This window comes from Clavelina lepadiformis, chromosome 2 (assembly GCF_947623445.1).
Source record: "Clavelina lepadiformis chromosome 2, kaClaLepa1.1, whole genome shotgun sequence".
Classification (NCBI taxonomy): Eukaryota; Metazoa; Chordata; class Ascidiacea; order Aplousobranchia; family Clavelinidae; genus Clavelina; species Clavelina lepadiformis.
Genome location: NC_135241.1, coordinates 8,212,613 through 8,325,997, shown reverse-complemented (window position 1 = coordinate 8,325,997; position 113,385 = coordinate 8,212,613). Strand labels below are relative to the sequence as shown.

At 35.8% G+C, this 113,385-nt stretch overlaps 13 protein-coding genes across 25 annotated transcripts; 5 read left to right on the top strand and 8 right to left on the bottom strand.

The window, feature by feature from the left end:
- Window positions 1-3,706: 3,706 nt before the first annotated feature.
- On the top strand, window positions 3,707-7,393 carry LOC143447256 (cAMP-regulated D2 protein-like). The gene is made up of 10 exons (XM_076947267.1): window positions 3,707-3,928; window positions 4,088-4,299; window positions 4,398-4,654; window positions 4,828-4,966; window positions 5,087-5,295; window positions 5,376-5,520; window positions 5,732-5,899; window positions 6,654-6,806; window positions 6,893-7,072; window positions 7,184-7,393. Exons 1-10 carry the CDS (start codon window positions 3,799-3,801, stop codon window positions 7,391-7,393), a joined length of 1,803 nt encoding a protein of 600 aa, XP_076803382.1. The 5' UTR covers window positions 3,707-3,798.
- Window positions 7,132-14,988, bottom strand: LOC143447258 (26S proteasome regulatory subunit 4). The gene is made up of 11 exons (XM_076947271.1): window positions 13,464-14,988; window positions 12,304-12,360; window positions 9,862-10,018; window positions 9,536-9,660; window positions 9,035-9,220; window positions 8,801-8,929; window positions 8,632-8,728; window positions 8,349-8,538; window positions 8,093-8,244; window positions 7,858-8,012; window positions 7,132-7,778 (listed from the first exon to the last, which is right to left on the bottom strand). Exons 2-11 carry the CDS (start codon window positions 12,304-12,306, stop codon window positions 7,644-7,646), a joined length of 1,329 nt encoding a protein of 442 aa, XP_076803386.1. The 5' UTR covers window positions 12,307-12,360; window positions 13,464-14,988; the 3' UTR covers window positions 7,132-7,643.
- A 2,679-nt stretch (window positions 14,989-17,667) lies between these two features.
- Window positions 17,668-37,488, bottom strand: LOC143445108 (spectrin alpha chain, non-erythrocytic 1-like). Of its 9 annotated transcripts, XM_076943973.1 has the most exons (53): window positions 37,303-37,488; window positions 35,424-35,579; window positions 35,204-35,329; window positions 33,953-34,093; window positions 33,575-33,715; window positions 33,330-33,472; window positions 32,696-32,840; window positions 31,905-32,060; window positions 31,707-31,835; window positions 31,284-31,450; window positions 30,914-31,097; window positions 30,551-30,742; window positions 30,274-30,429; window positions 29,848-30,052; window positions 29,538-29,719; window positions 29,298-29,414; window positions 29,019-29,145; window positions 28,815-28,937; window positions 28,560-28,720; window positions 28,129-28,278; window positions 27,866-27,997; window positions 27,596-27,768; window positions 27,240-27,459; window positions 27,010-27,165; window positions 26,843-26,881; window positions 26,211-26,255; window positions 25,841-25,932; window positions 25,643-25,730; window positions 25,368-25,541; window positions 25,079-25,243; window positions 24,741-24,889; window positions 24,532-24,656; window positions 24,277-24,457; window positions 23,967-24,129; window positions 23,798-23,815; window positions 23,050-23,181; window positions 22,792-22,929; window positions 22,506-22,723; window positions 22,294-22,401; window positions 22,086-22,215; window positions 21,805-21,959; window positions 21,521-21,710; window positions 21,273-21,407; window positions 21,049-21,150; window positions 20,845-20,981; window positions 20,571-20,760; window positions 19,724-20,043; window positions 19,507-19,524; window positions 18,874-18,958; window positions 18,616-18,782; window positions 18,347-18,547; window positions 18,118-18,265; window positions 17,668-18,018 (listed from the first exon to the last, which is right to left on the bottom strand). In XM_076943973.1, the coding sequence occupies exons 1-53, from the start codon at window positions 37,396-37,398 to the stop codon at window positions 17,893-17,895; spliced, it is 7,617 nt and encodes a 2,538-aa protein (XP_076800088.1). In that variant the 5' UTR covers window positions 37,399-37,488; the 3' UTR covers window positions 17,668-17,892. The 9 variants fall into 9 exon arrangements, with proteins under 9 accessions (XP_076800088.1, XP_076800089.1, XP_076800090.1 ...); XM_076943974.1 differs by lacking the exon at window positions 19,507-19,524 and having other exon boundaries at window positions 37,303-37,482; XM_076943975.1 differs by lacking the exon at window positions 23,798-23,815 and having other exon boundaries at window positions 37,303-37,482.
- A 3,155-nt stretch (window positions 37,489-40,643) lies between these two features.
- On the bottom strand, window positions 40,644-41,680 carry LOC143445464 (microtubule nucleation factor SSNA1-like). Its single transcript, XM_076944580.1, has 2 exons — window positions 41,408-41,680; window positions 40,644-41,260 (listed from the first exon to the last, which is right to left on the bottom strand). The coding sequence occupies exons 1-2, from the start codon at window positions 41,584-41,586 to the stop codon at window positions 41,026-41,028; spliced, it is 414 nt and encodes a 137-aa protein (XP_076800695.1). The 5' UTR covers window positions 41,587-41,680; the 3' UTR covers window positions 40,644-41,025.
- A 138-nt stretch (window positions 41,681-41,818) lies between these two features.
- Window positions 41,819-59,626, bottom strand: LOC143445463 (vam6/Vps39-like protein). Its single transcript, XM_076944579.1, has 22 exons — window positions 59,263-59,626; window positions 58,025-58,140; window positions 57,577-57,792; window positions 54,669-54,779; window positions 54,457-54,589; window positions 50,879-51,022; window positions 50,660-50,780; window positions 50,315-50,432; window positions 50,023-50,155; window positions 49,704-49,846; window positions 48,226-48,360; window positions 47,889-48,030; window positions 47,446-47,532; window positions 47,220-47,293; window positions 46,994-47,092; window positions 46,793-46,910; window positions 46,497-46,622; window positions 46,174-46,322; window positions 45,764-45,919; window positions 42,751-42,885; window positions 42,584-42,675; window positions 41,819-42,363 (listed from the first exon to the last, which is right to left on the bottom strand). The coding sequence occupies exons 1-22, from the start codon at window positions 59,333-59,335 to the stop codon at window positions 42,282-42,284; spliced, it is 2,703 nt and encodes a 900-aa protein (XP_076800694.1). The 5' UTR covers window positions 59,336-59,626; the 3' UTR covers window positions 41,819-42,281.
- Window positions 59,627-61,763: 2,137 nt separating this feature from the next.
- LOC143447229 (carbohydrate sulfotransferase 4-like) lies at window positions 61,764-65,490 on the top strand. The gene is made up of 4 exons (XM_076947221.1): window positions 61,764-63,973; window positions 64,142-64,244; window positions 64,378-64,526; window positions 65,089-65,490. Exons 1-4 carry the CDS (start codon window positions 63,197-63,199, stop codon window positions 65,281-65,283), a joined length of 1,224 nt encoding a protein of 407 aa, XP_076803336.1. The 5' UTR covers window positions 61,764-63,196; the 3' UTR covers window positions 65,284-65,490.
- Window positions 65,491-67,318: 1,828 nt separating this feature from the next.
- Window positions 67,319-70,566, top strand: LOC143445683 (proteasome subunit beta type-1-like). The gene is made up of 2 exons (XM_076944956.1): window positions 67,319-68,461; window positions 68,884-70,566. The coding sequence occupies exon 2, from the start codon at window positions 69,396-69,398 to the stop codon at window positions 70,089-70,091; it is 696 nt and encodes a 231-aa protein (XP_076801071.1). The 5' UTR covers window positions 67,319-68,461; window positions 68,884-69,395; the 3' UTR covers window positions 70,092-70,566.
- Window positions 70,567-71,011: 445 nt separating this feature from the next.
- Window positions 71,012-78,229, bottom strand: LOC143445682 (X-ray repair cross-complementing protein 5-like). 2 transcript variants are annotated; one of them, XR_013113853.1, is made up of 16 exons: window positions 77,094-78,229; window positions 76,871-76,984; window positions 76,589-76,778; window positions 75,213-75,261; window positions 74,897-75,025; window positions 74,110-74,352; window positions 73,771-73,920; window positions 73,588-73,691; window positions 73,327-73,502; window positions 73,055-73,233; window positions 72,830-72,934; window positions 72,461-72,727; window positions 72,234-72,367; window positions 71,873-72,003; window positions 71,619-71,740; window positions 71,012-71,519 (listed from the first exon to the last, which is right to left on the bottom strand). XR_013113853.1 is itself a non-coding variant. In XM_076944955.1 (16 exons), the coding sequence occupies exons 1-16, from the start codon at window positions 77,106-77,108 to the stop codon at window positions 71,398-71,400; spliced, it is 2,214 nt and encodes a 737-aa protein (XP_076801070.1). In that variant the 5' UTR covers window positions 77,109-78,227; the 3' UTR covers window positions 71,012-71,397. The 2 variants fall into 2 exon arrangements, 1 of the variants encoding a protein (XP_076801070.1); XM_076944955.1 differs by having other exon boundaries at window positions 71,619-71,724; window positions 77,094-78,227.
- Window positions 78,230-78,513: 284 nt separating this feature from the next.
- Window positions 78,514-82,591, top strand: LOC143446419 (MYG1 exonuclease-like). Its single transcript, XM_076946039.1, has 7 exons — window positions 78,514-79,551; window positions 79,733-79,845; window positions 80,262-80,424; window positions 81,548-81,697; window positions 81,769-81,891; window positions 81,952-82,133; window positions 82,210-82,591. Exons 1-7 carry the CDS (start codon window positions 79,387-79,389, stop codon window positions 82,376-82,378), a joined length of 1,065 nt encoding a protein of 354 aa, XP_076802154.1. The 5' UTR covers window positions 78,514-79,386; the 3' UTR covers window positions 82,379-82,591.
- Window positions 82,592-82,593: 2 nt separating this feature from the next.
- On the bottom strand, window positions 82,594-90,435 carry LOC143446418 (denticleless protein homolog). The gene is made up of 10 exons (XM_076946038.1): window positions 90,265-90,435; window positions 87,069-87,166; window positions 86,644-86,680; window positions 86,153-86,446; window positions 85,873-86,054; window positions 85,675-85,804; window positions 85,401-85,602; window positions 83,621-83,726; window positions 83,310-83,529; window positions 82,594-83,224 (listed from the first exon to the last, which is right to left on the bottom strand). The coding sequence occupies exons 1-10, from the start codon at window positions 90,311-90,313 to the stop codon at window positions 82,755-82,757; spliced, it is 1,788 nt and encodes a 595-aa protein (XP_076802153.1). The 5' UTR covers window positions 90,314-90,435; the 3' UTR covers window positions 82,594-82,754.
- A 2,440-nt stretch (window positions 90,436-92,875) lies between these two features.
- LOC143447435 (poly(A)-specific ribonuclease PARN-like) lies at window positions 92,876-98,880 on the top strand. 2 transcript variants are annotated; one of them, XM_076947535.1, is made up of 10 exons: window positions 92,876-95,368; window positions 95,450-95,555; window positions 95,630-95,800; window positions 95,890-96,072; window positions 96,182-96,373; window positions 96,760-96,949; window positions 97,109-97,268; window positions 97,384-97,499; window positions 97,606-97,812; window positions 97,984-98,880. In XM_076947535.1, the coding sequence occupies exons 1-10, from the start codon at window positions 95,170-95,172 to the stop codon at window positions 98,539-98,541; spliced, it is 2,082 nt and encodes a 693-aa protein (XP_076803650.1). In that variant the 5' UTR covers window positions 92,876-95,169; the 3' UTR covers window positions 98,542-98,880. The 2 variants fall into 2 exon arrangements, with proteins under 2 accessions (XP_076803650.1, XP_076803648.1); XM_076947533.1 differs by having other exon boundaries at window positions 92,882-95,368; window positions 95,630-95,805; window positions 95,889-96,072.
- Window positions 98,881-99,259: 379 nt separating this feature from the next.
- LOC143447434 (glycogen phosphorylase, muscle form-like) lies at window positions 99,260-109,147 on the bottom strand. 2 transcript variants are annotated; one of them, XM_076947531.1, is made up of 22 exons: window positions 108,987-109,147; window positions 108,778-108,841; window positions 107,326-107,483; window positions 107,027-107,146; window positions 106,740-106,892; window positions 105,940-106,087; window positions 105,383-105,519; window positions 105,150-105,302; window positions 104,868-104,979; window positions 104,450-104,532; window positions 103,577-103,720; window positions 103,167-103,406; window positions 102,571-102,734; window positions 102,304-102,433; window positions 102,028-102,129; window positions 101,848-101,928; window positions 101,636-101,761; window positions 101,421-101,542; window positions 101,225-101,324; window positions 100,889-101,010; window positions 100,270-100,477; window positions 99,260-99,794 (listed from the first exon to the last, which is right to left on the bottom strand). In XM_076947531.1, the coding sequence occupies exons 2-22, from the start codon at window positions 108,824-108,826 to the stop codon at window positions 99,609-99,611; spliced, it is 2,838 nt and encodes a 945-aa protein (XP_076803646.1). In that variant the 5' UTR covers window positions 108,827-108,841; window positions 108,987-109,147; the 3' UTR covers window positions 99,260-99,608. The 2 variants fall into 2 exon arrangements, with proteins under 2 accessions (XP_076803646.1, XP_076803647.1); XM_076947532.1 differs by lacking the exons at window positions 108,778-108,841; window positions 108,987-109,147 and adding an exon at window positions 108,124-108,144.
- Window positions 109,148-110,317: 1,170 nt separating this feature from the next.
- On the bottom strand, window positions 110,318-113,065 carry LOC143447436 (cyclic AMP-dependent transcription factor ATF-3-like). Of its 2 annotated transcripts, XM_076947537.1 has the most exons (5): window positions 112,128-113,065; window positions 111,882-112,027; window positions 111,577-111,739; window positions 111,320-111,430; window positions 110,318-111,170 (listed from the first exon to the last, which is right to left on the bottom strand). In XM_076947537.1, the coding sequence occupies exons 2-5, from the start codon at window positions 111,992-111,994 to the stop codon at window positions 110,805-110,807; spliced, it is 753 nt and encodes a 250-aa protein (XP_076803652.1). In that variant the 5' UTR covers window positions 111,995-112,027; window positions 112,128-113,065; the 3' UTR covers window positions 110,318-110,804. The 2 variants fall into 2 exon arrangements, with proteins under 2 accessions (XP_076803652.1, XP_076803651.1); XM_076947536.1 differs by lacking the exon at window positions 112,128-113,065 and having other exon boundaries at window positions 111,577-112,027.
- Window positions 113,066-113,385: the final 320 nt, after the last annotated feature.

Sequence of the window (113,385 nt, the reverse complement as noted above, 5' to 3'; positions counted from 1 at the left end):
AAGTTTTCACGGTTTCGCTCCTTACATGGATAAAGTACAGTCGACTCCGCTTAATTCGGACACTTTGGTTCCGCTCACTTTTGGCCGAATTAAGCGGAGAAACGGCTTTGTCCGAATTAAGCGGAAAATCGATTGTTCATTTCATGGTCATGCGTAAAGGCAAACAACGCATTTAAAATACTGTAGTGTTGTGTAATAAATGAATTGCACCTGCGCTATACTGCAGTAATTGGCACTGATCGCATAAAACGCACAAGAGTACGAGTAAATGAGTACGCATAAAACGCACATTCTGAGCCGCTTCCTCTCTGTCTTTAAACCTCGTCCACGAAGCATAGTCTCTTCACGTTGTTCACGCAGATTTGCATCATTTTTCTGCCAATCTTGCAAAGTACGTTTTGATATCCCCACCAACGCAACTAACTGCCGAACTGTCAAGGAAGCGTCGTCATTTTTTTCTTCGTTTACTTTAGTGAGCAATTTCACTTTTTCTTCTAAACTTTTCTGTACCATTCTGTTCTACAAGATGGTCGCAATGGTACCGAAGTAAAAGCGACTATGAAGCTGGCACGGCGTTATATGAATTCATTGTCGATTGTTACCGCATCAATCGTCATTGTTTCACCATAATCACTCATAATGCAATTGCATCTTGTGTTAAAACCAACCAAGTACGTACTGTTTATTGTTTCATAACCTAACGATGTAACGACAGGAATTGCGAACCTGTGTCCGAATTAAGCGGAGAATTGTCCGAATTAACGGGAGTTTTTTACGTTCAATTTTTACTTTTGTTCCGTTCCCGAGCATTTTGGCCGAATAAAGCGGTTGTCCGGGTTATCCGGTGTCCGAATTAAGCGGATTCGACTGTATGCGATTAATGCCATATTGGACCAGATGCTCCAGCCGTTTGCATCCAACACTGCAACTAAAGTTACACAGCGCCGTATAAATTGCCTCGACACACTTTTTGTCATAAATTTTGTGTTACCAGACAATGTACCTTACGAAGGGAGAGAAATTATCATTTACTTGACCTCAGTTGTTAAACAACAAATTTGGCGCCACCCAAATGCAATTGTTGATGAAAATGAAACTTTCAATGCTCAAACGCTCATAAACGCCGTCAAAAGAACAAATTTCGCACGAAGAAGATGGGAGAATAGAACAAGAGGTGTCTTCTCAAACGCTTTTTATGTCTTATGCAAAGCTTTTAAAAATGTGTAATAACAATGTCCGTTACTATGTGTGAAGACTATGTATAGCATACAATTGCATTCAATGTATCGAACAAGTTCATGTTTTTCATCCCTTCTATTTGTTATGAATTAGATTAATATTTTTGTCGCTTGAAAATCATGTTAGGTTTCGCACCTAATCAACACTGTTTTGTAAGTAACTTTAGTGTTTTTTTTGGTAACTATTAATGATTATGTGAATATTACCTAAAGCATCTCATCTTATTCCATGCAATGTACAGAATAACAATTTTATTTGTGTTCGTTTGTCATGATGACCTAGATTATATTTTAGTCCGATGAAAATCAAAGTCGATGTTTTGACAGCTTATCTCGTGTTGTGTGTATCAGCATCGGAAACAGTTATTGCAAATTTAAACTTCACCTATCTACAAAGCATCAACGTGACTGCATGCTTCGGTCGGTAGCCGAGTGGTGCCAGCGCTGGCTTTGTGATAGTGAATATACAGTGTTCAGTGTTCGATGCAGTATCGCGCTATATCGTTGTGGTGCCTTTGGGCAAGGCATTAACGAACTTACTCCTGTTCAGTGGATCTGGTGGACAGTTCTAAATTCGGACAATAAGTCACACAAAAATCAAAACCAAAATAAAATTCTGTGACAATCCGGACTTGCACAAAAGCTTGTTCGCTAAACCGGGCTCGAGCGATGATAAATCATCGCCGGGTTCAAGTTGTGCAATGACTTTCCTCAGTAAGAGGATAAAAATGATGTAATGAAAATTCCTTTGTTAACTCGCCTCGTTTTATCTTAATTACTTCTTGTGTTTTGTTTCTGCTTCGCGCATTTCTTAGTCGTAGACTACGACTACTTCACGGCTTGTATTGTGACAAACGAACATCTTTTGAGCTGTGAGGTTGTATTGCTTTTCTATTATTATTGCTTTACTATTAATGTATTATTTCAGATGAATGATTTTACGTTTAATAAAGCTAAGCATAACGGCATCATTTAGTACAGATGATAATACCATTCCATACCATCAAATAAAATTTTGAGAGATGTTTCCTGTTCACGTCAAGTTGACCTTGCTTGGTCCAAGTATAGAAATTCTCAAGCGATTTGAACATATTATGAAAAAAGTTCAAATATTTTCCTTTGCTTCTTTTACAAGCTATTTTGTGTTTTACATGACAGTGCACATTGTAACTCATCTTTTGAGGTATATAAATATTTAACTTAAATTTTTAATTTCCGTTTCAATGTAAAAGAGACATCTTTAAAGTCGGTTGGTTCTTTAAAAGAACAACAATATTTGGTGGTACATATTCAACCAGACGTAATCGTTTTACGTAAGTTCAATTATTGCGAGTTTCTTGTTTTCGGTAGGTTTATATTTTAAACAAAAACACTCCTTTTATAATACAACAGAAAATATGGAATCAAAAAGGATGTTATCATCGCGTATGTCAAGGAGTGGAATTGGGTTATCTCTTTAATGTCGAAAGTCTTACCAAATTCAATTTTATGGACAATGAACGTGCTCTGGCGAAGCGTTTCATAATATATTGGACCAATTTTGCAAAATATAGAGATCCGAAGCCTTACAACTTACTGCAAACAAGGATTTTGTAATGCAAAATCATGGTATAAACTAAACCGATATGCTTACCATTTTGTAATGCTTCACTACAGTAAAAGAGGGCAACATACTAACTAAAGTTTCCGTCATTGCTGATCGTATTAATAAACATGATTACCCGATATTAACTCCACGATTTATTCATCAATGATGCTCTCAAATATATCTCCCCCTACATCATATGATGTATAACAATTTATTGCCTTGGTTTACTGCATTTCTTACTAAGTAAACTGCAAACATGTCAAAGTGCATTTTAAAGCAAACATAGCTTTCACGTGATTATTTTAGGTAAATAGATAATTGTAATCTATTGGATAATGAAAACCGTTGTGTATTTAGCAATAGGCTAACAAAGCGCTGAGCATTTGTTGCAAAAGCTTGCGTTGCTGCAGTTTTTCCAAATTTATATGTAACGCGTGTTACAAAGTATTACCAATAGAAAGAGTATCTTATAGAATACCTGCATAGGCACATAGACAGCACCGACAGATATAAACAAAGTACAAATCAAAGTATATGCAAGTGCAAGTATGGCTGCAGAAATTCGAAATGAAGCAACTTCTAACTTAAAAGATTAAGGAAGAGGAAGGCAGCCGATATGTTTGTTAAACTTCAAACAACAGCAGCTACTTCAATCTATACTTAGAACTGGAAGTTATGGAAAGAACAATATTTTCATAACTCAATAACTTCATGATGAATATACAATATGCATATTTCAAAGACAGAGGTTGTTTTTACATAACAAAACGGCCAATTCATATAACGTATGCACGTTGCACAATAGTTTGGCTTTCATTTTAGTGGAGTGCTCTTCAGATCTAGGTAGAAACGATACGGTATTCTATGTAAGATTGTAGAATCAAAACGTATTATGCATTTAATAGCCTTTTTGGAATATATGGTTTATTTATGATTTAAGCTGCCATATTGTAAAACGAATTGCGATATTCAATGAAAACGTGCAAAATGGAAATTTGGAAAGAAATTAGCCTTGTTACAATTTGCGCGCTGTTGTTTCAAGTGAATCCATATGAAGCGAAACCAATACAATTATCAAGTAATGACTTGGTGATTGCTACAGGTATGGATGAACGAAATCCAGTAGACGGCAACGAAAAAAGAACGGTTAAAATTCTGAAAGACATTGCAAACTTATTTCGATCTGGATGCAAAAACCAGTTCTCATAAGAAAACCTATATAGATCTACTTCTATGTTTAATCCATCTAATTTATGTGTAGCGTATGAGGGAAGTATCGTTGGGCAAGTAACACCCGAAGCGGGAATATTTTTCGGGATACCTTTCAGTCAACCACCAACTGGAGAGTTTAGATGGCGCAGACCGCGCGATCCTTTAAAATATGAATCGAGATATTGGAATGCTACTTATAAACGTCCAGGATGTCAACAAGTTTGTGAAGAACCAGCTCCAGAATATTCGTGCCCTGCAGAAGTAAAGTATTGTTATTGCTGGCTTCAAGGAAAATTGTTACGTAACCAAAGCCTCAATATACAGTGAAAGCTGAATTTATTAATTGAGTTTATTTGCAGATTAGTGAAGATTGTCTATATTTAAATGTGTGGGTCCCGAAGCGCTTATTAATGCAAGTTAAAGCGGATAACATACTGGATATTGACCACTACGCCATCCGGGATGATTATCGGCCTGGTGGAGAAAGTCGACCGTTGGCGGTGATGGTTTGGTATCACGGAGGAAATTTTAAGGATGGAAGTGGTAGCAGTATTTTATACGACGGTAGATTTATGGCAAATCAGGGCGACGTAATTGTGGTAACGACAAACTATAGGTAAGAAAAATAGGCGATGTATTTCAGTTATTGATTGGGCATTGTGTTTGACCGGTAATCGTATTGTGTTAGTGCTACTTTTATGGTCAAAATAACACTGAAAAAAACTATTGTTATGATTTTTAATGGCAAATGATACTAGTATCATATAGCACAGATTATGTTTTGTATAGGCTTGCACATCTTGGCTTCTTAGTGCAAGGTGAAAATGGTTCGGAAGAAGCAAAGGGTAATTTTGGATTCTGGGATCAAGTGAAAACGCTTGAATGGGTGAATCGAAATATAAGAAATTTTGGTGGTGATCCTAACAAGGTAAATCCTATATATATAGATAATACATTAATTTAATCGCTTGCGCTCCATATACCATTTCCCGTTATAGACGCAAAAGAAAAAGTTTAAGCAGTTGTGCTGCTTTTCCTTACAATACAGGTGACAATATTTGGGCAGAGCGCTGGCTCAGAATCTATCGGAGTTCATTTGACATCAAACGTAAGCAAGGATCTGTTTCATAAAAGCATCATGCAAAGCAATCCACTTGGTTTGCCATTTCGAAATTTACGTGATGCAAAAGTTTTCGGTGATCGCTTTGCTGAATCAGTTGGTTGCAAGAGAAATGACATGACCTGTTTACGTTCAAAGTAAATATGACTTTTAACTTTAAATGAAGCGTTACATAGGAGACAAAAGTGGCTTATATTATTTTTCTGAAATATGCAAGGTCAGTTCAAGAACTGGAGAAGGCTTACAACAAAAGTCTCGATGACATAACCAACCCAGCTTTAATCAGTACACTGTTTCAGCCATGGAGTCCAGTAATCGACGGGGACATAGTGCCTGATCAACCAGTTAAACTATTTTTAACGGTAAACGCACCAATCTAGAAAAATATCATCAGTATTCAAACTATCATCCAGAAAAACTAACAAACAAAGTATCAATTTTTTTACTACAGTAATTATAAGTTATAATTTTAATGATTTATTAAACAGCTGTTGACTCATTCAGATTTGACTTAAAATATTTTACTGGTTTCTGAATGCCATGAAGATAGCAAAACTTTTCTTTTCTTTTAAGGGACAAACACAAAACAAGCCTTTGTTGCTAGGAAGTACAGTGGATGAAGGGGTGCTGTTTATTGACGGTGCATTTTCGCATCCTGTTGGAAAGCTGGTTTATGATTTGTTGTTGGCAATAATTTTTAAACAAGATTACCTCACTGTTGTTGAAAGATATCCAGGAGAGGTAAACGTATTACTTTGAATATAGCTACGATTTGAGTCACGAAAGTAACGGGACTGATTACGTGCGTCTTGGCCAGAGCACAATTGGCATCTGTTCAATACCAGCCTGGTAATAAAACAAAAATTTGTATGGTATGAAATTTATTTTGAAAATTTTTGAAAAACGTTTTACATTACATTATATATTTTTTATTTTTTTAGTTTTATATTTAAAAAAACTTCTTCTTTTCAAAAAACGTTTTGCAAATTTTTGTAATTTATTTTTATTTTACAAATTTAAATTGTTTCAAATATTTGAAATTGAAATGTTTTTGTGCAATTGTTTTAAATTTACTTTCAATTAATTTTTTAATTTAATTTTGGAAAACCTTTTTTCAAACATTTTTTTCAATTAAAAGTGTTTCCATGTCAGAAAATACGTTTTAGAATCTAAAAACTAGGCTAGACTTTAAGAGATTATTTAGGTTTTGTTGCTGAATGCAAGGTGGTAAAAAATGTGTGATGGCGTTTATTGTGGTTAATAGCCTAGTTTGTCGTCCTCTGAATGTAGGCTTATAAACAATACTGGTATACGAATAATTTAGGGTAATGTTTCTGCAAGCGCTAGCAATATAAGGGTCAGATAATATTCCTTAAGCACAAAAAGGTTTTCAAAGAAAAAGTCAAATGCTCCGCTACGAGTTATTAAACCGATGTACTTTACATATTGACCATACAGCGCAGAAACTCAAGAAGTAACGTAAGTTTTCTGCTAGTGCAAAGGACACCTCTTTAAATGTGACTACCGGGACATGGCGAGTGAAATGGCAACGGAGTATATTTTTCTTTGTCCACAAAGGAAATCGGTTAATTCTTTGAAGAACAATGACATCTGGTGGTACATATTCAACCAGACGTGGTCGTTTTATGTAAGTTCCATTGTGTACCCTATTCGGTGAATTTTGTGTCATTGAGGGCAGTCTTTCGGCAGGTGAAGTTGTTTGTTTTACAATAGGAAGTATGGGGCCAACCAGCATGTTACCACCACGTATGTCACGGATCTGATTTGGGTTATATCTTCAATGTTGAAAGCCTAACAAAATTCAATTTCACCGAGAATGAACGTGGACTGGCCAAACGTATGATAACTTATTGGACCAACTTTGCAAAATATGGAGATCCGAACGGAGCACAGGTATAGTCATCACAACCTGTTTTTCTGTTGGTTAACAAAAAAAATCACCAAAATCTAAGTAGGTGCACAGACAAGACTTTATTTATAATTGAAAATGAATCTTTCATTAAGACCATGTCCAAAGTGAAAAACACGCAATGGCCGAGCTTTAACCAAACCCATCAACAAGGAATGTACCAAGCCTTACAACTTACTGCAAACAAAGATTTTGTCATGCAGCAACCATATAAAGAAGCTTGTGATTTCTGGGATAAACTAAATCGATATGCTGATCACGTTTCCATGTATCACCACCGTAGAAAAAGGCAGCATGAAAAATAGCCCATTTGTGTAAAGAATTTTAGCAGGTGTTAATAAAAATCGATAGATTTATCACTCTTCATTGCTTGTGTACATCATATTGACATTGACTTGCATCAAAATAAACGTGAATTTGAACTCTATGTTGCATGAAATTATTTGTTTATTAAGCTGAAGCTGATATTTATTATGACGTTGTAAGTGTCCAACAAAATGTCCGATCACAGAAGACTTGGTAGGTATATCCCAACATCTCAATCCGACAAACAGGTTAAAGATAAAGTCCTTGTGGTGCCCCTTCATTTTTACGATAGAGAACGTTTTCCTTTGACTTTCTGAAGTCCTCACTGGTAACCTTCATTCTGCGTTCGCGTAAAGCTAGTAGTCCAGCTTCTGTGCAAATTGCCTAAGAACAAGAATAATAAAGTTCAAGCACGAAGTTCAATAGATTAGACTACAAAAGTAACTCCGTTTACAGTACAAACCTTAATATCAGCTCCTGATAAATCGTCCTTTGCCTGCACATACTCATCCACAGTCACATCATTTGCCAGGGTCATCCTGGTAGTGTGAATGTTGAATATTCGGCGTTTAGTTTTCTCGTCAGGCATCGGAAACTCTATCTTTCTGTCAATGCGACCTACAATCAACAAAAAATTAAGCGATCACATGCATAAGTGCTCAGTTATTATTTATAGAGAAGCAAACGCAAATACTCACCAGCACGGATTAATGCCGGGTCTAATGAATCGATGCGATTGGTTGCCATAATAACTTTGACATCTCCTCTTGAGTCAAAGCCATCAAGCTGATTCAGAAGCTCCAGCATTGTCCTCTGAATTTCTCGTTCACCACCAGAATTTGACTCATATCTGAAGCAAAGACATTTTTTTTCAGTGTACAACTACAAAAACTTCAAAGTCATTCACATCCAAACACCTTTCAGCAGGAACATAATAATAGTTGTTTCCCATACCTTTTTGTTCCAATTGCATCTATTTCATCTATAAAAACAATGGATGGGGCATGTTCTTCAGCAACTCGGAACAATTCACGAACGAGCTTTGGTCCATCTCCCAGGTATTTCTGGATCAATTCTGATCCAACGACACGGAGAAACGTTGCAGAAGTTTGATTTGCCACTGCTTTTGCAAGGAGTGTTTTACCTTCACAAATCGCCAAAAAAGAGAATTTATCTACAATACATATCAATGCAAAGTCCTACACAAGGTCTTGGTCACAAATGAAAGCATTAGAACCTGTTCCTGGAGGTCCATAAAGAATAACACCCTTTGGAGGTTTAATACCCATCTCTTCGTAATATTCTGGATGGGTTAGTGGTAACTCAACAGATTCCTATTTTGTAAAAGTAAAGATTATAACAATACACAATAGTTTTCAGAGCCAACCCTGAAAAAGATGCCCCACCTTTATTTCAGTGATTTGTGTATCTAGACCACCAATGTCTGCATATGATTCTTGTGGAGCTTTTTCAAGCTTCATTACTGTCACCAATGGATCGACATCATCTCCCAGGAAACCCACTACAGCATGAACCTGTAATGGAAGCGAATTTTGTTTTCAGCAAGCAACAAAACAGATTAACAACTTCCTTCATAATGTTTTCATTATTAAAGCACGAACTGTAGGGAATGGATGTACCTTATGGTTCATTAGAACAGTGCAGCCAGGTTCCAGCAAGTCTTTGTCAACAAATGACAGTATACTGACATAGTGTTCTGAACCAACCGATGTTGATACAATTGCATGGTTTTCATCAATCACTTCTTCAAGTGTTCCAACAGACATAGGGGAACCTCTTAAATCATCAACTTTGGTTCGTTCTTCCTGTAATATTTAATATTTAGCAACACTTTTTTCTACAAAAGTTTACAATGTCATTTATGAGTGTAATATTTTTAAATGGAAAATATTTTGCTTTGAAATTTGAATGCTACTGGTAACAAGGAAGTAACAAAGCACTGTTAGATATGCTTAATTCTAATCACCCAATGTAAGTACACAATATCATCACATCTACACCAAAAGCAGGTATACAATATCTAAATATTTGAAAATTGTAATACTTTAAAATTTAGATACTAGTATCTTAGTAATATGAAACATAAATTCAGAACACTATGAATAGTAATCAAGAAAAACCTCTTGTTTTTCTTCTTGAGGCTTCAATCTTTCCTGATTACGAATAAATTCTTCTTCCATCAAAAGATAATCTTTAATTCTTTCTTGTTTAAGCAACCGTAGCCGACATCTTGTGTGGGGTGTAACTAACAATATAATATTAACAAACCATAACTAAAAATATTTACATCCGTTACTACATTTATACAGTATGAAATTAATATCATTATCAAATAACTGTATATCAATTAAGCAAGTTGTTTTACGTTTACCACACATCTGTAACATGCTCACTACTGAGGCCAACGCAAAACAACTTTGTTATTTATCACAGTTCAGTTATATACCACTTGGTAATTTATTAGCGGCATCTGGACCCTTGGTTTTCTTCCTTCTTTTTCCCACTCTTGTTGGAAGAGGACGTTCATATTTTTTCTTCTCTTTTCCTTTGTCACCCCTCTTGCCATCACCCGGAGCATTATGACCCCCACTATGATTTTGCCCCTGCAAAATGAATATATATCTATATAACTCTTTGTTGCAAACTGGAAAGTGTTGAAAATCTGAAATATTCTAGTTTAACATACAGTCGACTCCGCTTAATTCGGACACTTTGGTTCCGCTCACTTTTGGCCGAATTAAGCGGAGAAACGGCTTTGTCCGAATTAAGCGGAAAATCAATTGTTCGTTTCATGGTCATGCGTAAAGGCAGACAACGCATTTAAAATGCTGCAGTGTTGCGTAATAAATGAATTGCAGCTGCGCTATACTGCAGTAATTGGCACTGATCGCTTAAAAAGCACAAGAGTTATACCTTCAGGTTAGTTGTATTGTACAATATTTTGATACCAAACGATTCAACAAATACTGTTTATCTGTATACCGTATTTTGATATCCCCACCAACGCAGCTAACTGCCGAACTCTCAAGGAAGCGTCTTCATTTTTTTCTTCGTTTACTTTAGTGAGCAATTTCACTTTTTCTGCTAAACTTTTCTGTACCATTCTGTTTTACAAGATGGACGCAATTATACTGAAGTAAAAGCGACCATGAAGCTGGCACGGCCTTATATGAGTTCATTGTCAATTGTTACTGCATGAATCGTCATTGTTTCAGCATAATCACTCATAATCCAATTGCATCTTGTGTTAAAACAAACGAAGTACTGTTTATTATGTCATAACCTAACGATATAACGATAGGAATTGCGAACCTGTGTCCGAATTAAGCGGAAAACTTTCCGAATTAACGGGAGTTTTTTGCGTTCAATTTTTACTTTTGTTCCGTTCCCGAGCATTTTGGCCGAATAAAGCGGTTGTCCGGGTTATCCGGTGTCCGAATTAAGCGGATTCGACTGTATTACAATTTCAGATCAATGCATTTTTCAATGCTTTATTTTGCATTTCAGGTACACAGTCACGGGCGCCGAACTTGGGTGGACAGGGTGGATTTTTCTAACTAACAATAGCGATTTTATGTTCAAAAGGTTATACAGTCAAATCCGGTTAATTGCATTCTGGATAATCACATAATTCGTTTTATCGCATAAAGGGCGCAAGTGCCAAACCGTAGGCGTAGTCTATCATTTGTAAAGACAATACTTCGGTTTATCGCATAACGGTTTATTGCATAATCCGCTTAATTGAATAAAAATGAAGATAATTTATTCGATTATTCAAAAGTTTTTAAAAGATAAAATTGAAAACAACGCGCACTGGGAGCGCACACGCAATGCGTGAGCTTTGTGACTTGTAGTGCGCTTTGTTACGAAACTATGGAACCAACAATGCTCAATTTAAGCATTAACACGTGGCTGTCAATACGCTCACATTAACATTCGCACTGTTTTAGTTTCATTTAAGCGTTGCGTTAAGATGATGCCGTAATATGTGAAGAAGTTTTACGAAACAAACAATTTGAAAAAGACGACAACAATAAAGAAAGCTCTGCTGACGCAATCGTTGTGACAACACCAAAAAATAAAGAAGTTCTGCATGTACTTCATACAATTCGCCAACGACTACAGTTTGAAGGGGCGGACATGGCCACATTTGTTCGCTTAAAAACACAAATGCAAGAAAGCATGTTTTCATCTTTTGCGTGCTTGAATGAATGAATGATCGCTATACACAATAAACGTTAGTGTTTTGCGTGTTGACGTCTTTACACGTGACCAGCGTCGCACGTCAAGTAAGAAAATAAGTGGAATTTGCACTTTCGCATAAACGCATAATTCGTTTAATCGCATAAAAAGGCTTGGCAAATTGACTATGCAATTAACCGGATTCGACTGATATGCTTTGTTGGAAGTGTTTTCCCATCTCTGGTGTTACGTCTGTACAGACAAACATAATGACCAAAAATAACCTTGGGACGACGCATGCGAAGAGTTTAAAGAGAATAGGGAGAGCAAAACTAGAAGAGGTGCAGAAAATCACGGACGATAAATACAATTGAGCTATAAGTGTTAGGTTAGCATAACCAACAAGTCTAGAATTTTTATAAAAAGCAAAAACTTGTAGCATGGCTGTTGTCGCAAATAACGTTGATTAGAAGTATATTTTATGTTATTTTGTGTTTTTACAACAATCCTTGACACGGGGAATTCCCAAACATATGAACCCATTAACTTTTCCGCCCTACATTTTGTAAACTTCGGCGCCTATGTACACACTACACAGTTGCTTAACAATTATCAATATTCGTCATCCCAAATATACCTTAAATAAGTCTACTACAAGTATTTGATAAGTTTTAAAATTTTGAGGAAAAACTAGAAAAATACTCACCATTTTCACAGAAGTTTGCTGCAGCAAAAATCAAATCATTGCAATACAAAACAGTTCCTGAAAATATGAAATGCAAAGTTTAGGCTCATAACCATAACATATCATCAAATTTCAAAAAAACAGCAGCTTCATGAAAATACCAGTAGACTTTTACACCTAATTATGTGAAACAGGCCTATGATACCCAGCATACATCCAGGTATCTAGTATCTACTACATTCACAGTGTGTTAAGATAGGCTACAATGAGTCTGAGGAAGGACAAAAGCTTGCTCTAAACCAGTCATTCCCAAACCGTGTGCCACCACAGATTCTCAGGTGTGCCGCGAATCTTTTTGGAATTTTGGGAAAGAACTGTATAAATATTTAAAATAAGGCATGCAGACAAGCATATGCGACTTAAAAGCGCTTTAACTGCTTCAATAGCTGATAAATAAGCACATGTCCATCCAATAAGCACATCCATCGCATTAACACGTGAAAATAAATTTTTTTAAAGCAACTTTTCTTCTCTTGTAAGTGTGCCGCGAGCGCTTTATAATTTTTCTAGTGTGCCACAAGCTGAAAAAGTTTGGGAACCACTGCTCTAAACTGAGCTTTTACACATTAATGGCATAGCAAACAGTCAAATTGCAGCCTTAATTAAAGAATGATAACGTGTGCCCTACACCAGTGTAGGCATATATATTTAGTGTAAAGATTAAAACCACATTTAAAAAAATAGGATATTTTTTCGCTTTTGATTATGCCAAACATAACTTTTGTTTTAAGTATTGTTTCAAAATGTGGGAACCACTGTTATCTAGATTTAAACTGACTCCATTTGCATGTTACTCTTGTTACTAACATTTCAAGACAAAAAATGTAAAAAAGTCATTTTTTACAAATTTTGATTGTCCAAATTTCCGCTTTACAACGTTCAATGGCTAGCCTAGAGTTTCAAAACATTTTAGTGCCAAGAAAAGGATGTTAAGAAACAACAGTTTGGACTAAATGGTCAAAGGTCTGTCATGCAGTTATACTTTCAGATTTTTGCACTCCGACTTAAGGGCTTGAATGGGAAGAAGCTATGAGATAACAGTGTGACGATTACGTCACGACTCACGAGTTGTTTTGAGATGTTTGGAATTTAATTTAGAATCCTGTAATTCAATTGTTTACCAAACTTGAGTTTTCCTTAATGACGTCAGATAATTTCCTCGCTTGAACTGGTGTGTCGCATATAAATACTGATGTAATGTTTTCAATCTTTCCCTTTTCATGTGATCGATTTCACTGGTTACTACAGCGCTATGTAACAAACAGAAAGCTTCGCCCGAAGGCGAAAGCCTTCGTGTCCTATAATAAACAAAATGAGACTTTATAATTTAGCAATATATATAGACAGAATTTAAGAAGCAAACAGCATTATCAAACCGTTCAAGAAATGACAACCATCTCATCGAGTGAGAAGAAAAACTATCTATCAATTCAACCATCCTCGCTTCTTTTTGTCATAAATTGGTGCCCGAGTAAGTTCGAAATTGCTGAGTTAGTTGCACATTGAGCGAGAAAGAATGTTACCAGCTATTTATGAAGTTTTGATGAACAAGTTGCAACAGCAAGATCAGCCAACTACGAACGCTAGTCAACGAGGAAGTTTTCAAGACATTCCATCTCTACAATATAAGCAACCAGATTAATTCGGAAACAACAGAACTAATGGCATTGATACCTGGTTGATGTGATGAAGTTTTGATCGCCTTACCAACGTGTTATACATCTCCAAGAGCATGAGCAAACTATTGTATATATTTTTTACGCATCAAGAAACAAAGTCCACTGGACATCGCAACAAACTGCATCTCTCTACCGCAAACAAGGCTTGCTACAGCCGCGGAACGACACACGCAGACGTGATCGCTCATTTTTTTACCTTCGACACGCAAGGGAAATGCGACACTTCTGTAAGCTTATGTCTCATGTTTTGTATTTCAAGTGAAATGGTGTATCGATATTTGTTATATTTACCGAGCTCTGTCATTGTACTGTACCAAATTCTTGTTTTAACAACTGTGATGAATATTATAACCACAGACATAATTTTGTCGAGTAAAGGTTGCCTTCAATTTCATTTCAGGCAAGCTTTACTCTGGGTAGGAAGGCTATGTGACGATTACGTCACGACTCACGAGTTGTTTTGAGATGTTTGGAATTTAATTTAGAATCCTGTAATTCAATTGTTTACCAAACTTGAGTTTTCCTTAATGACGTCAGATAATTTCCTCGCTTGAACTGGTGTGTCGCATATAAATACTGATGTAATGTTTTCAATCTTTCCCTTTTCATGTGATCGATTTCACTGGTTACTACAGCGCTATGTAACATTCAGCAAGATTTGCCCGAAGGTGAAAACCTTTGTGTTATAATAAATAAAATGGGAACTTTATAAGTTAGTAATTTGTATAGACAGAATCAAGCAACTAACAGCATAGTCACGCAAATTTGAGAAATGAGAACTCATCAATCGAAGCAGAAGCAAAACAAGTCACCAACCATCAATCGTCCTCGCTCATATTCAAACAATTACCGCCAGCATATGCGGTCGTTATGACAGATATGTTCCTTGTGTAATACTTCACACGAGTAGTGCACGAGCGAATTATTTCTTTGTCATAACAGAAAAAAAATTATGACGTAATAATTCCTCTGGATCCTAATATGGGAGAGAAAAAATAAAAGAGACCACGATTGATAACTTCATGGCAAAAAGTTCATGGTGAAAGCATGGCAACTGCACAGTTATGGTATTTTTAGGGTATGGTTGCTGTAAGCAAATGTCAACGCCCGTCCAAGTCACTGAAGTCAGGGCGGGAGCAAAATGACCTTTGATCTATTTCGCTGTTTACCTCTAAAAAAGAAGATATTTATTTCTGATCTTTCTAATTTTTTCGACTATAAAAGGAAAAGAAAATCAGAAAACAAGGTCAAATGCCTTGCCAGGCTTTGCGATGACTTCAAAATTGCACCCTAATTAGTACCGTCCTGTTGGCACCGAGATCTCATTGAAAAGTGCCATGCTTTCCAACGTTTACCTTAAACATTTACCAACGCGATCAATAATCATGCATTCCAAGTCGCGCATCAGCTAAAGCTAAACACTTTCCCATTTCCCAATGAATAATATCTTGGACTGAAAAAAAATTGTCATTCCCTCAAACCATAGAAATCCCATAATTAAAATCAAATATTGCATATTTGTCGGGTCGTAGAATATATTATAGCATTATATTACATCGTAATGCAATATGCAAAGGTGGGCATTACCGCGGTACTATAGTACCGAAATACTGTACCGCGGTACTTTATCAGTACCAATGCCGTCGGTACTTTTGAAAAAAAGTACCAAATCTCTGTATCGAATTACTTTTTTCAAGAAATTTCAGTCAGTCCCGGTACTCGATACTTGATTAGTTCAAAATTTTAACAAGTTAATGTTCAAAAACACATGTTAATTAATCCTTAATACCAATTGTAGCATCTGTTGATCTCTTTTAATCTAAAAATGTGAAGTAAAATTGCGAACGAGTAACGTCTCAAATGGTTTGGCCTGGAGTAACCTTTACCGGGGCATAATAGCTGCAAATATTGCATTTGCTGGATGATCTTATTATGATAGCGGTTCAGTTAAATTGCTTTTAAAGGACTATAGGCCTATGGGTTGAAAACACAGACATTGTTTAATATGAATTTTATTATTTTAGGAGAAATCTTGTGAAAGCTCAAGAAGTACGATAAAATTGTTAACAACCACCGGCCTTCTTCGAAACTACAGATGACGTATTTTTGATAAACACTTCAACTGTCGATTGATATTCGGAAACTTTTTCTGAATAACTTCGTGTGGACACTCCTTTTAGTACAGGGGTGGCCTTACTGTGTTAACCGCAAAGAGCCACATCATACACATTGGCACACATGAAGATCACCCCGTTTCTTCCTCACTCATATACACACCTTTGTTCAACTACCTTTATTGTAAACGTTACACACCAACATAAAAATGACAGAAATTGACAAATCATTTATACTGTACAAGCTAAAAATACAATATGAACGAAAGAGCCGCATAATACCGGGCAAAGAACTGCATGCGGCTCGCGAGCCGCGGGTTGGCTTGTATGAAAGACATTTCGATCATCTGTCAAAAATAATCACCGTTTCCATCATCAATAAGTTGTCCTATATTTTCAAATAAAAATAGATATTGCTTATGTCTGTTTCCTATGAACGATTGTGCAATGTAAATTTTATGCTATACGCTGATAACGATTATGCTGGTTTGTTACAACTATTCGTACAGTCAACTTAGGCTACATATTCTAATCAAAATAATTGTTAGCCTGTAGTTGATTTGTAGCATGCGTCCTTCCAAATATACATACTCGATATAATTCCGACACAGCAAAAGCAACTAAACTTAACTGTTTCTAAGCCTAAGATGACTTAACAAACGCTGTATTTATTTTACACTAAGACTAAATCATGGTTAACTGGCTACTCTTTTCCGTAAATTTACGATTACTCCAACGCACAATTTCTCACGGAAACATTTACCTTTGATCTTAGCTAGCGCGCTCTATTCAATTCAACAGACATAAAATCCGAAAGCACTTTGCCAACTCAGCCTAATGTGATTAAAGTCTCTCCAAGGCTGGGATTGACATAAATGTCTTTGATGTAAACGGCTTTTATCGAGAGTCAAGTAACGCCAGGGTTGTAACCAAGTCATTTTTTTCTGACTCGAATCCAGTCGATTCATTTAGAGTTGTGACTTGAATTAAGACGAGTCGGTTTCAAATGTGACTCGAGCTAAGTCAAATATTACAGTATAACCATATTTTTTCGTATTGAAGTGTCGGCTTCTATTTTTTAATCAGGTCAGCAGACGTGTGAGAGTAGCTCAAAGCGTGTGAGCGACTTTCAACAGAGCTAATACTTTAACATCATTCGTTACGGCATCTGATCCAGGACGGCTACTATTTTTTATTTTCAATCAATTTGTGCAGCTTTTGATCATCCGGTAGTCAATGCTTCTAAATTCTGAGGTCACACTATATGCGTTGCATTAAATCTGTTTCTAAAGTATAACGTGGTATATGTCTACAAATTAGTCTCACTGATACTTTCTATAGAAATTTTTTAAGAAAAATATTCGTTTTGTTATCTAAACTTGTGTTTCTTGCCGTTACCGTTGTCATAACGTGACTTGGGTGATGTTGGACTTTAACTTCAGTAAAGACGAGTCATAAAAAACGTGACTTGAGTCACTACAACAGTGCCAAAAACTAACTGCGAGTAAAGCTTGCCTAACACATAAACCGTGTAATTTTTTCAAGCAAACCGATTTATTTTACGACAGCTAGTAACGTGAGCACCACTTCGCAGTTCAAGATTTTTCAGAATGATTGGTAATTAATGTTAGCACCAAGCAATTGCATGCACACATGGTATAAAGGTGAAAATAATATTAATTCTACATCTACAGTGAACTATAAAGAAAGATTTGACACAATAATTAGTTACGAAAACTACTACAAGTCACACAAAACTAATTATTGAAGAGTTGCTGAGTAAAAGCGACGTAGTCATAAGCACCAAGAATGTTGATACCATGCTGATCGTAATAGGGTGGCATGTGAGACACGCAATACTCTGCCTGCTCACGGCTTAGATTCTGAAAATGCAAGAAACGACAAGTTACAAATTCACTTGAAGCAGCCGTAAAAATAAAATGGAATCGTAATTTTTGTATAAGATGCAAAACTATTTTTACCTGATACAACTCTTCTTTGGTCACGTAAGCCTTTCCTTCCGCACTTAAGGCTCCGAAAGCACTTTCAACTTCTTCACTCGATTTGACATTTTCTGTTTCTCTGCTTATCATGAAGCCCATATACTCTTGCAGAGAAACACATCCATCCCTGAAAAAATGAACATAACCTCAATTACCTAATCTATTCGATGACATGGTAAAATTTCTCAGATTTTTAAGTATTACTTACCGATTCGGATCCACCATGTCCAAGATGGCCTGAAATTCAGGATCATCTGCACCTTCCTCCACCATAGGAAGATCGTAACCAAGAGATCGTAAACATGACTTGAACTCATGGTGCTCAAGTCGTCCTGTTTTGTCTTTGTCAAAGTGCTTGAACATCATCGAGAATTCCTTCAGTGCCTCTTCTGTTACTCCAGTCATATTTCTGTTCAGGAAAATTTTGTGAACTCGAATTCGAAACATGGTTTCTGGGTCCAAGAGATTTTTACTAACCTAGCTTGTATTTGTTGTTCAAGGTTGTGTTGCATTCTCATCCCCAGTTGTTCTAACTGGTTCCACTGTTGAGCAAGTCCCAACGCCGAGTGTTCAGTATAAGCATTATCTAGGATCAAAGCCTCTTCCAGAGCAGCTGCGAGAATTTCTATCTCTTGCAGGTCATCCTAGATGATGAGAAACGCAGAGGTCATTGCAAATAAATCATATGCATACATCGGAAAATGTTTTTAGGCAGAGCGAAGGCATTGTACACACCTTTTTCTCCTTTACTTCCTTTGACTTTAATTTTGTTGCTTCCAACTGTGATTCAAGTGTGCCAGATTCCTCAACCATGGTTGCCCTAAAGCCAAGAAAATTATTATTTTTTGATTGCTGTTGGGATTTAAGATAACAAAAGCAAACAACGGAAAAACTTAAGGTAATGAAAAAACCTTGGTGTCAAGGAACCATCAGAAGAAGAGTAAAAAACATGATATTTGACGATAGTAAAGACATGACGATAACCAACACTGTTTGAGAAAAATGGAGTAATAGTGAAAAGAAAGAAACTATTGTATGCAGCTGTACCTATAATTAGACCGGAATAATCCCACTAAACAAGTGGTAGGGTCGTAAAACGTTAAGTACGTCAGTGTCAACATTGTTAATAGTTTAGGGTATCTTGAGAATTTGGGTTAGATTTTGAAAAAGTACTAAACAAAATTTAAGCAATTGTTATAATTGCTTAGTTGAAAGTCTTATTACATAGTATGGATTAATCCGGTGCAGGCATTAAGGTAGAAGCCCACATTAAATATCCAGGAAATATTTTGCAAAAAAGGTTTCAGCAGTTAAAATAAGCAAGAAAGGAAATAAATTTAATTAACAAAATTGAAATGAAAAAAATACCCGTCCAGTAGGTAAGACCTGAAAACACCAAAAAGTAAATAAACGAATGATAGTAATTAATGAAATAAAATTTGCAAATTATAACTGAAGACTAATTAATATTAAAAACAAATAAACTCAAATGCTTGCGGTAAAATAATGAATTGTGTCTGGACGGAACAGGATTTGATTTTAAGCAATGGTGAACACAGAGAGGGCAGTTAATTAGTTGAATTACCTGGTTGAAGTCAACAAATCATGAAATGTATTGGCTTTTTCGGCAAATTTCTTTCTTGCAATATCATTGTCCTTTTGACGACCAAGCTCCTGCTGCAAGTCTGCTTCTCTTTCGTCAACCATTCTCTCCACAGTATTCCAAGTTTCTTGGACCGTTTGTCTTGTAAACCAAGTGTATGGGTTGTTTGGGATAGCTGAATCTAATGCTGGATTGGTGGAGTCCAATTCTTGAAGACGATCATCAATATCGAACAAATCTTTTAATTCTTTCTTTGCTTCACCAAGAGTTTCACGGAATGATCCATGCTCTTGCAGCAAGGCCTGGGATATACAATTTTAAGTAAATACTAGGGATGTGCCGTGAGGATGATTATTCGGGTTCGTGCGAATCTGAATATCATGAAGGTCGACACGAACGAATCCCGAATCTATTCGTATTAGAACCAAACAATAAAATTTCATCCAAAAGTTGTCAAGTCTTGCTTGTAACATTATGTAATCGAAAAACAAATGGCTTTCTTTTGAAAAATAGTGTTTAAAAACGATTGAAAAAGCAAATTCGTTAGGAAAACGACCTTCATTGTAAGTACTGCTGACTCTAGTTTAGCTTTGTCGGGAAACTAGATCATCACTTTTAACAAAAGTCAGTTAATTTATAAGTAATATTGTATTCGGGTTCGCCATTGTCGGTATTCGTGTTCGCCCGAATCTTCCATAAAGGCGATATTCGGCGAATCTATTCGGGTTTGGGTTCGTATCGGCCCATCCCTAGTAAATACACATGCCATATCGGCAACATAACAGCATATTATCAATTACTAAACGATTCCATGCCAATACCAGAATACCTGTATTTCCATGATTGAATGACACTGAACAGGATCAGACAAGTCTTCTTCAACATTCTCAAACCACGAATTAAATGCAGAAGCTTTCTTTGCAAACAGCAAGTACAGATCATTTACTCCTTTAAGCCTTTGCTGGGTCTTTTCCAGTCGCTCACGTTGAACTTTGGAAGCAGATTTTAATGCATTCCACCTGGAATCACCATGCATAAATTTCATTGTAGGTAAAAAATAGTCAAGAATCAAAATGGTATTATTCTCTGTCATGACATTGTACCTTTCCATAAGGGTAGAATGTCGATCTTTGATTGCATCTGACTGAGCATGGTCAGACACGACCAGCTGATCTCTCAGAATTGTTATTTTTGCAATGCCCTCCTGCTCAAAAGCATCTAAACTGGCTTCGAATGTTACCTACAGAAAGCATAGCTGCAGTTAGAGTCCAGTTCCAAAACAATTTTATTAAACAATCTAATTGTACCTGTTTAACCAAAAGCGCCTGTACAGAGGACAAATCATCACCACAGTCTTCTGACTTCAGAAGCTGCTCCTTTTCTCTGATCCAAGCTTCGACCAAGTCAGCCTGTAAAGGACATCATAACAATAAACATGAAAGTGTTGTTTGAGAGTTGTTTCACTATTTTAAAAACTACTAGTTATAAGTTGGTCAGCAGATCACTGGTAATACCTAAAAAAACTCATTACCTTCCAGTTGAACTGCAAGAAATCTGAAGTGTCCCGCAAAAGATCTTGCCTTAAAGTTGTAGCTGAATCCAGTTTTTCCAGAGTTTCACTTATGTTTTTCAATTCCATTTCAACTTCATCAGAAAGTGGATTTTCCTGTAATAACAATATATACGAAAACCTTCAATTATTCAACAGCTATGGATAAAGTCAACAAAAGTTAAATGAAAAGTTTTCAAAAAAATCTTAAACTAAATCTGAAAAACTACCTCCTGCATAAGCATGTGTCCAGTTGCCTCAACATCTGACACACGGTCACGATGCACCTTTAAGTCCATCTCAAATGCTTCATGCTTTCCGAGTAAGGTCTGTGCAGTAGCTAACGAGTTGGGTTGATCCTGTGAGCCAAGTACACCAAGCTGCTCGTTCATCCAACTCGATTCTTCATCCAAGTCAGCTCTTTGGAAATAGTATATAAAAGGAGATTATTTAATCTTACACCACAATTACTTACATCGAACCAAAACCTCACCAAGTAAATTAAAAAATATACCTGAACTGTTGAAATGATTGCGCCTGAGAAAGCCGAACGCTCCTTAAATCAGACATATTCTTTAAAGTTTTCCAATTCTCAGTAAGTTCATCAAGGCGTTGACCAATTTCTTCCTTGTTCATGGAGGCTTCTTCCTTTATTTTGTTACCACTTTCCTACATAAAAAACACAGACTTTGTCTTATCATGATGTCCCCTAAAATCGAACTGCTAATGCTAACAGTTTCTAGCAATAAGGTAATTAACTAATTTTGCACAGATAATAAATTACAAAGCACTAACCAGTATTCGTTCAATATTCGGTTCATGAGAATTTATTTCCAACTCAATTCTTTTCTGCTTCTTGCGCAAATTATTAACACTTGTCAGGTCCTTCCCACAGTCATCGTTGCTTACGAGAAGCTTCTTCTCACTTCGCAAATAGCAATATAAATCCAACGTGACAATAACTACCTTCGAGTTCATTAATAGTCACAACGATAATGCTTACTTTATCCAGGATTCTTCATCAGCAATGTCACGAAGAAGTTGATGAACGACCAAAGACTCTTGCAATTTACCTCTTCTCACCTTGGTCAGATCTTTTATGGTGACAAAGCTAAAAGTTGAATGATTAATTAATACAAAGCATTCAATTTTACAATAAAGGACATATGTGAAACGCAATACTAAGACAGCAGCAATCTCATTTAAATTCTCTACCGTTTCTCAATGTTGTCACGTTTTGCTTCTACAGCGGCCTGGTCCAACGCATCTGACTCATTTGCCTTCTCCAACAATGACTCAGCATGACGGGTTAGATCACGAGCACGATCTTCATGAGCGGCAACATCAGCTTCAAGAAGTTTTTGTTTTTTCAATAAGTTGGACACAGATGGAACATCTTTTCCCATATCCTCTGATGCAAGAAGGGCCTCCACCTTGAACATGATACAATTTAAAAAAAAAAAAACGATAACACTTAATCACATTTCATTTGGACTAGTACCTCTGACATCCAAAAGTCCAGATCCTTGACAGCAGTGATGAAATTTTGTTGTTGGTTGGCTTCTTTCAACTTTTCCCCCTTCTCGGAAGATTTACTGAGTAGATGGTCCCAGTCTTCTTGTAACTTCTGAATGCGAGTCTACAAAATATCCTATAAGCCAACAGTATCATGGTAAAGTTTAGTGAAGTAACCAGTAAGTTGCTGCCTAGAAAGCGACGGTAGTTGAGAAGTTATAAATCACCAAAGCAGAGAATTTACCTGCACAGCTTCCTCAGATCCAGCACATTGATGTGTGTCGATCAGTTGCTGGCCCATTGATATGACAGCATCGATGCGCTCCTTGTTGGCGTTCAATTCTGCCTCAAATGCTTGATGTTTCTGATGCTTGCTCTAAATGTTTTCAGTAAATCGTTAATCCTAGTGACAGGATTGAAACAAACTAAAACTTCATACAAAAAATCGTTTAATCCAGCCATATGAACCAATATAATTGCTTACTAAAGCTGAAGCATTAATGTGAACAGTTACGTGATGCAAATTAAGACTGTGCAAAGTTGATGTACTTTTAATTTAATGAATAATTATGTTTGTAGCAGTGATGCTAATGATACTTTTGAGATAAGCTATAAATCATAAAGTAAAAAATTTAAAATGCACTCAAATTGCCTTTTGAAGGTAAAATTAAATACCATAGTGTACTATGAACACAATTTCTCATAGAATGTGCTAAAATATAGTTTAGTTGTCATTTACAAAGCAGATATTAAAAGCACAGTTTGAGCTCATATCTGATTCATAATTGAGTTATCTATGGGTACTTGTTATTTGTTAAACCTTGCTATGTTTTTTATTAAATGGCCGGGACCTTTTGAAATTGAAATTTGAATGGACTCAGGAAATATCTGACAACAATTGTCTAAATATTTCATACTACAGCAATTAACATGCTTATTTTCTATTTATTTTAAGCTAAATTAGTTTGTGCAATAAAAATCTAAAATCCTACCAATCCACTTTCAATGTTCTGCTCCAAAGGATCCAAAGAACAAAAAGTTAGTAACAAGCTAAACACTACACCAACTAAAAACTAATAAAGAACTACAGAAATAGTATTAAAGAAGGTTAAAACAGAAAAACATTAAACAATACGATTTTTTATTTTGCTACAAACATACCTGTATGTTGGTTGGATCTTTATAGCTGGAGTCCATCGCGGTTTGAAGTTTGTCAGTGATCCATGCATCTGCTTCATCAGCATCACGGCTGAACTGTTGCAAAGTCTGGGTTTCACCAAGTCTTGATCTCTGCTCAATCAGAGCTGCTTTCAACTTGAGCCACCTGTACAGTTTATCATCAAAGTTATCCAGAAAGTTCAGATAGTTTGTTATCTAGAATTTTAGATCAACCTATGTGACTCTGTGTTATCATAAAAAATACACCATAATCAAAAAAGAAAAAGGAAATGGCAAGTTAAAACATTTTTACCTGGTTTGAACTTCCTCTGCCTTGTTATTAATTTCAGCTTGTGCATAATGTTCAGGATCTGCCTCTGTCAGACGTTTTGCAGATGACTGCAAACCATCCATTTTCGTCTCCTGCAGGCCGATTGCTCGATCAAAATCTTCATGCTTTGTTATCAATGACTCAACCGAGTCCAGAATGTCTCCTACAAGTAGTGATTTAACAGAACAACAGATGTGATGCATTATTTTAAGTAAAAAAAATAAAATAGCCTCTTACCTGATTCGTCAGAAACCAAGAATGCTTCCCTGGCCTTCATCCAATTTTCAGCATTATTGCAATCACGCAAAAATAAATGCAAGGTCAGGCACTGTTCCAGCAATATGCGACGAGTTGCCCAGGCCCTTAAGTTAGTAACGTAAGTTGGAACTTTGCCGTATGAAATAACTACCTCCACAAAATCTCATGAAGATATCACAAATAATTACTTTTCGAGTTCTTCACGATCCCTGGAGATTTTCTGAATTGCGCTGTCAATTTCTGCTGCTGCTGGGTGTTCTGCTTGTACCAGTGCATCTGCTTGGCTCTCAAGAGCATTAAACGACGGAGATCGGGCATCCATATCGGCTCTATGTTCCTACAATCATACGTAAATCAAACAATTTGAAGTGTCAATAACCAAAATATTGATAAATTTACCCATTACTATCACTTAAAACACCAAGTTATTTTCAATAAAGGCGCAGCAGGAGACATGAAAACAAAAACAGATGAAGGAAATGAGAAATAATTCGCTTTGAGATATTAAATTGGATAAATGTCATACTTGATGACGTTGTAACAAAGCTTCTGCTCCAGGTATATCATCCGCCACTTCTACACTTGATACTTCACCGTGTGTGTGTGCCACCCACCTTCCAAGTTCATTACAATCAGCAAGGAAGCGTTGCAGATCATAAGAATCAGACAGAGTACGCTTTCTAGATTCAGCCTTTTACATGAAATACATTTACATAGAAAATGTAAGGAAAATTTTCCCTATATTGTTACCATTGCATTCTACAAAAACAAGCACAGTATAATGCGGAGTAAATAAATCTTTTTGACATACTAACTTTCGCAACTAAATCATTCCATGCTTGGTTTATTTCTGTCTGTTTGTTTTGGATGGGCTCATCTTGATCAGGATGTTGAGTTGAAAGTGTTGTTGCATCAGCATTTAACCCATGTACCCGTTCACCAAGCACAACCAGATCCCTTTCCAAACCTTCATGTTTTCTTTGAAGTGCCTTTATATAAAAGATCAGTTATAAAATGAAATCATTCATTGTGAAAAATTTGGTATTCCTAAAAAAAGTTTAAAAAAGAAATTTAGATAGACAAAATAAACCTGGACTGTAGGAAGATCAGACCCAACATTGTCAATGTTAAGAGCCTCACTCTTTTCATCAATCCAATCCCTTGTTTCATCTGCATCCCTGAAAAGATTAACATATATAAATATACAGTAATTAACGTCTTTCAATTTCAAATTGGTATGTGACATGAGAGTGTCTCCTTAGGCAGTAAATTGGTGATTAAAATATACCGGAAAAATCTTTGCACTTGATGAGCTGATCCAAGCTTATCATTTTGCTCTTTCACAACTTGGTGCAATGAAATCCATTTTTCATTGAGATCCTTTGAAAAAGATGTACGTAATTAGGCTTCACTGATCTCACATGAACATTTATGTTGCATAGAATTTGTGACTTTCTCACTGTTGCAAAACTTTGGTTAAAAGTGAAAATTTTTTCACAATACTCTATGAAAAACTCATGAGTACTAACAAAAATAAAGTGAATTAAACCTAACATAGGACAGAGATTAAAGTGGCAATAGCGTTTATATTTGGTTGGCAACGTTATTAGCTGATTAAAAATATTAGTTGTGGCAAGAAAGTAAAAGAAAGTTGATACCTTCGTTAATGCCCATTTCCTTGAGCATTTAATTAATGAAGCAATCTTGATCCAAGATGGCATGAAAAAGTTTATTGTTACTATTGTTACCAAAGTTAGCTATGAAACTAACATAGATATCAAAGTGGGACATTACACAACAGTTTCGTTATGTCAAGAGGGGCTGGAATTTTCAATTACTGTATATTTAAATCCTTTATCTGGTATAAAAAATTTGCGCAAGCAAATACCAGCAGGCCATAACAATATCGTCATAATAAAACATAGACATGCCAACTTCCATACATGCAACTGTTTACTTCATATACCAAATGTATGACCATTTTTTGTAGCAACTAGCAGCATACACACAATTTGTGCAGTTCATGCATAGCAAAGTAAGACTGCACACTAGCAACATAATCCCATTTCCATCAACCCTTAATTGTGGCATTGGAATTAAGACCCAAATTTATACTGGAACTTAAACATTTGAACAAAAAACTGGAAACCATTATCACAAAATATCTTCATGGTAAAACATTCAAAGGTTAGAATGTAGGAACATGGATCATGCTTTTTACGATAAATGGCGTGTTGTTTGTATTAGTTTTATATATGTTAGGACAGTGAATTTAATGTGGCTTACAAACCTGCATCATACTAAACATTTGTCTTGGTGCCTCCACCGGCTATTGAGAAAGGTATTTAAAAAATTCAAACAAAGGATAAACAACAGAAATACAAAAATTTGAAAGGCGAATCAGAAAAAGAACACGTTATTAATGAAGACAAAAAAGTTATATTTGCTGTTTTTCACCTTGACCTTCTCAGCAACCACCATATCTTCCCTGATATTTTCATCACCAGATTCTGATGAGCTACTGCTGCTACTGCTTCCATCATCATGTTCAAGCCCAAGGTCTTTTGCTTCCGCATTCAGTTCATCAACTCTTTTTTCACGAGCTTTCAAGTCCTTTTGGTAACAACAGAAGTTTTAATTTGACAATGAACACAAGACAATGCGAGAAAAACTAGCTGTTACTGTACCTTCTGAAAATCATCCAATTTTTTTTGAAGTTTTTCAACTTGTTCCAAACTATCTTCATCATCATCATTTTCGACTTGCATATTGTATGTTTCTGCCAAAGTCTTACATTCCTCCATCCAGATCATCAAATCATCACATTCTCGAGTAAGAGCATGCCTACGACGAGAATGCTCCAACGCAGTGATACGAGATCTTCCAAGTACTTTTAGTTCATCATAACTAACATCAAAAAAGAAAGTGAAGAGCTGAGTGCTTTGCATAATGCATTTATTAAATCTTAAACACATTAGACTGTCGTGATGTTATTAGTAATTAATCTATTTTAACTACTATTGTTGATTTACAGTTAACTTACGCAGTCTCAATATCTTGTTGCCGTTTAATTAAAGTGTTGCGCTCTTGTACAGGTTTTTCTTCTCCTTCTTCATCACTTTCATCATCATCCTTAAGCTCTTCATCAACAAGTCTTTTCAAACAAGCTGATGGAACAAATCCTTTCCGTTCATCGTTCTCCACTTTCCACCAATCCTAAAAGATGTTTATCAACATAGATAGTGAAAATTCACAAAAACCATTTCAAAGATTGCCAAACACTAAAAGTTCAGGTTGAATTAAAATTACTAACTGGGTTGTATGCAGACACCAGCGACAACACTTCTCCCTTCCGCACTGTTAATTCACGAGGAAATTTTTCACGATAGTCATAAACAACCAGAACCCTTTCCAGCTTTTCTTCCTTTTCCCATGGACACTGGAGCTATAAATAAATAACTGAATGATTTAGCGATAGTAAGCAGAAAAAAGACATAGACAAACAAGTTTGATGTGTTCCAAAAATAGAACCATGAATAATGGTTAACAGTTTTAAAACTAGTTTAAATTCTAAACCTTGCATTCCTCTGCTTGCTTGTGCAAAGCCTGAATGGTTCCTTCATAAGAATCAACATCAGACATAAGGGCTTCATGTTTTTTGATCAGTGATACAGCAGAGTCCTCATCGGCTCCCACATCTTGCGATGACAGAATAATTTTCTTTTCCTGATAATATATTTGTTTGTAAGAAATTCATTCTACTTAATACACAATTAACTGTGAAATAGCTACTTTTGTTCCGTTTCTTGCTTAAGTGGGTAGTGGCAATGTCAAGTAAAAGTAGTTAGTTAGGGTAGCAGACTTGGATGACTGAAAGGTCTTCACCATTTCACGTCAAGCGATTAATGATTTCTTTTAATTGCTACATATTATGTATTTATGTATAATTTGAAAAGGGCGAATAAATTTCTCTCTTTCAATATGTGGGAAGTTAAATAGATTCTTACCTCAATCCATGAATCAGCATCATTTGCATCTGCAAGGTATTTCTGGGCGTCAAGAGCATCACTGAGATCTTGCCTTCTCTGATCTGCATCCTGCTTCAGCTTTTCCCATTCATCTTTCAGCTTATGAGAGACTTCATCTGTTGTTTGGGCCTCAAAGTGACCTGGTTGAGAAAAAAATCTCAGCAAAGTAAAAATGATTTCAAAAGCAAATATTGTTATAAACATAATTAAACCACATGAACTATAGTACTTTACCTTCCTCAACAAGTTTATTGGCCTGATGGCAAACATCATTAATTTGAGACTCATGGGATGCAATTTCAGACTGTACTATCTGATGTTTTTTCTCCAAGTTTTTAACGCTCATGAGGTCTTTGCCTATACAAAAATCAAAAGATGTGTAATATGAAAGTATGCTGTTAACCAAAATGGGTGGATTGCAAATTTAAACAACCATACCAATATCTGTTGATGTAGCAATAGGACGTTTATCTTGAATCCATTCTAGTTCATCTTGAATGTCTCTAAATAGCTGTTTGCTTTTCCGTGACTCTGCAAGTTTTTCTCTTCGATATGCCATAGGCTCCTTGATATGAAAAAATTTAGGATAGAATGAAACAGTTAACAATAAAGTTTCAGGAAAAAATCTTGGAATATCTGTCTATTTGTCTATTCTTATCAAACCCATAGTTCAAAAAATCTGATAACTGAGCAAAACAGTACTAATTAAATTAATACCTGCAAGCTTTTGTATCTTGAAGCAAGTTCTTCTTGCTTGTGCTTGATATCGTCACAATTAAAATGCTTTTCATCAACAAAATTATTTGCTTGTACTTCTATTCCATCTATACGTTCCTAAGGAAATTTGCAACTTTCAAATTTGCAGCAGACATGTAGAAATAAAAACTGAGCAGAGAACACACAAGACAAGTAAAACATTGAGCTCCCTAGTATTTCTTCCTTGCACTTTTGCACTACCTTATGCACTTGAACATCAACTTCTAGCAGTTGGTGTTTTTTAATCAAAGCTGCAACAGTTGCAACATCCTTCCCGTAATCTTCAGATTTTAATGCATTTTCAACATCATTAATCCAGCGATGCATATCTGCAACTGTTCGGTTGAAAGCTTGTTCAGCACATGCCTCAGACAGCTTTTCACCTACATGAGAACAATTCATAAAATAAAGGAAATATTACAATCTATCACATTTCATCAAGATCTCTGCTAATTGCAGGAAATGAACAGCATAAAAGAAGTTAAGAGTTAAGGCTGCTTTAGCACTTTACCTCTTTCTTTGCATTTTTCAAGCAAGTCTTTCCACGCTACTTCTACATTTTCGGCATCCTGTTTGATTTTATCACTTGCATAGTGCTCGGCGTCCACTAAAGCTTGAGCATCTTTCATGCAAGATTGCACTCTCTCTTCACTTGCCTGTACTTCCTCTTCAAATATCTGATGACGTTGGAGTTTCCCGCGGATATTGCTTGGATCCTTTGTTATTGTTAAATTTGGCGAAGCATTAATATTTACTAATTAAGATCATCAGACTAGGTTACCAATTTTTCATCCGAGCAAATTATAATAATTTCACCAAGTATTTAGGTCTTAACTGGCAGGCAATTAATCGGTAATCGGTCAATTTGCCTATCAGTGCGTCTCTGGCTTTAACATTTTACAGAAACACAAAATGTAATTATTGAGCAAAAATAAACCTTGTATGATTCATCAGTGGCAATTTTATTCTTTTCATCAATCCAGGAACATAGGTTGTGTATGTCTCTTTGGAAAGAATGGAACTTGTATGCATCTTCCAGAGCAGTTTGCCGAACTTCAATTCCCTTTTTCAGAGCTGCATGTCGTTCCAAAAGCTGTTAGGAATCACATCGCTTTAAAATTATTACTCATCACTTTCATATATGTAACCTACACAGGTTAGAAGTAGTATCATAAAAGCACACATACTGCACAAATAATACACAATAAAAAAACCTCATCTCGGCGCTTCTCAATATCAGTCGAAGCGTAGTGTCCTTTGTTAATAAGACGAGTTGCAGTTTCATCAACAGAGTTTATCTTCTCCTCCTGTGCTGCAGCAGACCTGGTAAAGTCATCATGCTTTCGCCTCAGGGTAAGAACAGAATCAAGTGAATCACCCAGATCATCTTGAGCAAGAAGAGCTTCCTAGATAAAGAGACCCATAATTCAGCATAGCTTTACTTATGTTCAAGATTAGTGCACGTGCTGAGAGCTAAGAATGAATAAACTATTTTATGCTACACCACAACTTTAACAACCAACAGTTATACCACTATCTACATTTTTACATGACACTTTTTCAAATGAGGGCTATACCTGGGTCACCACCCATGTTTCTGCCTGTTCAGCATCTCTGTTAAAAAGAGCCAAATGCAGACACTGGTCATACAGTGCCTGGCGTTCTTCCCAAGTCCTAAGCAAGGATTCATGTCTTGTTCTCAAATTATTGACATATTCAGGGATAAGACCAGGTTTAGTTGTGGTACGAGTTTCAACAGGTCTGCACATAAAAAGCATTTGTTACTGTATAATACACTTTATATGTAACACATTATGCACAGTAGTAGTGTATTTGTTGATACAGTTCTTTGGAAAAAAAATGCTTGCTATGTTAGTGTTAGTCCTACCAGCGGCATAAGTACTGATGAATTATATCTGTTTAACAACTAGGTTGGGTTTTTATTACCGTTCAGAGCTTTCATCTTCACTGGATGATGATGATGATGATGAAGAACTATCTTCCTTTGAAATTTCAACATGAATCACTGTAGCTGCAGGATGACCTTCATCTATGAGAGCCTCACCAAAGTTGATGACCTCGCTAAAAGTGCTTTCCTGAGCCTCAATCTCACCCTGAAACCAAAAAAAACTTGTTATGGAGCTATGAATACTTATTTATACTATTTTACATTTATTTATCAATTTAATGCTGTTTATTTTTAATTGTCATCAAAAGTTTTGAATACTGGAATCTAAAATCTAAACTAACTTAAAATCAAATGTTAAACTTTTATAAAGAGTGTTTTGACAATGTTTAAAAATGAAATGCAGAAAATAAAGTAAAAAGTCATCACAACAATATGCTTGGTGCATCGTAGAATCTAAATACCCTATGTTCTTGGTGTTTATCAACCAAAGCTTCTGCTCCATTTACATCAGAAGTTATCTCATCTGCAGTCATTCGAGCTTCCATGTTATCAGACCACTCCATAATATCATGGCAGTCAGCCAAAAAACGCTAAACATAGAAATGTAAAATGCAATTAAACGCACAGTTGGACAGTAAAAACTTTAAATCTGTGCACACCTGTAAATCATAGTTTTGCTTGAGCTTAGTCTTTCTCTGATTTGCAATGTCTTTGAGGTGTTCCCACTTTTCAGAAACCTCAGTACGTTCCTTATTAACAGATATATCTCCATACTCCTCCTGAATTTTGTCTGCTTCATTGCACAAAAGTGTCACCTAAACCAGAACACAATTGTGTTAGTGAAAGATGAATTACATGTTACAAACACTCCTGATTTATCACTAGGGTGATTCTTTACGGACCAAAAACTTTAAAAACGATTTTATTTCTGCAAAAAATTGACTTTATCGACTTAATAAAAAAAACGATCAGAACACCAAAAAAAGAAGCAAAATTGCTTTTATAGTCTTGTGACTGATGTGATAACTAAGAGAAAATGATAATAATGGATGAATTGTGCAAGTAACAAACACATTATTGCGTAATAAATATATAACATTGACAGCAAAAGTGTTGTGAATGATGGACTGACGTTGATGCAGACTGTTTTACCAAATCAGTTGCAATATAAAACCAAGTTTTACTTTAACTTTCCAAGAAAACTGAGAGGTAACCGTCTAAAAGCAAAGAATTTGCAACAAAATGTGCAAAATCTGGTATGTAAGTGTAAATTGACCTAACAATAAAAAACTGACCAATAAACAAAAAATTGACTTTTATTGACTCTTTAGCTTTGCAAGTATTGATTATTATTGTCAAACTTGGTTTTCCAGATTTTCTTGTTGTCCTCTAATACCAAAAAACTTGACTTTATTGACTATGAATCACTGCCCCGTTTATCATACAAAACCTTTTCTTCCAAAGCAGCTAAATCACGTTCAACATTATCATGATTGCGTTGCAGTTTTTGCACAGAAGCAACATCTGATCCCATATCGTCTGATTGCAGCATCAGTTCCTTTTCTTTCATCCAAAGAATTGTCTCTTCCACGTCGCTAAAATTTTGGTCATAAATAAAGTAAGAAATTACACACAAACAATCTTTTAGTTTTAAGTTTTAACTTAAATAGTAGACACTAAAAATATGTTTTGGATATCCAAGCATTAGTGAAACGCTACACTAACCGGTGCTGTACTAATTTCTTCGATGGAAAATAACAGTATTATTTATGAGCAAATGGTTATAAGTCACTACATATTAGGTGCTGCTTTTATCTAAATACTGCATATATATTGAGATTTCTAAAATATGCAGAATGAGCAATAACAGAACAGTAATCCGTTTTTATGAGATGTGATTATATTACAGTTAAACAATAAAACTGCTGAAATGAAATAAAAACTTTCTGCAAACAACTTATAATGTTCAATGGTATGAAACAAAGGCCTTCATCACTAAACTGAAGACCTACTAGAAAGACCTAAACATAATTAAACTGAAAGCTGGCTGGCTTGTTCTTGATACGGGCGTGAAATTTATTTACCGCTTAAATTTATGAACACGGGTAGAAGCAATCAGAGCTTTGTTCCTGTCCTTGGCTTTTTCGTTCAAAAGTTCCCACTCATCTAGCACTTCACGTTCTTTTTTCCGAATTGCTTCAGATTCAGGATGATTTTCTTCTTCAACCTACAGACAACAATATTGCAAAAAGTTTAGTTTTAAGAACACAATGTGCTGATTCAGTATTCAACTCGATGATGGTAAATATATAAATACAAAAATACATACCATTTTGTTAGCTTCTTCACGTATGTCTTTAACACGATCACCAAATCCCTGCAACTCACTCGAAAACTCATCAAATTTGACACGAAGCATATTGACATGATCCAAGTCATATCCAATCTCAGTTGACCCAACTATGGATTCCTAAAAATAAAAGTTTAGTAAAAACATTTAATACGTATAGTGAATTGTTGTGCAAATTCTATTTTTGGGAGTTTGGATAAAAGTATACAAATAATTCAACTGGGTTTTCTAATGTTTGTCGGTTAGCACAAAATAATCTCCATATCATCACATTGGATTAATATGTTAGAAGGAAAACAGACAGAATGTAACAATTTGCCAGTAATACTGCAATATAAACAGCGCAAGTAATCATACTTTGTCTTTAATCCAATACAAGACTTCATCACATCGATGTAGGAAGGTAACAAGTGAGAAAGCCTGTTGTAGTCGAATCCCACGCAACTCAAGAGCTTTCAATAATCCATCCCAGAGATTGTGTAAACTGGCGAGACGAGCCTAAACAAAACCGAAACTGCCACAATAACCGATCATATAGATATAGCTTAGTTTTCAGTTCAAGCATATTGTCATGTGAGTCATACAATACTTTATAATATTAGCTCACAAACATACTTTCAATGGCCAAACAAATTAGGCAGAAAGAGCAGCAAAAAATTACATACTTAACTAAATTTACAAGAAATTGCACACTGATGGAGTGATGGTGCCAGAGTAGCGTAATCAATACCAAGCTTGGTATAGATCAATAAATTATTTAAGTAAGCACACAGTTCTTCCAAATGGGGGAAAGCAGTTCCTGCAGTGGAATGCTTTATAAAGATAACGACTGCAGGCTGACTATGGCCTGTACTTTAAGTGACATAATCAATGCACATTGCACAGTCACAATTCTGATAAACAGATGCAGTGGAAACGATAAAAAGCTTTCATAATTAATATTGCAATAGCATTTAATATCTTTCGAAGAAATGTCTCTTAACTAACAGAAAATAAACACTTTCATTTTTTTCAATTCGGAATTACAAATTATGTTTGTCTTAAATCTGTAAAACCTTTTCCAGTTTGGATCAGTATGATAATGGGAAAAACCTACTACATTGTATCGCAATATGTTGCTTCAATTTATCCAAAAACAGAATTGGAGCTACTAAGTTTACCAAGTAACTAAACAAGTGAACTAGTAGACCCAAAATTAAAAACAAGTGGATAAAATCTCAAATTGTCCAAGTTTGTCTTTAACCAGTTGAAATAAATTGTGCTGGTACGTGCTCTTTGGACAAAGAAATTGATAATTTTTAATGAATCTTTCCAAAAAAATGGCTGTGATAATAAAAGTACCGTAATGAATTTTTTATAATCCAATTCAATTTTTAAATACTTTATTTACTACAAACGCTGTGCAAATTTATTAACAACAAAATTAAATTATATGTTGGTTAAAAACTAATCATCAAAAAAGGAAAAAATGTTAAAATATCGATTTAACTGATAATTATTTTATATCAAACCTGTTCGAAACGGACTCAATATAAATTAATCTAAGAAATTAGCATAAAGTGATGAATCAAATAAAAAATTAATAATAAACATAGTCCATGCATATACCTTAATATTCTCAGATGATTTGTGTTCATTATCCATCATTTCTTTTCCCTCATTATCCAATTTAGTTAGGGATCCTTTGTTTGCTTGCACTTCAGCTTCAAGAGCACCATGCCGCTGCAAACTGGCCTGTTGCAAATATACAGCAAATTAACATCAATTAAACAAAAATGACACTAAAACATTACAGGATTAACTAATGCTGATTCTTCATCAATCTAACCTCTAAGTTGGATGTGTCTCTCCAACTGCCATCAGTAGCTTGTTGCATTCTGTCGGCAATCCATCTTTCCAATTCATCAGCATCCCGATAGAAATTTTGCTCCTGTAGTATGCTGTTTAAGTCTGCCCGTCGTGATACTAGAGCATCTTTGAATGCCTGAAGAGTCAATGATTACCAGTGGTTAGAATAAGAAAACATAAAATCCAAAATTTAAGTATATAATAACAGAAATCAGTAAAAAAAGAATGACTTGATCATTTATCAATTTTTCACATATAAGAAACACTTTTTCTAAATCATAAAATCCTTCAAAATGCAAAACTTTTCACTGGGATTGGCAAAATAGAGTAACAGAACTCAAATGCACAATTGTGATTCTTGAGTCTTTATGTTAGCACTTTGCAAGTTTGCAACTAGTTCGTCTGTTAAGTTCAAAATTGGCTCAGCTTAAAGACAATTTTTGAAAAAAAAATTTCTTAAAAGTATAGATTCCAGATAAATAAGCAGATTAATCAGGTAGGACATAAGGCAGTGACTAAATCTTTAATTTTGGAATCACAATAAAAATTTTCCAAATACTAACCAATCCCTATATCGCATATTTGCTATTTTATCAACTCTTTGCAAACCAGCTTACATCAAAGCTCTCCTTTGTGATATATTTTTAGCAAAGCGTTCTGTTTGGAAAGAAAATTGAGAAATAACACTGTGATTTGGACCATATAAAAGCTAAATTGTTACTTTCGTTTTGGTACTAAGCAGTACGCGGTCGCATCGCTCGCATTGTCCTAAATCCAGCTCTGGGTACTTGTTTACAAGGTGTTAAAATACAACATGTTAACATTTTTTACAGGTTAGAAAACATAAGCTTATAAATTTGATTGCAATAGTTTTGTTTAGTGAGGGTGTTTCCCACACAGGCCAAAGTTTGCAGTATAGCATTTGGTTTAACAGGAGCTATGGTATATATATATTTTTTTCTTGTGCAGTCGAAACGTCACTGAATGGATGCCTATTAGAAAACAGCTTTTAAACACTTTATTTATTCATTAACAATCAGTTGATGAGTGTGACAACTGAGAACTAATAAAGGTTCCATGATGTAAAAAATTTTATTGTTATAGTTTTAAATACATTAAAATTCTAAATAAAGCTTATAAACCACCCTGATTGTGGCAGATATGCACATTATAATGATTACTCAAAATGGTACTGCCCACCGCAGATTGGAGACCTACATGTGTGACCATCTCAAGCTATCACTCACATCTGCCTCATCCAGCATGTTGCACATAGTGATTTACTTTCTCATTTTGACAAGTTTCCAAATATATGATAGGGGAAGATATAAAAGACATAGAAAACTTTTCAGTTTAAAATGCTAACCTTAATGATATATTCAAAAGTATGAACTTTATATTTCTATTTTTCCGCTTAAACACTAAAATTGTCTTTGTCTCGTGTAACCTACAGCTAATTTTTCTCTTTTAAAGTAAAATTAGAAGGTATATAATATTGTGTTGCATAAGCATATGCAATGATTCTCAAATAACCTAGAATCTAGAATTCGCCAAAAATTAAAAGCCTGAAAAAATATGTTCAATGCAGAAAGTGAGACTGCATGCAATGAGCTTATGTTTATGTTGTCTAGAATTAGATGATTTTTTTATATGCTTTATAAAAGGTGGCAGAGTGGTGCAGGATTTATACTAGAAAAAAGGCTATGTGCACATTTTCTCTTAGGCACCCGATTTTCAAAGGATTTTCACTACATTTGGCAGTAAAACAATCAAGACAATGACAAAATTTGACGATGAATCGAATGCAATCATCATGATGAAGCATGAGTATACAGTATTCTATGTGAAAAATAGGCTACCTTGTATTGAGACAATACATATTCTCTTCTTCTTGCAATGTCTGCAGCATTCTCCAGTGGAGCAAAATGGGCACTAGTGCTTAGTTCAGTCGACATTTTTTTTAAATTGCTCACAAAAATATACGCTCTAATGTGATAACTAGGGCAACCAGTTTTTTGACCTAAAAAGTTTAAATTTTGACCTTAAAATTTGCAAATTTTGACCTCATTTTGACCTAAAAAGTTTAAATTTTGACCTAATTTTGACCTAAAAAGTTTAAATTTTGACCTTATTTTGACCTAAAACGTTTAAATTTTGACCTCATTTTGAAAAACGCTATACTGATAGTCTCTACACTGTCTACAGCAACTTTCTAATCTAATTTAAAAATGCTGTATTTAAAAATGACAAAATGCTTTTCTAGTGTTGACTTTTTTTCGCTTCTGCGTATTAAGATTGACAACTTGCACTTTCAAATGCAATGCCGTCACATCGTGACGTCACCAAACGCGCTGAAAAGCCTTCCCTCTCTTTGTGGCTTTGGTTCTAAGTAAAATTTGCGGCACTGGAATTGTTTGCGGTACAAGAAAAGAGAAAAACGGAAGAATAATATTACAAAATGGTTACAAAATTACAAGTTTAATAGATTTTGACCTAAAAAAAAGACCTAAAGAAACAATTTGACCGTATTTTGACCTAACGTAACATTTTGACTTTATTTGACCTAATAACTTCTATACCACACGTCGTACAAAGCTGAAATTTGTTTTGTGCTTGTTTGATAACATTCTGGGCAGGTTAAAAAAAATTGACCATATTGACTTTTGGTTGCCCTAGTGATAACTGATCAAAATTAAAAAGTATAAAATTTTAATAGCCTACACACTACTGACTTATCTGCTATCACAGGTATTAGCTCAAAAGCTTAGTCCTATAGTCAGATAGTGAAGAGTGTGGCATCTTCACGCACGAGCTTTGTCAAAAGGCACATGCACACCAATTTTCTATCTTCTTGCTGATTTATACTAAATAAGCAAAGAATTGAGCCTTCAGTGCACAAGAACACACCAAAATTTGGGTGTTTGCACGCACTGTTTCCTGTCGAAAACTGTCGTACTTTCCAGTTGGGGCTAAGTCTACCACAAGCTACCCTACCACTAGGCTACCAGGCCTGTCGCCTGTGACTCCAAATTGCACCTGAATCAAGTGAGCAGACAATTTTTTTAAGAGCACTAAAAAGGCAAACTTAAACTTTCAGCGGGGAACGATGTTCAAAATCGCGGTTAAACGTCGTAAACAGATTGAAAATTAACCCCAAAACCATATCCTATAGTCATTAATTACGATAGTGTCTACCGGCGTACTAACAAATATTGAACCTACTTTGTGACATAATACATTGTCTGATAAAGGATTTGACACAGCAGAAAGCGTGCCTCTATTATTCAGTGGCTGACTGGCTGAAGAATATGATACGGTGATAACTTTTGCGTATGCAAGTAAACTGGTAAACAAAATACAGTATACAGGTCACAGGTGTTGGCCTGCTTCTGTATGTAAGTTCTGTAGGCTACTTGTTTATAGAGCTTATTGCGGATTAAATGAATGAATTCATTACGTCACGAGGGGTGGTCACTACTTGGCACGACACTGGCACTAATTAGTGATTTCTACGGCGGCAGACCACTTTCAACTTATCGAATATGAATTCAAGTTTAACGTGATGAAGTTTAATTTATAACTTTCGGTGGGAAACGATGTCCAAAATCGCGGTCAAACGTCTTAAAAAAATCAAAAATTAACGAAAAGTCCTTTAGTTGTTACGTACGATCGTGTCTGCCGGCACTTAGTGACTTCTACGGCGGCAGACCACTTTTAACTTATCGAGTATGAATTCAAGCTTAACGTGATAAAGTTTAATCTTAACTTCCGGTGGGGACGATGTCCAAAATTGCGGTCAAACGTCGTAAAAAGATTGAAAATATTGTATTTTATGTGATAAAGAAGACTGTAAAACTGGTCATCGCCAGCATGCAAAACTGAAAACAAACTCGAACTCGCACGACAACTATTTGCTTGAGCAATGGAAAAATGTCAAACAGGAATACGATATTGGTTACTAGAGAAACATGTACACGTTATTAGAAAACACAAGTGCCAGACGGAGCAAACACAAATTACGAAAACACATTACGATTATATAACACAAATCCAAAAGTTTTTCCAAGCTTTCCAAATGTTCTGCAGCTGTCCCTCCAGTCACAATCAAGTCATCAAGATATGCTGCTGCTCCAGTGAGTCCCGTAGTCATAGTAGTGTGGTAGCAGTGTCCATGCCACGTTGAAACTGTGCTGGGTTGAATGCTATGACAAAACACATGCGGTTATAACGGTAAAGACCAAAAGGTGTGTTAATTACACATAACTTTCTTGCGTCGTCCTCGAGTGCCAACTGCAGATATGCATCCGCTAAATCGATTTTGAGTAAAATCTTCCACCGCAACGAGTCCAATGTCAGTAAAGGTTTTTTTTCAACTTCGATTAAGGATTTTGAAGTCACCGCAAATCCTAATGGCTCCACTTGGCTTGGAGACAACTAGTATGGGCGCAGCCCAATCACTATATAGTATATAAGCTACATGTTGTAAAACGCCATTTTCAACTAACCTGTTCAGTTCCTTTTTTACGTCCTCCTTCATTGCAAATTGGATGGGCCTGGGCTTAAAAAAATGCGGTGTTGGCACCCGGCTTTAAATGAATCGACACCTTCACTTGTGAGCATTTCCACAACTTGGTGCTGAAAACTTCCAGTTGCCTACGGCATAGTTGCTCAATCCGACAATCTTGTGAGTGTTACATTTCGTTGACTTTCTCTGACAAGGCTTGTTCGGAATGCTTTGGGTAGGAAGTTACATCAACTTCAAGACTATCTAAAGTTCTTTCTAGAGCTAATGTACTCATGTAGCTAATGTATGTACTCAAGACTATCTAAAGTTCACTACTTCAAGACTATCTAAAGTTCTTTCTAGAGCTAATGTACTCATGTAGCTAATGTACAATAAACGCATCGCTCCAATCTAATCCAAATAGGTTAGTACCCCGTTCTTCGTTAACTACGACAAGCTTTGATACCATACGTTTTGATTACGTCTGTATGGCTTGATACTTAGAGGGTCAAGTGATTTAAAACATCATACCAAGACGAAAACGTTGTGTTTTCTCCTGGTAAACCTCTGAGGTATTAGGCGCTCGATAGCAACAAACAAACGAACAGTGTGAGAACTTGGAGACATAGACGAAAATTTAAGGAGCAAAAAAAGGGAGACGAAATGCATTAAAAATCTTAAATGTCGTAAATGCCATTATAGTTTTTAGAGACTTTTATTTAAAGCAGAATCATAGTTAGGGTAAAAACGCAATTTAAAAAGAAAAAAAGAAAACAATTAAAAATTTTACTGTGCTTTTCAGCCATGTATTTGTCTTATTCATCAAGCAAATATAAAAGCTTCCAATCGCAGTTGACATCCACATAAAAGTTTAACTGGGAAAATTTTATATAAAAGTTACACAATTTAATTTAAAAGTGAAGTTGTACAAACAAACACACATGTTCAATTTACCATAGATACGCGCAAAAAAACGAAATATTTCCTCATTGAGGCAATTGTAATTTTGGCTTTTATGTGTCATTAATTTGTCCCCAAAAGTAACAATCGATGTGGCCTATTTGTAAGTTTTAATCATTTAATTCTTGTCTGATACATTTTTTTTAAGATTTGGCCTAGGCAATCTAATTTGATCGGTTTCTTGGATTGCTTCTTTTGCCTTGAGTTTAAGAGCAGCTCCATTCACCGTATGAAGTAGAACTTGTGAACTTTCCATAACTCGTGTATAAGCTGCCTGAGTTTCGCATATGGCTCGATCAAACTCGTTCTGTGACGCCATTTTCTGAGCGATAGCTTCATTTATGTTGGCCAATCTGCAGTCATTATAAACACACTGTAGCTAGAAATAACTTAGTAGAAAATAGTTTGAAGCAAACTCTTAACATGCACGTGTTTGGCAACATGATCATCCATGCCAGCATCAGTTTGATATAAGATTTTTTCACCATTTGCAAACCAACCTGTTTGTCAATAATTTAATGTCGTTATGGAGCTTTGCCTTTTCTTCTTGGTCCGATTCAATCTGCCTTTTCAGTTCGTCACGTCGTGAACATAAATCTTCGACGCATTTAACCATTTCATTGTTATATGCTTGAAGTGGTGCACCACTGCCGTGCAACTGTGGAAAACTGTGAGACATTGCAAAGATGTTGCTGAGATGATTGATCTACCGTCTATCTGTCGTAATAAGCAATTGCCTGTACTAACTTAAAACAACGGACAGAAATAGATACAAAATTTTCATTATTAGCGAAAACAGACACCATTGTGCTACAGCTGGAACAAAGCGAGTGTAGTGATATGGTGTTGTCTTCGGCATCAGATTTCCCTTGTGGCTAGTTAAGTTGTCTTGTTTGTTACAATTGTATCTATTAGGCTCGAGAAAGTTACTTTATTACATTAACATAGATTGCACCCTTACTCAATATTGTGATATAAAAGATAGTTTCCTTGAAATTGCAACCACGCGAAATTGCACCCATGTGAAATTTACATGAACCCATATACTTACTTGAAGAATGTTCATGTTAAATCACAATCAGCCTTACACGATAATGTTAACAACAAAAGCAGTTAAAATAGCAACCACACAATGAATTATGCCTATGGGTGCAATAGCGTGGTTACCATAAAAGAAACAGAACAAATAATACGAAAATCAAGTTTCAATCAGTGACACGAGTATAACGTCACGAGTAGAACGTCAGCCTTAGTGGCTTGCAATAATCTGACTTTAAGTGTTCTGCAATGCAATATTATTCAAAGGTAGACTTTTTAATTGCTTTTCATAACGCTTAAACCTTGTTGGCTAAAAAGGTAGCATTTTGCAAATGATTATTGTCCAGTGGGAAGGCCTTTTCGGTCTCGGCAACAGTAGTAGTGCACCACAACATCGCTTGGATAACGAGCGAAAGCACTAGGAAATAAAACTGGAACTAGGATCATGAAAAAGATTACATGATAATCACAATATGTTTTTCGTACATTTCTTGATATAATTAATCAGTAATCAAAGACGGACGAAGTGACAGGTCTTATAGACAATTAATAACACTAGCCTGTATTAAAGTAATGTCAATGGTATATCGAATAACAGAAGTTCGCTATTTTGTTTTAGTCTTACCAAAACAACTTACCTGATTCCAATCTTTTTTTTACAAACGCGACATATTCGCTCTTCGGTGACTACGCATTTCGTGTTTTCATGATGAATTCTTTGGATATGTGTCTAAAAATTTCACACTTCTGAAATCGTAGTCCAAAACTTAAACGCTCGCAAGTACAATTCAAACGAAATCTATACCTGCCGGCTCTCAGAAAGCAGAAGACTTTCATACACTTGTAGCTGATGCTTCTTCTCTGCCTGAGCTTCCAGCACATTATGTAAAAAAACTTCAATGTTGCGTATGCTGACGCTCGTCGGAAGGAGCATAAGCGCCTATATTATTACATCACAATTCGAGTCAACTACTTGTTTACCATCCAACACAGTGGTTCTTAAACTGGGGGGCGTGTAACATTCATAAGGGGGGCGCGAGAGATGACAAAGCTGTCTATTATATGAGCTATGTCTAAACATGCTTTCTTGACTTTCACTATAGGTTCATTTTTACTAAAATTTTAAATTGTGTCACAATCGCAATTGTATTTTTGAAATTTGGTTCCTGAAATACGTCAATTGTTACGTCATAATATTTGCTTTCTCTCCGCGTTGAAGGTTATTTCTTTCGTTTACTCATTCACGCACTCCTAGCTCGATTAACTGTTCTCTTGTGTTCTCTTTTTGAGGTGACCTGTTTTTTTCTCACAACGGGGGGGGCGGCGTAACAAGAAAAACTTGTAGAAATACTTAACTTACACCAAATGCATTTTGTTTAGTTTTACAATTATGATGTATACAGGAAGCCAGATGCTTTTACTACTAACCTGTAAAAATTGGATCAGTTTACGATGTATAATTTTCGAGTAACGATTGAAAATATGTGTGCATTGTCGGCCACACATAGTTAAAATAGTAATGTCGCTCACCCGATTTAAATAGGGTAAACCCAAGGTCAGCCAATATTAAAATCGTAAAATAAAGTAAAACTTAAATTTAGTATTGATTTAAAAAACAGGTATTTTAGTAATTGAAGTAATTGTATTAACACAAAATGAGTGGAAAAAAGAGAAATTATGACCAAAGTTATCTGAAGTATGGCTTTACAGATACCACAGAGAAAGGAAAAGTCGTACCGCAATGCGTGATATGCTTAGAAAAGCTAAGCAACGACGCTTTGAGACCAAGTCGTTTGCAGCGTCATCTTCAAACGAAACACCCTGGCCATCAAGATAAGCCTTTGGCTTTTTTTCAAAGCAAGAAGGACTCTTTCAAAAAAATGAAGATTGCGAGTAGTCAGTAGTGAGTGCTTTCGCCAATCATCGTCTGCGGAAGTAGTAGAAGCGTCTTTCGAAATCGCTCACATGATTGCTGAAGAGAAGAAGCCCCACAACATTGGAGAAACGTTGATAAAACGGTGTTTGTTAAAAGCAGTTACTCTTGTGCTGGGAGAGACAAGCAGCAAGAAGATTGCGAAAATTCCTCTCTCTGATTCTACCATTAAAACACGCATCGATGAGCTCGCAAAGGATATTGAGATTCAAGTTCTTGACAAGATACATGCATCACCTTTTTTCGCCATTCAATGTGATGAAACAACTGATGTTGCCCAATCGTCTCAGTTGTTGGTCTATGTTCGTTTTGTCGGTTCTTCTTCAATAGAGGAGGAAATGCTGTTTTGCAGACCCTTAGAAACGACTACAAAAGCAGAAGATGTGTTCAAAGTTGTCGCCACATATTTTGACAACAATAATATAGAATGGGAGAAACTTGTGGGTGTCTGCACTGATGGTGCCCCAGCAATGCTTGGATCTCGAAGTGGATTTATTGCAAGGATGAAGCAGAAAAGTCCCAATGCAGTTGGATGTCACTGCGTGATCCATCGAGAGGCTCTGGCCTCCAGGACTTTATCTGCTGCAATGAAAAATAAGCTTGCAATAATCATACAAGCCGTCAACTTTGTCAAAACAAGTGCTGTCAATACGAGATTGTTTGCCAAGCTGTGCAAGGACATGGATTCCGATCACGAGACTTTGTTGTTTCATACATCTGTTCGGTGGTTGTCAAAAGGTAATATGTTAGCACGCGTGTATGAAATGAGAGATGAACTACAGCTATTTCTTGAAGCTAATAGGCAACAGGATCTCCTTCTGCCATTTACATCAGAGGGATTTCAGTTGGCGTTAGCATACCTCGCAGACATTTTCCAGGCCCTTAATAGCTTAAATCTGCTCTTACAAGGTAAGAATACTAACCGTATCAATGACTACGATGCCATCCATGCTTTCGTGGCGAAGCTGGGCCTGTGGCATCGCCGAGTTCAAAAAGGAAACGCAGCTTCATTTCCCAACTTAGATACTGCACTCGACAAGAAAGGAATTGAATTGCAGGGCGAGCTTAAGACCGAAGTTGAAACCCACCTTCGACTTTTAAAACAGGAATTCGAACGCTATTTCCCAGACTTGGGTGACACTGAACTTCCAGAATGGAAAATGACAAGGAATCCCTTTCGGCTTAACGAGGACATTCTTTCGGACGATTTGCAGGAGGAATTCTTGGAAATGAAGTGCAATTCCACCGCAAAAGACGACTTCGAAGCAATGCCATTAACTGATTTCTGGGCAAAATATTGGCACATATATAAGAGTGTGGGTAGTGTGGCTATACGTACACTTCTTCCATTTTCATCCACTTACCTATGTGAAAGTGGCTTTTCTACACTCGTCAATATGAAAACAAAGCCTAGGAACAAACTTGACTGTGAAGCCGACCTAAGATGTGCATTATCTTCTACCAAGCCTCGAATAAAACGTTTGGTTTCTCAAAAACAATTACATCCTTCACATTAGTGAAAGTTAATTGAAAATAAATTGTTGTTTTGTTTAATACTTTTTTATTTTGCAATGAGGGGGGGCGCGGATTTTTTAGGTACCGTCAAGGGGGGCGTGTCCCAAAAAGTTTAAGAACCCCTGATCCAACATAAACCTTATAACTTACTTTCTTTAAAGTTGAAAGTGAAGAGCAAGGCTAACTAAAACAGGTTGATGTTAAACAAAAGAAGAATTGTCAATCAGTATACGAGTGAAAAAGTAATTCAATTCTGTGGTATACAATATACATACTGACAACTTTTCTTTAGTATAAAGTAAACTTGTTTTAGCACTTGCCCCTGACTTTGAGCAAAAATTAAGACGGTGCACATGACGAAATGTGATACCTTCTCCGGATTTAACTTATTAGCATGTTGATGCATTACTCGCAAGGCGGCGTGAAGATTAATACTTCTCGGCTGATCTTCAGGAAGAAATGGCGCATCAGTGTCTCTGTGAAGTGACTCTGGTTGAAGATACATTCGCAACAAGCACAAAAAAACCTGAAAAAATCAGGATGACAGTGTTTAGGGAGTTCAGTTTTTACAAATTCGTTCAACAGTAAATAAGTCTTTCCACTTCAACTCTGCAATGTTTTTACACACTTCTGATATATTTAAACATGCACTAAAATAACTAAAAAATAAAAAAAAATAAAAAGATCAAAATTCTACAACACTTAATTAACTAATCTAATAAAGCCAAAATAATTTTATTATATACTCAATTACTCATAGTCATAGTATTACTTATTTACATCACTATTCTTGGAAGGATTTTGATTGTAAACTAGTTGGCAGAAATTTTCAGCCCGTATAGGATCTTTTAAGGAATGAGCATACAACGCTAAAGCTTGCTCATAATTGCCCATGCGGCCGAGCAAAACTGCTCTTTCTTCAAGTAATCCTGAAAAATAGTAATACAAGCACTGAAAATAGAATGTAATAGAAGCACTAAAAAATGCACCAGGCTCACGCTACATATCGGCAAAGCTTCTCTAACTTTACCATTCACCAAATAACACAGATACAAAACACATTTAATTTCACAACCTTGAGGGATAATATATAAAAATATTACTATCAGGAGGAAACTCTGGCAAAATTCTTTCGGCTTGATACTGTTGTGAAGTTTCCAGAAAAAATAGTAACTTATTTCTAGTTTCCGTAAGTTCCACTGGCCCCCTTTGTAACGTTGTTTGGTCCTCTAAAACAAGAAAGTATTCATTAACGGAGTGAAAAAAATTCTATTTACACTGTATTTATAATTAAGTGATGTTTTAAGAAACAATAAAATGTTGAATGCAGATATAGTTAACATAAACGTTATTGCGTGAATCCCTTAGGTGATCACAGGTCAATGATGTTTTAACGTACCTTCAGCCAGAGAATCATGATGTTCTTTCGTTAAAGCTAAAACTCTATCTTTGTAAGCCAGCAATAAACGATTATGGAATTCTGGGGTTTCGTCATTCCAGGTATGAATAACATGCTCCTACACCCATTAAACTTCTGGTTATGAATAGTTACCGTCTCATATATGTAGCAAAGCAATATGAAGATTTTGTGTGTACCAACCAAATAGGCAACTGCTAAATTGATTGAAATTGAATCCAAAAAATCCAACACTTGGTTCTTTGACAAACTTTCTACTTCAGCAGTATCTTCAGTAAAGATCTAAATGAGAAAGGCATTGTTCTTCTTGAACAACCACCTCTGGATTATCTATGATAAGTTTATGCAATATACAAACAAAAGACATGATATCAAACTGGCATAAATTTTTAGTATATTTTTGCTTTACCTTCATTGCCTGCATAGGGTCAATCTTTAATAGCCCAGGAGCAAAATCAAAGATTAAATCAATGTTTGTCTGGCCTAAGGCATAAAAGAAACAGCGGTTAAATTCTCTATTTGCTATTTATTTCACTTATTTATTTACCATATGCAATTATGCATATTACATTTGCAGTAAGGTTTAGCCATGCTAATGTAATGTGATGTGACTATCGATACAGTAGTTCACTTACCAATGTGCTGCAAATACTCTATCATATCTTCACGAACTTCTTCTTTATTTTGCTGCGTTTGAGACTGATGCAGCAGTAGGTTTAATGCTGTATACAGTGGTTAAGTTCATTAATATAGTCATACTCACCTGGTTATGATAACAAACTAAAAATAGAAAACAGCAAGAGAAACATTTCACTTCCAACTATCCCAAGAAAATGACTAAATATAAAATGTAAGTAATGTTTTGCTAAATATTTAACAGATCTTAAGCTATACTGAGATTGTTTAGTTCAATGTAGATAAAATATATCCTATTTATTAATTGCGTTAGTTTAAATATGGGTTGAAGTAAACAATATATGCAAGTATACCATATACCATGAAATTGAAACCAAAAAAATAATAAAATCACTAATAAGAAACACTTCTAGTGAAAAACGTGAAAGTTAAAACAATTTACCTTTTCTATGCAAACCTTTTTTCCGGTACAATTCAATCAATTCTCTCTGTTTGTGAGCTTTTTTCAAAATGCGTTCTGCTTCTTCAACATGACAGTTGTTATCAGGAAGACGAAGCAGTGGCGCAATCAAAGCATCATTAGTCTGCATGAATTAGTGTATTCGAAATTTAAAATGGTAAGTCTTATGCTAAGCCTAAGATCGCAATTACATGGTTTGCTAAAAGGTCTTAACCTGCACAAAATATTTCAACAAAAATTAGTGTAAGAGACTTCATATTTTATGAAGGCTCTAATCACATGGAAATCAAATTTCCATATAAATTACTCTTTCAATTACCTTAATGTAACACTTTAAAAGAGTAGTATCAATAATCTGTAGTAGCTGGCGTTTAGAACGAACAGTAACATTGCCCTCAACAATAGGATACAAATCAACGATGGACCCAGAAATTGCCATTGTTTCATTTCTTTTCTGTAATAAACACATGAAATTGATGCTTGTAAAAGCTTGACTCTGTATATACAAAATCCCATTCACAGAAAATCAAATAATGCCTATGTATAAATAACTTGGGACAACTTAATAACATGGCCAGTTTAAAATGTCATGCAAGAAAACTGCCACTGTTATAAAATTATAAAAATGCAAAACCCCAAAAATGATCTTTTAACCTTAAAGTGTTAAATCCAAAAACAAAAAACAGGATGTAGTTTGGCACTCTTCAGGTTAACTTTATTTATATTATTATTATTAAATTATTATATATAATTTATATAAATAAAGTTAACCTTCAGAGTGCCAAACACGTCCTGTTTTTTTATTTTACTATAAAATTTGGTTAACACGTTTCAGACAACATCATCCAAAAACAAGTTGGCCACAAATTTAGGAGTAGTTGTCCGTAAATATACTGGTAAAGGATTTGTACTAATATGTAGTGGTTAAGCAGCTATTGCCATAAATATGTGGCAAAAACAGGCAAAGTCATCGCTTAATTATGACAAGAATGGCGGTTTTTATCAAGTCACAATAAAAGAAACAATTGACAAAACTCAGGTATTTGGATCAAGTATGAATAGAATGTTTCCTGTGACAGACAAGTAAAGAGTAATACGTATAATTAATTATAGGCGTACTTAAGTGTATGAGAGGAACATTTTGCGTTAAATAAGCCGAAACTAGTTTACTGTTGGTGTATCTGTACTGGTTAATGTAAATGTCAACCTACAGTCTGACAGTTCAGTCTTGCATGTTGGCTCTAGCCTTGTCCGATACCGGTAACTGCGGAAAAAACAAGAATACTTACCGGTTTATGTACTCTCATCTGTGACGTTCCTATGCTGAAAATAAACATTATCTGGTACAAATCAACTACTAATGGAGATGTATTCCATGTAAACTCGTTAGCCTAGCCTACCATACCTAATATAAACCCCAGTCATCACGCATGTTGCTTTTACATGGTGATGTCATAAAGACCGCCCACTTTGTCATAATACAACGCTAAATTCATGATACAATTTTGGCAATAACTGCCTAACAAGTACATATTATTTAAAATCCTTGTATCGGTACATTTACTGGCAATTGCTCTTTGATTTAAAGCCAACTTGTTTTTGGACTTGCTGCTCATTTTTCTCATTTTAAGCACCGATGGGTTTCCACAGAAAAAAGCTGCACTTGAAAACAAAGTTTACTGAACAATTTTCCGAATTCCTATCATTACTGCTTCAAGTTGAAAATATAACTTAACCCCCATATAAAATAGCATTAACTTGATCGTATTAGCTATTACACCAAAACGTTAGTAGCACCTGAGTAAGATATTCAATGAGGGAAAGCATAGCCTTTTCAAGCTCGGGACCAGCCATAGCTGGAATGGCGGAAGGATATTTAAGATTTTGTCGATAATCACCAGGGAGCAGATCGGGATAGAGACCAATCACTTGAGAAGGATCTGCCAAAACAAAGCATTCAGTCCCAATTAAAACAAACAAATCCGGGATTTTAATAAATGCTCAAATATGCATATTGGCATATATTGGATACATCATAACTAACGGTGCGTGGCTGAGTGGTGCCAGAGTTATGTGGCTACTACAGTTAGCATAAATTCATCAGAAAGCAATTCACCAGTCTTTAAATTAGTGAAGTTGTGTAATGATTCATCGAAACGTTTTTGACAAAATAGTTCAAACGCAAGTAAAGTGTTGATATGCTGGATGCTTTTATTTTTTTCTTGTTCATCTTCAGTGTCAGACATTTTCTGCATGATTAAAATGTTCTACATTAAATCAACAAATATATATATAAATCTTTTTGTGTATACATATATATATGGAAAGATTTTTTTCTACAACATAGTTATCATTGATACAAAACCAATTTTAAATTAAGTCAAAGGAATATGGATTGATAAACTTACAGCCAATTTCAGTGCAAGTTCAAACTCTCTATCCTTTATGAGTTTATCGATCTGAGATGAGACTGGTAGTTGCTGAATAGCCCACACATGGGTATTTGATGCAACAAAAATGCAATCTCTAAACAATAATGAGCATCTAAATTTTAAGGACATTTTCACGTTTATTATTTTAATATGTAGCATGTAAAGTTTGATCCATGTCAAGTTTTAAGTCTGAGGTGACCTTAAATGATAAGACGTGTAACTTATTTTATCAGCAGCATGTGAATTAAATAAATCAATTCAAAAAAAAAATTAATTTGAAACCATCTGCACTGAATGATGATTAATTTAAATTTGCCTCACCCCCAGCTACACAGCATCTTTGGTTTATTTATATCAATGCTCTGAATAAGCAGTTTTGGTTCCATGGTTCGTACTTCCACATACTTTGGAAGAACAGCAATGAGGTATGGAGGCTGTGATTCTGTAATATGGCAAATATATTGAAATAAGTCAAACCTTATGAACGTTTTACATTTTGACAAATTAAACAAGCAAACCTACCTTACACTGTAACCTTACCTACAATAACAGGAATATCTGACCAAGCAAAAGGGTGCTTATAGGTTGGTTCTCCATTGCTATCTACAAAGACACTCCTATCATCTATCATGAGAATCACTTGATCATTACCCAGGTTTCCAATTACTGGTTCCAATAGCTTGCCTGTTAAATTGTTGCATTCATAGTTGAATAATTATCATTTAAACTAATTAGATAAAATGTTAATTGTATGTATGACTGAGCCACAGCACACAGGAAATATTTATGACTGTGAAAAAATTAAATCATAAAAAATAATTTTTTACTATTAAAAATCAAATAGAAACACTAACATTGTGAATGTTTTTTACAAATATTGTATGTACAAATGAAACTTATTTCGTTAAACAAAGTTAATCAAAACTTTTTTGGTTTCTATACAAATATAACTTGTTTGAAACGAATATGGACCTGCTTTGATGAAAAACAGCAATGATACTGTAACCACACAACAGTGGTTTTCAACCTGAGGTCTGCGTTATGGTTTTTGGAGTCCGTAGAAACTTCTCAATGCAAGATCTTTACCAAACCAAAGTGATCCTCTTCAACAGCAGCCAACAATCATTGTCAATTGAGCATGGAAAATTTGACTGTTTTATCATATTGAAAACGTGTCAATGAAAAGTTGCTTTCAGCACTTTAACTAGAGAGATGTAGTTATGATTGTGAAAACCGTCATTTTAGGTTAAGTTTGCATATATGCAGACAAGGAAGTGTGTTAATTGGAATAAGAGCGCAACTGTACTTTTGTTTTGCCAATACTGTCAGTGGCAGCTATTTTTAAAAAAACAATTGAAAGTTTTTATGGCACGATGTTTGTTTGCAAATTTTACTCACTCTAAAATTTGCCATTATGGTAAACAATAGAAAATATTCCGAGATACTATGATATTTTCAGCAATGAAGTTATGAAAGCTCACAAGAAACAAACAACAGAAACTCACAGGTCACAAAATAAAAAGTTTGGCGTTCATCTACAGACAGGCATTGCCTTTAAAACGAAAAAATTTATGCCAGAAGAGATTGCTGCATAGAAAGCCTGAAGTCTTGGAAGTTTCCTTAAAATGGCATTACAGATTGCCAAGTTGAAAAACTCCACACGATTAGAGAAAAGATTATAAAGTCCTTCACTTTAAAAATGGTTAAGTAGATTTAAGGTGAAGCAAGATAAAAAAAAACTCATAAATGTCTTTGTCTAAAAACATGATAAAGGGGTGGACAATGGACATCCCAAATATTGTAAAGTAAAACAGCAGATTACAGATGAAATCAAAGTTTCACCTATGTTTGCACTTCAAATCGACAAGTCAACAAATGTTGCATTATACTCATAATTTGTGACTTTACCTAACACACATTTGCAAAAATGCACCAAAAAGAATTTTCATCTTATACTCCATAAAAAAGCACCACAAAGACACAACATGTAAAAAATAGTATCTCAACATTTATTGAAATGAAAGGTTTGCAGGAAGGAAACTTTGTGGCATATATGTAAGTGGAACATGGGCATCTACGATCAAAAACTGCCTTTCACTCAAAAAGTCATAGAAAAGATACTTGTCAGTATGCCTTTTCCAAGTTGTTTGCAGAATTTGCTTAATTCTGTTATAAAAACAGTAAATTTTGTAAAAATGCTGAAACTCCTGTCATACTAACAGTTACGTAAAAACAAACTCTGTGTCTCTAGACCTAAGACATAAAACTCCCCTGTTTTGATACCACAATGTGATGGCTTTCAAAAGTCAATGACAACGTGATGGCTATTGTTAATGAATTCTTTGAACTTTATTGATGTTTATTTTACATTTACATTTATTATTATGGAAATTTTATGAAAATTTACAAATTTTATGAAAGGAGAAGAAGCTTTCACAAAAAAACATATTTGTCTCAAACTTACATTGCCACTGTTTAAGAGGAAATTCAACATAAGTTACCAAATGACCCTGAAATGAAAAAATGAATTAACCCTGAGCTTCAGGACTATTTTCCTGGGAAGAAGCGCTTTCACATACCCTACACTGTTCATGCCCAGTCAGAAGTTGCCACATTAAGGATATTTGTTCTACTCACTTCCACATACCTTTGTGAAGCTGGGTTTTTATTCCAGTTCATATGAAATTAAAAGCCAGAAATAAACTTAACGCCAGAGATGAAATACAACTAGAAAATTCCATAATGCAACTGAAAATTGCAAGACCTGTGTGCGATTACATAATGAGTATGTGAACACCCTTGATTTTTCTGAGTGGATTCTCCTGGGCATTCTGGCTCTGTAACTGGTTGCCCTCAAAAACGTTTGATGCCAAACTCTGGCAAACTAAGCTTAAACTGCTAACAGACACAATTAGACAATGCAGTGCTTTTTAAGCCTAAGGTTTCATCAAAGATCTGCTTTTTCTGTATCTAATTGTAAGGTCACAATTGCCAGAGTCATTTCCTGTGACTACATCTCTTAACTCAATCTTTTCATGCTGTGCGCATAACATGGTGTGGCACCCATCAAGCCTTAAACAAGGGCATTACCCAGACATCTGTCACATGAGCAAGCTCATTCACATTAGCAATCATTAAAGAAACAATGGGTGCCCAGTGGGCAACCATTCTGGTCAATTTTTGATGCCATGGTACTAGGATACCAATTAAAATCCTATCCTGAACATGAAACACTACTAGTCCTAACATTATATACTGTCATCTGCATATATATTAGTTGTACCAATTATTTTTTATAACTCTTCTTAATAAAGTGAGGGACAAGTCGATTTTATATGAATGAACACTACTCACTGAATATCCTGGTAAAATAGTTTTGAAAAATAATTCTTGGTTAGGTAATTATAACCCCCAAAAAATCGTAATTTTTGCCATAGTTGTGACGTAGATTAAGGTTCTTGTGATGCCATAGGTAATAAGACATTTTTAATTTCATAAATTAAGCAGTACCTACTGTATTTCACATTTTCACGTATGACTTGTCACAGCTGTATAGATTGCTCTAACTGCCAGTAGCTTGATAGACGAAGGCCTATAGTCCAATCACGTCAACCAGTATGGTACCGGTTTGACAAGAAGCCTATGAGGTCCAAAGAATACCGTAACTTCACGGACGCAAATGATTTGGCTTCCGGATTTTTTTTGTTTAAAACAATCGTAATTTATTCAAGTACAATGCTTCACGTTGCTAATTTCTTCACATGACGCCTAATTGGACATAGGCTAAACTCTTACGACCTACACTTCTGACTTCAGTTGACTAACGTATGACATAACAAGAGCCTTGATCTACATCACAATTAAGGCCAAAAACTGAAACTTTTTGTGTTTTTCTTTTTCTAATAACTACATAACCACAAGTTATTTTTCAAAAATATTTTTCCAGAATGTTCAGTTAATAGTGTTCTTTCATATAAGATTAACTTGTTTTTGGACTTGCCCCCCACTTTAAGGTATTGTTTGCACTTATCAGTAATACTGAGTCATAAAAAGGGGCAAATTTTAATTGAAGTAAACATGAACCAAGACATATTGGTAGTTAAATAAATAAATCATACCAGTTGGATAGAGTTCTTTGAGGTCTTCATCGCCATCAAGTTTCACCAGATAATATTCTCTTTTGAAGCCAATGCACAAGGAATCTTTGCACCATGCAATGGTTCTGGGTAGTTCAGCCAGACAGATATCATTCTAAAACAATAATATAATACAAACATGATAGATTGAGAAACCATATAGTATGCACCAAGAATAAGGAAATTTTTCTGACATGCAACTCCACAAAATCACGCTTCTTCCAGAAATAAAACTGAAGCTTTCTCTTCACACTAACACACAACTTCAAGGCATGTGCAACATCGCCCATCGATGAAATCTGTTCCTGTAAAATACATATGACAAAACTTGATCAAATCAGAAACAAATTAGTTTTCTTAAACTGAGGGGTAAGTTCAAAAACAAGTTGGCCTTAAATCAATTAGTTGTCATTAGGCATGGTAGAAGTGATAAGCTAGCTAACGCGTAGTGGATGGAATGCATTTTTATAGGTAGGTAGTTAGTAACACTGTAGCAGATAACATTTATTTCAGCATAGGGTTGTTACAGATGACAGTACATTAACTGGTAAAGCATTCTTTGTTTTTACACAAGTTACAGATACCGGATTAGGCTAGAGCCAGCAGCCAAGACTGTACTGTACTGCAGGTTAACATCTACATTAATCGGTAGAAATATACCAACGGTAAGCTAGTTTAGACTTATTGAAGGCAAATTGTTCTTTTTATACACTTAAGTATATGCTTTAATTATACCTATTACAATTTACTTGTCGGCCACATGAAACGTTCTATTCATATTTGATCCGAATACCTGAGGCATCCCTATTGTCTCTATTATTGAGACGTAATAAGAACTGCCATCTATGTCATAATTAGGTAATGAATTAACATTTTTTCCACTTATTTATGGCAATAACTGCTTTAACTACAACATATTAGTACAAATCTTTTTACCAGTATATTTACTGATAACTACTACAGTATTTCATTTAAGGCTAATTTGTTTTTGGACTTGTCCCTCACTTTAAGACATCAACAGTTAAATGAAAACACCACATTTCCATATGGTGTCTTTCTTTGTAAACTTCAAAACTTATGCGGAGCACAAAAACAAATCCCTTTTCAGGGGAAATGTAGTTGCATTGTTTGAGTACGTACATGGCACTCTGCATAAAAATTGCATCAGTAACAACAACCCTATCTAATCACATACAACCAGAGCAGACTATGCATCATTAATGGTCCACCTTTTTGGTTCAGACCTCATTAAAATTTTTAAACTAAATATGCAAATCAATTTTTAAATTTCTTGTAGTATAAACCACACAAAATTTTAAAAAATACTGTAAAACAGTAAATATAAGCCACACCGACAACTACTAGTTAAAACGAGACTTTTCCCAACTTGTATTTAACCAAATTAGGCAATGCATTCAATTGTAAGCACGAACATAAAAGTTAGTAGGGCTAGAACCGATTGCAAGTAAATTCATATAAAGAGGGTTTTCATAAAGTTTTAACATTTTTTTCCTTAGGTTTAGGCTATTTGATAGGATGTTAGAAACAACATAATCTAAAAGCCACCCTTGTTTATGTGCTGTATTGAACAAACTCAAGCTGAACCCTGAATTGAAGTAACGGCTTACATTCAAAAAAACATAGCAAATTACAAAATATGAAATTTTTTTATGAAGCAGAAACATATGTGTAGCTACATTAAATTTAAAGGACATTTAATTTCATGTAAACACTGATGTTGGGCATAGTGTTTGGCACGCTCTACCAATTTTTTTTTGGACCAGTTATCCTGCCAGATATTAATGTTGGGTATAGGTGCCGTTGCCAATAGTGCAGGAAAAACCTTGCACTGACTAGAATTTTGACTAAATCATGCCTTGGTACGGTATTATAATCTTTGTCCTTGGACTGTCTAAAAATTTTCAGTTTCGCACTGCCTGAGTTTTTTGGGCAATGACTCCTATGTTTGGCAGTGATTTATAACTTTACAGATTACAACTTAGAATTACAATTAGAATTCGCAATATTGTGCAACATATTGAACAGGATTACCTATAAGAAGATTTGTATAACTACAAATTGAAGCATTAGTACAACAATAACTAATAGCCCAAGCCTACTAACTTTGTGAACACAATTACCATGCTTGCTGTTTCAAAGCTGCAGTGACCTCAGTTGAAAACGAATGTTAGCTGCCGATTATATCTTCTACAGAACTTACTGATGCATCCATTTTACTTACTTCTAGCCTTAGTGGTTACCATTACATAGGTGACAATTTTGCTCGCTCATCTTACTTTCTCCTTAGATTTGATTAGATCCTTAGAGATTTTCTTGTAATCGCAAATGGAATTTGCTCGCAATTTAGCTCGCTAATGTGCTTTTTTTCTCATTCTTAACTTAGTGAGCGAGAAGAAAGTTGTAGTCCTGCCCCAGAACTCAACTGCAGCAATGTTTAGTTGGTAGAAGTTATTGTATTATTTCATGGAAAGTAGGTCACAAGACCTGTTATTACCCAAATTCTAGCTGATTTTAATTTTAATTTAGAAGAATAAGTTTTAAATGGACAATTTTACTTTGGTGAAATACCAAAAAAGTTCTGATAGGTGAGTGCATCACATGTTTTAGGAAACTTCTTACATTGTTTGTCAACAATATAAAAACTAATTTATACTTGTATTTGATGATTATTATGCCTGGTGGCAACCATACTATATTCATATTATACTTGGTTAGTTCAGCAAGACAAGATTTAAAGAGATCATACAGGTGCTTGATCAGTGAAAAAAAATAAGCCACAATTTGGTAAGAATTGAAAAACAAAATTAATGCGGACTACACAAACTTTCATACTACAGTTCTACCTTCAATTTATACAACGACACAACTATCATAACATTGTTATACATATAAAACAAATAGAGAAATGAAATTACTTTAACTTTTAAAAATAATTTCAAAATTTAAAGAAATTAACAGTACTGTTACTAAGATTGTTGTAGTTATTGTAGTATAGTATGTAACAGTACAACTACAATAGGGTTTATGGCCGTTTACGTACACTCCATTAAAAAAAACATAAACGTAAATACATGTACCTACCTCCAAGTCAGCTGAGAAAAAACTGGCTCCTTTGCTTTTCTGAACGCATGTGATTAGCTGATATGTAGTCAAGTCATGTACAGAAACAATCCCATCTGATAAACTAATGACGATTTTATATTCGGGTGACACATAGAGCTGTTGCAGAGGTTTTTTCGAAAAGGACTTGTTAGATTTTTCAAGAGTGACTTCTGCATGTCCACTTCCACCCTCTAGCTAAAATTGTATAAAACAGAAGTTCGGAAACTATGCATATTACTATATTTTTGTGCATAGCACCAAATTCGAGTAAAATGAAATAAAATTTAAAATTTATTCATACGTTTGCAAAAATTTAATAAGAAAATTTAAACTCAGTAACTGGCCTTAACTGATGAACACTGGAAAGAACATTGGAATGAACAATTGCGTGCAATGACAAAAGGTCAATAAGTTAAATCATGCTAACCTTGTAGACAAGCAGATGGCCTTGCTTTGTCCCAACCAGCAAGTTTATAGTTGAGTTCTTATTATTCTTGTGTACCACAGAGTTGGTGTTAGAAATAATAACTTTTGGATTCTCACCTGCATAAACGTTCAAATGGTGATTAAAAAATACTGCAAAACAAAACCATTAGGCCACAGAAACGGATGGAGTTTCTTTTGCATAGTTTTATTTAGTCACCCGTTTCTTGTGCATTTAAAGATGTTCATTGCTACTGTAATCAAATTATGTTATTTTGTATATTTTATTTCAGTTGTTAATATTATTGTTTTTAATTTTAAAGAGCTCTTACATTTCCCTGTACTTTTGTTGTTGTTTTTAATATTTTGTGTATATTTGTTAAACTTACGAACTGTTTTGTGGGTTTGGGCCCATGCTAACTTATAACCTTATAGCACAATCTGCTATCTTGCAACTTTTAAGCCCTCGGGTTTTGCCACTTATTTCTGTTTGTTAATTGATCGTGGGCATGTGTTTTATTGTGCTGTAACTACAATGCATAGGTCAGCAACATGCGGTTCTGGAGCTGTATGCGACTCTTTCGTCTCTGTGCTCTGGCTCCTGCGACTCAGAGCCAACTAGCTCATTTAGGAAAACTTTACGTGAATAAAAAATGGTGTTTATTAGTGTCATCATTTAATAACTTAATGCGTGTGTAAATGCGTTTGTATGATACGTCGGAGATCTCTAGCATGGCGAAGGAGCAAATATCGCTACACCACTGGCATAAATATCTTCTTTAGCCTACCTGGCGAGGTGTCACAAAATGTCATAAGAAACACATACAATAAATGCAAGTGCAGTCAAATTGTCTTTACCGTTTACTATCTGTTGATAGTGGCTGGAATGGAAAGTTTGACGCAAAATTGTCAGTGCAAAGACGCAAATTTTACCGTGATGGCATGCAACCAAGTCGTAATTCTATGTTCATTTATTATAAATTCACGCTCAAACAACCAGTTTTTGTTTGTTTATTTATTATAAATTTGTGTGAAGATGAACAATTTTGACGTGCACGTTTATGAATTTGTGCGTGCAGGAGCCACACTTTACGCGGTGACAACTGAAAAAAAAAGACACAAATCTGTTTGCAGTTAAAATCACTGGGTTTAGTACACAACAAGATGACGTCACAAATTGGTCTAGTATACAAAGGCATCGTGTGGTTAAGTGCACTTGTATACTACAGCCAAATCACTTACCCCAACAAGCAATGCATTCTATAACAAGGGGCAAGCGTTCCAGAATGGGTACAGCTTCATAAGCATCATGCATTACTGAAAATCAGCATTTACTGGGCTTAATCAACAATTCCCAAACCGTTCGACAGCCTGGCAGCTGTTACGTTAGGTTATGTTATAGTTATACAATGGCTGATCATAGGCGGATGACACTAAATCAAGGTTGTTCCATCAGACCAGAAAAACCTACGCAAGAGAGTCACATAACATTATAAGCAAGTTCAAGTGACAACTCACTGACAAGTGTTACGCATCGTACACCAGGTACAGTAGGCTACTGTACCATCATAGTGTCATCCACTAAAACTGGTGATTGCTATCGTATTATGTCACTTGTTTGGTAATTAACCATGATAATTTTGAAGGCGGGGTCGTAACCATAAGAGCGAGCGCTATTGTTAAATAGCAACCTGCTGTTTTCCAATAGCACCCTGCAAGTGCTATAGTTTGCTGCTCGGTAACTGACAGGCTGCTTATTATATTGTGTTGTTTATGTTTCGCCGTTAACTGTGTGGAGGAAAAGTTACCATGCTAGCCGCTGGATTTATGGCACATTATAATACATGATTACGAATAAATATTTTCGACCAGGAAAAATGTGGCAAAGCCCAAGGGCTTGTGGCGTATCTAATCTAAGAGGGTTGATATGTGAGAAGCCGCCTCTGTATTCCTTATAACTCCGATTAAAAGGGGCTGTTCCCCAGCACCACAAGAGGGTAAACCATTTTCTATTACCGCCACTTACACACGGTTATAAATAGACTCGGGTAATCAGCAAGCACGAAACCTGCGAAAATGGGCATACCACAAATTCGACACTGATTGCAGTTACGTAATTAATTACAAAACAATGGTGGCGCTGTACACCACAGACTTAAAACTTGCAAGATGGCAATCATACAATAGTGCTACAAAATAGGAGGTTAGCATGGCCACCAAACCCACAAAATAGTTTTTGAATTTTTGAGGACACAAAATATTACAAATAACGATGTACTGTCAATGGACAATTATTTGACGTAATTAATTCAATGCTCCAGCGCACATAGCGCAAGCCAACTCTTAGTGTGAGACCGACCGACAAGGTCATTCTACATAAGCAGTTCTAGAGTGCGGTTTAGTTAACTCTCTGCTCGTTCTTACCTTATGTTACCTGTCGATTTTAGTGAACAATACATTATATTACATGGCGTCAGAAACGATGGAGCCCTCAACGCAAAAAGAAATGGATTTTCACAACGGAAATGTCGCAGAAGCTTTCTGGAAATGGCGACAAATGATGGAACTCATGTTTTCGGGTCTTTTGTCGAGGAAGTTTTATCAGGACTTATTTATCTAATAACGTAGAAATATTCATACGCAATTTCCACAAAGCGCCAAAAACTTAGACCTACGCCTTTGTGCTGGTGTGTGAGGTTTCAGAACTCAGGTTTGTAAGGTAATTGGCGTAACACTAAAATATTGTTCTTTTGTAACTTTTACCGCGGTGTTATCAGTTATCAGTAATTAAACATTTAATAAAGAATTAAACGTATTCAAACGCAGTTGCCACAACGTGTCAAATCCTTTGCGCCTCTGTCATGTGAATGTCGCAGATGTGGTCACTGTAATGTAGCGCGTAAGGGAATTCACGCAATACAGTACTACATAGTACTATCCATTTGGAAACTTATCCGTTGTTATTAGTAATGGATTGTTTAATGTAAAAACGAAAATATTCAGACGCAGTTGCCGTAATGTAGGCCTATGCGCCGTTGGCGTATGACATTGTGTAACATTGATGCATGTGATCTTATGCAGGGAAGGGACCACCTTGGGACCAGATCATTTTGGTCATAATAACCGAAACTCTTACAGTACAGTTTAACAACACCGAGATTGATACGGCTACTGCACAAAAGGACAAAAAAGCATCGAGTTTGTTGTTTATTTCACTAATATTAAACAGCAATATAAAACTGAACATCAGTAGGCCTAGATGAATTGAGAATAGCCTACACGTGGCACAATTTCCACTGTCAAGTTGCGTAATTGACACAAAAAGATGACGAAAAACTTGAAAAACATACTCATAATATTTGAAGACTGGCTATAGTGGAGAATTTTACATGAAAAAATTCGGGACCAGAATGGTCATTAAAGCGGGTTGTGAAAGCTAGCTCGGTAACTGGGACTTGAACAATGAGTAATCATCGCCGAGTTAAAGTCGTATAAGTATAAAGTATAAGTGTTTTTATATATAGAAAAAAATGGGCCCAATACAGATATATTCTATAGTGGGATAGATAGATAGAAAATAGAATCTATAGATAGATTCTATTAGCTGGCTAAAGGATAAAGTCAAGAAACGTTGATCGCAAGTTGTTTGAACCGTAAATGTCACACTGCCTGAGGCACATTTTGTTGCAACGCTATGGTCTACCTATTGAACAGTTAAAACAACTCTGAATGAAACACATTTTAGTAGGATTGTGACACCTTGAAAGGCCTCAGTTTTGATTGTGCAGTTTTGAGCAATTTTGCAAAGTTGTCAAAAGAAATATATCAACTTACGACGTTGCAGTGAAAAGTGCTAAAATACGAAAGTTGCCACACTATCACAGCAATAAAGTTTTATGTTCGCAGGGACTTTGCTTATATGTACTCTGTTATTCAGATGGTGGTCAAAGACATAAGCAGAGGCAACATACAAACAGTGCTTCAAGGTTATGCAGATGTTCGGTTTTACACAGATCACCGCAAAACGCAAAAAAGCACGCGCGGTGATAATGGTAAAGTTTTCAAAGATGCTGATAGATAGGCCTACAATATTACCAGGTAATAATATAGGCTAAGTCTTTATCAAAACAGCCATATGATTACCGCATTTACTTGATTGTAAACCGCACGTAATTATACTGTAAGTGTTACTGGAACAAAGGTATTAGTATAAACTATAAACCCCTACAAAATACTATCTAGAGCAGTGTTTCTTAACCTTTTTGTCCCAGGCCTCTTTCAAGTAACTTGGACGCCTGACCATAAGTGGCGTATTTAGGACTGCGTTTAGGCAAGGTAAGGGCAAACGTTTCTAAAAGCTGAAGTTAAAATTCCAGCAGTTGAACACGTGGCCCAAAATGCACGAAGTGCAAAAATTTTGGGTTTTTATGCCTCAATAACGTCTTTACAATGCCTCGAAATGAAATGTAAATCTCACATTTATACGTCCAAAAGTTAACTATTTATATGATGTAAAATTTTTAAACGCCGTATACCCGCTTATTGTACGTCAGTTATAATATGACCGATAAGTGGTCACAAGCAAGGGAATGCGGTGAACAAAAAGGAATAAAGATGCAAAAAAGCCTACATGGCCCCCAAAAATTGGGATCATGCATGAAGGCATTTAATTGGGTTCATGAGGGTGAGGGAATGACCTTCCTCCTATTGAACAGGTATGCAGAGGCGTTCTCCATCATGTTCAAAGAGAAAATTGTAAAAGGTCATTACATATTTCTTCGTTAAATTTGAATTGACACACTTCACCAAGATTTTCCCATGCCCCACCAAAATTTCGCCAGGACCCCTCATTAAGAAACGATGCTCTAGAGTCTAGAGTCTAGAGTCTAGAGTCTAGAATTTTTATGACAATTTTGGTATGATAAAGAAAGGTAAGCTGCCCTTAAATGTAAACTGGAAAAAAGATGACAAAAAACTTTAATAAGCTGCGGCTTACAATCGAAAGAATGAGATATCAATTCGACAGTTAACATTTGTCTTCCATTTCTTGCAGTCTCTGTCAAATAAATTTATTTTGCCTATTTTGGATTCAGCCTAAGCTTAGTAAAAACTTTTAAGTTACTGATATTTGTGTCATTTATAAAAGTTAATAGCCTACACGGTATTGGTCGTACTGATGTTCAGAAGATATTTTAAAAAGATATGCTTCATATGGACGATCCTTTTCGTTCAAATACTTATTGGATTAGTCCTTTTTCTTTTCTACAAACATCGAGGAACAGAACGAATCATTGCCCGGTCTTCATTCAGTAATTCTTTGAACAGGACACAAATTCCTTTTGAAACATCATCTACTGTGCACCCGTTTACAGTCAGTTTTCCTGAGGCAGCTCAGCCAACTGTGAAGAGAAAGCTAGTTCTGCTTTTGGCTTACAAGCGATCTGGATCGTCCTTTCTTGGAGAAATGTTTAATAACAATCCCGCTGCTTTCTACCTTTTTGAGCCTTTATTTCCCTTCACAAGGCAATGCGATGTCCTGCAAGTGGAACGAGTTGACGCGTTAAACGAACTTTTTAAATGCAATTTCAAAGTCATTCCATCAGTTTATAGAACTGCTTTTGAAGTAACAGGTCACACTGACTTCTGGTCAAACTGTTCCAAAAATAATATATGCTTTTATGAAAGACACGCAAATCTGTTACAGAATTACAATTCTATATCTAAAACTCCAGTCAAGTGCTACAAAAGAGGCGGCTGCGAAACACCTCTTAACACAACAATACTATCAAACATTTGTTCTCGTTCTTCGTTGGTTGTTTATAAAGTTTTGCGCATATGCGACTTGTACACTTTGGAGGCAATTCTTGACAACTTCGAGAAAAAGCAAGATGTTGAATTGAAAGTAATCCACCTTTTTCGAGACCCAAGAGCCATTATCGCTTCAAAATTACATGTAATTTTTCCTTTCTTCTCTGATAGAAAATAAATGGAGGTACTGTAGTTATAGTTTTAGTTCCATTGAACCTCTGATTCATTTTTTTAAATTTAGCATAAAATTTTCTTTGTTTACTAATGTTATTTGACTTATATTCAACTGACTTAAAACTGAATTGCATTGCAGCTTAAGGAAGACGAAACTACTTTGGAAAATATAGACCAATCTGCTAGACGTCTTTGTCAACAAATGCTAAACAACATAAATTTCGTCAACCACTTCTGGAAAGGTATGCAACTAGTTTTCGGGTTCTCTTCGATACTATTGTGTATATGTTATGTCTTGAAAAATAACACCCAACCTCTAAACATGCCACATACAGCAAAGAAGACAGTATGACTATTTTATGCGTAACTTTTCAGCAAAATCTCGCCGCCGCACTTCCTATTTGCCTATTTTCTTTGAAAAGATGGCTGAGGAACCATTTGCAACAGCAGAGAAAATGTATGATTTCATTGGTGAGCCACTTCCACAGTCTGTCCAATCTTGGTTAAATTTTTCTGTTACACAGGTAAAATAAACTAAAACGTGATTAGTTAGACGTAGGCGTTTCATCGCATTGCTTGTTTGGTTTTGTTATAAGTTTTGTTCAACTATACCCAGTAGCTTTATTATTATCACTAGACCTATGGTATATTTTATAGATAAAAAGTCGATAACCATTTTATTTTATTTTTATGTCACCTGCATCCCACAATGCAGCTATTTTCGCATAAACATGAAAACTTTTTCATTTGTCACTAGTAGCCTATATCAGTTGTAATTACCAAGTTATCATCCCTTTAGCCTGACGTCAATGGGTGTGTCTGGATCGTGTCTTTTTTGTTTTGCCTGTAAATCTTCGATAAATATTCCATAAGAAGGATAAATACTCTGATACTATAAACTTTTTGAAATACCGTATACTGTATATGTTCCGAAGTATCACATACCATATAAGTCTTATTTGCAAGCAAAGGAATGCGATTGTTACAGAAGTTTGATTTGATGACCAACACATTTTGCAGTTTTTGTGAATGCTTGGATAAATTTACATACCGTTGACATACGTTATTTGTGTGTTTTATGCATAGAAAACTTCTTCTGGCCCTTTTCTGACGTTTGGAAGAGATGCACATTCAGTAATAAACAATTGGCGAAAAGATATCTCCTTGTTAAATATCAAGGTTATCCAAGATCAATGTGATGAAGTGATGAACAAACTTGCTTATCTAAAGGTTACTTTTCAAAAGGAACTTCACGATGATATTAATATCATTTTATCTTGAACTGTCGTCACACATTAAAAGAGTTTGCATTACATGTCACCTTCAGCAATGGAGACCCATTCGCAGTGGCGGAAATCTGTGTGGTTCACAACAATTCTTGTATGGTGGCATACCTTGCCGCTTTACCGGCACTTGCTCCTGTTGAATAGTTATAAATTCGGGCAACGCTATATAAAAAATCGAATATAAAATAAAAAATGTGTGATATTCCGAATTGCAAAAAGACAATAGCTCGGTAACCGGAGTTCGAGCAATGAGAAATCGTCGCCGGATTTAAGTCGTGCAAAGACTTTCCTCCGTTTGAAGATAACGGTAATCAAACGACAGTTGCAGTTTTATCAAAATAAAAGTTCATAAACTTCAATCAATAACTAGAAAACACTTTTCCAAGAAATGATGTAATAGTATTAAAAATGCCACCCAGGCCGCTACAGATAGCCTACACTGTACTGAGCTATACAAACATGTTGTTGTGTTATACTGTTTTTCTTTATGTCACCACAGATTAGTCTACTTTACTTTTATCGGTCTTTATATACCTATGAAAAATATAGACCAGTGATTCCCAACCGCGGCTCCAAGCTAGCCTTCTTGCGGCTCTCATTGACCCCTGAAAATCCCACAAAAAATATAAAAAATCTATTTACAATAATTAGGGCGATTATTTTGTGACTTGTCAGTTGGAGTTGGAGTCAAGTTGGCCATTAAATTGATTTGTGTTATTTTTCTTGTTAGTGTTGCTATTCGTTGGTACATGCTTTAAAATTTTCATTCTAATTACTGGAGTGTTTTCGTGCGGCTCCATACGTACTCAGAAGTTTGAAATTCGGCCCCAACACCGAAAAAGGTTGGGAACCACTGATATAGACTATGCTTTTATAGTGCTGACTGCTCTTGTTGGTTATTTACATAGATATCTTATTAACATACATTTTCTAGAATCTTGATTGCCCGTCATCCTTTGGATAGCACCCTTTCTTTGCTAAAAAGATTTCTTTTATTTATTTTCGTCTGCCCAGCCTCAGATACTCCATATTGAGAGCGTTGTAAGTTTATCCGCTGTGTTGCAAAGCGTCTTTGTTACCTCCCGTTGACTAAATTAATATCGTTGGTACGTTGTCAATTCTCTCCCACTATGGCGCCAATCTTTGATAGCAGGCGATGTAATGCACCTGTACGTTCGACGAAATAGCCCCTTTCAAAATTTCAACACCCAACAATAAACCTTCAAATGTTAGGGTGTTTATTTCCAATGCTTATTATTCTTGTTAAGCGCTGTCAGGAGGTAGACTATATCGCTACATAGCCTAGTTCAAATTGCCTACACATCGCATATTCACAACTATCTAGTCTATATTAAATAGGATATTTAGTCAGACTAGAAATTGTGACGTTACAACAACGTGTGATGTCGCAACAGGGGTTGCTGAATTTGGTTTGCTGGCCAAAGTAAGGCTCTTGTATGTTCGATTTCTTCGCTTGTTGCCATGGTTAAACAGAAAGCGATTTCACGGTTGGAAAGAGGAATGTCTAACTGCGTTAGAAGTGTTATAATTGTCGAAATTGACCCAACATACGTTGAGTAATAGCAAAAAGTTTAACAAATTTCAGGCCGGTTTTCGTGCTGGATCCGCAAGTGTACGCGTGCCTTTTCCCCTCGTTTTTTTGTCGATGGCGACCTCAGAGAATGATCATGTGGCCGGTTTTTCGCCCCTGACGCGGCCTTCGGGAGTTAATCAAAATTGAAGGGAGTTATAATCTTTCCAGTTATCGGTTGCATCTTTTGTGAATATATGATTATATGGCATCTCTAGTCCCAGCTGTTAAAAAACCCTCCCGGTTTGTACTCACACACTGACTGAGTAAATCACAGATATATAAATATACTGTATATATATAAAATAGGATGTCTATGATTATTTTTCTATGTGATGTCTAGGCGGCTGATAAAGCTGATGTCATGGCAGTTATGGATAGGCTATGGACTTATGCAATGGTAAGGTTAGGCAAAGTTTGAAATAGGTTACTGACACAGACTGGCGCCTACCGGTATCTTATAAATCTCAATTGTTGTACAGTACGTGACGGGAAAGCTATTCTAAATGTACTTTACGTGTGGTAAGCGAGCTCAAACGTTGCAGATGCTGACCCCCAATGAACATAAACGTGCGAAACTTTGAATTTCCTTCTCGGCCAATCTGTATTTCGTGGCAACTGCACACCCAACATAAATTTCGAGCAAACTTTTCGAACAATTTATTTAAATAAAGCCTTAAATTGGGAATCTTAATACAGTATACTAAATTTGGGTCTCGGCCAAGCCTCTCCTAACCCCCCCACTCTCTACTGCACAAGGTGGAATTCAATTTTTTGTGCAGCATTTTTTCGTAATTTTCAAAGAGTGGTGTGCACCAGTAGGCAACGAAAATTGTGCACCGGTATGTGAAAGTGTGCAAAAGATATCCATGTTTGGAATGTAGTTAGCTTACAAAGTAGCTTTTCGTCCCATTTTGTGCACCAGATAACTTTCTTTTCATATGGGCTCCTGCAGCACTCATCACAACTGTTCATCTCTCTATTCACCCTGGACCCAACCATGCAGGAATCCCTAGTCAATCGACGGGGTGTGTAGTGTCTCACATGCCGCTTCCACCAGACCACTGTTTTATAGGTGTATCGGTGGCGGTACCACAAACGTTAAGTCTACGCAGTGTCTAAGTATATAGGCTGCATATACGACTGTCTTGTTTAAGAATCTCTTGTGAGTGGATAAATTTCAACTATTAACCGGCTATTTGGCTCCCTAATTAAGGCTTAGGTCTACCTGTATATCAATGTGTATTACAGTATTAAGTCAAGCATGCAAAAAGTGTAATTGAAAGTCATCTCAGGTGTGCAGCTGCCACGAAATACAGACCAGAATATCTTTTCCTCAAAAAAAGCAAATTGTCTCATCAGGCCAGTTTGGAAAGTTTGCTAAGTGCGTATAATAGTGTAATGGCTATTGTTTCAACTTGTTGTGCAGGGGTTTCTCACCCAAAAACAGCAACTTTCAAATCTAGTCATCAGGCATATAAGCTATATTTTAAAATTTGTATCACAATCACGCCCAAGACTAATGAAAACTGTGCATGCCAAACTTTCAGACCTACATACCGATTTACAATAAACATATCAGGCAAGGATGATTGCTTAAATACTAATTTATAACGAATAAACAAAGAAGGTAGTGTACCTACAATCTCACCATAGTTTGTTATCTTGTACATACGACTTTTTCTTTGAAAACTGTTTATTTTAATGCACATTATGATTTGGCGACTTGGCAGCTAATTCTTTATTCATACAATCAGAACGTATGTTGGCAGTAGGTGCAGATATGCTAAATATAACAACATTATGTCTGATGATATATAAGGCAATATCCACATAATGCCAGATTGCATTTGGTGCGATTTGTACGCTGACGGTCATTTTAACGTGCATAATAATTTCATCAAACATGTACTTTGCCAACTGCGATCTCTAAGGGACTCTTTTTTTGGCTTAACAACAAGATAAAATTGAAAAGGTAAGCTGAATTTATGTCTTTCTTTTTAGAAAACACGCCTTACCCCAAGAGTGAAGTTGCCATGGTTTTAATCAATCTTGTTGGTTGATGTCAATCTTTGTATTTGGTCTATGCCGTGCCTAGATCATGCTGAAATTTATGCCACTTGACTATACTATCGTGTTGAACTCACGTGGAATACACTCTGGGAGTATGTCAATACTTGACCAAAACTGAGTGTTACTTGGCTTTAACATACCCTGACTATCATACACTCAAACACCAGTTATCAAGCAGGTTGATTTTACATTGTGACATTATTATTTCTTGGTCATAAGTACCGAAAAACTTTCCATATATTTTTTGGCAATTACTGCTTAACAATGTTACATGTTTTATACAATTTTATTGGCATATGACTATTTTCCTTGCAGCCTACTTTCTGATAACTAATATTCTTTGAGTCAACTCGTTTTTGATTTGCCCCTCACTTTAAAAGTTTTAAAATAACTTGAAATATTGCATGTCAGGTTTTAGCAGATAACCTTTGAATAAATTAAGCATGGCAATGGCTGACATATACCAGAATAATTACATGTCGATGGCACCAACTGAACGACGATTTGAACCTTACGCGTTTAATGGAGGGAACATCTTAGCTGTTGCTGGAGAAGATTTTGCAATAGTGGCATCAGACACCAGGTTGAGCCAAGGGTTTATGATCCACAGCAGAGACCACCCAAAAGCTGTTCAGCTTTCATCTTCAACAGTGCTGGCGCAGTCTGGATTTGAAGGAGATATTACGACCCTAAAGAAGCATGTGAAAATACGTATCGATATGTATGAGCATAACCACGGGAAGAAGGCCAGCACATCTGCAATTGCTTCTATGATTTCAAAGATGCTTTACTACAAACGTTTTTTCCCGTATTACGTTTATAATATTGTGGCTGGTTTGGATGACGTAGGGAAAGGCTGTGTTTTCAGCTATGATCCTGTGGGCAGTTATGAACGTGAACAATACAGAGCTGCTGGTGCTGCTAATGAGCTGTTGCAGCCATTGCTTGACAATCAAATAGGTCACAAAAACATGGAAGGTGATTTTCTACCACTATCCAAGGAAAAAGCATTACAATTGTGCATTGACTGTTTTATATCTGCTGCTGAAAGAGATATTACTACTGGAGACTGTGTGTTTCTTCATGTTATTGATAAGGATGGCATTGCTACAAAAGAGTTTCCTCTACGTCGTGATTAAAACTATTTTTTGTATTTACATTGAGCATTTATTGATAACAATAAAATCTCGGATCTTGTTGCTAGTAATGTATTGTGTTATACGGACTGAGTGTCATACTTATCGAAGTAATTCTCTTTTTTCACTATACGCTCATTAGTTGCTTAAAAAATTTTGGTGAAGCCTATCTAAAGTGAGAATTACTGTTTATCTGCATAAGTTGAGGCACGGGCTTTATTTGACCATGAGCTTTGCTGCAACTTATTTCTCAAAAATACATTAATTCCATTGACACCTGTGCTTTACTTGCTACGTAGTGTATATTTGATTGTCGACTCAGTGGCATAGTAGTTAAAGCAGATGTCTGCAATTCACCCACATAAGTCAGATGAAAAACATAGTTTTGTTCAGCAACATTGAAATATCGTCCATTTTTTACGATACCTAAAATGTGCAGGCTTTAATTCACATTGGAATAAACACAATCTATCACGAAGTGTCACAAAATGTTTTCTATTGCTGCAATTTACAAACGTTTTATAGCTACTTTAGTAATGTTACATTTCCCGATAGCAATTTTGAAGATGAGTTTGAAAAACAAGTTTAGTTTTAATAAAGTTATACAGTGGAATACAATCTATTTGGTTACTACCAGGCCTTCATGTCTTCTCTAAGAACCAAAAGATGTGCTTGGTATTTTAAGTAGATATATAAAAGTGAGTTTTTAACCAATTAATACTGACATGGCCCAACTGTGCATTAAACTTTTTAATTATGGCCCACTAGTAGAAGTGTTGAAGATGTCTGGGTTGGAGCATCTGATTCAGAATTTTGAAATCTTGCATGTTTACTTGGCAATGCCTAATTATCATTGTAATGCTTTGGCAAAGTGTTAAAAATGCTTGTTGCTGTCTGAAAGTGTTAAATAAACCGCACAAAAAAAAACTGAAAAATTTAATGCAAGATTCGTATTTTGGAAAAAAAGGACAGACAAGTCAGTGAGATGTAATGAAAAAGCTTGGCACTACAGTAACTGTGAGATACTATTGCTGAATTAAATACTTCACACAATCATAGGTTAAATATATTCTGATACCACACTACATCAAAACAAAGGTAGGGTAAATTTTAGCTACATAATTTTGTAGACTTACTGATTTAATCTGCTATCAACCAGTGAATTAAATCAGACTAGCTTCCAAGAAAGCATTGTTGATAACGAATTGAAGACACGGTAACAATTGACAAAAATGAATCTTAATAATTATTATTATGCAAAGTAGTTTTTTGGGTAAAAATCGCAGCCCAAATTTGAGCTTGGTGGACATTAATCCATCATATCCAGCAATTCGTCAGCTCCCTGTTCATCATCTTCCTGCTCTTCATCCTCTTGTCTGTCAGCTGCCCTATCTCCGTCAGACCAAAAGTGCTCTGCACTCACTGATTCATCTGCATTATATTTGTTTATGTAAATCATTTGATGTTACATACAAAATAATTCAAAAAAGTAGATGAAAGTTATAATGCTTTATAACAAAGATCTCCTACCTATGGGGGCAATGTTGTTTTCAACAAAGGAGGCTCGAAATGGCATCTTCAATACCCTCAACTTGATTTGGTGCAAAAACTTGTTCACGTTGTCACGTTGGTTGTGCTAAACGAGGAAAAACCTTAAAGTGAAATCAGTAAATTGCACTTGCACAAAAAAAATCAAATCATATTAACCATAAACTTAACAATTATAGTGCTACACACACACAAACTACCTAAATTTGCATTTATGTAATGTATATTAGAAGCACCTTCTGTGCATGGTTGATCAATGTTTTCAGAGAAACAATGATTTTATTTTCAAGCCTTGTTGCAAATGGATCACCCAAAAACTCTTCTATCTTTTTCTGTAACTGTTTGAATATCTCTTCTATTGCAGAACCTGCAAGGTCAGATATCAAAATACTGTAATTACTTCTACGACCCCAAAATGGAAAGTCTCTGCTCAGCAATCAAACAGTGCTGTGTTAAAAATAATGTATTCGGCAAGCATGAAACATGCTGGCAGAAAGTATTCTAATTGTAAGTGTCTAACGATAATGAAAAGGTTCTATTTGACAGCGCTTTGGTTCAACTGGCTGTAGCATCAACGAGTTAACCTAAATCAATCACCTTCTGCATTTGAGAGCAATGCTATAAAATCACTATCTGGTGATACTGTCCCGACCTTTTCTACAGTTGGAACTGATATTTGAGCAATTTGCAAGCCTGAAATGGATGAAGAGCCCTGCGTATCAGCCTGATCTCTGAAAATTAAGAAGATGCATGTTATAACACAGTTGCTATATCTTATATCTCACATACCATAATCTAAGTTTATCATGTACAAAAATACCTACATGTCAACTTTTTTCCAGGCTTCCTTTAAATCGGCATCTTTTTTCCACACTTGCTTTTGCAAACTAAAACTACTCTGAACATGTTCCAATTTCACACGTGATCGTTCCATCACATCATTGTTTGGTTTTAACAAAGTGGAAACATTGTCACTTGTATGTGTAAGGGCAGCATTCGGATTTTGAGATCGACGATAAAGGGCTTGAAAAGTGTGTTGGAAATATGGATTAAGCATGTGTTCTGGTGGATAGAGTTCTGCAGAGTTTGACCTATAAAATAAGGTATGCTATATATAAGTGTGCTTAGTTGACAATCAACCTAATTATGGACAATGTATACCTTCCGAATCAAACATATATGATTTTCCTTACTTATCACTTAAGTCCATGGAATCTATCAATTCATCCATCACTTGCAATTGCTTATCAGACGGCTGATGTGCCTTTCTATCTTTAAGTGAGGCAAAACTAAGAGTCCTAATAAAACAGAAAGGCACATAGGAAGAACACATAAGTACTAATGAAGAATACACAAAAGCTAAGCATGTGTTGCCATATTGTACACAATGTACAGTAGACCGCAAACCGAAAACCTACCTTACATCCTCAGAAAATGGTAAACCAATCATCACAAAACATATATTGTCTTCAGTTATATGGGGAATTAAGGCAACCAACTTGGGATTTGTGCCTTTTCGATAAATATAGCAGGCTATTGCACAAAGGTGCTGTTTTTGTAACCCCAGCACCATGGCAGAGAGACTTGTACAAGATGCCTATGTTGTTAATTTCAACCATTATCACTCACTATCTATTAATAATTTTTTACATAGGCAAGTATGAGGTTTATAAAGTTACAACATCCTTACATTATCACCGGATTCTGGCAACACAAACAGTGCTTGGTCATCAACAAATAGATTTGGGGGCACATTATCAATATCTGTAAAACCCAGTATTGATAAGCTCTTGCCTTCAGTAGCATACTTCATCTGCTTATCATCTTCAGAACTGAACGGGATAATATCTTTTCCATATTTATACCCTACATAAATACAATATTTTTGCATTTCATCCGTTTACATTTACAATAATAGAACACCTAAACGTTAGCATGTGATGCTGTTAACCTTTTCCAATATTTTCCTTCTCAACTTCTGTATGCTGATCATCCTCCACATGATAAAACTGATTCACTGTAATATCTGCAGTCTTATGGGTCTTAGCATGGCACCTGAAGCAGTCAAATATATCAATGAAGCAAATCCTATTGTTCAGGTAATTAAATCCACAGTACAGTTGTAAGTACTTACTTTTTCCAAGTCTGCTTTAGTTTTGCTTCCTTAGTTTTGGCATAGGCGACACAGGGAATAGCAAGTTCACTGCCAAGAGTTAGGTGACATTTCCATGCTGCTGACCTCACAGATTTCTTTTCAAAGCCAGTTACTGCTTTGGTTGCTTGACTTTAAGTAGTAAAATTAAAACAATATAAAGCATTTCAGTTATTTTATTGTACATATTTTGATTACTCTTAACCAGTAAAAATACTAAACAAATATAAAGAGCTTAATGCTTCATCATTTATTCTTGTCATTGCAACCTGAAATACCAAAACATATTAATTTCAAGTATAAAAAAGTAAAAGGTCATACCTAAAGGAATAGCACTCTCCATTAACACCACCATTAAACATTTTTGTGACAACTTTTTCGCCAGCCATCTGTTGGCAAGTTTTTGGCTTTCCTGTGTTTGGATCAATAGATGGATTGAAATGGTTTAGTTTTCTTCTTTTGGGTAAAGAAGTTGACGTGCTTGGTTCGTCCTTTAGTGACTCCTCATCATTAGTTTCATCTTTTCCATTTAGACCAATAGTTTCAATATCAATTTCTGGGCCACTTAACATAAGCAATACATCAGTTAACTTTGGCAGAAAAGCATCAAAATTCTGAGAGCAGTAGGAAACATCTTAATACAATATTACTGGGATGAGTGAGATGAGGGATTTGATTCAGTACATTAAAATGAGGAATTAAAGACCTCTAAAGTTATTACCAATAACTCATAATACAACAATTAGAAATTTTACCATGCTTTATTTTTTACACTTCTTGTGAGGAACGAGATCGCATAAACTTTGTGTATGCTTTATTAGACGGCAATTACACTACTAAGTGTGAAAACATAATACACTGTAACGGCAACCATAACACACATACATAAAATAACATGTCAACATCAGTGCTTTACTAAATCCAACTGAACTAGCATTACAGTCACATACTTAAATACAAGAAAAAAACTGCAATGAAAACATGAATTATTCCACACACACACATGACACACTTCACGAGGCTGAACGAGTGCAAGTGTGTTTATGCGACACTGATGTATGTATGTTAATCAGCTACCTCCTATGGTGTATAGGAAAAACGTACTTACATAACACATAGATCAATATCCATTCCATCAGCTGAAAATCCACCAATAATTCCATCAAGGCTATCATTGCTAAACTCATGGCTGAAGTTGGTGAATAGAACAATGCGTCGGCAATTTAACTTTTTGCTTCTGTGAACAGATACAACATACACCTGTCTGATAACATTGGATATTAACACAAAATATGAAGAAACAAACAATCCCTCCAAGCAAAATCTGTACTATAGCTTTCTTGTAAATATGTATGCATTATACACTACACACCATGCAGTTAAACCTCAAAACAAAGTCAGCTGGCTTAAAAAAAACAACTCACTTGGTTTCATTATACAAAATATCCAAAGAAACGGTAACAGCATCTAAAACTGCAATAACAGCATATACGATATGTTTAAATATGACACACAGTAACCTAGTTATTTTAAACGAAACATATATAGCAGCAAACCAGTAACATAAATAAGCAAATTTAACAGTACATACTTATCTTAGTTTAAACAAACATTTACCAGGTTTATATATACAGTCAGACCTCGTTAATCGTAATCCCAAAAAATATTCCCCACTAGGTTATCAGACATAAAATTGTTAGGGATGAACTTCTTCCCATGCCTTTAACCCTTTTAATCCGGAAACCTGGCTGTCCAACTACTATACAGCGATTTAGGAACAAATATGTCAAATCAACACAAAAACACTTATCTGGATTGTAACATGTATTACATATTTATGCATTACAAGTAGTCATTAAATCGATAATTTATCAATATTAAGCCTTTTTACATGAAGGCAATCACTCTCATCAAGCGTGTATGGAAACTTATGTCACTGCTGTTCCCTGTTTTCTAGCGTTGCTTGTTTATTTGTTACATAAAATGTTGTAATGTATAATGTAATGTAATGATGTGTAAAGAGCTGTGTTTCAATTCTTTAAGTTAGCATGTTTCTCGAAATTGGCGCATTTATCTATTCCCAATTAGATTTCAATTAAGATGAATTCGGATTAAAAAGGTCTGACTGCATGGAAATAATTGAAATTTTGCATTATTGGCACATCATATTGAGACCAGTATCTCGGAAACCACTCAAATTAGATACTCCTGATTTTAAACGTTTGTGTTTGCTTTAATTTTTTATGACAGCACACTTTAAAATTCTGTGACATCGGAGGTGAAAAAATTGAGACAGCACGGCAAGTCATAAGTCGTTGGATAATTGCAACATTGTTACACGTTTACTTAAGTGTTGGCTGATAGCTTGGTGCATGAGTAGAGTCTAAATTGAACATACTAAAATAAATTTCTGAAAGTGTATATAACATTTGACTTGTTCATGTCTTACAGCTCTTGAGCATCCAAAGTGCAAACCTTATCATACATATCTCTTTCATTTAACAAATTTGGCTACCCCACTCTGTGTGTTCCAAACAATACATATGGTACTATATTTGCAAAAATCTACAGAAATTCTTTTTTTGGAACAAGCATTCAAACATATTTTTTCATCTTGGAAAATATTAAAGCATTATACCCTTCAAACCAATGACAGTGTCTGTGTCAATTCTATTATGACAAACAGCGATCGATCAGGCCTACTATACAAGTTACAACGTTAAACAGAAACAACACATGGCATTTATTTACAAGTTCAAATTAATATACATTATAACATTATACAAAACAAATTCCTTACAATCTGCTACTTTTGTTCCAGGTTTAAGAGAGTAGGAGATATATTCCAGAAGATCAAAGCTAACGTTTCCCAAAGGGTAAGCCAATGACACGTTCTGATAAGAATTATCATCTGTATCTGCAAGCCTATTTGCTGTTTCTTCACAACCAAATAAAACTAGGGCAACTTCATCCTTGCTTTCAGAAAATATCTAAAATTGTATGATGATAAACTTAATATATAATTCAAGGTTAAAGGCATTGCCACAGTGTAATATTTCAAGTAATGTTAAAAACTTATTGCCTTTCTCTGAATTAGCATTGATAACACTTTCACAGCAGAATCATATGCAGTTGGATATCCAGGTGCTGCTGTTTGCATGCCAAGACCAATATCTAGGCAGAACACAATTGCTTCCTGTAATAACATTGAATGATAAGTTTGTAAATCTTTAAAGTAGCTTATATCAAAATATATTACACAAATAGCAATTATGTCCATAAATTCAAGTCAGTTCATGACTCACTTTTGCACGAGCCATTGTGATGGATCTTCAGATCAGTTACAAGCTTCTTATATTGAACTACTTAACAATACGAGGCAATTTTTCTTAGTTTATCAGTACCTTATTGACCTTTTCTGCATGTATTTCAACTGGTATCTGAAAATGACCAGTTTTCATAGCAGCTGCTCTCCCAAGATAAATTTCAACTAAATTTTTGCACACTTAACATCATAAAGCCTTAACAAATAGTTGCCAAACAATCTCTCATCATTGCATGGAGAGTGAAAAACGTAACAAGAAGTACAGAAGTAATTCAAAGAAAACACAAAGAGGGAGAAAAAATGTTTGGAGCTTGAAATATGCAAAACTGAACTATGATGCAGGTAAGTTGTACGTTGACTAGTACAGTCAATAAATGATCATGAAAATGAAAATGATTATAACTGAATGCTGCCCCTAATGGCTTATTACAATCATGAGTTTGGAAAAGCTGTTAACTTTTTAAAAGCTTTACTGTTAACCAGTAAAGCAAATTATGCATTCAGTTATTTCTTGTAAAATGCAATAAAGTTAAATGTATGGGTCGTTTTGACAGAATTTCGCCCAAATAAATTGAAACAATAGTTAGAAATAAAAATTTCACTTTAACTGCATAGAGTAACTTGCTAGTCAGAATTGCTGATATCATATTTTTCTTTAGTATTTGCTTTATTGATGTTTATTAACCTACACCTAAAACTATGCATAACTTAACTGACATTATTTCCAAACTTCTAAGGCACAAAGAGTGTGAAACTTGGTTCAAACTACTATTTTCAATTGAAAACATATATTTCTTACGTAACATCTCCATAATTGCAAATTGTTTTTGTATCAGGATTTTCTATCACATTTCTATTACATGATATGTGTTGTATATTCACATTGCGTGAAACGGCTGCAACTTAACACCCTGTTCTTTAACTAATTCACGAGGATCAAGTGATATAGGCCCTATGGGTGTTTTATTGATTGTTAAAAGCATAATTGCTTTTACCATCACAAAGGGTAAAACGACCTAAGATCCAGAGTGAAGTCATCAGAAGAAGATTTATGCCAGCAGCCTGGCAGCTAAAATAGTTTACACTAATGTTGATATTGTACCAAAATAGCTAAAACTTCTGTCGTTCAATTTTTGCTATGAAAGTATTAAACTGACGCCTTTCATTAAAGTTTGGTCAAGGATCGTCACACTCGTAATAGGGAATTCCCGCGACTTAAAACTTATAAAGAGTGCGTCATATAACGTCACATCACCGTAATAACTTTCAGGATTTATTAATCTGGTTTAAAATTTAAAGCATGTACTATGTGCTATGGCTATGCTATTCAAGAGATTACAAAATAAAGTAGATTCAAACTGTTCAGATTCAAACAGATATCAATTTTCAAGTAGATTCAAACTGATTGTAACCAAGAATTGCTTTTCAAGAATTGAATTGCGAAGAATTGAAAGCTTTTCTCATGGTCAGTTATCTCAATGTTCCACAAAAATCTCATTAAGAAATTTCGCTGTCATGAATTATCGTTTATTTAATTTTTCGTCATCGTTTACACCTGCAAACAATGAGTGGGTAAAAGCAGCAAAGCCCATGGCAACAGCAGTTTAAACAGATTGCATAGACTTGGAACGTGTTCCTTCTATTTAGCTATATGTGTGTGCATTGTGCAGCAAGCAGTTATGTGCATTAGTCGCATTCTTAGCTATGTGCAAGTGTTACAGTTTGCGTTTTATTATCCCAGCGGTTAATAAAACGTTTTTTTAAGGTGATTCAATTTTTATTTAATTTGGATGCCCGCCATCTTCGTAGTGGAAAGTTTGCTTTCGTTGCGCAGGATAAATGCGCCAGCAAATGTAATGCCAAAATTTGCGCCAAGACAACGTAGTACTTTAAATAAATTCAAATCTGTATCAGGACTCAAATATTTACAGATTTGGTGACCGTTTTACAGCAACTGGCAATTATTCAAACTGTGTTGGGGTGGCTTCTGCCGCTGTTGTTTTCAACAATACAACCAGTTTATTTTAACAATCATCTCTTTGCATAAAGAATTATCTTACCAAAACTGTCAGGATCAAACAAATTTTTCTGTTTACTTCATTTTAACATTGGTTTTATCTTTGTAAAATGTAGATTTAAATAATTTTGCTTGTTGGAAATATACAAATTGATAATTTCCAAAGGGTTTTCACTGTTTCTGTTGAATACTTGTAAAAAGATCCTAACATTTTCACAATAAACCCAATTATCCAGAGACTGTAGAAAACTATTTCATGAATTCAGCTGAAGGTGAGCCTGAGAACAAACGAAGGTGTGCAAAAATGGGTGTTATCGATGGAGCTAATGGAACTCCATTGCAAATTGGTACCCATAATGGAGCATTTCATTGTGATGAAGTTCTTGCTTGTTTTATGTTAAAAAATTTGCCCAAGTACAAGGTGAAATAAACCCAGATTGCTTAGATTTTAGTGCGAATGGAATGTATTCATTGTGTACTTATTAAGTAAAATTAGAAACTATATTGGCAGTGTGTATACTTTACACACATTTCAAAAAGGCAATATACACAAAACTATAAATTTTAATGGGAAACTATAACTTTCTTTTGATATAATTCAGGATGCTAAAATTGTTCGAACTCGTGACCAAGCAAAGCTGGATTTATGTGATATTGTGGTAGATGTTGGTGGAGTTTTTGATGTGCAAAAAAATCGATTTGACCATCATCAAAGGTATAAAGAGTCTTTTTTATTGCTAGTAGCCAGGTTTTGCTTTATGGGTAGCTTAAGAATAGCACCAGATTTGGTTAAATCTCGATATTCCAAATATAAATGCATCCATCAGAAAATATATAGACAAGCTGGCGTTGCTTAATGAGGAATCACACCCAGTTTCAGTAATGCAAAAGTTTCGTCAGTTAGAGGATAAATATTCTTATACCATTTGGATAAACTCATAAATGATGTTTGGATAAACATGGAGATGTACTTATACTTTGTTTTAATGGTAATTGAATACATGCTAATTGGAAAATAAGTAATCTTACGATTTTAATTAAGTTAAATGATTGTGTTGCATGTGAATCGAATCATGTGTTTGACCTGTGCCAAACTTTTAACCATAGAGCCAACCTTTTGTATTACATTAGGTCATTCAATGAAAGCTTCCATTCTCTTCATCCTGATAAAAAGTGGACTACGAAACTTAGTAGTGCTGGACTTGTTTATTGTCATTTTGGCGAGGAAGTCTTGCGAGCAATATTAGGTCAAAATTGTCCAGATGAAAAAACATTGTGCACTGTTTATGACAAGGTGTGTTTTCTCAAGCTCACCTATATGTATCATATTTTATGTGTTATAGTTAAATCAGTAAAATGACAGGTGTCTAACGTATTACGTACTTACTAGATTGTCGCTACAACTTGCAAGTGAAATGGTGCCACTAGTCCCTGTTTTAAGGTTAACAGGTTAAAGTTCTGCCAGGTAGTTATTTGGTTAGGGTTCTAATGAGTTCAATAGTTTTGCAACTCAGTAATGTTACATGTAACTGGGAATTAAATTACAAAATTTACATGTTACATGACCGTAAGTATTTTCAGTGGTGCATTCCTGAAAAAAATGAAGGTTCGCTGTCAAGCAGGTGTAGTATTGTACGAAAGTGTATATATACAAATGCAAAAATGGGATGAAATGACACAAAGCAAGAAAAAGTAAGGGAATGTAATTCCCGTCAAAACAAGGGGGGTACGGCGATCTCCATCCCATACACCACTGAGTATTTTTCCTACTCCCGGGCACATTGTTTATGGGCAAAACAGTTTTATATCACTAGTAATTGTTAAATATTGAGCTTGAATTTCACAAAATTTGCATTCCTTTTCGACGGCAGTTACTAGAATTTTTCCATTTAGTCTTGTTTTTTATAAAAGGCAAGTTGAAACGTAATTAACTGTTATTTTCTATACTCGTTATTAATCGGACTTATTTTATGACAAACATCTCCCTAACTTAACTGCGTATCAACTTTTTCAACGTAATGTGTGATCTACTTTTACACAAGACGCGGTATCATTTTAACAGTGTCACTGCATACTTTTCATACTCGATTTATGGTCGTGGGCTCATGGCAATAGTTAGCCTATCCAAGGATGGTTAAGTACATCACATTAAAATCATTGTTTTCTGCTGTCTAGTGTCGAAGAGCCGAGCGCAGATTTTATTTGCGTTTACATAGTAAATGTCGTTAGATAAAAAAGCTAGTTATCAATGTTGTGTCCATAAAATATACCAAAAAAGTAGATTGCAAAATAACATAATTTGTACCAAATGTTTGTAACAGCAGCTCGGTTATGTAAGATTTGTAATTATTGTTAATTTTTGATGCTGGATGTCCTGGTGCCTTTTATTCTTGTTAAAGCCAATTCCTAACTTTTAGGTGTATGAGAACTTTGTGGAGGAAATTGATGCAATTGACAATGGAATCAGCCAGTATGATGGCAAAGCAAAGTACAACATCACAACGACCTTAAGCTCCAGAGTGTCCTATCTTAATCCATCCTGGAATGATGAAAATAATGATGAATATGTAACACCTGGAAGTTTGAGTGTTTATTCATTCACCACTTAAAACGTTAACACTTGCCATTATTATTACAGGAGTGTTTTCAGGAGGCCATGCGTATGGTTGGCAAAGAATTTGTTGAGCGAGTTACTGGTCTTGTGCATCATTGGTTGCCAGCCCGATCAATTGTTTTAGAGGCATTGGAAAAGCGTTTTGAAGTGAGTTTATTATAAATTCAAAGCAATGGAACAGTGTTCAGGTATAACGCTGATATGTAGGTACATGAAAGTGGCAAAGTCATTAAACTGGAAAGGTTCTGTCCATGGAAGGAACACCTTTTCAGATTGGAAGAAACTGGTTTCTGCGGACAAGGAGAAATCAAATACGTTTTATATGCTGACAAAACTTCACAGTGGCGTATTCAATGTGTTCCAACAGGTCGTAACACTTTTGAAAACAGGTAAGCTTGTATTGTACTCCAAGTTGAACTTCTTGAAAATAAAATTTTGTGCAAAAATCTCATTTTTTCTGTGAAGGTTATCTTTATTGAGCAAGTGGAGAGGACTTCGTGATAAAAATCTTAGTGAAATCAGTGGAATACCCAACTGCGTTTTCGTTCATTCAAACGGCTTCATTGGCGGAAATGAAAATTACGAAGGTGTTTTAAAAATGGCATCAGAATGTCTTCAACAGAGTGAATCATGAACTTTTTATCAAGACCTGAACTCAGTGCTCTGAATAATTACACTGGATGTCTGGAACATAACTATTCCATACACCCACCTGCTGACCAAAAACACGGAATCCAATAGTACTGCATTACCGCGGCGCTAATTAAACCATTTGACCACACATTATATTTGTTTACCTACTGCCACAAACTTTTGAAATTTCATCAATAAAATACTACACGTTGCAGATGTTTTGCCAGTTACAATTGTTATTCGCAAAGAACCTAATTGAAATACACAATCTTTTCAGCAAAGGTGAAAAAATTAGGCAGTAAAACATTCTTTATAACAGTGTTGCACATCACATATGGGCACTAAAAGTCCTGTTCAAAAATTATTTATATACACATTTAGACATTTTTTGGTTTGGTGCTAAAATAATGTTCAATCCTTGATGGAGATTTGTTAGAAATGACATCACAGCGCATATTTCGCTTTTTTCCACTATTGTTGTAGCTTGGAATATTATTCTGTAAAGATTCCATAGCACTTCTTTTGGGAGAAAAACTTGATTGATGACAACTAGTAATTGTCTTTGTCAACGTGCTATTCGGTAAATTTTCTTTGTCTATAACCACAGGAATTGATGGGGCGGCCCCTTCAACATTTAGTTGTCTGGCAGCTTTAGTCTTTCCATTAACAGTTTTTACACTTTCTTTGTATTTAACCCATTTCTTCAATGATGATTGAACAACCTTTCCCCCACTATCACTTAAGGTGAATTTAATTTTTTGTGTTGGAGTGGTTACTGTAGCATTCGTTTCCAACAATCCAATTTCCTGTTCGTGTTTACAATCACTTCTTTCTTCTTTCTGTTTACCTACAAAAATATGCTATTTAAAATAACAGCAGCTTAAACTAAAACACGGACAAAACTATATAAAGGTAATGGCATATTTGTTTACCACTGTTAAGTGACTGTGCAAGCCTTTCACAGTATCCATCTTTCTGCTTTGTTGATGGAAATGATGTAGGTAGTTTCCATAGCCGTACCACACAGTCATCTGAGCAAGTTATTATTTTTGTCCAGTCCTGTGGGCTCCAAGCTACGGAAGTAACCTGCTCCATACCACTACTTGTCATACTGTGAGATGGCAAAACTTCTTCTTGTTTTTGCCCTATAGTCTGTAAAAAAAATTTTGCTTAAACGTCTATGAATTTCAAATTTCCATTTAAGGAAGTTTAGACCTAAATCCAAGTAAATTCGCTTTCATACTTTCCAAATAAATGCCTTCTCTTCATCGCATCCACTCAGTAAAAAGATATCATCAGGACTCAAAGTTATTCGAACATAAAACGATGAGCTGTAGTGTCCTGTGTATCTGAAATTGAAAATAAATTTTTAAGGTGTGATGGACATTATTTGTATTTCATATATGTTGCAAAGTTATTGGTTATCTTGCTTTAGACCAGGAGTGCCCAACCAGTTGATTACGGTCTACTAGTGGACCGCAGACAGATCCCAAGTCGGTCGTGAAACCATTAGAAAAAATAAAAATTTTTAGACCTGTGCAACTCTTTGTTTTGTGAGTTGGAACTATTACGGTTACCAAGTAATGAAGTAAAGGTAAAATAATTAGTTTAGTTCAATTTTTAACAGGCTTTTGTGGACAACTGTTCTTTGTTGCTATACCAGTATGCCTATACCAATTAACAAAGCGCCTGGGACCATAAAATCGATTGGTCTACTTTTCATACACTTTCAAAGGCTCAAGTGGTAACTATAAAATGATATTTCCAACACCAAAGCAATTTACAAAATTGTTGAACTACATCTTGACGTCAAACGTGTTTGCACATAGCATGAAAAATATTAACCAAGGCTTTGCTTATGATATGTATTGTAAAATATCACACCCAAAGGAAAAGGTCATAGGCAGCATTTTAGAGATACTGTATAGTAAATAAACATCCGTAGATTGTACCGGTTCTACTATTCTACCAGTTATGTAGCCTTCCACTAGCAGTCCCTTTGACAGTGTTGCTATTTTAATTTATATTTAAGCAGTACACTTTGTTCTGTATTTACGTCATTATGACGTGTCAATGCGATTGTTTGTACCTATAATCAGAAGGTTAGTCGCAGGGCTTCGGAGCAGGCGTAAATTTTAAATTGCTCCAGCTCCGGAGCTCTCTTTTATCATAAATTAGCTCCAGCTCCGGAGCTCATTGATACCACTGCTCCGGCTCCATTACGTCACAAACTGAGGTTTAAGGATGAAGGCTCAATTTGGAGTATATAGCTCAATGGGTCAGTCAGTAGTCAGTACCATCGGTTGCTACTATGAACATGTGACTGCTCTGCTGTCAAATCCCCAGTAATTCTTAATTTTGTGAAGGGTTGCTCTTAAATTATGTGAATTCAGCCAATAGTAGTAGGCTAGTAGCATAGCATCTTATGAAATACATCGGAGCCGGAGCTATGTTTCAAACAACTGGCTCCAGCTCCTGCTCCGGCTCCATTTGAATTTCACAAAGAGCTCCGGCTCCAGCTCCAGCTCCTTTGAAAATGCACGGCTCCGGGGCTCCGGCTCCGGCTCCAAAGCCCTGGTTAGTCTTAGTCGGCCAATTCAAGAAATGTACGATTAAACCCAAAAAGACAACTCTATAAGAAAAGGTTTTCTGGATATGTATGTGCTTGAGAAAGAGTGGGTTTGTGATGTGATGTCTACTCTCAACAAGGCACAAAATAAACTTCGGATAGGAATTTTATGCAAAGTAGGGAATTTCGTGTTTTCTTGCTTAACTTTTCTTTATGTGCTTTGGGTGCATTTTCATTCATTCAAGCTTTATATCAGAGTTAAGTGTGACGTCACAATGAAATTTACCGAGCAATGTATTTTATGTTGAGGCGATTCGAAGACAGTTGAGGTTAGCAAATTAGATATATCAAAAAACACCGGGACGATGTGTATGGAATTGCGATATCGACACTAAACTGGTAGATCTTGGGACAGAAAAGGCTGGGCACCTATTGATGTTAACCTAACAATTACTTGTGAATAGGTTGTCTGGTGTCTAACGTGACAGCATTTCCCAAGTGATATTCATACACAGTGTTGTCTGTGCAAGATGCAAATAGTTTAGAGCGTGTGGAATCGAGCTTCAAGGAAGTATATCCTCTCCTCCGATTGCTGGTGCCAGAATATTTTATGCATTCTTTTGGTAACGATTCTTTATTAGAGCCTCCAATGACACCTACGGTACATCAAGAATGTTGAACATACTGTTCTAAAAAAAATGTAGCGTAAAAGTTATGCGAAAATGCACCTGATCCTGACGGTTTCACTAAATAAGGTTTTCTTAAGTCCCAAAGCTTTAAGGCTCCATCCATTGCACCTGATGAAATAAGAGTGTTGCTGTCTTGAAATATCACAGATGTAACAGTCTGCCTCGAATCCTGCCAAAAAAGCAGAAATGAATATTTGCATGGATAAATGCATACTATGGTACTTAACAATTATGTACTTTTACAAGTTGGGAAATCAATTTGGTAGCAATTTTTCTTCTTCGTTTTCTCTGGGGAGTTAAAGCATCATTGATAGCATGAGCACTTTGTATTCTAATCACAGCTTGGGTTGCGCCAGATTTGCTGCACCGACAATCCCATATCAATACATTGCCATCTCTGGATCCAGTAGCAAGAATATCTGTTTTAATTTATATGTATTGTATATATACTGTTTGAACTGATCTTAAAGGTGGTCAGGCAAGATATTCAGTATACTTTGCCTAGCTATATACTTACTGGTATTATGTGGATTTATGCATATTGATTTCAAACTGCAACTGTGACCATGAAATACATTTAACTGTTGACGTGGACATTCCATATCCCACAGTATTGCAGTGGTGTCACCAGATGCTGTGGCAAATTTACTGCTGTTATGAGCACAAGCAATATCAAACACAGCATTATTATGTGTTTGCCAACTGTTAATGATTTTCAGGGACTTTCCTTCGAAATTATCTGGAGTGTCAGATATGTCCATAAATGAGATGTAGCCTTCTTCATCAGCAATTAAACACAAGTTCCGTTTGCCTAAGAATAATGATTATACATTTATTTTTTGTGTTTTTAACCATGTCAAATTTACAAACTTTAGCTAAGATATATTTTGATAAAACAGTTTTTGTCATGTTTAGAATTAGTAGAAGTTTAAACTTAATTTTTGCATTTGGTATATTGTATGATGTGAAATACTCTCTGAAATTGTAAAATTGAATACCGGTACTTACTGGTGCTAAATTCACAAGCGTAGGGTGGGATGTCAACCTAAAATAAATTTTGCATTAATGCAATACTGAAATTACAAATTATTAAAAAATATTTCTTAAAAATAGGTGTGTGATGTTCGACCAACAGAATTCTTTTTTTATTACAATGTGCAATGCAAACATTTTAATTAAAAATTGGAAAGTATGTTACAACAATTATAATATACATTTCATGAATTTAACTGTCAAAACTATAATCAATACATTTAGCAGCTCAAACTTGGGGTCATGTGCTGGCATACATATTATTACAACAAAATTGCAGTAAAGGATATTATGTCCAAAATGGTCTGGACCCAGGTGGTCAAAATAAGCTGAGTTTACTGTAGTTTATATTACACCTTAATTATAATAAGTTGTAAATAATATTGTTGCAACAAACTCACAGCATGCGCATCTGTTATCGCCCTTTTGTCTTCATTGTTGTTGCAAAAGTTTTCCAGCAAACTCTCCTGTACTGCAGCTTCCATTAAGTGCCATGTTTCTGAAACACAGTGTTTTTTTACAGGAGAGCTATACAGTGTATGCTTGTAAACTTGAGATTGAAATAATCAGTTTAAGAGTGAACTTTCCAGCCTTAAAACCTTGAATAAACGCAGTTTCCCTTTGCACTGACAAACTAACATCAATCTCATTACCAGCTAGTTGCGGGGCGTGAGTAGGCTTATAAGCCCAGCAACTACTGCTTTGGCATAACATTTTTATGCCAGCATAATATATGGCGCTATCAGTGGAGTGTGAAACTGATATCGCCTCCTATTATGTTATCACAAATTCCTCTATCTTTTTAGTCGACTCAGCAGCCGAGTGGGTAAAGTGCTAGGCAATACTGCAGTCTGTGTTCAATGTCCAGTGGCACTATCGTTGTAATGCCCTTTGGGGGGCAAAAAATCAAAAAAAACATATAATAATATATCCATCGAAACTTGCACAAAGGCTAGCTCGTTAACCATGACTTGAACGATGAGATGAGTGGATACCTATGTCGTATGTACAGACAAGTTTAAGAGTACCCTTCAAAATACCGATTTAAAAAATAATATATGTTTATTTGTTAATAAACTAGTAAACTCTGTTTCTAATGTGAAAATTACAAATAATGAACGTTTCTGTAACATTACAAGATTTAGACAGAAATGTTCGGAAAAGTCGATACATTGTTGGTATTTCCTAAACTTCTCTTACACTTTGGCATGCTCTCCAGCGAAAAAAAAAGAATTCAAATAGTATTATTTCCAGGTCTGTCAGAATTTTGAATGTTTTCACCATCAAAAACTAAGTCGTGACATGGTACACGATCATGTAAATAATCATAGATTTATGAAAGGCCATGTGCAGGGGCGGATCTACAAAATTTTTAAGGGGGTGTCCTGTTCATTACATTGTGTTTTATGACACAATAACTTAGTTCACTTTCAACTTCATAGCACAGACAAAATAAGTCCAGCATTAAGTCATCATTATCATCGTGTGCCATATCGCACCCGTTTTTGTCGGTTTCTCTTCAATTTTAAGGACGTGATAATTTGACACCATTGCAAATCTTTATGCTGCACAGTGTGGTCGACGAAGTCTGATAGCCTTCTGCATGTTTAATCGAACATGCTACAAGGGAATAGGTCTTCCATTACTGTTACTAATATGCATTGCATTGGGTTTGTCTTTTTGCTTTAGTCTTTAGCGAAACAAAAATGAAATGCTTATTGCTTAGTAGTAACACAAGCAAAAGAGACGCTTTATGCCAGTGTTTCCCAAAATTTTCCCCTGGACAACTTACTGACTATCAAATCTCATTCAATAAAAAAGAAAAACAAATTTATTATCTATTCCAGATCAGGAGAAAAAACATGTGCAAGCATGCAAAACCAGCACTAAAATCAACCTAAAATTGTTACAATTACTCGATATACAATGGGTCAATTTAGACAAATAAAACATTTCTGACATAGCAAAACATTCCCCTTTCGAACTGTATAATCGCTTTTCTTTTAACTACATCAGTAAGCAAATAACTCCAACATTTACAAAGCTTTTGTTACGTCATAAACTCCACTCTGACTGAACATTCACTGTTCAATAATTAATCTCTCTGTGGAGTGACGCTGCCAAAAAAATTACCACACTATCTGTCACAGAGCTCCTACAGTCATCATCTTTCTGCTTCGTATTTTATTTTACAAGCAAAAATGACTAAAAGTCGCTTCGTCATCCCGTTCTTGTAACTGCTCCGATTCACTCTCAGCATCCCCCAAATCGCCCAGTTTGTGACCATTGCCCTGCGTTGCATTCTTCCAAGGTATTGCTTACTTTAAAGCAGTCATTTTAAAACAAGGTTGAAAAAATGACCAAGCGAGACATTTTTAATCCTCATAGGTAAACCATAACATTTTATCCTAATTTTTTTGTTAAGAATGTTAGTCAAATGATGTAGTTGCAAAAACTTTCAACAGTATTCAAAATGTACCGTATCTGAACGTTAATAGGAGGTCGAATGTCAGCCAAAAAGACATTTTAATTACATCAACAATTAATGTTTTTAACAACACGTCCAACAGACTTTAACAATTAATTCACGTGTGAATTACTTTGATTTTGCTGTTTTAACTGTACTGAAATGTGCATTGTTTATTGCATGGACAGTATTTCGACCAATGAAACATAAAATGTTTTGATCAGACTTAACATCAGGCATTTAACTACAAGCCCTCGACTGTTTTTGGGCCTGATAATTCTGTTTTGTAAGGCTTATACGCAGGTATGTACGGAACATATCTGGTAGTGAAGTTTGTATGGCTTTGTTAAAGCGTAGTTCTGTAGAGTACCCAGCTGTTTGTTCACAGTAAAACTTATTTTCCAGAGCAGACCACTTAAAGACATCAATATATCGGATAATCACATATAAAGATGTCCAACAAAATGGATAACGTGCTACAAGAATAAAATGATGAAAATAGTGGTCCATGAAAGTTAGACCATTGGCGACCGCTGCACTAAATCATGGCATTTGGGTGGTGTTTGACAGTCCGTGTAATGAATTGTTTGCCAAATCACTTTTCAGAAAGTATTCGAACATGGCTCTTGGGCGTAGTGAATTTCTGTACTGCAAATTAGTCCAAAAACAAAGTCGGCTGCCGACACGTGAATCGCCAATTTTACTTATATTTTGCCAAACTTTTAATTTTCAAAACCTGTGTTAACAAGTCGCGTAAAAGCTTACTTCAGTAACCATAAAAGTCCACTTAAAATTAACACAATCTTCGATTACGAACGTAAATAAAAAGACGAAGATCTCTAAAGAAATCTACTTGCTGCACCTTAAGCGATTCTTTCGTGTAAACTCAAATTCTGAAAGTGAACTTTGGGAGACAATTTTTGCTCACTAAAGTGCCAAAACAGAACTCGCATTTACAATTGATTGCTTGTCTTCTAGAGTTGCATAGTCGAAAAACAGTCTAAGTGTAGTTTTTAAATTATGTCAAGTAGTAGGAACCATTTTCTGGTGAAACATTCATTCTCCAATTCAAAACATAATAAAGTTAAGCAAGAAATAATATATATAAATACAAAAATAAAGGTCCTTACTGCGATATGCAGGAGATGCAAAATGAATTTCGCGATTGTAAGTCCACATTGAGTTCAATGTTACACAGCCACTTGTTCAGCCAATCTTCCGTTCAGCAGTTAAACTGATGAGACAAACAAACTAATCGAGTGACCTACATATACACCACAATACTCATTTAAAGTGTAATTTTAGCCTTTTGCTGCACTACAGATTATAGGTGTCTTCACTAACATCTCAAGTGTATTTGGAAGTCTTGACCCAAACTAGAGAGTATGGCAAGACCACACCCAGCATTTTTAACCAAAACAGTATTTACACACCAAAAGAAAAGTGATCTCTCTAAAAAAAGGAGACACTAATTTTCTCTCTGGTTTCTATTGTAAAAGGCTGTACTTTGCCTACCACAAACGCTAGACACGCTTTTCGGAGACACGAGTCGCAGTGCATGCACACAGGAATTTTGTTTCCGCATCTTCGAGATCTCAGCGAGCACTGCAATACTCTGCAGTCCCAACATCATCATCATCAAAGCATGCCAACTGCAAACCGAGATTTTTGAAGGCTATACTTGCTGTACTCGGTCGTCAGCGCAAGTTGGCGTTTTTAGAGATTGATATATTTTTTACCGGCAGAATTCGGGCCCGTCGACTATGTAAAGCACCAATAGTGCACCCAGAGTCCAAGATTTCACCTTGCTGCACCCAGTTGCCCTGCCTTTGGCCATCCTGCACACCTGAGATATCGTCGAAAAGCGCCACCCTTATGATCGCACGCTACGCAACAACTAATACCTGAATATCTGGTACTAAACTGCTAACCTCGAAAACATGATTTCTTTAAGGCTGCAACTATTTGACCTGAAAAAATCGTACGTATGTTCGAAATTATTTTTTACAAGTTTCTTGAAACTGAAATTAAGTTTAAATATTTATAACATGTTAACTTGAATTAAACCTAAAACAACTAAAATCAACTTTTTATGCCCATTCTCCTGACCGCCTATCCTAACAACGAACTGTATGACCTAAATATCGTGAAATAGTCACTCATTTTCTTTGATCCATCATTGATGAATCGATAGGTTTTATTGTTCCCGCGAGATCTTTCATGCGTAACATTAAATTTAGTGTGGTGGTTTTATATGACACATCATAAAAATCAAAATGGCGCTAAATACCTAACCTTGTACTGTACAATACCGAAAATCCGTACCGCTGTACGCTATATAATATAGACCTAACTTCTTATAAAAATGACTACAAAAACAAAAATGAATACTGTTTTTCAAGTTATATCAAATACATAGATTGATTTCAAGCATTGTTCGTTACTGTTTTTTTCAGTGTTGGTCAAAGCTGGTCAAAGTAACCACATATAATATAAAGAGGTTGGTGCTTACTGGTTATAGTGCTTACCAACACCAAACCAAAACAAAGCTATTTTCCAAATCTCGCCTAGATTTATCAAGAAAAGATTTACATTCCTTTTTAAATTATTGGTTTCATTGAGTTTGCCGTAATTCAACGACTTAGATATTTTTTGGTCAAATACCGTACTCAGAGATGCGGGGTCGTAACTCGTGAAACGGGGAAGCGATCTATTTATGACCTGCAAACTAGGCTTAAAATTAAAAAGCCTGGGTCGAGATTATAGAGGTCATGGGTTCTGTAGATTAGGGTTACCATATTTGATAATGCACAATCCCTGACAAATTTACCTCAGTTGCATTAACCAACTTTAGAATATTACCAAAGTACATTGCCGTCATTTCTTTTTTGTGAAGTAGGATAAACACGAAACAATACAAAAACAGCAAAGAAATGTTGCATTGCAATACACGAATACAAGTTTTCTTCTATACAGTAACGTCTATGAAAACGAAAATCAGCACAATTTTTTTACAAAATACGCTCGAAAGTAATTACAAGTAATGAACCTATAACAGTTTATGAATAATACTCTACTCTCCCTAATACCAATCGTACTTTTCCGAAGATCTGATTTTTTTCAACAAGCTCCTGTTGGACTTCAAAACTACATAAAATTCTTCACAAGACATGCTTTGTACTGAAGTGTTAAATTTCCTTTCATTCTCTCAATGGTCATCTTATCCCTTTCTTAAAAATCTTAAATCTTATCTTAAAAGGTAGTAAACAACTTACGTCATGAACGAGTTGCAGACAGTTTTGACGAGCTGAGAATGTTCACGACCACGAAAAAGTTTGATAAAAGGTGGCAACCTTGAAAAACTTTGGACTTAAATACAATTTTAAAAATCCCTGACTTTTAAGTACATTTTAGCATTTCACCCTGACGCAGATTTGAACTCTAAATTCCCTGACATGTCAGGGAAAAACCTGACGTATGGCAACCCTAAGTGTACATTGAAACCTGGGTCGAGAATACAGATGTCATGGGTTCTGTAGATTGAAGCCTGGGCCGAGATTGGAAAAGCCACGGTTGGTATGAAATGAGGCCTGGGTCGAGATTAGAAAGTCCACGGCTCGTATAAAATGAAACCTGTGTCGATATTGGAAATGCCACGGTTGGTATAAAATGAAGCCTGGGTCGAGATTAGAAAGGCCACGTTTTGTATAAAATGAAGTCTGGGTCGAGATTGGAAAGATCATGGTTCGTGAGGCGGGGAAGTGATCCATTTATGACTTGCAAGCCAGGCTTGAAATTCAGACGCCTGGTTCGAGATTACAGAGGTCATGGGTTCTGTAGATTGAAACCTTGACCATGACCTTTCTAGGCTTCAATCTGTAATGAAAAGTGGTGTATGGTACCTTAACCTGTAAGGTTTGCCCACTTCCTTACAAAGTCTGTTTACTTGTGTATATCTTAACAGTGAACTTTGATAGACTTCAGCAATAATGACACAGGAATGACAACTGTATAATCTGATTATATTTGAAGCTTCTTTGAACGAATACATCAAGATAGAACATTGTGACAGCTACATAATAAAGTCGACCACTTTCTAGGGTTAACTTCGTAGACTGTTAAGTGACGACTGATAATTCGTAATGCACGCACAGTAACATAGAAGCAATCGATTACGTCACAAAGTGTTATGCTTCGCTGATTCGATAGACGAGAATTCTATGTCGTACACAATTTTATATTACATTAATTGATATATTTATCACAAATCTACACAACCCATGACCTCTGTAATCTCATGCCAGGCTTCTTTTTATACGAGATGTGGCCTTTCTAATCTCGACACAGGCTTCATTTGGTGACGCCTGTCTTTGCATCGTGGGTTGCAATAGTGGCCTGTAAGTTGTGGGTAGTATAGGAAGTTGGTTGGCTCCTATGGAAAGTGACCTAAGAAAAGTGGCGTCTTTTCAAATTTTCATGACCTGGGTTCGAAGTCATTAAATAATCACTTCCCCCATTGTCAAAACTGCCATATATTCCGGTCGAGGGTCATCGCTTTTTAAGCAAATAACTGTTTATGTACGATTTAAGTTCCACAAGCTTACTAAAAGCAGTAGGCTATAACTGTAGAAAAATTCATGATTTTGTTAAGCTATAATAATATAGTTATGCTTTTGTCCTTCGTCAGATGCTTTGAGCAATGTTTAAATGAATACATCAACATCAAATTGTACAAATACATCAAATTGTAAACTCTAGCCTATATGAAGGCTTCGTTCAGAAATGATTGCGAGTAAACTTTACTGCAAATGATGTTTGAATAAAAACACTGACTACTTCCGACTTGGTGAACCTACTCAGGTACACCAGTTTGACCTAACAATTACTTAAATAAAAGTACAAGTACCCATGGAAAAAGCTATGTAAATAAGTAGCCAAAGTAGGAAAAGTTTACTTAAGTTAGTAAAACTATCAATCATAACCATGTTACATATTTTAAGATGCTTCTGTTCATTAATCGTTTGTGAGCATGTTCTTTTTTATGCTATTACTATAACGGTTAGCTTCTTAATTTTCACACTGCACAGTTAATGGCAAAAATAAAGGTTACCACTGCTTCACCAAAAAAAATCTCGCGTTCGAAGTTATTTTTCTCAGTTCCTTGTTAACGTAACTTAAATGTTATAACATAGTAACCTAACCTAAATCAACCTTCTGAACTCCGATAAATCCTTAAACAGCTAAAATCAACTTTTTGCATATCCATTGTCCTCGCCTATAGCTGCCTATCCTTTTACAACAGGCTGCGTAGCCTACATACAGTGGAATAGTTACTTCGAAAAATAAATGATTTGATACCGTAGTTCAGACCAATTAGATACTATTTATCCTACAATGATAGTTTTAGTAATAAAAGCTTGGCTTTAACCCAGATAATAGTTTAAAAGGCAGTGCACTTTGCTGTGTAAAGATTTAGGTTGTGAAGCTTTTCATCAACATTTTTGTTATCGAATATTGCCATTCTTATCGTTCTTGTCTCTAACATTATAAGCCTTTGTTGGTGTAAAACCTGCTGTATCTAAGTGGTTTTATTTTATCATAAAAAGTAAAAGAAAGTTTCATATCAACAAATTCATAAAATTTTTGATGTTTTTTTCAAGTTTATGCTGAATAATTTACGTTTTACTTACCAGCATATAACTACAGCAACCCCAGCACTTTTACAGTTATTGAGAATAATGTGAAATTTTTTATGTATAAATTTTGAAATTAAAACACCTCTTTGTTCATTGTGTCTACTAAATGAAAAGTGTTCACTATTTTATCTCTGCATGCATGTCAGTGTGAGTTTGGAGTCAGACTGTGATAGGTTTTTGGTCATAAACTATATACAGTATTACCTACTCAGTACTTGTCAACGACTCGTATCAATTGTAAAAAGATAAATTTTGTGTTTAAAGTAACTTTCTGTGCAGTCAATGGAGCATTAGTGGTTTGTTCGCTTTGAATGCTGTAATATATTAGTCTGTAATGAAATGGACGTAACAAGAGACAATTTTAAAGAAGTTTTACCCATCGTAACTGAAGCAATAAATGCAGCCAGCTTCATTTGTATAGATGGAGAGTTTACAGGCTTATCCAATGGCACTTATAATGTAACGGCATATGATTCTCCAGAAGATAGATACTTCAAAATCCATTGTAATACAGAAAACTTTCTTTTACTTCAATTTGGTAAGTTTAAAAAGATTTGTTTATAGTAAGCAGCCACGTTTTAATGATGGTTTGAATGGGTTCTTACTTCATGTTTTGAAGGTATGTGCACATTTTGCTGGAATGAAGAACTTCAGAAATACAAAATTCAAGCATTTAATTTTTATATATTTCCTTTTCGTTCATCAATGCAAGGAGTTCCTGACAGGTTTATTTTTCTTTAAATGCTGTTTGTTGTTGTGTTTAATGTTTTTATAATTTTAACTACTTTGTTTGTTTCAGAATATTTTCTTGCCAAAGCTCAAGTTTAGATTTTTTGACCGCACAAGGATTTGACTTCAATAAGGCTTTTAAAAAAGGCATTCCATTTCTTCATCAAAATGAGGAGTCTAATGTTAGGTCTGCTCTGGAAGAAAAACAAGTGTTTCGAGAAAATGCATATAAATCTCCAGGAAAGGGCAAGTTTGGTTCACACTTCTGAACTGAACTCCAGTTTTGTTTTTTTACCCCATTCGTTTAATTCTTGTTATTTTGAAAACAGGGTCATTTCATAATCCAAGAAACAGTAGCTCATTTCAAAGTCCAATGACCAAGGGAAGTCCAACACCTATAACCGACCAAAAAACAAAGGATTTCACAGATGGTGTTATAAAGCAAGTGCAAGTATTTCTCGAAGAAGAAACATCCGATGAATTGGTCTTAGAGCCTTGCAACAGCTATTTAAGGTGAAATATTTTAAGAATTCATTCAGGTAGCTAACTTAACTCTTTTGAAGCAACCCAAACTTTTGGGAAAATAAAGGTTCTATAAACTCACTTGTGTGTTTGAAATCAGAAAAATTCTATTTGAAACTCTCCCTCGAGTGTTCCCGGACAAGATTTTGGTGGAAGGAAGAACTGACGAACAAACTTATCAGCGGCATATAGTGGTAGTTAGGGGAGCTAGTGAATCAATCAAGAAGGCTCGAGAGCAACTAGCAAGGGAAAGGGAAGAACAAGAATTACAAGATGCAATTGGATTTTCAGTGTAAGTCTGTAAGTTCATTGTTTGGTGGTGTATTCAAAACAGGTGGAATAGGTTCACCCCCACACACTTGCTTTTTGAGGTTGCATGCATCCATCTAAATCATTTTGTAATTGCTTGCCCTATACACATACAGTACAGTTGGATTACTTTTAATTTCTGGATGGTGTCAAGATCGATTTAGGCAATTTGTTTTAACGAAAGAAAAGTTTTGTGAACTTTTTTTATGTTCGTATGAACACCAGTGGTAATCCGAGTTTATGCACAAACACACTAGTTTTTTTAAGGAATACACCATTGGATACATTATGATTATGGTTTAAAAATATCATAGTTTTATTCAGACAATATCCTTGTTTTGGTTTGTGTGACAGGTAATATCCTTTTAGGGTCATCAAGCTCTTAAGTGAATGTCAAAAGTTGATTGTTGGACATAACATGTTACTTGACCTCATCTACACAATTCGGCAATTTTTTTGTCCCTTGCCACCATGTTTGGAAGACTTCAAATCATTGGTGCAATGTGTTTTTCCTAATTTGCTTGACACTAAGCTAATGGGAAGCATGTTGCCATTTAAGGTAATATAATTTATACCTTACTGTACTTACTGTTGGAGTGCAGGGTAATAAAATGTGACTGTAGTTTTGAATACAATAAGCATTTCAAAGAACTGATTACTTGTGGATTTTTAGCGATACACTTATTCTTAGCTCAACTTAATATCAAATGCGATTTAGGATCTTCTAACTACAACTGCGTTAGGTGAAATGAACACTCGCCTTCGTGAAGCACCTTTCAAACCCTCTGATGTCGATATACCTGGAAAATACAATGTTGCAACTGCAGAAACCCAAAATGAAAACCTTCATGAAGCAGCTTACGATGCCTTTATCACAGGTAGTCAGGACGGAGAGATGACTTCTAAGTTACTAACTTACTGTCATTTGGATTTGCCACTTTCACCATTAGCAGTTGTGATGAAAATGATACTAAAATATGAAGTCTTTTGCAGGCACTGCTTTCCTATCTATGGTAAATCACTTGTCATCGTATCAAAATTCTTCCAAACCTAATCATGTGACATCATTTACATCTTTGCAAAACCTTACTTCCCCATACATAAATAAGGTGGGCAAAAGATTAGATTATATAATTATTATTTATAATTTTGGACCACATTACTTATGTGCAGAAAGGAAATGCTTAATTCTTGAAGCATTAATTTGCATTGTAGATATTCCTTATGCGCAGTCATGATATTCCATACTTAAATCTGGCTGGAGCAGATCTTACACCTAGTCGGGATCACGTCTTTTATATTGAATTTCCATCTTCATGGAAGGCCAGTGATCTTCGGCAGTTATTTTCACCGCTCGGCCAGATTAGTATATCATGGATCAATGACATTGCATGCTTTGTTGGACTTTACAATAAAGGCCAGGTAAAAGTTTTTCCTCTGACTAAGATATGCAGTCTAATGTTGGTTCCTCTCGTTGTTTTCAGTTAAAATTGTTGGTTAATCACTATATCTAATACATAATTACCAAATCCGATTTTGGTTTGTGTTAATATCATAACGTTCAAATTCCTGAAAGTACGTTGTTGTCTTCAGGCCAAACATGTAAAGAGTTTAATGAAGTCTGATGCGGCGGAACCATGCCTATTTCGAATTACAACTTACAATGAATACAAAGCTGATAGTGTATCTGGTTTCTATTCTACGCATTCACAACATCGTATATGGACGAAGCAAAATGTTCACAACAACATAACCGCGTCATCAGGGTCAACAATACCATTGTCGCATTCATTATCATTTACAAGCGGGCTCCAAGCTGCCAGCATCACTGGTCATTCTGATGTTCCAGCAAGTTCTAATCGGAAGCGGTCGTCTACAAAGGAAGACAATGATTTTGCAAATTCTAAAAAATTCTTCGGTGAACCAAAACTGAAAAAGCAAAAGTCACAAGAAGAATGTGCATATGATATTGAGAACTGCAATATTGAAGTCGTAACTAATTCACCCTTACATAAAGCTGATGAATCTAAAAAGGAAAGCCCTAATAATTTAGCAAATCTTTTATCTGATAGTTCATTTAGTGAAAACATGAAATCCAAAAATAGTTCAACTAGTGATGCACCAATGTTTGAAGTTCCAAATGAGTGGTAGTGCAATTTTTTCTGACCTGACTCAACATGTTTAGTGTGCCTATCAATTAAGATGTTTATGACCAAAATTTTGTTTGGATTGCAATATGTCTCGCATTATCCGTTTTTGAATCTTGCACCATTTCTGATATTGGACAGACTTAATCATAAACCACTCAAAGGCTGTACAGAACCAATTCTACAGTGCATAGGAAGCTACTTGCAATGATCAAGAAATTAGTATATACATTACACAGTAAATAAATATTCATTACAAAGGAACGTTTTTAAGAAAAGAATATTGCGTAAATAATAAGTGCAAGGTCATAATTTATGGGTTCAAACATGCAGTGTATCTCTGTTTTGTGTCCCCGTTGTCTTTTTTCACTTACCTAAGTAGTTCTATGTCTACAAGATGCACAAACAACTGGCCACGACGCCTAAAGCAGATTGAACAAAGCAAGCGCGAATCGGTCGTGAACTATAACCACTCAATGTCGCTGTCGAAAATTGCAGATAATAATTATACGTCAAGTCCCGCTTTTTGGCGAGTGACATCATGTGATTGCCAACACGGCAGCCAACCAAAACACAACGTTGTGCTCGTGCGTGAATTGTGCTCGTTTGCCAAGAAAATACTCCATGTAGGTGTCTTGACTAAAATCCAGTTGGCAACGATAGCTTATCATACTGTCTCTGAATGACTATCTTGGCTTTTAAGTAATACCAAACATGTGCAGTAAACTGCATAATGCTTTTATTTTCAACTAAATGCAATAATATATAAGCTTAAAGCAATGCTTGAACGGTATTAATACTTAACAAATTTACCGTAATGGCATCGTGTTGTGTGTCAGGCAGTTATACAGAGTTATGGATGGAACATCGTTTTTGTAACAATGCAAACACAGTGTGGCATGACTGCACTTCGTGAATATTCGCAAACTTGGCTATAGCGTACCACAAACAGGCAGAGCAAAAATAATCAACGTCTAGGGAATAAACTTTTGTATATACAATATATTAAGCTTTACTGCAGAGGATTTGGCATTGTGAACAAGATACGGCCATCATATTGCTTAACATGCATTAAAAGTCATGCAGGTTTTCGGTCTCCGCACGCTCCAGTACCTCGTGGGGAGCTGGAATTTTCAGATCCTTGTTCACTTCAACGCCCCAAATATCTTTAGCGTATTCCGCAATAGTGCGGTCACTGGAAAATTTTCCAGAAGCAGCGATGTTAGCAATGCACATTTTCGTCCATTGCTCGGAGTCCTGCAACATGAAGTATTGTTATAGGAGATGGTCGAAGGCAAGAACGGTGATTGCCAATAAAGGTGTTCACAAATGTGTAAATCCACGAAATTTATACAACAGGAATTAGTACGTATTCGAGCGTGTTCAAACGGTATGCGCTACGTTACTAAACGTTGCGTACAGAACGGATGCGTACTATCAGCATTCACCTAATGACTAGACCATTCTTTGCGTTTAATAAGTACTGGCAGCAAAAAAATATTGCCGCTAAGTTTCTGGTAAGATGGGTATATAAAGGAAATATGTGATCAACTGATCACTTTATTCAACTCTAAACCCGTTTTCTCATTGTTAGAAAATCTTCGCGCAACTTCTGCTACAAAGTGGAAAGCGAACATTTAGGTTTCGGTGCAAACAGTTACGTCAGTCTGAAGAACGAAATTCGAAAAAAAAGGGGGCGTACAACTTCCGTTGGGAACAGCCTTTCATTTACCTTGAAAGCTTCGCTAACTTTGTCTTGGCATTCGACGTAGGCTTCAAAATCAGCGCACAGCTTGAATCTGTCGTAATTGAGCAGATTGTCAACAAAGTGAGCAAACCGGTCTGGTTCATCAGGGCTGAAAAATCCTGATGCAATCTGATCAAGAGCCGTTCGAAGTTCAGGTGTTCTCTCGTAGTACTCTCGTGCGTTGTATCCGGCACTGCAGGGACAAATATTAATTGAAAACCTTAAAAACAAATCTAAAACCGGAAAACTAAACATGTGGTATTATTAAGTTGAAAGCATTTGTAAATGCAAGCAATAGAATTAATCGGCATCCAAGCACGAGTTTAATGTCATGAATATTTAATAACCCAACACAGCTGATGTTACATTCAAAATTCTATGAAATTAAACTTCTAGCGTTTTGTTCCGGCAAAGTTCATTCATTCATGGCCCATGCTGATTTTACAAATCAAATGCATTACTTTTTAGATCACTTTAAAAAGTATTGGATACAAATGGAATTACTTAAACTCGGCGACGCCATAACTAGCCCAAAAGTTAATCGGCAAAGGTCCCAGCCAAGAATTTTTAGTCATTAATATTTTTACGAATATTCGCCGCTTACTTATCAAGTGCCTCGACCTCGTGCACTTTCATTCCAAAGATGAAGATGTTCTTGCCTCCAAGCTCTTCATGCATCTCTACGTTAGCTCCATCCATTGTTCCGATAGTGAGCGCACCGTTCAGCTACGTTTCAAGAACAAGCAAAGAAATAGAAGCAGGTCGACTCATTAAAATGTGCTCGGTCAATTGAACACTCGAATGATGTGACCCAGGACAATTCAAACCAAGGACTGTTCAACCCACAGACGTTTATTGAGTGGTTGTATGTTTAATCGTCCTGGGTTGAATCGGTCTGGAACCCGCCTAAACCACTCACAAGCAACAGGCATAATATTACCATGAATTTCATGTTTCCTGTACCGGATGCTTCTGTGCCAGCAGTAGATATCTGCTCAGAAAGATCGGCAGCTGGGATTACTTTTTCAGCCAAGGATACCCTGTTCAGTTGAATATTAAGATGCCAGGCATTAACAACAATTCAAATAACAATAAATTAACGGCCAAGGTTTAGCACCCCAACTTGATGGATTTACCTGTAATTCTCCAGATAGACCACCCTGAGTCTACTCCCAATTATTGGATCATTGTTGACAATTTTACCGATGCTGTTGATCAACTTAATGATCATCTTAGCCGTATGATAGCCGGGTGCAGCCTGGCGTCATAACGGAAATTAGACAGAGGTACTTAGATAAAAATGCCTAGGTCATCAAAATCAAAGAGCGGTAAGAAAAGCAACTCGTCGTACCTTCCCTCCGATCATCACAGTTCGAGGAACAAAGTCTCGGGTTGGGTCGGCCTTAATTCTGTTGTACATGACCACTATGTGAAGGGCATTCATCAGCTGACGCTTGTACTCATGAATTCGTTTCACCTGAAGAAAAATTAATTTAAGCCACTTCCAAGTTGGACGTACGAGTTGACATTCAACTTAATATTGCGAATGCGTTAAAGTTTTACCTGAACATCAAACATGGACGCAGGATCGACATCGACCCCCCATTGTGTCTTAATGAAGGAGGCCAATTTCATTTTGTTTTCCTGAAGTAATTGCAAGAAAATAGACATTGGTAATAAGAACACGAGTCCTAACTTTTCAATATGTAGCAAACTGTGCAAGTCGTCGAAAAAACGTTTTACCTGTTTAACTTGGCCGACAGTTCGAACAAAGCCAGGATTGTTTATCAGGTCGTTAAGCTTGCTAAGCTGCTCCAAATTTCTTGGCCATTGTTCTCCAATATGCTGCATTTATTAAAGAATAACAGTTAGTTTATTCTGATAACGATTGTAACCATAGTTCATAAATACATTTTTAATGCAACGTGTAGATCATTCGAATTGTCTGCTTTATAGTTTATAGAAAGAGTCTGACGGTGATAATGTTTTCAGATAAAAACATTCAACACCAACACGTACATCTGCAATCAAGTCAGCCAGCCCCGGATTACAGAGCAAGAGCCATCTACGTGGCGTAATGCCGTTTGTCTTGTTCTGGAACTTGTTCTTCTCACCCATCTTCTCCGAAAGTTCAACAAAATCTTTGAAGCTTAAAATATAATAATCGTAAATAAGTCTATGGCCAAGTATTCCGAGCTACAGGATATCTAGACACTATGCTAAACCACAAGCATTAGTAGTTAAGCACTGAACTATGGCCATTGGCCAGCTTTACAAACTAGTTACACAGATTCTCTGATAATTCTTGAATGGATAGCTGCAACTCCATTCACTGCATGGGAGCCAACAATGCAGAGATGTGCCATGTTGATCCTCTTCTCACCATCTTCCTCAACCAATGACATCCGACGAAGGCGGTCAGAGTCACCAGGAAAGTGCTTCTTGACATTCTGCAAATTTGTTATTCGTGAAGCAAGAATGACTAAGTCTCCAAAATATACCTTGAGCGGCTCATTCAAGGTTAAATTCTAACTTACCAAGGGTTTTTCATAATCATTTTAATGAGGTTGTACAAGATAGGACCGGTCTTAAGTAGTGGTGAATGGTAAACGTTTAGCTAGCAAACATGCTCCGGAAGCCTTATTGCGATATAAGAATAACGTAGCCAAAGCACGCCGGCCAAAACGACCACGAATAAATTATGCGACAAATCACGACTCAAGGGCAAATAAAAACTCACGACTTCGCGTGTTTAGATAACTGACGAAGTAGATAATCTTTGATAATATAAAGCATATAGCAACTTGTTATATGGAGAAAACAAGTAATAAATATTGCGTGATAACAGCGAGACAATACTGTAATCAGCTAAATGAGCTAACCTCCAAATGCTTCATGTTGATGACGTAGATAATTTCCAGATGTCTGGGAAGCATTCTCTCCAAAAGATGTACTGGCCACCGCTCAAGGGCTTCGGGTAGTACGGTATGGTTGGTGTAAGCGCATGTTTTAATCACTATCGCCCAGGCGCGATCCCATGACATGTGTTCAACGTCGATAAAGAGTCGCATGAGCTCAGGAATGGCCAATGAAGGATGAGTATCATTAAGCTGTATGGCCACCTGTGTATTTGTGACTGGTGTAAAGATTTTAATACAGAATGAGTTGGTAATGAAAGCTTGTCAACGTGGATCGCAGAACTTCGGTTGAATAAGTTGTAATCAGACAAAACGATAGTGAAAAGTAACGCAGTAACACGACTATACGTTGTATCATGCGTAAGTCATATCACCTTTTCTGGGAAATGGTCGAAAGAAGTGCGGACGGGATCACGACAACCAAATATGGAAGACTTGAATCTGCGGATGATATCTTGCAGGGTGGCGCAAACGACAAAGTACTCTTGTTTCAATCGCAGTTCTTTACCCTCGAAGAACTAGAAATAGCACAAATTTGACCATTTAGTACCTGGCAAGGGTGTTGTTTTTGTAATAACATTTTTGATTCGAAAACGTTTCGGTGACCAAAAAACATGAAGATGGAATAAATTAAACTTGAATTAACTTGGAAGTGAAAAGTCTGTTGATTTAATTGAATATTCATATCTGATAAACCGACATTGTTTCCTGGAATGATCTAATTCATTGCGATGGCAGCAGCGCAAAAAACACACAACTGTTATGATAAATACACTAATCTATATAACTGGAATAGTCATTAGACATCGCGTTGATTGGCGTGCAAAATGGTGTGAAGTAACCCTAAGCTAACGTACAATGCACAATAAGGTTGTGTGTGTATAAAACAGTGTATTGTGTAATGTGTATAACAGCTGCTGGAGTAAGTAGTATACCAAAAACTGTGAGTTGTAATCTTAAGACGCGTTTGTTTATCCGCCTTCCGCCATTTCAAGCGAAAGCGTTTTGATTAATAACGTTCCGCAACTATAGACGACCTATCAAATTAAACAACACGAACCATTATCACGAAAACACGTAAAAATGAAATTGCAGTAAATTATGAAGGCCTAATGGGATAAAATCAGAGTATTGTGCTGATTTATAACATGCATTGATTCATGCAATAAACTGGTAGACATACCACACCGTCCGATAAATAATTCGGTACAGTACAGCTCTACACCTACACCATAGAATGCACTTACGTTATCATTCGGGTAGAGAACGCGTGAAATGTTTTCAGCCAGATTCCTGTCACATACAGCTTGAATATAATCTCCAGTGTTAACTGAAAGTCAAAAAGGAAGTTAGAGAAATTGCAGCGCGTAAGTAATTATACATCGGTTAATTATATCGTGGACAAAAACTACATTCGCACTTAAAAATCGCTACATTCAGCATGGCTTTTGGGATTGAAAAAGACCTGGTGGAAACAGGTAGACGCTTTGAAGGTCAAATCGGTTACAGTTAAACATCTGGCCGCATGTAACTTACAACCGCGGTTAACCTCACAACTGATGTTCAAGATAGGAGGGTAAGCACGTTATCTTAGGTTTAAAATCTAAATGATGACAAATAGTTGTTTCACGCTAAAATTTAGCCATGGACATGGTAAAAACTTACAAACGCCAAGATTGAACGAATTTGGTGACTTCGCGGTATACAGTCTCAACGTGTTGACAGTATTATTTCCATAACCTGGTGTTGGTGTGTCATAGGGCATTGCAAAAACAATCTGTGAGCAAGAAAATTCATCTAATTGCTGACCATGGTTGTCAGTTATAATTATAACTGTGATTATGTTAACAACCATGCTGACACTTTATGGACAATATCTAACTTAAAATTCTCATGAAAGCTTAACTGCAAAGTTACTGTTGATCACTTTTACGATAACAACCTCACCTGTGTGTTAACCCATTTGCAAGGTTTGCTAGAATCACCATTATCAGCAGGATTATGTTCTACCTTGCCATAAAAATGAATAGGAAGCATGTATTCTGGCCTGGCCTTTTCCCAAGGATTCCCATAGCGAAGCCAATCATCCGCTTCTTCAACCTAGTCGATAGTAGTACTTTGTTATCAAATTACTGCTAAGATCACAAAGCAAATGCACTGAATATGTAGCAATACAGTACCTGCCATCCTTCCCTGATCTTCTGGTTGAAAATCCCATATTCATAACGAATACCATATCCATAAGCAGCTAAACCCAGTGTCGCCATGGAATCCAGGAAACAAGCTGCCAACCTTCCTAAGCCACCATTACCCAAGCCTGCAAATCATGGAAAAAGTTTAACAATCCCAGGACCAGGGAAAGCAATAAATGAGCTCTATACACTATCTCAGCGTGGTCCAACTTCTTTTCATCGCGGGCCAAAATCTGAAATTTTTTTATCTTGCGGGCCAATGTTTTTAAATTAGAACTGAAGAACAATGTGACATTGATATTAGAACTGAAAAAAGTTCTCTTTTTTGTTAAAACCCAAATTAGAATAGTTCAAAATTTAGCTGATAAAATTTAAATGCTGATCAATGTGACATCTGCGGTCGAGGTTCTTCCTCGACAATAGCGACTATCAAAGCTGACTATCAGTTCGCGGGCCAAAAAATTGGTGCTCGCGGGCCAACTTTGGCCCGCGGGCCTGCAGTTGGACCACGCTGCACTATCTTACAACACTAAGATAAACCAAACCTGCATCTTCCTCAAGCTCTTCAAGTTCTTCTATGTCCAGACCAAGTTGATACATGGCTTCATCACATGAAGTTTGAATCTCCAAATTTAGCATAGTGTTTTGTAAAGCTCGTCCCATGTAAAACTCCAATGACAAATAGTACACTCTCTGTTGAAAATAAAGCGTAATTTTGACTCGCATTTGTGTACTCATACATACATACATAATCATATTCAGTACAAATAATGACATAGATAACGCCTCTCTTTGAAAGTACCGTCGGTAACAGTACCGGTACCTGACAAAAATTTTTAACGATGGTTCTGGTATTGGGTACTATTTCAAAAAAGTAGTTTGGTACTTTGCCAGTATTCGGTACTGGTACTTTTTGTACAGCAGATCATGTTGCAATTGCAATTTTTTGATATTATAACCACAGCTTAAGGTTACTTTAGGTCAGAAAGTATGTGAACTCACTCTTCGCGACTTAATTGGACATTTGTAGATTAAAGAACAAAATGTGCTGAAATTAGCATTAACCTTTAATTAAAATGAAGCTTTAAAAAACACACTTCTCAAAACCTTAAGAGTAATCACTTGAAAAGTACAGAGTACTGGGATTGACTAACATTTTTTGAAGTAATCCAGTATCATATATACTATTTTCTACAAAGATAATGAAGTACCGGTATCAGTACTGAAAAAGTACAACGGCGGTACAGTAGTTCGGTACATAGTACCACGATACTTCCCACCCCTGTTTATATATTCAACTCAATGTCCACGTGTGACTAATTGAAAAATTATCCTGCATGTTAACCTTTGGATCTTTTTCATAATAGTACTGTTGAGTGCGAATCCAGCGTCCAACCATTTGATCACGGACAGTGTTAGCCAATGCGATGTAGTAGTCCCTTGTAGTAGCAACATTTCTGTCTTTAACCAATGTGAAGTGAAGGTGGCGATTAAAAGACTAAAAAATAGGACAAAGGTCAAGGTTTCAATAAGAACTATACACTGTATATATATATATATATATACATGAGGTGAACTTTGTATGGACATAGCAACCAGCAATCAAAAATGTGCAAACACAACATAGCTTACTTTTTTAATATCAGTTACTCCTTCCAAAGAAGCAATACCACGAACAGAAATCTGCTTGCGCTTTTCCTGATCAGAAACAGGATTTGTAGCCATCAGTGTGTTTGAAGTTGTCCCTGTTTTCTACAAAGTCAAAAAACATACTTTGGTGTAAAAGCATACACAGAAGAACAATTTGTTCTTCTTTCTTAACCTATTTTGTTATCTGTAAAGAAACTCATTGCATTGTGCAATTGTGATGTTTGATAACATAGCCTAGCCTAGCCTACCTAAGATATAAACATGTAATCTATTCAACTTACAGAAGAGGAAGATTTGCTAGAATTTATTTGACAGCTGCTGACTGCTCCGTTAGACTTGATATCAACTGCTATTTGGAACTTCGGTACAGCCGAACTCTTACTACCAGCAAGTTGAGGCTTAGCGGTGTCTTTTGCAGTTCCTATATTGGCTCCAGATGCTATACAAATTGATTATATAAACGTGACCCGTGCATAAAACAAGAAAATTAAAGAAAATCAAAAGGAGGGCTAATGTAATAAACAGCTCGGGTATAGTGCGGAAGTGTTCACAACTTGAGTAGCTGGGCCTGGGTCTAGTATAGCCTACAAATGCATCCACTGGTTGTGCATTTCAGCACCAGACCCAATTTTTTCGTTACCCATAAAACAAGTTTAGCATTCTCTTTTGTTAACGCCAGTAGGCCGCCACTAATAATTGGTGAAAGCCTTCAGCTTCAGCGGATTCGGCCACAGGTAGTGCCAATAAACCTACGCGAGTAGCATTTGATTGCGAGCACTGTGTACGTGCATTCTTCACGTGAACTGGTTAGAAGCCGGCCTTAGCATTTGACGTCTGCATTCGTTACAAATAGCTAAAAAGTTGCAATGGAATTAGACAACCATGGCAGCAAATTTGTAAAAAAAATTAATTTCACCGTTCTAGCTACGAAAAAAATCGTGAATTTATACCGAAACCTAAACCATTATGCGCCACAAAACCGTTGCAACCCTTTAAAACAGTCAATCGCTTTTCTCCCAATGTACGTCATAATTTACAGTTTATTAGTAGGTTACGTAACGTTAACGCAACGGTCATACCTTGACATTGATCTGCATAAACTATGAAAACTACCTGGTCCACGTTAAGATTCTGGTACAGCACTGCATCCCCATGAATGAGCAGTGCGGATCCAATACCTAATGCGCTTGACTTTATAAGAATTTGAGCAAGGCGAACACGATAACAAGAGCACAGTTGAAAGAAATAAGTAAAATAAGGAGAAAGAACTGCATAGTGCCTCTACCGACGTGAGTAGAGTTTTGTTTTTAAATTCTGCCTACTGATTTACACAGCTAAATGTTAATGAACACTCATGCGTTTTGGTTTTGTTTCTTATGTTTTCTATGGCAAGTATAAAAGCCGACAAGCTAAAACAACCAAACGAAGTACTGCACATACACCACAACAAAACCTTTCGTCCTAAAATTTATATCTATTGAATTGTACGTAACAGCAAGCATATGAACCATAAAATCAACCTTGTGCAATGTGCATACACGCAAAATAGTTACTTGAATTCTAGTACAAAAGCATTAGTTGCTTGACTGAATGCTGTTTAAAATATTAATTGGTGTAATTGTATATATTGTAGTTGCATAATTGCTAAGGATACCAAAAAGTGGTAAAAAGCTGAAGGTTAACACCTAAGAGTTAGTAAGCTAGAATGCTGCCATAGTGGCTTACCATCTTACCTTTCACCTTTTTGGTTGAAACCTTTGTTGTAGAGATCTTTTGTGACATATTTTATTAGTTGAACTGAAATAGAGAATCAGTTCATTGTTAGGCATGATATTCATAGTAGCATGTTATTAATCTTACCGTATGAATGGCAAATACTAGCATTGCAACAAATTTAATAATATACTGCTGAGCGTATACTAGATTTTTGCACGACACTTACCTTGTTCTACACGTTATAAGATCTGGAATTTCCGATGTGTATGCCTTGTTTAAGCCTACCTGAAGACAGCGTTTCTTCTTGTCTTAGTTTCAAACTTTGTACTGTTCAACCGCTGAAACAATTGACAATAATTTGAACTCACCTGATTATTGGCTGCCACCGATGAAACGCAAAAATTTTTCCGCAGGCAACACCTGCGGTGATTGTCGAGTAAGCATGCGAACGTCAGCAGTAATGAGGCAACGTGGCAACTACAGTCTTAATATTGGCAAGACTGATCTTTGCATTGCAATAAAATGCGATTGGCCCGGTTGTAAGTAATCTAAGACATGTATTATCTCAATTTTACATAGAACTTTTAAAATACATGAGATTTGATTGATTTGCATCGCACATAAAGCAAACATTACTTCATATAAAGCTTATCACAACCTATTGTAAGAAGTGACGTATTGACCTTCTGTAGTTCTGTAGGGAACAGAGAAGTATAATTAACCAACTGGAAAACATTGGTATCACAATGGCATTTGGCCTAATTGCATTTTAGCTTTACTGTACTTGGTTCATTTATTAATTTATTATTAAGCATTTTAGAATTCTTGCGCAACAGCTGATGTTGTATTATAACTAGCCTATATGTTTTTAAATGCTAAAATCAATAGCTAAAACTACAAACTGCTTTCGACCAAATAGGCCTATCCTGTGAAATAAACAATTTTAAATCGTAAATTAATTGAGTATTTCTATTAGTTTTACATAATGCCTCACTTATAGCCTAACTGACATAAGTTATGAAAGTTATTTGTCGTTAATGTAGTTTAAATTGACGCAAAATTTAGGGTAAGCTTGTATAGAAATTTTTGGGTGGCCGGTGACCCACCCTTACAATTTTGTTAACAAATGTGCTAGTGTCAAATTATCAGAAACTTTAAACAGCACTACAGCTTGGCAAAAAAGTTAGTATATTTTGTGATGCAACGTAAAAAAAGCATTTCTACTACTCCGCAGGAAATGCATTATCATTGCACTATAATCAAGATTACGTTCAAATCAATTAATTCTAGGTTACTTATAGCTTTCAACAAAAGAAAATTATTAAAGAGTTGCTGAAGTAAATTCAGTAAATTCGCTCTATCATAAAAGGTAAACAACTAAACATGCACAAACACTATGTCCATTCGGTGGCAACGTATTAGTCTTTTAGATAAAAGCCCAATACAAAGCAGTTATCTTTTACTTAATATCTTTTGTTCTATCATGTTTTGTACGACGACTTTACGATGAAATAAGCGCAATTCGCCGAGCATTACAAATTTCTTCAGTAGTCTAAGTCCATATGTGTTCGGCGACCATTTTATTCGTTTTTTTTTTATCTCAAACTGATGTAGATTTACATTCATTGTCACGACAAAAAGATTCAAATTCTGTACACGTCAAACTGGCATTCTGGTGGCATATTGCATATAAAAACATATATTCAAGAACACAAGAATCACTCAAATAAAAAGTTCGATGTGTTTTTAATGGTTGCTTTGCTCTGCTTAATAGGAGCCTTAGAATATACCCTAAGCCGAAAAGCTTGGGTGTATAAAGATAGCTTATCTTAAGATATCCAGACAAACATCCAAACAATCTTTCACCGCCTTGTGTGATACTCCTCTGTTAGCCAATCTCCTATAAACAGCAACCACCTGTATAGACCTACTGTAAGTGGCCATCCGAATACTGCTGGATCAATACACTCATGCTTATGTATGATTAACTTCATGTTCATAGAAAATGCTGTTGAGTTTAAAATAGGATTATTATGACATGAAATTAACCAAGTGTCGTGATTCCTTGTGAACTTATGGAGGGTGGCAGGTTAACGTATTCGGTAGCGCTGTTTGAGATTGGCGAATTCCATTCGCTCGTTTGGCAATCTATTGCACGTGTTTCGTGAGACATTGTTTCTGCAAAATCATAAGACTGTGACACCGGTGGAACTTTTGGTAAGTTCTTGTCATTGTTTGGCATTGTGTCTGGACCAGAAATTGATGCCATAAAAGTATCATTATCTTTACATGGAATAACGCAAGTAGGTTTGTGGAGATTGAAAACATAAATCAATTTTTGTCTCTCTTCCTGAAGGCGCTGTATTTCGCGTTTCAGCTGCAGGTTGATATTTTCCAGATGTTCAGACTCCTTTAAATTTAAATCATTCTTAAAAATACAAATACCAAAATGAAAACAGTTTTACAGACTGTATAAATCGTTTTTAACGAAATGTTTTAGTGTAAGAATTATCTTGTAACTTATACTTATGAAGCAAAAAATAAAATGTTTCCACATACTTCTTGAAGATTTTCGGAGACAATCTTTTTCTTAAATCTGCATTTTGCAGCTGCTACTTTATTTCTTTCCCGTCTTCGTTCTCGTTTTTCAATAGTGTGAGGAGATACATCCTACATGCGAAAGCAAGTTAATGAAACACACAAAAGTACGATTTCCTGTAAAAACACTCTGCATGCTTGCAATTATTGCTGAAGTTGTATTTTGTTACAATAGTTGCCGTAAATTTTAACAATTATATGGTACGTAATAATCTTACGTCAGGTCGGGGTGCCTTGTATTCGATTTCGACAGTCCCGGGCAAACCGCGAGCCATTCTCTTGCTTTGAATTGTATAACGAAGTTCTTCTTTTATAAGCGGCCGAATATGTTCTTCCACTAGCTGTAGATCATCGGTTGGCATGACTGTCATCCCGTCTACCCTGGTCACAGATTGGTTATTAGGTGCAACATAATAATCTTGGTTGTTGATCGAGTTGTTGATATCATGTCGTAGGCTAAACTGGTCGCTGCTGGTATTCCATTGAGGATATATTGATTTCGACATAGGACCGTGCTGCTGACCTGTGGGAACGTAGTACGGGGAAACTCTTCCCTGGTTTGAAGCAGGTTGACCCTTTGTCAACATTTGAAGCTTCATGAGCCCAAATGTTTAGTTGAAAGGCAGGATTGTTCATTAACTATGTAAATTCTAACGCAGATTTAGATGCCTGTAAATGCACAAACAAAATTGTAAGATAAAATCTTGGCAACTACAAAGAATTAACGTTGATTTTAAAGTTGATTTTTCTGAGTCGTTTTTCCACTTACTATGCCTGCAGGGGAATAAACTATTTTACTGTACTTTCTGAACCAACTTTTTCCAACACTATGACTTGCTATGTTTTCTCTGTCTGGAAAGTAAAGTTTGAAACTTCTTCACAGCAGCAAGTCCTTCAGTTATTGTGATTTTTCATCTGTGACAATTATTTGACCATAGCATTGGCTACTAAAAAGGATTTTGTTTTTAGTCTTGAAAGTTATGTTAATAATTCAATGAATTTGAAAGGCACCGATAGCGTGCACTTCCGTATTTTCCTTCAGTTACCTTGTCCATCACCAACTTGCATTTTACAGCAGTACAGCTTAATTGTTAGTCAAAACCTCGGAAGAAAATACCAGCTTGTACACTTTTTACAATAGGGAACTAGCAGGCAAGTTCCGAAAGAAATCCATCAAAGATCACGCGTAAAAGAACGATGCGTTGAATAAAGCAAGTTCCTGGTGTATCTCGTATAAGTCGTCATGTGAGCACATTGCATGTCTGTAAGTATATGTTGTTTTTGTGATATTTTCCCACTTAGACATTCGTGCACTTATAAGGAAGTAGTGGTCTGGGAGAAGTAGAATATCTAGGACTATGTTTGAAGAAATTTGTAACCTAAGGACTAAATTAGACCTACTCAAAAATACTTTGTTTCTTTTCTTAAAGCGGTTGATAGCTAAAACTGATTATAGCCGACAAAGGTGCATATAACCATTACACTGCATGCGACGATTACGTAAAATGTGTATACCACATTTTAGCAAAAATTTGTTTACATCCTTTGTTGACTCGCTTTGAGAAAGGTAACTTCAAATTAATGCTATTTTTAAAATATTTTTTGTATTTCTATACTTTCATGAAATAAACACGTACTACCCCTATCAAATGCAGACTTTTTGCTATTTCGCTGCAGAGGGGCTTCCCCAGATTCACAAACTAATGTTAGTCCGAGAGATTCGTATGCCACGAAAACTTGTAACTGCTACTGCGGCTCGTGTACGGTCGCCGCCTTTTTATAAGGCTGATAAACGCTCTATCGAACGGCAAGAATAGGATAGATAGTAATCCCTATTTTCGTTCACTGACTTCATTGCCTTTTTCTATCTGTCGTACGAGTCACGTGCACTGGCCTGTGCGCTGAACCATGTCAGGCCTCAAAAGATGACATGATGCGCAAGACCAACGGACCATAAGATGTTTGCCAATGTTATTACAAGCATAGCTTACTGCAATTACTCTTACAGTTAACCATTTTACTGATGC

Excerpts from the sequence above, each read along its gene's own strand:
- LOC143447436 (XM_076947536.1), bottom strand. The coding sequence starts at position 111,957 with ATGAAGCTTCAAATGTTGACAAAGGGTCAACCTGCTTCAAACCAGGGA. Across the intron at positions 111,431-111,576 it reads ACAAGGCACCCCGACCTGAC|GATGTATCTCCTCACACTAT; the intron begins GTAAGATTATTA and ends TTTCGCATGTAG. Across the intron at positions 111,171-111,319 it reads TCTCCGAAAATCTTCAAGAA|GAGTCTGAACATCTGGAAAA; the intron begins GTATGTGGAAAC and ends TTAAATTTAAAG.
- LOC143447435 (XM_076947533.1), top strand. The coding sequence starts at position 95,170 with ATGGACGTAACAAGAGACAATTTTAAAGAAGTTTTACCCATCGTAACT. Across the intron at positions 95,806-95,888 it reads ATATAAATCTCCAGGAAAGG|GGTCATTTCATAATCCAAGA; the intron begins GCAAGTTTGGTT and ends TTTTGAAAACAG. Across the intron at positions 97,500-97,605 it reads CTTCCCCATACATAAATAAG|ATATTCCTTATGCGCAGTCA; the intron begins GTGGGCAAAAGA and ends TTTGCATTGTAG.
- LOC143447229 (XM_076947221.1), top strand. The coding sequence starts at position 63,197 with ATGTTCAGAAGATATTTTAAAAAGATATGCTTCATATGGACGATCCTT. Across the intron at positions 63,974-64,141 it reads TTATCGCTTCAAAATTACAT|CTTAAGGAAGACGAAACTAC; the intron begins GTAATTTTTCCT and ends ATTGCATTGCAG. Across the intron at positions 64,527-65,088 it reads TAAATTTTTCTGTTACACAG|AAAACTTCTTCTGGCCCTTT; the intron begins GTAAAATAAACT and ends TTTTATGCATAG.
- LOC143447258 (XM_076947271.1), bottom strand. Across the intron at positions 8,245-8,348 it reads GATGCAATTGGAACAAAAAG|ATATGAGTCAAATTCTGGTG; the intron begins GTATGGGAAACA and ends TCTTTGCTTCAG. Across the intron at positions 7,779-7,857 it reads TATCAGGAGCTGATATTAAG|GCAATTTGCACAGAAGCTGG; the intron begins GTTTGTACTGTA and ends TCTTGTTCTTAG.
- LOC143447434 (XM_076947531.1), bottom strand. The coding sequence starts at position 108,826 with ATGTCACAAAAGATCTCTACAACAAAGGTTTCAACCAAAAAGGTGAAA. Across the intron at positions 102,130-102,303 it reads TGGCTGACTTGATTGCAGAT|CATATTGGAGAACAATGGCC; the intron begins GTACGTGTTGGT and ends TAATAAATGCAG. Across the intron at positions 101,543-101,635 it reads CTGTGATGATCGGAGGGAAG|GCTGCACCCGGCTATCATAC; the intron begins GTACGACGAGTT and ends TTATGACGCCAG.
- LOC143445683 (XM_076944956.1), top strand. The coding sequence starts at position 69,396 with ATGGCAATGGCTGACATATACCAGAATAATTACATGTCGATGGCACCA.
- LOC143445464 (XM_076944580.1), bottom strand. The coding sequence starts at position 41,586 with ATGTCTCACAGTTTTCCACAGTTGCACGGCAGTGGTGCACCACTTCAA. Across the intron at positions 41,261-41,407 it reads ATTAAATTATTGACAAACAG|ATTGGCCAACATAAATGAAG; the intron begins GTTGGTTTGCAA and ends TAATGACTGCAG.
- LOC143445108 (XM_076943973.1), bottom strand. The coding sequence starts at position 37,398 with ATGTCGACTGAACTAAGCACTAGTGCCCATTTTGCTCCACTGGAGAAT. Across the intron at positions 31,451-31,706 it reads ATAAACACCAAGAACATAGG|GGTGAGATTGAGGCTCAGGA; the intron begins GTATTTAGATTC and ends TTTTGGTTTCAG. Across the intron at positions 18,019-18,117 it reads CCAAAGAAGAGTTGTATCAG|AATCTAAGCCGTGAGCAGGC; the intron begins GTAAAAATAGTT and ends TTGCATTTTCAG.
- LOC143445682 (XM_076944955.1), bottom strand. Across the intron at positions 71,725-71,872 it reads TGATCAACCATGCACAGAAG|CACAACCAACGTGACAACGT; the intron begins GTGCTTCTAATA and ends TTCCTCGTTTAG. Across the intron at positions 71,520-71,618 it reads AAACAACATTGCCCCCATAG|ATGAATCAGTGAGTGCAGAG; the intron begins GTAGGAGATCTT and ends AATATAATGCAG.
- LOC143447256 (XM_076947267.1), top strand. The coding sequence starts at position 3,799 with ATGAAAACGTGCAAAATGGAAATTTGGAAAGAAATTAGCCTTGTTACA. Across the intron at positions 5,900-6,653 it reads TTGAAAGATATCCAGGAGAG|TGCAAAGGACACCTCTTTAA; the intron begins GTAAACGTATTA and ends GTTTTCTGCTAG. Across the intron at positions 7,073-7,183 it reads GAGATCCGAACGGAGCACAG|ACCATGTCCAAAGTGAAAAA; the intron begins GTATAGTCATCA and ends TCTTTCATTAAG.
- LOC143445463 (XM_076944579.1), bottom strand. The coding sequence starts at position 59,335 with ATGCATGATGCTTATGAAGCTGTACCCATTCTGGAACGCTTGCCCCTT. Across the intron at positions 48,031-48,225 it reads TTTTAAAGTGTTACATTAAG|ACTAATGATGCTTTGATTGC; the intron begins GTAATTGAAAGA and ends TAATTCATGCAG. Across the intron at positions 42,886-45,763 it reads ATAAGTTAAATCCGGAGAAG|GCGCTTATGCTCCTTCCGAC; the intron begins GTATCACATTTC and ends GTAATAATATAG.
- LOC143446418 (XM_076946038.1), bottom strand. The coding sequence starts at position 90,313 with ATGTGGACTTACAATCGCGAAATTCATTTTGCATCTCCTGCATATCGC. Across the intron at positions 85,805-85,872 it reads TGATTTCCCAACTTGTAAAA|GATTCGAGGCAGACTGTTAC; the intron begins GTACATAATTGT and ends CTTTTTTGGCAG. Across the intron at positions 83,225-83,309 it reads TGCACAGTCACTTAACAGTG|GTAAACAGAAAGAAGAAAGA; the intron begins GTAAACAAATAT and ends ATATTTTTGTAG.
- LOC143446419 (XM_076946039.1), top strand. The coding sequence starts at position 79,387 with ATGAATTCAGCTGAAGGTGAGCCTGAGAACAAACGAAGGTGTGCAAAA. Across the intron at positions 79,846-80,261 it reads CGATTTGACCATCATCAAAG|GTCATTCAATGAAAGCTTCC; the intron begins GTATAAAGAGTC and ends GTATTACATTAG. Across the intron at positions 80,425-81,547 it reads TGTGCACTGTTTATGACAAG|GTGTATGAGAACTTTGTGGA; the intron begins GTGTGTTTTCTC and ends CCTAACTTTTAG.